Here is a 144,179-nt window from a genome sequence, read left to right on the forward strand (position 1 = left end):
TATAGTCGCCAATATAACTACATGTATGTTCACTATCCACCATTGTAAGTGCAGTTGCACTATCCGACCACCAGGGGGAGTCGCTCTGGGAGTATGCGAGAGTTTGTACTGGGCTCCTCCCATGGCTCCGCCCAGGACTTCTCCCCCTGGGACCGATGTATAAAGATCAGTGCCTGAGAGCCAGCCTGCAGTCATCTGGAGTTCAACGACGAATAGGCTGGCTCTGTTGTAAGTGTATTAAAGCCTCTGTTCAGATCCAACTACACGTGTTCGCTGAATTGATGGTTCCATCATATACAACAGGGTATCAAATAGTGGGAAGGAGAAAAGTCAAGAAAGGTGAAAGAACGTTGGAGTAGTGATAATGGAGTAGTTGGAGGCGTGGGCTTCAGTAGGGTGTTCTTTCCAAGGGCTGGTGCAGACTCGATGATCTGGAAGAAGGAACTGAAGGCACTGTTGCGAAGTTTGCAGATGATACAAAGATCTGTTGAGGGACAGGTAATATTGAGGAAGCAAAGGGGCTGCAGAAGGATTTGGACAAGCTAGGAGAGTGGGCAATGAAGTGGCAGCTGAAATACAATGTGGAAAAGTGTGAGGTTATGCATTTTGGAAGGAGGAATTTAGGCATAGACTATTTTCTAAATGGGGAGATGCTTAGGAAATCAGAAGCACAAAGGGACTTGCGAGTCTTTGTTCACAATTCTCTTAAGGTTAACGTGCAGGTTCAGTCGGCAGTTAAGAAGACAAATGCAATGTTAGCATTCATGTCAAGAGGGCTAGAATACAAGACCAGGGAAGTATTTCTGAGGCTGTATGAGGCTTTGGTCACACCCCATTTGGAGTATTGTGAGCAGTTTTGGGAAACAGAGCCAAATTGAGTGTTAAGCACACTCACCCAGAATGACCAACACCTAGATTGAGTGGACGTGGAGAGGATGTTTCCACTTATAGGAAGAACTAGAACCAGAGGACACCATCTCAGACTAAAGGGACGATCCTTTAAAACAGAGATGAGGAGGAATTTCTTCAGTCAGAGGGTGGTGAATCTGTGGAACGGTTTGCCGCAGAAGGCTGTGGAGGCCAAATCACTGAACATCTTTAAGACCGAGATAGAGAGGTTCTTGATTAATAAGGGTGATGCGACCATCAATTCATTCAGAGACACGAGTTGAAGTAAACTGTGACTTTAATCGGCTTACAACTGAGCCTGCCTGTGACTATACTGAACTGAGGGCGGACTCATAGGACCGCAACACTTATACTTCCTGCTGGGGGCGGAGCCAGGGGCGGAGCCCTGTACATGCTCCTCATCTACCCCTGTGTGCAGAGCCATGCAACGGCTCACAGATGGAGCCCACAGGGACACAGTAATGTACAGTGTGAGTTTATAGTGGTTACACATTCACCACATTCACCCCCTGTGAAAAAAATCAAGTCCGGCGGGGGTGACGTGTCTATAAGTTCAGTCGGTCCGGCGCTCGAATCGTGCGTTGAGACCGACGGAGCACTGGTGTTGCAGCCGTTTCGGATGGCTGTGGAAGGATGTTCGGTGCGAATCCGAGGGTGGACTCCAGGGGTGGTTCTTCCAGAGCTGGTTGGTAGATAGAGAAATACAGCACAGAACAGGCCCTTCAGCCCACGATGTTGCGCCGGTGATGAGGGTAAACCTCCTACCAGCGAGGTAGTGCCTCCAGTGCCGTAGGGCTTCCACAATGGCTTGGGGTTCCTTTTCGACTGAGGAGTGTCGAAGTACCGAAGCGGAGAGGGTTCGGGAAAAAAATGCTACTGGCCTACCTGCCTGGTTCAGGGTGGCGGCGAGAGCAACCTCTGAGGCGTCGCTCTCCACCTGGAATAGGACGGATTCATCTACCGCCCGCATGGCGGCTTTGCCGATGTCCGCCTTAATGCAGTTGAAGGCCTGGCGAGCCTCGGCTGACAGTGGGAAGAGTGTAGCCTTAAATAGTGGGCGGACTTTGTCTGCATACTGGGGGACCCACTGGGCGTAGTATGAGAAAAATCCGAGGCACCTCTTGAGGGCCCTGAAACAGTGAGGGAGAGGGAGTTGTAAGAGTATATGGTCAGAGTCGGGTCCTAGGACCCCGTTTTCCACGATGTAGCCGAGGATGGCTAGTCTGGTTGTGCGGAAAACACATTTCTCCTTATTAAATGTGAGGTTGCGTTTTTCGACAGTTTGGAGCGGCCCCTTGATGACTGTCCGCGGAGGTCATGAAATGAAATGAAAATGAAAATCGCTTATTGTCACGAGTAGGCTTCAATGAAGTTACTGTGAAAAGCCCCTAGTCGCCACATTCCGCTGCCTGTCCGGGGAGGCTGGTACGGGAATCGAACCGTGCTGCTGGCCTGCTTGGTCTGCTTTAAAAGCCAGCGATTTAGCCCAGTGAGCTAAACCAGGCCCTAGGTCATAGTTGTCGAGTGGCGTATCGGCTGATGGCCAAGATGGCCGCCCCCGTGGATCGCACGTGACGGGCGGCGAGGAAGATCGCGGTCGAGTATCGCGTATCAGTATAAGAGTCTGTTACATCAAGTTGAGTTGAAATACGATGGCTCACCCGTGCGTGGAGAAGACTGAGTTTCTGTTCTTCTGTAACAGAGGAAGTAGTCGACGCAGCCAGGTAGGCCTTGAAGCACCTAAGCAAATGCAAAAAAATGTAATTTGTTTCTGCGGCCTGTGGATCGAGTTCCAGTCGGTCAGGTTTGAGGGCTGATTCCATAGTAGTTTTTAAGTCAATTAAATTGATGCGACCATCAATTCATTCAGAGACACGAGTTGAAGTAAACTGTGGCTTCAATCGGCTTACAACTGAGCCTGCCTGCGACTATACTGAACTGAGGGCGGACTCGTAGGACCGCAGCACTTATACTTCCTGCTGGGGGCGGAGCAGAGTGTGGAGCCCTGTACATGCTCCTCATCTCCCCCTGTGGGCAGAGCCGCGCAACGGCTCACAGATGGAGCCCACAGGGACACAGTAATACACAGTGTGAATTTATAGTGGTTACACATTCACCACAAAGGGGATCAGGGGTTATGGGGCGAAGCCAGGAGAATGGGGATGAGAAAATATCAGCCATGATTGAATGGCGGAGCAGACTCGATGGGCCGAGTGGCCTAATTCTGCTCCTATGTTTTACGGTCTTATGGTCTAATGGCCTCCTTCTGCACTGTCGGGATTCTATGATTCTATGACAGTCTCTGGAATAGTACTCCAGAGACCCAGACTAATGTTCTGAGGTAACGGCTTCAAATCCCACCACGGCAGCTGGTGGAATTTGAAGTCAATTAATAAAAGATGGAACTTGAAAACTAATCTCAGTAATGAAACTAAAATTGATTATCTAAAATCCGATTAATGGTTCACTAATGTCCTTTAGGCCATCCTTACCTGGTCTGCCAACATGGGACTCTAGATCCACAGTAATGTGATTGACTCTTAACCGCCCTCAGTTCAAGGGCAATCAGGGACGGGCACTAAATGCTGGCCTTGCCAGTGATGTTCACATCCCAGGAAAGCATAATTTAATAGAAAATCCCCTAATAACCTGGCCCTTCCTTTCCCTGTCTTCGTTCAGCCCCACAACCCTCCATCTCTTGATTTTTGTGCACCCTGTTTTTATCATTGATAATCATGCATTTAGGTTCTAAACTTTTAAAACTTTTCTCCGAAACTCCCTTGTTCTATACCTCCGTTTCCTTCTTTAAGATCCTCCTTGAAACTCACCTTTCTAAACAAGATTTCAATCACTCCTTTTTATTATCTTCTTGATTCATCCCGATATTTTTCGGTGTGCTTCTGTGAAGTGGCTTGGGATATTTTTTAACATTAAAGGCACCACATGAATGCAAATTGTTGTTGCCGATGCTGTGCGCGATGAATATGTTATCGCAAACCTGCTATTAAAAAAAATCATGAGATGTGTACATGGAAAGTATGAAAAGCTCTTGTAACTTCATATTTTATCTTCAAGCTGCACATGATGTAACAAAACAGCACAATACCATTTACCTCCCTCAGTGTTCTGTTATTCACCCGAATGCTTGTGTAAGCTTCTTTATAAGTCTGACTACAGCCTTATTTATCCCACCTTGGGCAAAATTGCTCATGTTTAACTTATCATCCTCTAACAGAGGCTTAGTGGTCAATAACAGCAGCAATAATTTTTGAATTTGGCAGGTTTATTTTGGAGACGATACTTTACTATGGGAAGGAAGCCGTGATTAGCAGAAATAATGTAACACAATTTTTGCTGTTCTTATGCAACTGATTAATCGTAAGTATTAAAAATAAACTTCATTGCATTATTTGGAATGTTTTGTTACAGGCATTCTACTACACATAAACATGATTTATATAGCGACCGTGATTTAGTGCCCCACCACACGTGCAATAATTACCATAATTGTCAACATCAGTGGCAGAGATAGCTTTGGCCACCTGTGGTGGCAGGAAACGTGATAGAGATTGAACTCAAGGTTTGCTTGATATGGCAGGAAGGCACCGAGCATAACTGGGAAATGCCGACATACCTTGAGAAAGGCCAAGCTGGTTGTGCATCGACTTGCAGGCTGAAACTGGAGACTAAAGACAGGTGGCCGAGGTTCTTGGAAGCAAAATGGGGGCAGTTCTCCAAAGCTGTGTAGGCCGACCTCAGGTTGATTATCAACCCCACCACTGGTTTTCTACCAGTCAACATTCAAAAAATCTTGACACTGACTGTTATAATTGGTACAAATCATACATCATATTCATTTAAATGTATGAAATGTTGCTTTTTTATAATGTAGATCATAATTGGTCCCATTGTTAAATAAATATAATTGTCACCCTGATTGTTTAGTCAGTAGTTAGCCTCACAGCGCTAACCCGGGTTCAATTCTAGCCTCAGGTGGCTGTCTGTGTGGAGTTTGTACGTTCTCCTCGTGTCTGCGTGGGTTTCTTTCGGGTGCTCTGGTTTCCTCCCATGGTCCAAAGATGTGAGGGTTAGGTGGATTGGCCATGCTAATTTGTCCCTTAGTGACCAAAAGGCTAGGTAGGGTTACTGAGTTCTGGGGATAGGGTAGGGGAGTGGGCCTAGGTAGGGTGTTCTTTCAGAAGGTTGGTGCAGACCCGATTTGCCAAATTGCCTCCTTCTGCACTGTAGTGATCCTACCGTAGTGATTCTATGATTGAGTGAACATTGGCAGGTCTGGTTTTGTTGACTAAATCACTGACTTACCCTGATTCACTTCATCTGTGCCCTTTTTCAAAATAGTTCACTGGAATGATGGTGCTATTGGAAAAGTCAGCAGCTGTTGCCTTTGAGAAGGTGAGGCTGAGCCACCTTCTTGAACCCGTGCCCCTGTGTGGTATAGGTACATCTGCATTGCTGTTAGGATGGGAGTTTCAAGACTTTGGTCCAGCATTGATGAAGGAATAGTGGTATACTTTCAAGTCAGGATGTTGTATGACTTGAAGGGGAACTTGGAAGTGATGGTGTTCCTATGCATCTGCTGCCTCTGTTCTTTTCGGTGATAGGAGACCAAAACCGTGCACAATACTTTCACCAAGAATCTATATAATTGCAGCAAGACATTTTTACTCTTGTACTCAAATACCCTTGCAATGAAGGCCAACGTACCATTTGCCTTGCTAATCGCTTGCCGCATCTGCGTGCTGGCTTTTAGTTACTCAGGAGCAATGAGGTCCAGGTCTCTTTGGACATCCTCTTAAAGGAGAATCTTAAAGGAAGGAAGAGAGGCAGGGAGGATAAAGGAGAACATTTCAGAGCTCAGAACTGAGGCAGCTGAAGGTACAACCAGAAATGGTGCAGCAATTAAAATTAGGATGCTCAAGAGGTCAGAATTAGAGGAGCAGAGAGATCTTGTGGGGTTGTGGACCTGGATGGATTGAAAGAAATAGGGAGTTCATTGTCACTTTTAACTATGTTGTGGAGATGCTGGTGTTGGATTGTGGTCGGCACAGTAAGAAGTCTTATAACACCAGGTTGAAGTCCAACAGGTTTGTTTGGAATCACGAGCTTTCGGAGCCAGGACCTGTCTGGACCTGTAAAGACTTAATTACCTGCAAAGACTTGCATTCAAAGTATCATCTTGCATCATTGGCTTTGTCTACATCTGCTGTGTTTGTGTAACCTACCTCTTCATTCACCTGATGAAGGAGCTACTCTCCGAAAGCTCGTGATTCCAAATAAACCTGTTGGACTTTAACCTGGTGAAGTAAGACTTCTTACTTTTTTTTTTTTTAAATTTTTTTTTTTTAAATTTAGATTACCCAATTATTTTTTCCAATTAAGGGGCAATTTAGCGTGGCCAATCCACCTACTCTGCACATTTTTGGGTTGTGGGGGCGGAACCCACGCAGACACGGGGAGAACGTGCAAACTCCACACGGACAGTGACCCAGAGCCGGGATCAAACCTGGGACCTCAGCGCCGTGAGGCGGTTGTGCTAACCACTAGGCCACCGTGCTGCCCCAGACTTCTTACTTTTAAACTAGTTGCATTCTTGGGATCTAATTTCTTTCTCTTTTGGCTGTCTTACTATTATAATGCTGGAGGAATATCTCGCCTTTATTTTTGCTCACTTCTGAGTCCCTCTTTGTTCCTCCGCTGGCATTTTTTATTTCCATTTCTCGGCAGTTCCTGTGTTCTTCTCAGATTTTTGCCTCATCCTTATCCAGACATGCACTGTACAGTTCTTATTACTTATTTAACCTCATATTGTCAGAATCTGTTTGGTGTCAGGCTTCTGTGCTCCAGACTTATTTGTTTGGGTAAGCATTTATTTAACTTGAGTATTTTTTGCTCTCAAATGAAGAGTTCTTGCACATTGTCCCTCAATTAGCTTGTTTAAAAAATTCTCTCATTTTCTGGAAGTTCAGTACTTTTAAAGCTGTGCATCTGGGCATAGGTTTGTGCTATTGGTTTGTCCCGGGTGTTGTCACATTTAATCATGTTCTACTCACAGTTGCCAAGTGAGGCACTAATTCTATTCCCAGAATCTGGGTCACTTACCATTATCAAATTGAAATGTGAGTTGCCTCTCATAGCATACCTGATACATTGGGTCAGAAAGAAGCCATGCAGTACATTTACTAGCTCCGTTTCTAGACCACTTGGGGATTCTCAATATATATTAGCTGGTTCAAAATTCCTATTACTATGATTTTTTCTGTGGTTTCCACATGGATCCCTCATCCCTTCGTAGAGAAGTTTAACCTTTTTTTTACTTTTGATGTTGTAGTCCATCAAAACCCTAGTTATCTTTTCTCCCTATGAATTAAGTATTTTGAGCCAGAGTAGCTTGTAGGAAAGCTTATTCTGTACCATTGTGTCACCTTCCATTATCTCCCTGGTATCATTGATATTAGAGCAATTTTTATTGCAATATGGACAACAGCTTGAATCTATATAGCACAATACAGTAGAAACTCAGTAAAATGTCAATACACTTTGCATAGGCATAAAGAAAAACAACACCTTTCCTTTCATATCTGCATATTACGGTCTCAGTTTGTTCAATGGTCGCACTCTTACCTGAGCCATGAAAGTTTTTGTTCCAACCCGCTTCTTGGAATTAGAATGCATCATCTAGTTTGATCTTTTAGTGCAGTCTCGAGGGAGTGCTGCTCTAGATGCTGCATTTGAATGAGATTTTAAAGCAGGCCATCCATGCCTGTCTATGCGGATAGACACCAAGGAGTAGCTACGCTGGTAGTGGGAAATGCCCTCTCCATCATATTACTCCCACATGCCCAGTCTTGCCCCCTGCGTACACTGCCCTCAAAGTGGCAGTGGTGGGAAACAGCCTGTTGTCCACTTCCTTCCGGAATGTGCCTTTGCAGAAAAGGTCTGGAAAGAAACGCAGTGGTTTTTCTCAAGGTTCATCCCGAACATCTCTGCCATGCAGGACTCTATGCCCTACGGGCTGTTTCCAGGGATGCACTCCAAGATAAACATCAACTGTGGCATGGAAGACCATGGACCCAGTAAAAGATGCTCTTTGGTATGCCAGAAACCTGCTGGCCTGCTGGTCAAAGAATTGGCCTTGAACGAGTGATGTAGACTGGAACACTCCAAGGTCCAGAAATGCATGCTTAGGGATGCACTGAAGCTTGGGACAGCCACCATAGAAGTGCAATGGAGAAAGATCACTGCACCTATGGCCTCTCAGCCACAGTGCACCGAGAGGTTAGAACTGTGCAGAACACATTGACCATATGTCTGACAAGAAATTTTCATTGTTAATATCAAGAGAATTTGCATTGAGGCACCTCAGAGTGGAACATGCTGGAAGGAGACAAGTTGAATTCTATTGCACTTTCTGTAATCTTTAATTTGAAATGTTTTGTTCTCAGGCTGTATGCGTGACATGCAATGTATATTGTAAACATGAAGAATATTAGAATTGCATTGAGGCACCCCAGAGTAGAACATGCGGTAAGGCTACATGTTGAATTTTCTTGCCCTTCCTGTAATTTTCAGGTTGAAATGTTTTGTAATATGTTTTCATAAGTTTTATGAATAAAGTATATTTTTGGGAAGAAAATGTAGATGCAAAACATACCTCGACACTATTTGAAGAGTTGGATTGAACAAAATTCATCTCTTAAACAATACCACTAAACAGGTTAACTGGTGGTTTGTCAAATTTGTTTCTTGGGCCTTACTTTGTTCAAATTAGTTGATATTTCTGCCGACAAAGCAAGTCAATTAGTTTGCTGTGAAGCAGCTTGGGACACCTTGAGGAGGGGAAAGGAGCTTTATAAATACAATTATTTATTTCTAAAGCCTGTATATTGTACTCCTGCCTATTATGTTAGCCCCTTCAGTTTCTGAGATTCCATAAGTCCATTTATCATATTACAGATGCTTCTTACATTTGTTATTTGGTCCTTTATTTTTTTTTGTTCGCCCGTTCATAGATCTTTGTTTCTGCTTTCCTGTGTTCTACAGATTATAAAGAGCCATTGGTCCATTAAGTGAGTAGGTAAAACTGTTGCAGGCACATTTCATGGGGTTTGATTGTGAGGTCCTGAGAGACAAAATAGATCTGAGTACTTTTAAATGGTGAAAAGCTAGGAACAGTAGACATCAAAGGCAATTCAACAATATACAGGAGTCCAGGAACACAGATCACAAAAAGGTGGTAAGCAGCTACAAAGCTGAATCAAAAGTGGAGTGTTGGACTTTCTAAGAGGAGGACGTTTTATCACAGCTGTACAAAGCCCTGGTTAGATCACATTTGTGGACAGTACCGGACATGTCACCTTATAAAGGAAATATCTTCCTTGGATGGAATGCAGTGCATATTCACCAGAATGTCGCCCAGATTCTAAAGGTTAGATTATTTACATTGAGTCATTGATATCACGGCAGATTACATATACCGAGCCTGAAAGCCTCGGAATACAGACGAATAATGAACGATTTCATAGAATCTTACAGCACAGAAGGAGGCCCATTCTGTCTCTTCCAGCTCTTTGAAAGGACTGTCCAATCTAGTCCCACATAACCCCACAAATTACTCCTCTTCATGGACATGTCCAATTGCCCTCTGAAAGACCCTATTGGATCTGATTCCACCAGCCCATCAGTTCAAACATTCTAGATCTTAACAACCCTTTGTGTAAAGTAATTTATCTTCCTTCCTCCACTTGTTCTTTTGCCATTTTAAATGTATTTGTCGCCAGATTATTAATCCACTTGCCAAAGGAAACAGCTTTTCCTGACTTGCTCAATCAAAGCCCTCAGAAACTTGAAGACCTCTATTTGGCCCCTCCTTTACCATATAATAAATCATAGAATCCTGACAGTATAGAAGGAAATGATTTGGTCCACTGAGCCTACACCGACCCTCTAAAAGAGCCCACGACCTCGGCACACTCCCCTGCCCTATCCCTGTAATCTCTAACGCTTTGACACTAAGGGGCAATTTAGCTTGGCTAATCCACCTAACCGGCACATCCTTGGACTGTGGGAGTAAACCAGATCACCCACACAGACACAGGGAGAATGTGCAAATCCCACACGGACAATGACCCAAGGTTGTAATTGAACCCGTGTCCCTGGTGCTGTGAGGCAGCAGTGCTAGCCACTGTGCCGTAGTGCCGCCCAATCTCCACTGCTATGAGGAAAACAATGCAGATTCTCCCATTTCGCTCAAGTATTGAAAGTCCCTCATCCCTGTTATCTCTCTGGGAAATCTCTGCTATTGTTTCTCCAAGGCATGGACATCCTTCCTAAAGTGATGTGATACCCAGAATATTATAGATGAGACCTAACCAGTGATTTATAAAAGTTGAGCATGATTTCCTTGTTTTAGTATTCAATGCCCCTAATAAGTAACCAATTTTTACATTTTGTTTCTAATAAAATTTAGAGTACCCAATTATTTTTTTCCAATTAAGGAACAATTTACCGTGGCCAATCCACCTACCCTGCACATCTTTTTGGTTGTGGGGATGAGACTCATGTAGACACGGGGAGAATGTGCAAACTCCACATGGACAGTGACCCGGGGCTGGGATTGAACCCGGGTCCTCGGTGCCGTGAGGCAGCAGTGCTAACCACTACCCCACCATGCCGCCAGTCCTCATTTATTTTCCTAATCATCTTCTCAAACTGCTCTGCCGCCTTCAAAGGTTTGCAAGAATAAATCCTCTACTTTTGAACCCTCTTAAAATAATATCATAAGAAGATAAGAACTAGGAGTAGGAGTACGCAATTCAGCCCTTGAGCCTGCTCCGTCATTCAATATGATAATGACTGATCTTATCTCGGCCTCATGTCCACCTTCCTGCCTCCTCATAACCTTTCATCCCAATACTAATAAAAAAACTTACCTATCTCCTCCTTAAATGTGTTCAGTGATTTAGATTGTAGTGTGTCTCCAAGTTGATTCTCCCAAAGTTAAACAGTTCCCTGCATTAAATATAATCTGTTTAAATGCAGTAGAACTTTAAATTTTTTTTGCCTTTAAAAATGCATGCATGGTAAGGGTCTGTCTTGTGTGTGGCGTGTGTGGGAAATTTCATACTGTGCAGCCTAGGGGATCTAGAACATGAGGGCGCAGCCTCAGGTTAAGGGTTGATCATTTGGCAGATGAGAAATATCTTCACTCAACAAGTTGTGAATCTTTGTAATTGCCTATCCTAGAAGGTTGTGGATGGTCCATCAATTATTATTTTTTTTTAAATTTAGAGTACCCAATTCATTTTTTCCAGTTAAGGGGCAATTTAGCGTGGCCAATCCACCTACCCTGCACATCTTTGGGTTGTGGGGGTGAAACCTACGCAGACACGGGGCGAATGTGCAAACTCCACACGGACGGTGACCCAGAGCCGGGATCAAACCTGGGACCTTGGCGCCGTGAGGCCGCAGTGCTAACCCACTGTGCCACCGTGCTGCCCTCTGGATGGTCCATCAATGGGTACATTCAATACTGAGATCGATAGATTTTTGGTCTCTAAGGGAAGTAAGGGAGCAAATGGGAAAGTGGAGTAGAGGTGGAAGATCAGTCATAGTCATATTGAATGGTAGAGCAGTCTTGAGGGGCTGAATGGTCTACTCCTGCTCTATTTCTTATGTTCTTATATTTCCTCTTCTGAGGTATTTTCTCTCTGTCTTATGTGCCTTAGACAATTATGTAACCAGGTAACATAATTGGTCTTTTTTTCATTAAGGGTCAATTTAGCGTGGCCAATCCACCTACCCTTCACATTATTTGGATTGTGGGGTGAGACCCACGCAGACAAGGGAAGAATGTGCAAACTCCACACAGACTATGACCCAAACATAATTGTTCTTTTAATATAATTTTGGAATAACTCTTTTATTTTTCCATGAAAACGTCCAAATTTACAACACCTAAACCATTAAAGTCAAATGGCGGCCGCCCTGGTCGAGGGCGGGGGGTCTTATAGGCGGCCGGGAATTAAATCTGCATGGTTTCAGGCTCCAGTGCATGGCCAATTGGGGGGGGGGGGTCTCTTTCCTCTCTTTCTCTTTCCATGGTCCCACCATGGAGCTCAGCGCGGTCGCTGGAGGCTGCCACCGTACGCATGCGTGGACTCCAAACTGGAAGTGCGGGGGCCCATATCTGCAGAAAAGCTGCGAGATTCACTCCGGGTCCCTGCTAGACCCCTGCTGGGCATTGAATTTGTCCAACTTTTTGTCAGAAATTTCTGGAGTAAAACTCCACCGTTTTTAGGCTGGCGTGGGGACATAGTCTCGTTTTGGGAGAATTTAACCCATGGTACTTCAATATATTGAGGGTTTCCGCCTCTACTGCCTCTCAGGCAATGGGTTTCAGACCCCCACCTCCTTCTGAGTGAAAAGATTTCTCAATTTTTCTGCAGTTCTTCTGCCAATTATTTTGCATCTACCCTCCCTGGTAATTTACTGCTCTGTGAAGGAAAATAACTCAAATGGCTCGGAAAACCCAAGGCAAAGTAGGAAAATGTGGGGAGAAAGATTATCTAGTGAGTTAAAAGATCTCAAAACCATCTAAAAAAAAGAAGCTGTCTTGTCAGTGGTTGTGTGCACCTCAATCCATCTGAGAGTTAAACAGCTGAGATACAGTCAGTTCCAGGAACTTTCATCCAGTACCCCATGATTATCTCCATTGATGTTGATCCAGCTCCTTCACACTGTTGTTCAGTAACCTCAGTGGCCTGTGTTACAGCTTGTATCTGTAGTGATGTTAATTCAGCTATTTTTGGTCCAGATAGATCAGGTAGAGAGTAGATGGCATTTTGAGGAAAGGTCACAGATCTGAAAAGTTAACTTTGTTTCTCTCTCCATAAATGTTGCCAGACCTCACTATTTCCAGCATTCTGTTCTTTTCACTTCAGATTTCCAGTATTTGCAGTAATTTGCTTTTATAGATAGGGCAATACGGTTCCCATTGTTGGGCTAGAATCAGAAGACACCAATTTAAGGTGATTGCAAAAGAACCAATGACAACATCCAGGAAAAGCTTATTTAAGCAGCCAGTGGTTAGGATCTGGAATGCACTGCTGAGTGTGGTGGAGGCAGATTCAACCGTGGTTTCAAATGGAAATTGGATAAGTATCTGAAGGGAAAAAGTTTGCAGGGTGACAGGGAAGTGGGACTAACTGAATTACTTTTTACAAAATAAATTTAGACTACCCAATTCATTTTTTACAATTAAGGGGCAATTTAGCATGGCCAATGCACATCTTTGGGTTGTGGGGGAAAACCCATGCAAACACTGGGTGAATGTGCAAACTCCACACGGACAGTGACCTAATGCCAGGATCGCACCTGAGACCTCGGTGCCGTGAGGCAGCAGTGCCAACCACTGCACCAGTGTTGTCCCTGAATTAGTTTTTGCAGAGAGCTGCCACAGATAAGATGGGGCTCCTTCTGTGCTGTAACCGTACATGTGTTGGTGTCTTTCTCAGATATAAAATGCACTATCTGAACCGCCCCAACAACAGGGCACATTCCCTCTGGGCTCTTATTTTCATTTTGTTCTTTTCTTCTGTACATTCCCACTTTGCTCAACTTCATGCATCTTTAGTGGATTTAAATCAAAGTGAATGGTCCGTTCCCTCTGTTAACTTCGAAACAAAGACAGAGGCAGAATGAATGACGAGATGCAAAAAGTGGTGGGGGGTGGGGACGAAATCCAAGAGGAAAATATCAGGTGAAGCGCTGCAACAGCCAGCCATCACTCCAAAGAACAGGGCCAAGAATCCCTCCCCCTTGAGTGACAGGTGACATCACCCCGCGGCTGGGATGGTAACGTGGCACTGCGCCTGTGCGCAGGTCACTCGCCCATCAACCAAACAGGAATGCGTGCGACGGGTCCGCCCCTCCCCGGCTCCGCCATTGGGCTGATGACGTCAGGACGCCGCGCTGCCCCTCCGGTTCCTTGTCCGCCCATTGGTCAGTCGGGCTGTCAATCGGAATTCGCTGCGCCCCTCCCCCCTCTTCTCCTCTCCACGGGAACAGGAAGTCTTTTCCGGTCATCAAGCTTCGGTTGTCGGTTGACTATAGTAAACCGTGGAGAGGCCAGCAAAAAAAAAAAAATATTGTGCCGTGTTGCTCAGTGAGCGACGGTGGATCGTTAACATATATATCTCGATCGCCAGTCGAACCGTTTGCGAGTTAGTCCGATAACGGTTATAGATTTTTAAATATTCCATTCCGGCGGCGCTCGTGAGGAGGGGAGAGAGAGAAAAAGATTTTAAAAAAAACATCCACCTTTTAAATAATTTCTCTTCCGCGCCATGACTTCGGGAGGCGATTTCGGGAATCCGCTGAGGAAATTCAAGTTGGTTTTCCTGGGCGAGCAAAGCGGTGAGTTAGCGCCGGCTTTCCGGTTGCCTTCGTTATTGTCCGTCTGCCTCCATTCAGGTGACAAGAAGCCTGCACCTCCAGAATGTCCCCCCAGCCAGCCCTGGACACACCTTCCACCTCCTGAGGCCCTGGGGTGGGGAGCAATGGAGATGGGGGAGACACTGCACAAGAAAATAAAAGCAAGTGCCTATTTTAACCAAATACGCTGTCGACCCCCGACCCCCCCCCCCCCCCCCCCCCCCCCCCCCCCCCCCTAGGTTTGATTGCAAAACAACACCCCCAAAACCTGCATTTTTAAAGAAATCCATTCTTTATTTTTGCGTCTATGCACTTTTCACTTGCGCAATTGTGTATTTATTCAATGCACTTGCCAAATTTTATCCGCCTAAGTTATATTTTTTATTTATGTCACCACTTCTCTCTTTCCCCCCTTGGATATTTTCCAGTCCATTCATTTTTTTGCGTTCTTGCACCTCCTGTCCCTTTCACTTGCACGATGCCCAATTTTATCCGCTTAATTTAAAAAAAAATCCATGTCACTACTTCCAATCCTATGGATGTCAATGTGGCGGCTGCTACGCAAATCTTTAATCAACTTGCCTTCTTGTCAGTGTGGGAGCCCACACGGATGCATCCGCATTTCAATGCTGTGTGTTGCTGAGTGCACCAATTTTACTATTGACTAATCCTGTTTACACCGTCAGGGCGTTTTTCATTTCAATGGTTAATTGACTCAATCGTAATTGTCCGAAATCACGAGCTGGGCTTTGGTAACATCTTTGCCACTGATTCTGCTCTGGAGGGTGAAATGCACTGGAGGCAATTTTTTGTGTGGATCTTCCAGAGCTAAACCGGAATGATAGTTAATTTGAGATCTGGCCTAGTAACTAGTGTGGTATTATCTTGAGATCCAAACAACCGCACCTTGATTTTTTTTATTGTGTCTGAGTGAGTGAACCCATAATTCCCCTGTAAATTATATTAAACCGATTGATTCCCACAAACCTTGAATTCTGTAATTTAATTGAAATTTGCCTCAGTCGGATTCGGCACAGATAACCTGCATTTTATCAGCACACGAAGCGGCCAAAGCTTGCACTGTGAGGGCAAATCATTATTGCGAGTCTCGATTATGCAGCAAAAGGACCCCCATATTAAGTAGACAGATTAACGAGGAAGTAAATATTCCCTTTGATATGAAGCCTCAAAATATCTGATTCCGAAATATGATTTGCTGCTCGTAAAATAATATATTAAAATAGGATTTGATTTCGATTAAGATGATAATGGGATGGAATTGGCTTATTGATTTGAGAGTAGAGATCGCCACGTTTTAATTTTGATGAAACGGTGTCCTAGGTTTTAAGTGTTAGCGATGCAGACATTTGTTGCCGCCAGACGAAGTTGAGTAAGAACAATTTTGGACAATTAAGGCATAACCTTTTTCCTGAATCACCTCTCCGGCAATTATTCAGTACAATAGTCTTCATGAACGCCTCGGTATAAAATCGTTGTATATTACCCTCGGAAGTGTTTTTTTGTTGCCGTGATGCGTAGGAATCCCAGTGTAAAATGTTTACTATTAAGGTGGTGAAAATTTGTGTTATAGCAGCATTAAAGGCTTCTGGAAGAACAATACTGAAAGCCTAACGTTCACTCCTTACTTTGATTTAAAAAGAACCCAGAGGACTGGGATCTGGGCGTGGTGAGCCAGTCTCCATCATTTATAGCACAGAATATACTAGCGCAGGTCGATATTTTATTGTTTCTAGACACTAAAACTAACCACAACATTTTGTGTCCTCGATTTTGAATATTATTACTGAAGAGTTTCATATCAATGAGAAGATGATTTTCGCCGTTCTTTTGAAATGGGTTCCTATTGAGCACCTTAGTGCTTTGTAAAATTGTGCAGCTGGTCTGGCCAATTTGTGGAAATAACCCTGTTAATTACAATAACTAACATTAATATTTTAATTGTGCTGTACAAAATATCCAGAGTTCCAGGCAATTGGTTAATTTGCCATTTTGGACAAATAGCATTTGAATTAAGAGCTTACTACTATAATATTTCCCCAAATTTTACACTCCACATAGATTGTAAAATCATTTGTGAAGGCAAAGGTGGGGAACCAGACAGGTAGTCAGGGCCTATCTACCTCAACCATTTGTCAGATTATGTTGAGCTGGTGTATTCATCTGATGGGAGCTTCTCTTGATTTGTGGTGATTACATTTACTGCTTTTATTCTATTTGGGTTACCATACATACACCATGAAATATCAAAAATGTTATTGCCATAAAGCACCAGGTTGACACAGCATAATAATTTCTTGCATGCATTCTTAAATTGTAATATCCAATAGCTCTACACATTTTGGTGAGCCAATAAAAAATTAATGCATTTTTATACTGAAGCCATTTTGTGCATGATAAGTCTATTGTTTTTTTTCATGAGAAAGTAACCATCCAACCAAAGACCATTTCAAAAGTTCAGAATTAGAGAGAAAACTGCATGATGCCCCACACAAGTTCAGTAAATGTCACTTCTCTATCTGATGTGTTATGAGAAACTGCAGAATTCACTTGAATGAGGGTTCTATGCAGCACATAACTTGGTTCTAGCTGCAGGAAAAGACAACTCCCTACTGTGCTATAGTGCAGACTCAATGTTTCCAAGCTTCTGATGCTATGGGTCATGTGTCTGTACCATGGAGTCCTAAGAGATGCATGTAAAATTTAAATGAATTTTCACATATCTGAGGCAATTGATTTAGGATTTATTTGTCTGTTGCTTCGCAGCATGTAAAAACAGTCCTTTCAAAACTCTCAGTCCAGAAGATATAAATAGCACCAATCAACCAATAAATAAAGTATACACCAGTAGGATTAAATTGCCTGGACTCTGGGACCTCATTGGCAGAGCTTGGCTATTGTGTGGTCCTCCAAACAGCAAGCATGGTGAAGCACCTAACCCAAACCAATTGTTTCACCTGAACTTGCTCAACAAACTTTCCTGTACGCAAAGCCACATCACAAGTAAAAAGCAGCAGGTTGACACAGCATAATCATTTCTTGCATGCAATCTCAAATTGTAATATCTAATAGCTCTACATGTTTCGGTGAGCCAATAAAAAATTAATGCATTTTTATACTGAAGCCATTTTGTGCATGATAAGTCTATTGTTTTTTTCATGAGAAAGTAACCATCCAACCAAAGACCATTTCCAAAGTTCAGAATTAGCGAGAAAACTACATGATGCCCCACACAAGTTCAGTAAATGTCACTTCTCTATCTGATGTGTCACTGACTTACAGATGAACAAAAGAGCAACCCCAATTAAAAGAACCATAAATGAGCAGGACCCCTTTGCTTTGTCAATTCCATACATCAAGAACCATCTGTTTCTGTCCCTAAAGCACCAGCAGGCATCGGCATCAATGGGCCAAGGTGGAGATGGTTAGCAGTTTCAAATTTCTAGGGGTACACATCTCTAAAAATCTGTCCTGGTCCACCCACGTCGACGCTATCACCAAGAAAGCACAACAGCGCCAATACCTCCTCGGGAAACTAAGGAAATTCGACATGCCCACATTAACTCTTATCAACTTTTACAGATGCACCATAGAAAGCATCCTATCTGGCTGCATCATAGCCTGGTATGGCAACTGCTCATCCCAAGACCGCAAGAAAGATAGTTGAGAATATAGCCCAGTCCTTCAAGAACCTGCCTCCCATCCATTTACTCCATCTACACCTCCCGTTGCCTGGGAAAGCAGGCAGCATAATCAAAGACCCCTCGCACCTGACTTACTCACTCTTCCAACTTCTTCCATCGGGCAGGAGATACAAAAGTCTGAGAACACGCAAGAACAGACTCAAAAACAACTTCTTCCCCGCTGTTACCAAACTCCTAAACGACCCTCTTATGGACTGACCTCATTAACACTACACCGCTGTATGCTTCACCCGATGCCGGTGTTTATATAGTTACCTTGTGTTGCCCTATTATGTATTTTCTTTTTCCTTTTCTTTCATGTATTTAACGATCTGTTGAGCTGTTCGTAGGAAAATACTTTTTACTGAACCTTGGTACACGTGACAATAAACAAAATCCAATTCTATTTGTTTTCTGGTAAAGGCTGCAATTCTAGGCATAATCTTTTAATGTACTCTTCCTGAAAGACTACATTATCAAAGTGTGTAGTGAGTTTGCATTTTTGTACATATGACAAGCTTGAAGAAAAAAGCATACAACAAAAAAAGTGATCCTTGTTTGGTCAAGTACATGATCAAGCTAAATTAGTGATTTCTCCAATAACTTAAATTAATGTCGGTTTCTTAACTTTTGTGAAAAGGCATAGAACATACAATACAGAAGCAGGCCATTCGGCCCATCGAGTCTACCGACCCACTTAAGCCCTCACTTCCACCCTATCCCCGTAACCCAATAACCCTTCCTAACCTTTTTGGTCACTAAGAGCAATTTATCATGGCCAATCCACCTAACCGTTGGACTGAGGGGGGAAACCGGACCACCCAGAGGAATCCCACGCAGACAAGGGGAGAATGTGTAGACTCTGCACAGCAAGGAATCAAACCTGGGACCCTGGCGCTGTGAAGCCACAGTGCTAGCCATTTGTACTACCGTGCTGCAGAAAGATATTTCTTGGTGAAGCTTTCTTTCCTATTTGGTGGGTGATCTTTCAGAGAGTCGGTGCAGACTCGATGGACTGAATTACCACCTTCTGCACTGTATGGGTTCTACGGAAACCTGCTGAATGGAAAACATTTTCTGTTGGGCAATATCTTCATGGTCCTTGCTTGGTCACGTACATGCCCAAGATAAATTACAGTGATCTCTCCAATAACTTAAATTAATGTTGTTTCTTAAGCTTTGCAGCAATGTGTACACTTGCAGAAAGAGATTTCTTGATGAAGCTTTCTTTCCTATTAACCTGGATAAATAAAAACATTTTCTTGTGAGCAATATCTTCAATCAGTATTGATCAATACTGGAATTTGAAGTATAATTTCAAAGTTGAATCTGAACCTGATTGGAGCTATTGTCACTATTTTTTTAACTTGTAGGATAAACACAGCTTACCTACCCCTAATTTGGGCAGCACGGTAGCATAGTGGTTAGCCCAATTGCTTCACAGCTCCAGGGTCCCAGGTTCGGTTCCCGGCTTTGGTCACTGTGCAGAGTCTGCACGTTCTCCCTGTGTGTGCGTGGGTTTCCTCCAGGTGCTCCGGTTTCCTCCCACAGTCCAAAGATGCGCAGGTTAGATGGATTGGCCATGCTAAATTGCCCTTAGTGTTGGGTGGGGTTATGGGGATAGGGTGGGTGTGTGGGCTTGGGTAGGGTGCTCTTTCCAAGAGCCGGTGCAGACTCGACGGGCCGAATGGCCTCCTTCTGCACTGTAAATTCTATGATTCTAATTCTATAAAGTCAAGTACCTTTCTTTGTGCACAAATTTAAAATGATTTCTATTTTTGGACACAAGGCCATCTTGAAATGTTAGCAGAACTGTGATCTGCTCAGTTATGCAAAGCTGTAATTTCAAATATGTGATTTTACTGCAGCAATCGAGTGTTCAGTCCTGCTAAAATCAACCCAGTAGCACCATTGGTTAGTTCTGAACCCCTTTAAATTTTAATTGATTGTATTGAAAATTGGCAAGATTTGGGCGTGTCTGAAGCTTTCAGTTGTCTTTGTAGAAACAGGTACTGAATTGAAGGTTGCAAAGAATGAACCACAGACCTGGCTGTCAGAAACTAGCTTGGCACTTTATTCGTCAGGACCTTGATACTGGTCACTTTAACAGTCTCTTGGGCGATCTGTGGATAAACAGTTTCACAATGGAGTGACAGTTCTGAAAAAAGGTCTTGCATCCAAAATACAAGTCTGTCTTTGCAGATGCTGACCTACTTAGTGTATTTCCAGTATTCTCTATTTTTGTTTCAGATTTTATTGGATGATCTTTCTGACATGTTAAAAAGCTATTTTCAGACTTGCTTTCACAATAAATCATAGGTGTGCATATTTCAGCTGCTTGGGATATTGTTTAGTACTTGGGTCATTTTAATATCATACTAAAATTGTATTTATCATCAATTTAATAATGTTTTTTTTATTCGTTCATGGGACGTGGCAGTTGCAGGCTGCCCACCCCTAATTGCCCTTGAGGGGCAGTTAAGAGTCAACCACATTGCTGTGGGTCTGGAGTCACACATAGGCCAGACCAGGTAAGGGTGGCAGATTTCCTTTCCTAAAGGACATTCATGAACCAGATAGGTTTTATGCCAATAGACAATGGTTTCATGGTCATCACTGGACTTTAATTCCAGATTTTTATTGAATTCAAATTTCATCATCTTGAACCTGGGACCCTTGAACCTGGGATCCCAAAGTACTAGGTCTCTGGATTACTAGTCCAGCGACAATAGCACAATGCCACGACCACCACTTTGCTAAAGTGTGTCTGTATCTCCCAAGGGCTTGGTCTTTACTACTATTGTCTTTTTTGTCTTTTGTCATTCATTAACTGTCAATTTACTAGGACATTAGTATCCATCACTAGTTGTTTCTCTTTGCTTATTTAGGGATAGAGGAATCTCAGATCCTTTGGGTGCTGATCTTAATCTTATTTTGAGATTAATCAAACTTGGAAATTCCTCCAAAAACAGGTTAAACATATGAGATGATTTAGTGCCGCTTAGTGATAAAACAGCTAGAAACTGTAAACTGTCAACACTACATACATTTAAAAAAAAAAGTTCTGAAAGAAATAGGTGCAGTTAACATGGATTTGTATTCCTTGACTAATTTCAGTTGAATCCTTCAAGGAAATAAACAAATGTATTGACATGGAGTTTTATAGATTTGGTATCTCTGGACTCGAATGTCACTTAGGAGACTTGTTAATACCATTTAGGCAAAGAGATAAGATGGATAAATGACGAAGAATAAGGGTAAATCAATGTTTCTTGAATTGGTACAATATTGTCTTGGGGTCCAAAATTTGCTTGCTTTACGAAAATAGGGACATGGTCAACATGGAGAATACAATGAATGGGTTGATTCAGTGATAGTGGGGTTGATATTTTAATAATGTAGTTCAGCATGGTTGAATGTACAGTAAATTTTTTGGGAAAATTCAGGATAAAAGTGTACCCTAGATAGTAATTGTCATTAAAGTAGAGGAGCAGATTTGTGTGGAAGGAAGTGAAAATAGCATAGGTTTTTTGGAATGTCAAATATAAAAGTAATGGGATAATGAGTGCATAAAGCTTTGGTTTGGTCACAGTTGGGAGTGTTCTGTATAGTTCTGGGAACCCATTTATAGACAGGATAACTGGGCCATTATAATCAGGATAACTGGGCCATAGAAAAGATACAGCTCAGCTTCACTAAGATGAGAAATAGTTATGATTTGAACCTTGAGGAAACTGGCTTCTATTCAGTGGATCAGAGAATGCTAAGAGAGATCGAAGTTTGAAAGTGCCTTGGGGTAAATGGGAGTATATTTCCATTAGTATCTGATTTGATATTGAAGGACTTGAGCATAAGATGGCTATTAGCAGCAGTAAGGGACATTAGTATAAAGATTTTCATAGCAGCCTTTTGGAATTGTGAAATAAAATACCACAAGTGGCTGTTAATGCAGAGTTGATTGTAATATTTGAGGGAAGTAGATAAGTACGAAGTAAAATACAAAATGGTATGAGGAAAGTGTGTGGACTTTGCATATTCTCCCCGTGCCAGTGTGGGTTTCCTCCAGGTGCTCCGGTTTCAATCCACAGTTCAAAGATATACAGATTAGGTGGATTGGCCATGCTAAAATTGCCTCTTAGTGTCCAAAGATGTGCAAGTTGGTTGGGGCGGGGGGGGGGGGGGGGGGGGGGGGGGGGGGTGGGGTTGTGTGTGTGAGGTGAGGAGGAGCTTGAGTAATGTCTCTTTCGGAGGGTTGGTGTAGACTTGATGGACTAAATGGCCCCTTCTACACTGTTGGAATTCTATGGAAAGAGCAGTGGAGTGGGATGAAATAAAATGTCTCCAATGTAGAGAGAGCAGACAGAATGGCTACATTCTGTATGCAAATTTCTACTTGTATTAGTGGACTCTCCCATAACCTGGTGTTTGAACACTGACATTTGAATGCATGATGTTTAGGACAGACATTATCAACAATTTGAAATTCCTGTGATTATTAACAGATGTGGAGTCAATTGTGCAGTTGGAACAAGAAAATATTATCTTTAATTAAATTAGAGTTTTCAGAGAGGGAGACAGGTAGAGATATGACGATTGCTTGGATACTGCCTCAAGAAGTGTTTATTTCCCCAGTGTCTTAATTTTAATTCTGAGGCTTTTTACATTTACTGCTTGCATGGACCTTCCCTGCACTCCCTGCCAAACACTGAAGGGCTGCAGTCAGAAATATAGTGTTACAGGTACCAAGATGCTTGTGCTCAAACTGGTGTTTTGGTGGGTGATCTGTAATGCAGATGAGGTGAATTCTAGATTAACAGCTGTATTCAATTGTGAACGGATTATAAATTGGAGAGAGAATTTTAGAAAGGAATCCTGCTGCTACATTAATCCTAAATATACAAAAGAGCTGAATGCCAAAAGAGCTGAATGCCAGGAATGAAGTATCCAAGTCAGCATTTGACTGCACGTGGCATTGAAGAGCCCAGGGAAAATTGAATTTGGTGTGAATCAGAAGGAAAACTGCACTGGCTGGAGCCAAAGAAATAGGATTGTGATTGTTGGGAGCCAATTATCTCAGCTCCAGGATATTGCTGTATGAGCAGTGTCTCATGCACTGTCATCTTCAGTTGCTTCATCAATGACGTTGCATTCAACCCAAGGTCAGATATGATTCCAGTGTTCAATACAATTCATGCCTGCGGGCATGCTGCAAAAACCTGGACACCAGTCAGGCTTGAGCTGATAACTGGCAAGTAATATTTATGCCACATATGTCGGTCAATAACCATTTCCAAATGGTTATTGAGAAATAGTAATAGAAAAAAATCTAATAATGGCTTCCATGATATTTAACAGCTGAATCTCCCACCATCGACATCCTGGGGGGTTAATGTTGAGCAGAAACTTAACTGGACCGACCACACAAATATTGTGAATGCAAGAGCCGGTTACAGACTGGGAATTCTGCAGAAGGTGACACAACACTTAACTCCCCAAGACCTGTTCACTATCTACAAAGCGCAAGTCAGGAATGTGATGGTTGAGTGCATTTCATGCAATACAAGAAACTTGTTTGTTTGGCATCTCTTCCACCACCTTAAACATTAACTCCTTCCACCACTGGGACATGGAGGTAACAGTCTGAACCACCAGAAAGATGCACTGCAGCAATTTGCTTAAGCTCCTTTGACAGCACCTTTCAAACTCAACCTCTACCCCCCTGAAGAACAAGGGCAGTAGATGCACAAGACCACCTGCAAGTTTCAAGTCTCTCTCCATCCTGACTTAAGACCATAAGACATAGGCCGAGTGGCCTAATTCTGCTCCTATCGAGTCTGCTCCACCATTCAATCATGGCTGATTATTTTCTCATCCCCCATTCTCCTGCCTTCTCCCCATAACCCCTGATCCCCTTAGAACTTTGAACTTAGAACTATATTGGTGCTCCTTCACTGGGTCAAAACTGGAACTAACTCCCTCCTTGACCAACAACTTGGAACTAACACCCTCCCAAACAGCAATATGAGTGCTTGTTGACCAGCATGTTGACCACAGTGATTCCAGCAACAGGTGACCACCATCTTCTTGAGGTAAATCGGGGGTGGGCAATAAATGATGCCCTTGCCAGCAAATGCCCCCATCCTTTGAACAGGTGAAACTTGTAGGAGAGGCCAATATTTTAAATTGCTAAATTGAAGATTATCTGTTTCCAGGGGCGGCACTGATTTGGCACAGTGGTTAGCAATGCTGCCTCACGGCACTGAGGACCCAGGTTCGATCCCGGCCCCGGGTCACTGTCCGTGTGGGACATTCTCCCCATGTCTGCTTGGGTTTCACCACCACAACCCAAAATTATTTTTAAGTTATCTGTTTCCTGAAAATATGCAAGGTACCTTGGATTTATAGACTGGAGTCCAGACTGCTCTTTACATGCACAAAATAAATGCTATTGTGTCCTCAGTACATCAAGTAATTCAGCAAATTAATCACTTATGATGTCCAGTCATTTAAAGTAGGCAAATGTTTATGGATTTGATGTTTTTGGCGGTGTTGATTGAAGGCTGAATGTTGGAGCTGACACCAGGAGAGTTTCGAGGTCTTTTATATTCACCTAAACAGGGAGAGAGAGTCCAATGTCTCATTATAAAGATGGCAATTCTGACAATGTAATAGAACTGCATTAGCTTAGGTTATATGTCCCAATTATTCTGACTGGGTAACAGTACTAACATAGCAAACACACTGATATGATAGTGTCTGAGCAGGTTTGTTTCTTTCCCAGACTCACTTTAAGTGACGGGGGAATTGAGAGAGACAGCGAGACCGAAAACTGGAAGATAAACTGGAGTTAAAATGGAAGTGTTTTGTTTCTTGCACAATAATTGCTCTAGAACTGGGTTTATTTAAGCTTTATTAAAAATATTTTTCAATGTACTCACTAGATCTCAGAAAATAGTTCTTTTTTCATCAGTTGAGTTTTAAAATTTCTTGCAAAGAACTTGAAATATATCTTCATTCTATTTTAAGAGCTCTGGAGAGAAGTTGAGCAATTTTGTCTTTACGCTGCAGAAGTTTTTTGCTCATACCTTTTTCTTAGATCTAACAGATCAATTTAAAACAAAATGGTATTTAAATGTAAACTTGCTAGCATGTTCAAAACAATGTGATCAAACTTTAGCTGACTTAAATACACTAATCTGAAATGTGTAGTTGCAATCATAGTTTAGTGATAAAGATTTGAGATTGAGATAGTGTGGTGCAAGTGGTAAATTATTTCTTGAAGCTTCTATAAAATTACTATATAATTGCCAAGGCTATGCAAGGTAAAGCATATTGATGTAGTACTTATTGCATTGAGCGTTGTGATAGCTTTTAGCTCACTTGGCCGTTTTTAAAGTACACAAATGTGGCCTCGCCATTTTCTTGGGGCAACTAGTGATACCAACCATGACCATATCCTAACAACAAAAACAAATGCTGTTTTTTAAAAATGACTAACTCACTGTTTGTTTCCCCCAACCCTTTGCGTGCAGACTTGTGTAGCACCCTACTCTATAATTGAAACATCTCTAAGCTTTCCAGACAAATTACTACTGGAGCGTGGTGACTGTAGTGACAGTGATTTCATGTCTTCAACATCCTGCCCAGGAGCAGTAAGGCTATGGTTAGTTAATACTTAATGGTAGAAGGAATAGAGCTAGCCAGAGTGCTGAGAGAACTCTGTACTACCTTCTTTGATTAGTGCTGCAGAATCTTTAATGTCCACTGGAGCAAGCAGGTGAGATTTTCATTTGATGTCTCCTTCAAAGGAGGGCATTTTGGCACATTTCACTTCTTGTTTGACAAAGGTTAAAATTTTAAAGACCGCCAATTTTTGTGTCTCATTTATCTGGGGATATATGTGAGCATCAACAAAAAAAGTGTCATTCAGCACTGTTCACATCCAACTAATCTTGACGGTTAAATATTAATTAAATGAACCTAAATGGGAAGGTCCAGATAAGCACCAGGAATGGGTTGATTGTACGAAGCCTACATGTTGGAATTTCATTCACAACCTTTTAAGACTGCTTGGTGCTCCAACTGTTTTATTCTTCACTGGTTTGCTTTGGTAAGCTTTTTATATTTGCATTTCAGCCTGAGCTTCTTTTCAACTAAGCATTAACAATAAAAATGTTGCAGAATGTCAGGTATTAAAGCTCATGAATTTAGTTTTTAAGCTGTAATTCAATGAATAGTTCAGATGTTTGAATGAAGGTAATAAACCTCTTTTGGTATTATCTAAATGCCTCAACAGAAACATGTGTAGTTTATTCACTCCCAGTGCACCTAACATCTGCAAGTACTTTTGTTGTGTTCCATTTCCCTCTGACCAACATCAGGAGCCATTGCATTGAAGAGAAACTCACGTTTGCCACTGAACAGGAGTAACCTTAATTGTGCTTGCTGCTGAAATGTTCAAGATGTTTAATAAGGTTGTGCAAAGGAAGACCTTGAATTTATGTAGCACCTTTCAGGGACTGCCAAAAGTGTTTCTCAGCCAATGCAGTGTATATAATGAATGATCTCTGCAATCTGACATGCTTGAAGCATAATATCAGATTTTGTTCAATTTATGGGATCGTCTTTCCTTTTTTAACGGCCAGTTTCAAATAAGTTCCAGGAAACACACATATATAGTTTCAAGTCCATGGGCTATTTTTAAAGATAAGTAAAACTAAATTGTAGGTCTTGCTTATATGGTTATGAACTATGTTACTCTTAGTTACTGATGGTGATCGAACAGGCTTTTATTTGGGGTGCTGCCACTTTTTTTTTAATATGGTGCAAGTCCTGTTGAGGTTTTTCCTGAGTGAAGTAGGAAGTTTTTCCAGTGGGAAATTACTTAAAATTGCATAATTTAAGCAGTCTTAACAGTTAGTCCACTTGTTCAAAATGTTTCTGTTATTGCATTGTTAGTTTTTCAAGAAAGTGTTTACACAAATCTTATCACCTTGAGATTGATCAGGAAAGAAACCCGAGCAAGATGAAGCAGACATCTTGCTGTTTAGTTTTGTTGTGATATTTCAAAGAAGCATTTAAAATTGGACATGACTTGTTTAATAGTTTCTGCTGACTCTTTGAAAGAGTTATCCATTCATTCTTACCCACCTGAGCTTTTCTCATATTTCTAGTGTACCAGCAGAATGCTGCTTCAAAGTACAGGGATCCGGGTTCCTGACTTTCTCTTTTAAAAATCAAGACGGTTGTGTCCTTCAAATTGTCATTTTTTTTTGTCTTTCAAGTCCAGTGGGTACAGTGAAGCACATGAGGTGCCGAGCAGTCTACGCTATTCATTGATAAATCTGGCATGTCCATTTCAAACTCTACTGGGATCTGCTGTCTTCTGGTAAAACAGTCAACTGTTCAAAGGTGATTTTGGAGGCCATCGGAATCCCCAGGCTCCTTTTTTAACCATCTGTCTATTAAACTATTCTCTCCTTCCTGGAATGACATGCGAGCAACTCAGGAATATTAGTGTCCAAGATACAGTTCATTCAGCTGCCTCTGTTGCTGTTTCTTTCCTTTTCCCACCAAGCCAAATCTTTCTCCTTTTCAATCCTTATCCTGAGCCTGTGTCTCTTGGGTTTCTTTGCCCCATGCCTGCTTCTTTCCTCTCCAGGCTCAAATTTACCACATAACTTATCTCCTGCTCTAATTATACACATCACCACCTATTTTTATCTTCCTGTTATTATTTCATATCTGCACCAAGTCCTCTTTTATCCCCTGTCCCCAAAACTTTGTTAAAATTCACAATCCCATATTTAAATATGGTTGACCATAGCATCCTCCTCCAGTACATTGCCTAGTTGGAACTACTTTCACCTGGTTCCATTCTTAACCATCTAATTACATACAGAGAATTACTTGCAAAGGCTTCTCTTCCTGCACCATTACCTCTGGTCCCATCAATCCTTGGCTCAACTCAATTTCTTAACTACATGCTCCTCCTTGGCATCATCTGCAAGTGTCAGTTTTCACATGTACACTAATGACATCCAGCTCTACCTCACTACCACCTCTCTCAACTCATCTGTTTGGAAAATACCAAAGCTATTGTTTTCGGTCCTAGTTCTAAACTCTGTTCCCAGGTACTGGCTCCATCCTTCTCTGGCAACAGTCTGAGATTGAAGCATGTCCGTTCCCCCGTCACCCCTGTGCTCCCTGCCCTACCTGGCTCCTGGTGAAATAGGTCTTGATTTTGAAATACCCATGCTTTTTTTCAAATCCCTCCATTGCCTTATCCCTCTCTATCTCTATAATCTGCTCCAACCCCACTACCCTACAGGGTAGTGCGGTTGATGTAGCCTGCATGGACTTTTTAGGAAGTCTTTTGAGGAGCACCCAAATGGGAGACTGATGAAGATAAGAGCCCATGGGATCCAGGGCAATTTGGTAAACTGGATCCAAAACTGGCTGAGTGGTAGGAGGCAGAGGATGATAGTTGAAGGTTATTTTTGTGACTAGAAGCCTGTGTCCAGTGGTGTTCTGCAGAGATTGGTGCTGGGTCCCTTGTTTGTAGTATGCATCAATGATCTGGTTGCCAATGTAGGAGATATGAAAAGTAAGTTCGCAGATGACACAAAATTTGGTGGTGTGGTAAACAGTGAGGATCAAGGCCTTCGATTACAGGATGATGTAGACGGGCTGGTTAGATGGGCAGAAGTGTCAAATGGAATGTAACAATTAAAAGTGTGAGGTAATGCATTTTGGGAGGACTGACAAGGCAAGGGAATATACAATGAATGGGCGGACCCTAGGAAGTGCAGAGGATCAAAGGGACCTTGGTGTGCAGATTCACAGATCCCTGAAGACAGCGGGACTGGAAAATAAGGTGGTTAAGGCCTATGGCATTCTTGCCTTTATTAACCGTGGCATTGAATATCAGAGCAGGGAGATTATGCTGGATTGGTATAATACATTGGTTATGCCTGTTACGGACCCCAACAGTAGCTAGGTACTGGGCCAGAACCAAAACATTTTTTTGTGTATTGAAGTCTGTGAAAAGACCGATTCACTTCACTCCAGGAGTGTGCATGAGAAATATGGCGTAGTTATTTTTGCAAACAAAACTTCATTACAACAAAAGAAAACCAATAGTTAAACTTTTAACCTTCGAACCTAACAAGGACAGCTTACATGCATCTCTTAACCCTAACACATGATTTCCCATTTAAACAGCATGTAAAATGAACGTACAACCCTCAACTCCACTTAGGCAGGCAAAAAACATTACAGAACATCTTCCGTCTGGAAGTGAGGCTCCGATAGACCCTCTCTCAAAGCCTGTACCTGTGGCAGTCTTTTCATGGACTCTCCCAATTATTCTCCAAATCCTTCTACACCTATTTGTTTGAACAGGATTATTTTATCTCTTGAGCTCCGCCCAGTCCCTCAAATGTGGTTCTGTCCAGAAGTGTCCAGACTTCAACTCATCATGTGGACTTTTTATTACCCATTCCCGTTTACGCAAAGGAACAGGGCCATGCTATGAATATGCAACTAACCTCCGATTTACGGACAAAAGTGGCCATCAGACTCCATAATGTGCAAATGGCTGGTCAGACAAGAGTGCCCTGGAGGACAATAGGTCTTGAGTGAATCACCCCGGCAGAATAGGATATCCTGTTTATTCCCATTAAGTTTAAGTCTAAATGGGACAATGTAACTCCGGCCAAGTGTGGGCATGTGCCTTTGAGTCAGTGCTAGCAGTTTTACCCTCGGGCTTTAAACCGCTAAATTGCTCGCTACATCTTCAGTCCAATTTCCTAATATCTCCTAGTCATCACAGAGGAGATTTACTAGGACGTTGCCTGGGCTGGATCATTTCCACTATCAAGAGAAACTAGATAGATTAGGGGTGTTTTCCTTTGAGCAGGCTGAGGGGAGACCTGATTGAGGTGTATAACATTGAGTGACATAGGGTGCATAGGAAGGTGCTTTTCCATTTAGTGGAAGGGCCAATAATCTTTATTATTGTCATAGGTAGGCTTACATTAACATTGCAATTAAGTTATTGTGAAAATCGCCACAGTCCAGCACTGAGGGAGAATTCAGAATGTCCAAATCACCTAACAGTATGTCTTTTGGGACTTGTGGGAGGAAATGGGAGCACCCCGGGGGAAACCCACGCAGACACGAGGAGAACGAGCAGACTCCGCACAGACATTGACCCAAGCTGGAATCGAACCTGGAACCCTGGCGCTGTGAAGCAACAGTGCTAATCGCTGCTACCGTGCAGAGTTGAGATGATGGGCATGAGGTTTAGAGGAGATGTGAGGAGAAACTTTTTTTCACCCAGAGGCTGGTTGGAATCTGGAACTTTGCCTGGATGGCATATTTCCTCACAACCTTTATGAAGTATTTAGTTGAGCACTTGAAATGTCAATGCATACAAATGTACGGGCCAAGTGCTGGAAAATGAGATTAGAATAGTCGAAGTGCTTGATGGTTCGTGCAGACTCGATGGGCTGAAGGGCCTCTTTCCGTGCTGTAAAACTCTGTGACAGCTCAAGATATCTATGCTCATCCACTTCTGGCCTCCTTGAGTATCCCTCATTTTTAAATGCTGCGATATTCAGTTGTATAGACCCAAGGTTTGGGGTGCCCTCCCTATATAGTTCTCTGAGCCTCTACCTTGTTTTCCTCATTTATCTTGTTTTTTAAAACCTACCCCATTGACCAAATATTTAATCATCTGACCTGATATCTCCTTGTGTGGCTCGGTATCATAAGTTTATTTTATAATGCTCCTTTGAAGCACCTTGGGGCATTGCTTACATTAAAGGTGCTAGATAAATATAACCTGTTAGCTTCAATATCTGCATTGTACATTATGGATTCTCGAGTATCCTCACAGAATATTTATTTTGTTACCAACAGTGCATGAATTCTTACCATTGGTGTTTTATCAGTTAAGTAAATGAATGTTAGATTGTTCAATTGGAAAGAATGTTCAGACATAACCCTATTCCATCAAGAAAAGAAAATCCTATTCAGGAACAACATCTGTTTGAGGCAACAGTTTTCATAAGGAATGATCTAATGAGGGTAACTTACTTACCCCTGAAGATAAACGCTGATAGCTGCAGGGCTTTGTATCTTGCAAAATGCTGATTTCTCAAAATAAGTAAAATACCTGACTCTGCTCAGTAGCTGAGGTTATATTGATGGAGTTTGTACAGGACTAGTGTAGTTGTCGTTGTTTTGGTTTCAGTTACAGTTGATATTGACTGACGGGTTCACTCAGCCCTTGCTACAGAACCCACTCTTGAAAGTCTTTTCTATCGTAAGTACAAGTGGAAATGGGCAAATCAAATTCACTTGTCGGCAATTACCTGAAGATGTATAATGTCATGTTTTCTGCTGTTTAAATCTGTTTGATTTAATGCACAGCAGTATCACTTAGCTATTAGTGTATCACTTTTGATACTTAGTACCTTAAAATACCTTGTCTTTTATCTTGTTGCGTTACTTAGTGATAAAGAAAATACTTATGTGATGAACTGATGTGGCTGTATTAATGAGGGATGGTGATTGTTGTACAACTTCGTCCAAAGTGTCTAATTCTTTGAAGACTAGGCAAAATTGGGATGAATGTGCATCTTTGGTTTCCCAGTGAATTTTATTGAATCTGTTTTTCTTAGATTGTATTTTATTTTTGAGGTCTAAAGTGAATTTTGTAGTAGAACGTTATCTTATGTTTCTGGTTAATGAGAAGATTGAGCTTCTGCCTCAGTGTGCCAGTGTAAAGTGACTTTCATTTAATTTGGCAAGTTGCCTGAACAGAACTGACTTTGCTCAGCATGGTCTCTGAAGTTCATGCTGATGCAGTTTTCAATGCATCAACTTGATTTGCATACTTTGCTTCTCAGAAACCAATGTTTTGATTCTGTCATACTTTATAATCTTAATTGCATCTAGAGTCAAACATACATCTGTAAAGCACCTTCCACAACTTTGGGACATCCCAATGGGCTTTGTATCCAATTAAGCACTTTTGAAATATACTCACTTCTGTTGGAAATGTGGTAGCCTATTTAAACATGGCATGGTCTCACAAACAAGAATTAAATATGACAAATCACCCATGTTTTAAGTAATGCGATGTCAACTTGTGATGTAGTGGTAGTGTCTGGGCTAGAGACTCTGGGTTCAAGTCCCACTTCAGGACTTGATGGTCATGGAAGGTGTGGTCGTAACGTGGCCCATCAGGTTGATTATCTGCCTGTCAATTCTTCTGATACATCTGATGACAAGAGGTAAGAGGAGAGTTTACTGCTCAGTCAGAGTTTAGAAGGCAACAGCAAACCACTGCAGCACTTTGCCTAACATAATCATAAACCAATCCAATGGAACTGCATGGTTGCCAATGCCCTAGGGCATGGTTCCTGAGGGAGGAATGCTGATTGAGAGAGAGAAATGTTGGCAGTGGCAATGGTAAATCTTGCCTGTTTTCGAATATGGCTGTGAGATCTCTATGTTCACCCAAGAGGGCAGATGAGAAATCAATTTAACATCTTTCCAAAGGACAGCACCTCAGATACTGAAGAGTTTAAAAAATATTTTAAAGTACCAGTCAGTCTAGATTATTTGTTCAAATCTTAAGTGAAATTTTAACCAGCCAACTTTTGACTATGGTGAGAGCTCTACTGCTAAATCAAGGATGATTAAATGACCAGAAGCAATGATAGATTGCCTGTTCTATGAATAGGATTTAACTCCGCGTAGCTTCAACAATTGTAGTCCTTCAGTTCTCTTTCAATATTTCTCCGATCTGGCAACTTATTTCTGCTTCAAGGACAATGAGGCTTTGTATGTGAGAAGCTGAAAACAGCTAATGTTAGAAGAACATGGGAACAGAAGTGAGCTGTTCAGCCCATTGAGCCTGCTGCACCAACTAGATTGAGATCCTGTACCTTAGTGCCATTTTCCCATGCTACCCCCATATCCCTTGACGTTGTTAGTATTCTGAAATCTAGCGACATCTCTCTTGGGGCATTTTGAATAACCAAGATTCCGCAGCCCTCTGGTTGAGAATTCCAAAGATTTACCACCTCCTGAGTGAAGGAAGTCTTTGTTATTTCAGTCCTAAATGGCTTGCCTCTTATTCTGAGACTGTCCCCTCATTCTAGCCCACCCCAGCAAGGGGAAACGCCCTGCGTCAACCCTGCCGAGCCCTGCAAGAATTTTATAAGTTTAATTGCGATCATCCCTCATTCTTAAATTATAGAGAATAAAAGCTCAGTCTCTCCTCTTGGGCAGTTCTGCCATCCACAGAATTAGTCTGGTGAACCTCTGCTTGTTAGGATCCGGACAAGAACCCAACTAGTTGCAATTTGTAAAACTAAGGAAAGGTTACATCACCACAGGAGTGTTAAGACAGACCAACAGGTTTCTTTCATGTTAAAACAAATATTAATTTAAACACCGAATTAACAACAGAGAAATAGCTTTACCGTTAACATGAATAGTTCTTAAGTGAAAGATGAAACGTCAACTTCCTAAACCTGCCATTATATTCCAATTAAGCAAACCAATACAGTTCAAGTGAATAAAGTTAACCAGGTTTTTTACTTTTCTGTTCAGATTAAAATCCTAGAAAGAACTAACTTTTTCAGACAGATTTGGCTCCTTCCTTAATTGCATCATCTCTACCTGAAGCATAAGGCATTCTTCTGTCGTCTCCCACAAAATGTCCCATGACCAGTTTAGCCAGGTCCAAACACAATAACCCTCATCAAACGTAAACCATATTCCATTAGCTAGCTGGATGTAAACAAGTAAATGGTTCACACACAAAATCAATGATTAATCACAGTTTTAGCGGACGTGAATTGGGAAGGGGGCGTCTGTCCTGGGATAGAGGGCAGGTGTCTGTCCTGGGATAGGGGCAGGTATCTGTCCCGGGAAAGGGGGGAGGTGGAGGTGTCTGTTCCGGGAAATGGGGGAGGTGGAGGTGTCTGTCCCGGGGAATGGGGGAGGTGGAGGTGTCTGTCCCGGGGAACAATGGTTGCACAGTGGTTAGCACCTCACTGCACCAGGGTCCCAGGTTCGATTCTCTGCTTAGGTCGCTGTCTGCGGAGTCCGCACATTCTCCCTCTGTCTGCGTTGGTTTCGTCCGGTTGCCTCCCGAAAGACGTGCTGTTAGGTGAATTGGGCGTTTTGAATTGTCCCTCTGTGTACCCGAGCAGGCGCTGGAACAGGGCAATTAGGGGATTTTCACAATATCTTCATTGCAGTGTTAATGTAAACCTACTTGTGACAATAAATAATATTATTGTTAAAACCAGGTTTTAATAACATTACTGCAAAAAATGTAGATTAAATATTACAATTTCTTACATTCCTCACATGCTGCACTCCCTCTGTGGCAAGTATATCCTTGTTTAGGTAAAGGAATCAAAACTCCACACAAACACCAGCTGCGGTCTTAGCAAAATTGAAGCAAGACATCTTTACTCCTGTACTCCAATCCTCTTGCGATAAAGGCCAACATAGCATTTGCCTTCCTAATTGCTTTCTGTGCCTGTGTGCTAGCTTATGGACAAAAACACCCAGGTCCCTTTGGACATAATCACTTCCTGATCTCTACATTTATGAAGTATTCTTCATGTCCGGTCCTCCGATCAAAATGAATATCCTAATTTTTCCACTCTACTGTGCTATTACCCATTTGCTCCTTTGTCCAAATCTTCTTGAAGCCTCTTTGTATCCTCCCCAAACTCTCATTCCAACCCAGCTTTGTTGTCATCGGCAAACTTGGAAATATCATTTGTTTGCCACATCCAAATCATTGTTAAAGATTCTGAACAGCTGGGCCTAATTACTGACCCTTGCAGCATCCCACTTGTCAAAGTCTGCCAACCTGACAATGGCCCATTTTCTGTCCATGAATCAATCCCCAATCTATTCCAGAATATTACCCACTATCCCATGTGCTCTAATTTTATTTACTAACCTGTGTGGGACCATATTAAAAACAATTCTGAAAATCAAAATGCACCAAATCCATTGGCTCCCCATTATCTATTCTGCCAAAAAAACTCCCCAAAGGTTTGTCAAACATGATTTCCCTTTCGTAAGTTGATTTTGACTCTGCCCAATTATCATTATTATTAAATGTCCATTTATCACATCCGTTATAATAGATATTAGAATTTACCCAACTACCGACATCAGGCTAACAGGTTTGTAATTCCCCGTTTTATTTTCCCTCTTAAACAGTGGGGTTACGTTTACAGTCTTTCAATATGCAGACACTTCCAGAATCTATAGAATTTTGAAAGATAACTACCAATTCACCCAATATCTCTACAGCTAATGGCCAGGTCTCTGGCACTGAGTCTGGCTCTGGGGCTCAGATGGGAAGGGGGGAGAATAGAAAATAGTGATAGGAGACTCTGTGTCGCGAGCGAGACTCCCAGAAGGTATGTTGCCTCCTGGGTGCCAGGGCCAGGGATGTCTCGGATTGTGTCTTCAGGATCCTTAAGGGGGAGGGTGAGCAGCCAGAAGTGGTGGTGCACATTGGTACCAACGACGTAGGTAGGAAAAGGGGTGTGGATGTAATAAACTAGTTTAGGGAGTTAGACTGGAAGTTAAAAGCCAGGACAGACAGAGTTGTCATCTCTGGTTTGTTGCCGGTGCCAGGTGATAGCGAGGCTAGGAATAGGGAGAGAGTGCAGTTGAACACGTGGCTGCAGGAATGGTGTAGGAGGGACGGCTTCAGGTATTTGGATAATTGGAACGCATTCTGGGAAGGTGGGACCTATACAAGCAGGACGGGTTGCATCCGAACCAGAGTGGCACCAATATCCTGGGAGGGAGGTTTCTAGTACTCTTCGGGAGGTTTTAAACTAATTTGGCAAGGGAATGGGAACCGGACTTGTAGTCCAGCAACTACCGATGTTCAGAACGTCAAAGCTTGTAATGAGGCAGTGGGGAAGGTAACACTGACAAAGGACAGTACTTGCAGGCACGGAGATGGGTTGAAGTGTGTATACTTTAAAGCAAGACGCATCAGCAATAAGGTGAACTTAAGGCATGGATCGATACTTGGTGGCCATCACGGAAATTTGGATAGAAGAGGGGCTGAAATGGTTGTGGAGGTTCCTGGTTATAGATGTTTCAATAAGATTAGGGAGGGTGGTAAAAGAGGTGGGGGGGCGGGGGGTTGCATTGTTAATTAGAGATATAACGGCTTCAGAAAGGCAGTTCGAGGAGGATCTGCCTACTGAGGTAGTATGGGTTGAAGTCAGAAATAATAAAGGAGCAGTCACCTTGTTGGGAGTTTTCTATAGCCCCCCCCCCCCCCCCCCCATAGCAGCAGAGATGTGGAGGAACAGATTGGGAAACAGATTTTGGAAAGGTGCAGAAGTCACAGGGTAGTAGACATGGGTGACTTCAACTTGCCAAATATTGAGTGGAAACTCTTTAGATCAAATAGTTTGGATGGGGTGGTGTTGGTGCAGTGTGTCCAGGAAGCTTTTCTAACACTGTATATAGATTGCCCGACCAGTGGGGAGGCCATATTGGATTTGGTACTTGGCAATGAACCAGGGCAAGTGATAGATTTGTTAGTGGGGGAGCATTTTGGAGATAGTGACCACAATTCTGAGACTTTCATTTCAGTAATGGAGAGGGATAGGTGCGTGCAACAGGTCAAAGTTTAGAATTGGGGAAGGGTAAATATGATGCTGTCAGACAAGAACTGAAGTGCATAAGTTGGGAACATAGGCTGTCAGGGAAGGACACAATTGAAATGTGGAACTTGTTCAAGGAACAGATACTACGTGTCCTTGTGCATGTCCCTGCCAGGCAGGGAAGAGATGGTCGAGTGAGGGAACCATGGTTGACAAGAGAGGTTGAATGTCTTGTTAAGAGGAAGTAGGATACTTATGTAAGGCTGAGGAAACCAGGTTCAGACAGGACGCTGGAGGGATACAAGATAGCCAGGAGGGCACTGAAGAAAGGGATTAGGAGAACTAAGAGAGGGCATGAAAAATCTTTGGTGGGTAGAATCAAGGAAAACCCCAAGGCCTTTTACACATGGGAGAAATATAAGAACGACCAGAGCGAGGGTGGGTCTGATCAAGGACAGTAGCGGGAGATTGTGTATTGAGTTTGAAGAGATAGGAAGGGTCTTTAACGAGTACGTTTATTCAGTATTTACATATGAGAGGGGCCATATTGTTGGAGAGGGCAGTGTGAAACAGACTGGTAAACTCGAGGAGATACTTGTTCGGAAGGAAGACGTGTTGGGCATTTTGAAAACTTTGAGGATAGACAAGTCCCCTGGGCCTGACGGGATATATCCAAGGATTCTATGGGAAGCAAGAGACGAAATTGCAGAGCTGTTGGCAATGATCTTTTCGTCCTCACTGTCAACAATGGTGGTACCAGGGGATTGGAGTGTGGCGAATGTTGTGCCCCTGTTCAAAAAAGGGAATAGGGATAACCCTGGAATTACAGGCCAGTTAGTCTTACTTCGGTGGTAGGCAAAGTAATGGAAAGGATACTGAGGGATAGGATTTCTGAGCATCTGGAAAGACACTGCTTGATTAGGGATAGTCAGCACGGATTTGTGAGGGGTAGGTCTCGCCTCACAAGTCTTATGGAATTCTTTGAGGAGGTGACCAAACACGTGGATGAAGGTAAAGCAGTGGATGTGGTGTACATGGATTTTAGTAAGGCATTGATAAGGTTCCCCATGGTAGGCTTCTGCAGAAAGTAAGGAGGCATGGGATAGTGGGAAACTTGGCCAGTTGGATAACGAACTGGCTAACCGATAGAAGTCAGAGTGGTGGTGAATGGCAAATACTCAGCCTGGAGCCCAATTACCAGTGGAGTACCGCAGGGATCAGTTCTGGGTCCTCTGCTGTTTGTGATTTTCATTAATGACATGGATGAGGGAGTTGAAGGGTGGGTCAGTAAATTTGCAGACTATACGAAGATTGGTGGAGTTGTGGATAGCGAGGAGGGATGTTGTCTGCTGCAAAGAGACCTAGATAAGATGCAGAGCTGGGCTGAGAAGTGGCAGGTGGAGTTTAACCCTGAAAAGTGTGAGGTTGTCTATTTTTGAAGGACAAATATGAATGCGGAATACAGGGTTAACGGTAGGGTTCTTGGCAATGTGGAGGAGCAGAGTGATCTTGGGGTCTATGTTCATAGATCTTTGAAAGTTGCCACTCGAGTGGATAGAGCTGTGAAGAAGGCCTATGGTGTGCTAGCGTTAATTAGCAGAGGGATTGTATTTAAGAGCCGTGAGGTGATGATGCAGCTGTACAAAACCTTGGTAAGGCCACATTTGGAGAACTGTGCAGTTCTGGTCACCTCATTTTAGGAGGGATGTGGAAGCTTTGGAAAATGTGCAAAGGAGATTTACCAGGATGTTGCCTGGAATGGAGAGTAGGTCTTATGAGGAAAGGTTGAGGCTGCTAGGCCTTTTCTCATTAGAACGGAGAAGGATGAAGGGCGACTTGATAGAGGTTTACAAGATGATCAGGGGAATAGATAGAGTAGTCTGAGACTTTTTCCCTGGGTGGAACAAACCATTACAGGGGACATAAATATAAGGTGAATGGTGGAAGATATAGGGGGGATGTCAAAGGTAGGCTCTTTACCCAGAGAGCAGTGGGGCATGGAATGCACTGTGGAAGTAGTTGAGTCGGAAACATTAGGGGCCTTCAAGCACCTATTGGATAGGTACATGGATTACGGTAGAATGATGGGGTGTAGATTAATTTGTTCTTAATCTAGGACAAAAGTTCGGCACAACATCGTGGGCCGAAGGGTCTGTTCTGTGCTGTGTTTTGCTATGTTTATGTCTAACGCAGCACTCTGGTTTGTAGATCATCAGGTCCTGAGGATTTATCAATTTTCAGTCCCATTAATTTAAACAATACTTTGTCCGATGCTACTTTATCCTCATTCTCACTAGTCCCTTGGTTCTCTATTATTTCTGGGCGATTTCTTGTACCATCAGCCATGAAGACAGGCACAAAGTAATTATTTAGCTTCTCTGCCATTTCCCTATTCACCATTATAGATTCTCCCGTCTCTGCTTGCAGTGGGCCCACATTTGTCCTTGCTGATCTTTTCCTTCTTATGTTACATACAGAAGCTTTTCCAGTCCATTTTGTCTCTTGCCAGAAAACATCAATATTCTATTCTGCTGCTATCCGTTCATTTGTCATGCTTTGCTGATTTCCAAAATGATCCCAATCCTCCGGCTTACTACTTTTTGGCAATTTATAAGCCTCTTCCTTTGGTCTAATAGAATTTTTAACTTCCTTTGGGGGATTTTGTGTCTTGAAGGAATGTATATTTGTTGTAAAGCACGCTCTTTAAATACTAGCTATTGCCTGTCCACCATCATCCTCCACAACCAACTTGCCCCTCCATGCTCTCATAGTTTCCTTTATTTGTAGTTAAGACCCTAGTTTCGGATGGAACATTTTATCTATTATGGTCAGCCTTTCTGAAGGGTACTTTTACAACAAGGTTATTAATTAGCCTTCTCCAGGGCTAGATCGAAATAGCCTGTTGGTTCCTCAATCTACTGCTTAAGAAAATCATCAGGTACACATTCCAGGAATTTGTCCTCCACCGAATTAATACTCTGTCTATATGTAAATTGAACTCTCCCATGGTATATTACCCGTGTTACATGCACCTCTAATTTCCTGATCTGTACTGTGCGTTACATTACCATTACTGTTTGGTGGCCTCTAAACAACCCCCAATATTTGCTGCTTCTGAGCTCCACCCAAATCAATGTTGTATCTTGTTCTTCTGACCTAAGATCTTCTCTCACTAATGTACTGATTTCATCCCTTTATTATCAGTGCTACCTCACCGTCTCACTGAATAATTTAGTTCCCAGTCTTGGTCACTACTTGAGTCTCCATAATGGTAATTAAATCAGACCTGTTAACATCTCTATTCAGGTTATCAATCCTTGTTGTGAATGCTGTGTGCATAGTGCGCTTTTAATTCTGTCTTTTTAATGTTATTCCATATTTTGATGTTGGCCATGTTTCTGCATCTTTGCTTTTGTTCCCTACTCTTGTACTTTTCATTGCCAGTTTGGTTTTCTCCTATCTGAATTCCCCCTCTCGTTCCCATTTCTCTGACTTCCCCCTCTGGTTCCCAATTCTCTGACTAAGTTAGTTTAAAACCCCCAACTACCTCATTTGTAATACTGTGAGGATGTTAGTACCAGATCTGCTAAGGTGTAGCCCGCCTTCCCTTACAGCTCCCACCTGGTCCAGAAATCTAAAGCCCTCCCTCCCACGCCGTTTCTCCAACCATGTGTTCATTTGCTCAATTCTCCCATTTCCATAGTCACTAACACTTGGGAATGATTGTGGGATTACTGCCTTAGAACTCCTGCTTTTCAGTCTTGTTCCTAGAATCTGCTTTCAGGACTGTCCTCCTTTTTAATTTTTCCATTAAGGGGCAATTTAGTATGACCAATCCACCTACCCTGCACATCTTGGAGTTGTGGGGGTGAGACCTACGCAGATACTGGGAGACACTGGGACTCTATACTACAGTGACCTTGGGCTGGGATCAAACCTGGGTCCTCAGCACAGTGAGGCAGCAGTGCTAATCACTGTGCTGCCCCTCGACCTCTTTTCTATCTTTATTATTGGTATCCGTGTGCTCCTGGACCTCTGGTTATTCACCCTCCAAATAGAATGTCCTGCATCCGCATGGTGACATAAAATATGTTATGGACATCACTTAAGACTGTTCTTGGAATATGTCCTCGCACGATTGCAATTTGTATCTGAAGGGGTGAGGAAAAATTTACCTATTTATAGGGAATCTAATTCTGTTGACAGTCTAGTAAAATTAATTTGAGACATTGTGGCATTCATGCTGCCTGTCAAGGCTGCCATTTTACATGTTGGCAGGCTGAGCAGATTATAAATATATTCCTTCCCCATCTGCATGCTTTCCCATTTTGCAGTTAGCATGTGGTTCAATGACAGTTGCAAGGTACATTAAAACCGTTTGTCTCTGTAGCTGACTTTGAAAGGGGTGGAAAAGTGGATCAATTCCCTTACTTGAAATGCATATACAAAGGTGCTCAAATTTACATTTAGAAAAAGCAGGTAGATGCCTTAGAACGTCATTGTATAAAAACTGCAGTGTATTTTTAAAAAACTTAAGAAATTTCAGATTTAAAAACCATGGAATGATCTGGATGTGTTCGGAGTATGAAGTAACTCGTTTAAAACAAATTGTTGATTGCTGGTTATCTAACATCGCCAATAATTTGGTTGGATTTCTTCTGTGGTCATCAGTTTTACAGTGGCTGATGTATCAGTGTTTAATGGTTCTGATATCTCCATTCTTTCCAAATCATAGAACAAGACCAACCACCCATGCTAACTCCACAAATTTCATTTACAGCACATGTATAATTAACAAAAATAAACTCTTAAGACCCATGTTTTAAGCTGTTGTTTACCAGGAAAAAAAAATAGCCCATTGATTTTTTTTGATCTTATTGAATCAGTTGCCTACTGCAGTTGAAAGCAGCAGGTGACCATATTATAAAAAAATGTTGCTTACACCTTTACAGGCTTCTGATGGTATAGAGTCGAAGAGCTTCATGGAAGCAAGGAATGATTAGAATTTATGCCTGAATTTAGTGCAGAAGTTCACATTTCTATTTCCTGATTTTTATTTTATTTCTGTCTCTGGTCTTTTTGCTTCAAATTCCAAATCAAGTGCTTGCTTTAGTTTCTGTTCCAGTACTATAGTGACTTGTGAATCAGATGCACTGATCTTTAAAATTTGGAATACAAGTTAAGGGGAGATTCAATAAGGATTCTCAAAATTTGAGAGGTTTTTGAGTAGAGAGAATCTATTTCCATTCTGGTAAACTGGCATAAATTTTAAAGATTTTTTTATTTTGTAATATTGCAGCAGTAAATTATGCAGATACAGTAGCACACATTGCAATCATAATGAGGAAGGCAGGGTGGCAGCAGAGATGCACTTTCGGATCAGTGGAAGATGTGTCAAAACTGACTGCTTTGTCTTGGATGTTGCCAAGCTCCTTGAACCTTCAGCACTACAGCCATCATGTTATTGGGCCTTTTGCTGTGTTGTTTGTGCTCAGTTGTTTTTAAAAAATTATTATTAAGGGACAGTTTAGCATGACCAATCCACCTACCCTGTATATCTTTGGGTTATGCGGAAATGTGACCCACACAGACATGGGGAGAATGTGCAAACTCCACACGGACAGTGACCCGCAAACCGGGATCAAACCCGGTCCTCGGTGCCGTGAGGTAGCAGTATTGACCACTTCGTGCCACCCGTGCTTAGCTGTCTCTTAATGTCATGTGGGGTGAATTGAACTAGTTTAAGACTGACATCTGTAATGGTGAGGACTTCAGGAGGAGGTCATAAAGATTCATGATATTCTTTGTATCATATACACATGCCGGGGTTGTTGAAAATGATCATGTAGCAATTTTCCTTTTAGTACTTAATTGTCTACCAAAACTTATGATTGCTCCAGAACTTTAACCTCATCTGGTGGTTATATGATTGTCTAGCTCTGTTTATGCTGCTTATGCTGTTTAGCATTCATACAGTCTTCTGTAGGTACACCAGATTGGCACTCCATTTTAATTCACGAGGAAAGTACAGCAGAATGGAACTGAAACACTAAGATGCAATGTCATGAATGGCTGTTTGATTACCTTAAACATTCACTCTGTGTATCACAGGTGCATTATGCTGCAGGGGTGTGCCATCCACTAGATGCACTGTAGTAGATTGCCAAGGTTTCTTTAAAAGCATCTCCCAAACCACCTGGAAGATACATGAGAATACACCACTTGCAAGCTCCCCTCTTAAGTTGCGCACAATCCAGTCTCAAGTGCATCACTGTTCTTTCATTAAAAGCAAATTACTGCGGATGCTGGAATCTGAAATGAAAGAGAAAATGCTGGAAAATCTCAACAAGTTTGGCAGCATCTGTAGGGAGAGAAAAGAGCTAACGTTTCGAGTCTATGACGATTTGCCAAAGCTTTGACAAAGAATCATCGGACTCGAAATGTTAGCTCTTTTCTCTCCCTACAGATGTTGCCAGACCTGCTAAGATTTTCCAGCATTTTCTCTTTCGCTCCACTGTTATTTCATTGTTGGGTCAAAATCCTGGAATTCCCTCCCTAATGGTGATGTGACTGTGCTTTCACCACATGAACTGCAGTGGTTCAAGAAGGTGGCTCACCTACACCTTGAGAGAAATTAGGGATGGTCCATAAATATTGGTCTCGTCAGTGGCATACACATCCCATGACTTGGCTAAAGGAAAGGCATTAACTTTACAACATGCCACCAGCTTTTCGAGCTAGGTCTTGGAACTAGTAACAGTAGGTGGTTACATTTGTTTTTGATTCGGATTTTTGTATAGTGTTTATCCTTTCTCTTTAAGTTAAAGCCATGTTTTGGATGCTGTTGACTTATTGAACAAGTCTGAAATGTCAGCTGGTGGATCAATTGCACAAATGTTATGAATATCTACAATAGCTTAATCTTATAAAAACTCTTGATCCTCAGTTCAAATTTACATCCAAGAAAATGATTTGTCCTGATTCATCTTTAGGTTGTTCCTCTCTCAATCTCAGGCCTCTTGTGTAGACAAAGTACTTGCTACTAATAATGCAAAATCTTGGACCAACTGTAGTGAAGATTTGCTGGGTATTTTATAGAACAGTACAGCACAGAACTGAATAAGAATTGAATTTCAGCATTTGCAATCTGGTTGCCAGTTGTTCTTGGTCAAATTGGTCAACTTGTGACAAGCTGGCCTGTCCTGAGGTTTAACTTTCCAATGTTCTAATTAGGTTTCCATGTTCATTGAAGAAAATTAAATTTCGCAGTTTCTTGCTGTGGACTACTGACTCCTGACCGGTGGACTTTTAACATTTTTTTGTGAAACTTGTTGAAACATGTTTGGATTGAGGATATGGGGTGGCATGGTAGCACAGTGGTTAGCACTGTTGCTTCACAGCACTAGGGACCCGGGTTCTATTCCTGGCTTGGGTCACTGTCTGTGTAAAGTGCACGTTCTCCTCGTGTCTGTGTGGGTTTCCTCCGGGTGCTCCGGTTTCCTCCCACAAGTTCCGAACGACGTGCTTGATGGGTGAATTGGACATTCTGAATTCTCCCTCAGTGTACCCAAACAGGTGCTGGAGTGTGGCACCTGGGGACTTTTCACAATAACGTCATTGCAGTGTTAATGTACGCCTACTTGTGACACTAATAAAGATTATTATTAGTAGTATCTGCCTGTTAGCATTACAAGTCTGTGCTCTGCGCACATCCAGATTAATTGCTGTAAATGCATTTCTTTTTGCAGCTGTATCTTTATGCACCTTTTGCATGTAAGTTTTCAAAAATAGGAGAATACTAAACACATTGAATCAACTTTTTGTTGGTGTTGGCAGTTGCGGGGGGGGGGGGGGGGGGGGGGAGAATGTGAATAAGAGGAATGAAAGTAAACTGATTTGGGGAAAAAGTTCTACTTCACTCCTGCCAATAGTCAACGTAGCACTTGTTGAAAGGAATAAGCAATGTCATTGTTTAGCTGCTTAAATTTCAGAACAATTGCCTCCATGATTGTTTCAAAAGATTAGATTTGGCAATGGATGAATGCCTTCTAAAGCTTTAGTTCAGTTCACAGCAGCTTGATTCTAAAACTTGTGTAGGATATTCAAATTCCGTTTCATGGTCTATTGGCTCATGGTGTGATGCAGTTCATTTAGTGGGCTGAAACTGTTCTTTGTGTCTGAACTGAAGTTAAATGCGCTATAACCTATCACCACTTTTTTTTTACTTTGGAAGATGGAATACTTGGCTTCTGATCCATGCCTACCATTAGATTGTTGGTATTCGACTTAATTGGTCTTAGCATATGGGTGTTCATCTAAACTGTGCTCTACCTGATGATATGAATGAAAACTGACTTGCTCTCAATGGTTTTTGATTGCACTTAACCAAATGGATGATGGAACCCAAAATGTTATATTCTGACTGTTGTTGCAATCATTAAAGTGCTGAATGTTTCATTGTTTTAAAAAGTTTCAGTCTTCACTCTGTGATGGTACTCTTAACGTAGTTTATTATTCAGTCTTGGGATGTGCTGGATCAACATTTATAGCCTGACGCTAATTGCCTTGGAGAAGGCGGTGGTGAAGGCTGCTGCCTTGAATAAAAAGGGCAACGAAGAGTCAACCATGTTTCAGGATATAAGGAATTGCCCATTTAAGACTGCAATTTGGAGGATAATCTTTTGGAATTTTCTACTAGAGTGCAGTGGAGGCTGGATCATTGAACATTTTTGAGGTTGAGTCAGATTTTTGATCTGCAAAGGATCTAAGAGCTTTGGAGGAGGAAGGCAGGAAGGTGGAGTTAAAGTCTCAATCTGATCTTATTGAATGGTGGAGCGGGCTAGATCGGCTGAATGGTTTACTATTAGGTCGTGGGCAAGGTTGACAGACTTCCTTCCTTTACTAACTACCTGTTAGTGAACCAGGTAGATTTTTACAACAATCCGGTAGCTTAGTCTTTCTATATTTGAATGCAGTTTTCTTTTCATCAACATTGCTTTATTTCATTCTTAGTTCCTGCTGTATCAAATAGGAGTTTGGAAAAAGTATCTGTCTATAATTGGAATCTAATGTGATAAATGGATTCTTGCACATTACATCGTGATTGCAGTTGATTGATTTTTATGTTCCAGAATACTACTTTGCCATTTTTGTCTTGCATACCGTTCTGTTTTTTCTCTCTCCTGCAACAGACTGCTTTCAATATACATTAAATATTTATGAAGTCCTTCTTTCAGCCTGCTGAGCTTTTTTATTTGCTTGGTTGATATATGCAACAGACAGAATAATAACACATGTGAGCAGGCTTTCTACTCTGATTTGTGCGTTGAGTAATGTTGAATAGGTATGCATCTCTCTACTGTTGTGCTACTGAGTGCTTTCATAATGTTTGTGTGCCATGTGTTGCCATTTGTTTCTGTCCCACTTTCTGTTTAAGAATGGCATCTTATGAAAAGATGCTGTGACAACTGGTTAATGCTTGATTTCTAGAAGGCCAGGGAATGATTAGTAACTAGAAAGATGCAGTTGATACAAATTAGAATGCATCTTGTTCATAGATGGAATCCAATTAAAATTTTTGATATTGTGGAATGGATTGCAAATAGAAGTGCCCGATCGAGGCAAGGAATTTTAAGGTGGGAGAATTGATTTCTAATCATTGAATTTGTCATCTAAGTGCATTGTATCTTGCTTCGTTTTGTCTTTGTTCTCTTCCAGTCTGCCCCCCAAAAAATTAACTGTTCAGCACACCACATTTTGATTCACTCCTAAATATACCACTGTTAAAATTAATCAAAAATCTAATTTACATGTTTACTTAAGGCTGCTTTGTTTTCCTTTTCCCATTGAGTAGGGATTGTGAGAGGAATTTGAGGGAGCTAGTGATTTCTCCTTATTTACGAAGTCTAATAAACTTGTACAATTGTTTAGTAACACAGAAACCTAATTAAAAGTTCAGCTCCTCTGTTGCTGAGGTAATTGCAATGATGCAGGTTGAAATGACACCAATAGTCCAGTTTAGGTTGCAAATGTAATTCTGACTTTTAGCCACACTGGAGCATGTACCCCACTTATTTTCAAATATCACAGTTTCATATAACAAACCAATACCTTAATTGGCACAAAAATGGTTTCTTAAGGTGCCAGAAAACACAAACAGCTGCTGCTTGCAGTAATTTGGTAAGGGCACCGATTTTGTGTCTGATTTGAGAAGTTGGTCCCTCTGGATCTACCTGACATTGAAAGAGATCTGGACAAGCCTGCACTAATTACTCATGTGTTGTCAGATTTGCTGTGCAATGTAGGATAAGAATATTGTATGTCTGTATCATGCCTGTACTAGTGTGCGGGCATAAAGTAAATTGATTAACAATTTTATTTTGCCATCAAGTATAAGGTTTTAAAAAAACATGATCAGAGGTCAACTTTAAATTCTCCGCATGAGTATTGCCATGGCATTGCCCACATCTTAGTCCACACTGCTACATTGATTCTCCTCACCGCCCCCCCCCCCCCCCCATTCCACAAACAATGGGCTTTCCTGCCACAGAACATCACAACTTCATTTCTGCTCTTTGTTGATCCCAAGCTCTGTTTTCAGAAAATTGACTTCCTTATCTTTATTGTCAAATCTGTTTATGGCTTAGTCCCACCCAATCTGTGTAAGCTCCTTATGCCCTTTTTTTTATAAATGTTTTTTATTGAGTTTTCATGTTTTATATATGACAAGTTACAAATTATTAGAGAGAAAAAAAGAAAACACAAAAATTTAACATGTATATTTACAGGTAAGCATCTTTATAACAACAATTGTGGCCGCCCCCTTTAGCCAGCATACATATTTTACATTCCCCAATATGGCCGAGGCACATGTTTATAGGCATTTATTTATAGTTTGGTTTTGGGCCTCAGCTTGCCATCAAACCCCCATAACGAACCCGTAACCCCCCGAAGAAGGCTGTCCAGTACTCCACAAGTCTGGGGCAAGACCAGAACATGTGGGCGTGGTTGGCCGGGCCTCTTTGGCACCGTTCACATCTGTCCTCCACCTCCGGGAAGAACCTACTCATACGGTTTCTCGTTAAGTGGGCTCTATGTACCACTTTTAGTTGCGTCAGGCTGAGCCTTGTGCACGTGGAGGTGGAGTTGACCCTATGCAGTGCTTCGCTCCAGAGTCCCCACCCTATCTCCATCCCCAGGTCGTCCTCCCATTTCCTCCTTGTTGCGTCCAGTACGGTGTCGTCCCTTTCTACCAACCGGTCATACATGTCGCTACAGTTCCCTTTCTCTAGGATACTTGCGTCCAGTAGGTCTTCCAGTAGTGTCTGTCGTGGCAGTTGTGGGTATGTCCTTGTCTCCTTTCGTAGGAAGTTTTTGAGCTGCAGGTACCGTAGCTCGTTCCCCCCAGCTAGCTGAAATTTCTCTGTCAGTTCGTCCAGTGTTGCGATCCTGTCGTCCGTGTATAGGTCCCTGACTGTCAGTGTCCCCCCCGTCCTGCCTCCACCTTTTGAAGGTGGCGTCAGTCAGTGCTGGTGTGAACCTATGGTTGTTGCAGATGGGAGCCTTGTCCGACATTTTGGTCAGGCCAAATTGCTGCCGCAGTTGGTTCCAGGATTGGAGGGTGGCTATCACCACTGGGCTGCTGGAGTGTTTTTTGGGTGGGGATGGGAGTGCTGCCGTGGCGAGGGCCTGGAGGAAGGTCCCCATGCAGGAGGCCTCCTCCGCACGCACCCACTCAGCTTCTGGCTCCTGGATCCATCCCCTTACTCGCTCGGCTGTTGCCGCCCAGTGGTAGAATTGTAGATTCGGGAGGGCTAGCCCCCCCCCCCCCCCCCATGATTTTGTTTTTTGTAGGACCTTCTTTGGGATCCTAGCATTTTTAAACCCCCCCCCCATACGAACGCCATGATAAGTTTGTCCAGCGCTTTGAAAAAGGCCTTTGGGATGTAGATCGGAATGGATCTAAACAGGAAGAGGAACCTGGGCAGTACGTTCATTTTGATCGCCTGGACTCTCCCCGCGAGGGAGAGCGAGAGTGTGTTCCATCTTTGCAGGTCCTTTTTAACTTCCTCCGTCAGGCTGGTGTGGTTCCATTTGTGGATCCCTTTCCAGTCATGGGCTATTTCGATCCCCAGGTAGCGGAATTTGTGTCAGCTTATGCCCTTTTATACAAATCGGAGGCGGGATTCTCCCAGCCCTGGACCGGGCCGGAGAATCCCTGCGGCCGGGCCACGCCGACCAGTGCCGGCTACGAGATTCTCTGCAGAGCGGAGAATCGGCACCATTGGTGCCGGCGTTGTTGGCACAGCGCCAGTCGCGGGCCACTCTACGCGGCCGGCCTGCCGATTCTCGGGCCGGGATGCGCCGAGCGGCCGTCGTGGAAACGCTGAGCCACGGCACCGCGTCCACATGTGCTCTCAGCCACGGGAACTCAGCATGGAAGCGTCGGGTAGCGGCCCGTGGGGGAGAGGGGGTCTCCGACCTCTGGGGGGCCTCTGTTGCGGCCTGGCCCGCGATCGGGGCCCACCATTCGGTGGGCCAGCCTCTCAGGCTGGGGGACTCATTTCTTACGCGCTGGCCTCTGTAGTCCTGTGCCATGTTGCGTCGGGGCGGCGCGTTGAAGGAAGCCACTGCGCATGTGCACGTTGGCGCCACTGCTCATGCGCGGATCCCATGGCACCCAGTTCGCGCCGGGATCAGCAGCTGGAGCGCCGTGAACCGCTCCAGTGCTGTGCTGGCCCCCATAGGGGCCAGAATTGGTCCTGGGAGCGCCCGTTTATGCCGTCGTAAAATGCGACTGTGTTAACGACAGCGTGGATGCGGGATGAGAGAATCCCGCCCCAGATATCGGGTTCTCCATCTCCACTGAAACATGGTTAGGTGTTTTAGTCTTTTTGGGATTTGAGGGATATGGGGAGTGGGTGAGAAAGTGGAATTAAGGGAGGCGATCAACTATGATTGTATTGAATAGCCCTGTGGACTGCATGGTCTACTTCCATTTCTTATGTTTCATCTTGTTATTTCCTTACTGCTTTTAAAATTGCTTAATTTTCTTAGTATATAAAATGTTTTCGAATGCTTACAATTATGATTTCATAGAATCCCTACAGTGCAAAAGGAGGCTATTTGGCCCATCAAGTCTGCACGGACTATCTGAAAGAGTACCCTATCTAGGCCTACTGCCCTGTAACCCACACCTAACCGTTGAGCACTAGGGATTTTACCATGGCCAATCGACTTAGCCTGCACATCTTTGGACTCTCTTTCTCGCTCTCTCTTTCTCGCTCTCTCTTTCTCGCTCTCTCTTTCTCGCTCTCTCTTTCTCGCTCTCTCTTTCTCGCTCTCTCATTTCTCGCTCGCTCTCTCTCTCTCTCTCACTCTTTCTCCTCCTCTCTCCCCCCCCCCCCCCCCCCCCAATCTCCAGGTCATCAAGCAATTCTGACAATCTATGCAGCTGCTTTTCCAAAATTTGTAAGCAGGCCTCTACTGTACTTATTTTCTCCTGCTGTGTGAAGCCTTTTATCCGTATTCTGCAAGTCTGAGCTCTGATATTTTGTGCCAACGGAGAGAGTTTCTCATCAATTATATTAATATTAGCAATCATCAGTGTAATGTCTTTGAGGGAGCTGGATCAAGAGGCTGTTCACTCACTAAGTCACTATGCTGAGAAGTCACCTCCACCCCAATCACTTCTGACTACTCTTTTTTTGGAAGATGATTTTCTTAATACGTCACTGCATTTTGGCACCGATGCTTAACCAGAAATCTTCCGGGGACATAATCTGGAGTTCTTACTCCCGGATTCCGGATTAGTTTTTAAAAAATGTTATTCAAACACGATTTTCATTGTAAGACAACAACAATACAGCAGCCACCCAATTACCCCATGCCTCTTCCTCTTCATAAAGAAGGTATTGATACAATATTGAGGGAAGATATTAGCACAGATGATACGTAATCTGTATGGGTTGAACACCAAGGGGCAAAAAACATTTGTCTGGGTGGCACAGTATTACAGTGGTTACAACTGGCAAAAAGGGCCAAAAGCCAAGTACCCTGGCAGGAGCCATAGCATGTACAACTTCTCACCACAAAGCTGCCTGCGGACGTCCCACTCCCGGATTAGTTAAGCATGAGTTGTGTGAGCGCGATTGTAGGCTGAGTAGTGTCAGAGCTCCCAGGAACACAGCCTTTCCTGTGCTTGCATCACCATGATCCCCTCCCCTAACACATGCTGAATGAGCAACAGTCAGATGTTAGAGCAGTATTTGTTCACTGGATTTGGATTTTGTTTATTGTTAGGTGTACCGAGATACAGTGAAAAGTATTTTTCTGCGAGCAGCTCAACAGATCATTAAGTACATGAAAAGAAAAGGAAATAAAAGAAAATACTTAATAGGGCAACACAAGATACACAATGTAACCACATAACACCGGCATCGGGTAAAGCATATAGGGGCGTAATGTTAATGAGATCAGTGCTTAAGAGGGTCGTTTAGGAGTCTAACAGCGGGGAAGAAGCTGTTTTTGAGTCTTTGTGCATGTTCTCAGACTTCTGTATCTCTTGCCCGATGGAAGAAGTTGGAAGAGTCAGTAAGCCGGGTGGGAGGGGTCTTTGATTATGCTGCCCGCTTTCCCCAAGCAGCGGGAGTTGTACTGCCAACTTGTTCCATGGTCTGAGGCTGAGGCTTTACTCCCAGGTCCAGACAACCCATGTTTTTGAAATAAATGTGGGAGAAGTGGCTTCAACTCTGATTGCTAAACCTTTAACTTTAATCTGTGAGTAATAAAACAACTAAGCCAACGCGTTAAAAACTTTGTATGGAATCCAAGTTCAGAAAGTAGGAGTAAATAAAACAATTTGAGGCATAGTAACCATTACATTCCATTTAACAGTTTGTATCAATTCAATATCTGAAAGAGATAGAATAATCACATTTCCAGTTGGGAATTACTAATCGGACGATAAGACCGTTTCTTTATGTTTTGATTGAAGTGAATGGACAGAAGATGAGCAGTTTTGTTTGAGAAAATAAGAAATAAAGACTGAGTATGGTTTCTGGAGTTTAAATTGGGGAGTCAATAATTTGACAAAATTAAGTAACTTTGTCTTAGGTTTTCAGTACACTCATAGCAAGAGGACTCCAACCTCCATGCTTTCTAAATATTTTTGCTGCTGCATTGAACATTCACTTTGAAAATCCATTGATAAGAATGTATAAATATTAAGGAATTACCTCTTATTTCTGTTTTGTGTTTTTCTATGTTCTATAATCCAAGGAATTCGGGGCAATTCATAAATTTGATGCTTTTGTGTTCTTTTGCAGTGGGGAAGACTTCATTGATAACTAGGTTCATGTATGACAGCTTTGACAACACTTACCAGGTAAATGCTTTCATTCCATATGCGTAATACAAAATCTGAACGTTTAATGTTCAAGACAATTTATTTTACAATAATTTTGCTTGCTTCAGAAGAAAACCTATTTCTGGCATAATCTGCTCTCATAAGATTAAGAGTGATTAAATATGAAGTGAATAATCTCCCTGTTTGATGCCTTTGCAGTTTTAAAAAGTCGTTCATTTTATTCTCATTAGGTGGTCCCTTGACACCCAAGCTCTATTTTGGGTCCATGCTTGATAACTTTGCAGTTTAAAAAAAAATTGGCTGGAGAGGAGGAAAGTTGTGCTTTTCAGGAAAGTCAAATTGCTCGATTCCATTTAATAGTCTTGAACTGAACACATTAGATGATTTGCATTCAAAATTGCCGAAATACGTATAAAATGTACAAATGCATATTCTGCTGTCTTGCACAGCCACTGCCCTTCCTCCAGCCCAAACAAATGTAAGAAACCATTTAAATTGTTAACCAAGATGACCAGATAGAGAGGGCATTTATCAATTGAAGGTAAGTACATAAAAGTGGAGGGCATTGATTGGATGGTTACCCGAGCACATATAAAGCAACACTTATTAACATGAGTTGAGTGGAGTCAGATTATGGATACCTGTAATGGTTCACATTAGCAGCATAGTGGTTAGCACAGTTGCTTCACAGCTCCAGGGCCGATTCCCGGCTGGGCCACTGTCCGTGCGGAGTCTGCACGTTCGCCCAGTGTCTGCGTGGGTTTCCTCCCGATGCTCCAGTTTCCTCCCACAGTCCAAAGATGTGCGGGTTAGGTGGATTGTACATGCTAAATTGCCCTTAGTGTCCAAAAAATGTTAAGTGGGGGATACTGGGTTACGGGGATAGGGTAGATACGTGGGCTTCAGTAGGGCGCTCTTTGTAAGGGCCGATGCAGACTCGATGGACCGAATGGCCTCCTGCACTGTAAATTCTATGATTCATTTAATGAATCTATCCCAAGTAAAGGCTGGCTTTGGATTTTTCCTTCAACCGGCTATCAGGAGTATAATGTAAATAACTGCCCCTATTTGTTGAACCAATTTCCATAAAATAGCTGCTAAATTTGAAACTATTTTTAAAAACTAGCTCCTAATGAAACATTTGTAGGTCACAACACAAGTACAGTGACCTAGAAAGAGGAAATAAGACCTCAATATTGACAGTCTGTCCAAATTTTTAAGTGCTGGTTACTGCCTTGCATTCCTCTCCTGCATTATTCTCATCTCGCATTTTCTCTGCTACTGGCAGCTTACCATCTTTGCCATCCCAAGGCTCTACCAAATGAATTTGGATGAAAAGTCATCCACCTGAAGTCTTAACTCTTTCTTTCTCCATAAATTCTGCCTGACATGCTGAGTTTCCTCTTGTATTCAGAACACGGGAACAGGAGTGTAGGCCATTCAGCCCTTCAAACCTGCTCTGCCATTCAATATGATCATGGTTGATCACTTTAATGTTTCGACCCACACTTTCCCCATAACCCTTTACATTATTTTAAAAATCTATCAATCTCTGCTTTAAACATTCCAAATTACTGAGATTCCTCAGCCCTCTTGGGTAAAGAATTGCAAAGTTTCACAGCCCCCTGTGTAAAGAAATTTCTCCTCACCTCGGTCCTAAGTGTCTTCCCCCTTATTTTGAAATTGTGCCCCATGGTTCTAGACTCCCCAGCCAAGGGAAACATCTCAGCTGCATCTATCCTGTCTATTCCTTCATGGATTTTGAAGGTTTCAATGAGATCACCTCTCATTCTTCGAAACTCTGGAGAATAGAGGCTCAGTTTGCCCAATTTCCCTCCATAAGACAGTCCCGCCATCCCTGGAGTAAGCCTGATGAGCCTTTGCTGCACTCCCTCGATGGCAATAATATCTTCTCAGGGGTAAGGGGACTAAGACTGCACATTGTACACTGTACTCCAGATGCAGTCTAACCAAGCTCTTCTCCAATTGAAACAAGCCATAACTACTTCTGTACTCAAAATGTTCTTTTGATTTAAAGGCTAACATTCCATTAGCTTACCTAATACCTTGCTGCACCTGCATGTTAGCCTTCAGTGACTGGTGGCTCCCAGATGACCAGCAGCCTTCTGAGCATTTAAAGGACACACTCAGCACTCGTGTGAGCAGCCAGAAGACTAAGTAGCACCAAAGCGGTGCATTTAAAAGACAGACTTCAGCAATGAAGCCAGGCCACCAGGTTCCAGAGGGGGAAGCCTGAAGTCCATGAACTTAGCCATATACAGATTCCTCTGTACATTTACACTTCTAATTTCTTACCATTTAGGAAATACTCTGAACAACTGTGTTTCTACCAAAATGTTGGCTCTAGGGTCTTCATTACTTGTAGATAGTAATTTCTTCCAGAAGCATGTGTCCAAAATCTGTAACAATATTTTGGGGTATTTTATCAACAATCTTAAGCAGCCCTGAAGTTGGCACAATATAACTCAAACGAGCAATTGCCACTTATGTCATCATGGTCAATATGCCAGAAGCTCCAGGTTCAATGGCTATGGAAGGTGTGCAAATAACATGGCCAAAAGGATTGGTTATCAGCCTGTAAGTCCTTCCAGCATGCCTAATGCCAGCCAGTAAGTGCGGGAGAGTTTCCTGGTCAGCCATACTGAGAAGGCAACAGCAAACCACTGCAGTACTTTGCCAAACGCAATCATTGATAAATCCAACAGAAGCCCATGATCACCAATGCTCTCTTAGGGCATGCTACCTGAATAAGGACACGTAATAGGGGCAATGTAGTTTTTGGAATATCTTAACAGGTGGGACATCCATCAAACTCATTTTTGCCACTGAGTAGCTTCCGTTGTGACATTCATTGCTGCCTGTTTTCCTCTTTCCCATTGTCTGTTCCTTGACCTCTGAGATTACTTCAGCGGCTGTCTCTGTCCACTCGGGCTCTTACTGTCCACACCATGAAGTGCAAGACTCCACCACGTGAATGTCACTGATACTACCACATATACATCAAAGCTATTACCAATCAACTTGCTCATATTTGTTATAACTAGTTCCATTGCATTTTTTTTTCTCAGTCCATTGATTCCTTACTTTGTCATAATTCCTTTTCTTAAAATATCCCTTGGTACATCAACTATAATTTGGACTATATCAATTTGAACTGTGAAACACCTAGCTGTACAATTAGATCTGCCAAATTTGGTTTGTCCATTTTGAATTGTGTAACGCTGAGGATGAATATTTGCAGGTATGTTTTTGACAGCTTGATTTTAAGCATATTGACGTGTAATCTTTGGCAATACATGATCTTTCCTGACAGATATTTACTTGCATGCTGATTTTCTGCAGTTTACAAATTCAATTTATAATTCTGTTTGGACTCTGGATAAGTTATTTAAGGACCTTTTTTTAAAAATAAAAGTCTCTCATTTTTAGTTAAAATATGTTATGACTTTAAAAAAACCACAAAACAACCATAGTAAAAACCAAAGAACACCCCCCCCCCCCCCCCCCCCCCCCCCCCCCTCCCCCCAACAACAACAACGCTTGGGGGCCTCGCATCCTTCCACTGAAGCAAAGTCCTACGCCGGGATACTAGGGACGCAAAGGCCAGAACACCGGCCTCTTTCTCCTCCTGCACTCCCGGCTCCGCTGCTACCCCAAATATCGCGAGTCCCCAGCCTGGCTCAACCCTGGATCCTACCACCCTCGACACCGTGCTTGCTACCCCCTTCCAAAAGTCCCCCTACGCTGGGCATGCCCAGAACATATGGGCATGGTTCGCTGGGCTCCCCGAGCACCTAGTGCACCTGTCTTCGCCCCCGACGATCCTGCTCGTCCTGGTCATATGAGCCCTATGTTGGGCAGCACGGTGGCCTAGTGGTTAGCACAACCGCCTCACGGCGCTGAGGTCCCAGGTTCGATCCCGGCTCTGGGTCACTGTCCGTGTGGAGTTTGCATATTCTCCCCGTGTCTGCGTGGGTTTCGCCCCCACAACCCAAAAATGTGCAGAGTAGGTGGATTGGCCATGCTAAATTGCCCCTTAATTGGAAAAAATAATTGGGTGCTCTAAATTTATTTTTTTTTAAAAATCCCCAAACCTTTCCAACATCTCCCACAGATACCCCCACTCAACCCTATCAAAGGCCTTCTCCGCGTCTAATGCCACCACTATCTTTTCCTCCCCTTCCACAGCCGGCATCATAATGACATTCAGAAGCCTTTGTATGTTGGTATTCAACTGCCTTCCCTTTACAAACCTCGTCTGGTCCTCGTGAATGACCCTCGGCACACACACCTCTATCCTTGTAGCTAAGATCTTCGCCAACAGCTTGGCGTCTACATTTAGCAGCGAGATCGGCCTATATGACCCACACTGCAGGGGGTCCTTGTCCCGCTTAAGGATCAAGGAAATCAGCGCCCGTGACATAGTTGGGGGCAAAGCACCCCCCCTCCCTTGCCTCGTTAAAGGTCCGAACCAGCAGGGGGCCCAACAGGTCCGCATACATTTTATAAAATTCGCTGGAAACCCATCCGGCCCCGGCGCCTTCCCCAACTGCATGCTGTCAATCCCAGTGACCAGCTCCTCCAGCTCAATCGGCGCCCCCAGTCCCTCCACCTGCCCTGCCCCCCCCCCCCCCCCCCCCCCCCGGATTCAGACCGGTACAATTCCCCATAAAAGTCCCTTAAGACCCCATTCACATCTACCCCCCTCCGAACCACCTTCCTATCTCTATCCTTCACTCCCCCAATCTCCCTGGCCGCGTCTTGCTTTCGGAGCTGGTGTGCCAGCATCCTACTCGCCTTCTCCCCGTATTCATAGTATTCATACACCGCTCCCTGTGCTTTCCTCCACTGAGCTTCCCCCTTTATGGTGGTCAGTAGATCGAACCTGGCCTGAAGGCTACACCGCTCCCCCAGCAATCCCTCCTCCGGAGCCTCCGCATATCTCCTGTCCACCCTCACCATCCCCCCCCCCCCCCACCAATCTCTCCCCCTCTCTCTGCTCTTCCCTCTCCCTATGGGTTCGGATGGAAATCAACTCCCCTCTAATCACCGCCTTCAATGCTTCCCAGACCGTCCCCACTCGGACCTCCCCGTTATCGTTGGCCTCAAGGTACCTCTTGATGCACCCCCGAACCCTCCCGCCCACCTCCTCGTCTGCCAGCAGCCCCACCTCCAAGCGCCAGAGCGGGCGCTGGTCCCTCTCCTCCCCCAGCCCAAGGTCCACCCAGTGCAGGACAAAGGGTCAATGATTTGACCCAGCTTTGACTCAAAGGGTCATCTGGACTCGAAACGTGAGCTCTTTACTCTTCCTATAAATGGTGCCAGACCTGCTGAGATTTTCCAGCATTTTCTCTTTAGTTACCACTGGATTTGATGAGATTGGCAGTGGCGCTGAAACCTGTGCCCTCAAGGTGGTCCCCTTACATGAGGCTTCCTGTGCTCTGATCCACATTGACCGTTGGTCCTCCATTCACTTCTGGACCATGACGCTGTTTGCAGCCCAATAATAATTCTTTACATTCGGGAGCACTAGTCCACCCCCTTGTCTCTCTCACTGAGCCCGAGGCTTTGCCGGTCTACATTGACCCCACAGTCTGTCCTCTCCCATGGGCCTATTGGAGCCCTCAACCCCTGCGCACTTGCCCGACCTATCCTCGGAAATTCCAACCTATCTAAAAATTTTCATCTCCCCATGTCCCCCGGAGGAGGCTCCGACCGATATAATCACTGATTTAAAAAGTCTCCAAAATCCATTGATCTCCTGGGCAGCACGGTGGCTGGCTAGCACTGCTGCCTCACAGTGCCGAAGTCTCAGGTTCGATCCCGGCTCTGGGTCACTGTCAATGTGGAGTTTGCACGTTCTGCCAGTGTTTGCGTGGGTTTCGCCCCACAACCCAAAGATGTGCAGACGAGGTGGATTAGCCATGCTAAATTGCCCCTTAATTGGAAAAAATGAATTGGGTACTTAAAATTTTAAAATATTTTTTAAATCCATTGATCTCCTCTGGATCTGTTGCCTCTTTGCTCCCTTCATCTCTCAGCCTACCTATATCTGTTGCCAATGCCTGTTTCCTCAGTTGGTGAGCAAGCATCCTGCTGGCCTTCTCCCCATCGTCATTTACCACCTGCCTATATATACCCCTCATAATTTTGTAAGCTTCTATCAGGTCGCCCCTCAGCCTTCATCTTTGGGAGAACAATCCCAGTTTATTCAATCTCTCCTCATGGCTAATACCTGTCATACCAGGCAACATCCTGGTAAACCTTTTCTGTATTCTCTCCAAAGCCTCCACGTCATTCTGGTAGGGTATTTACCAGAATTGGACACGATATTCCAAATGTGGCCTAACTAATGTTCTATATAACTTTAACATAATTTGAGAACTTTTATACTCTATACCCCGTCGCCATGAAGGCAAGCATGTCATATGCTTTCTTTACCACCATTTCCACTGTGCTGCCACTTTTAAGGATCAGTGGAGTTGCATGCCCAAATCTGTGTCTATGCTCCTGATGCTTCCACCATTTACTTTATAGCTCCCACCTGAATTGGATTTACCAAAATGTATCACCTCGCATTTGTCTGGGTTAAATTCCATCTGCCATTTCTCCGCCCAATTTTGCAGCCTATCTATAATCCTGCTGTACTTTCTGACAATCGTCATCACTATCCCCAATTTCTGCAAACTTCGTATCATCTGCAAACTTGCTAATCAGACCAGCTACGTTTTCTTCAAAGTCATTTATTTATTTACTTTTGAAAAAATAAATTAGAGTACCCAATTAATTTTTCCAATTGAGGGGCAATTTAGCATGGCCAGTCCACCTATCCTGCATATCTTTGGGTTGCGGGGGCGAAACCCACGCAAGCACGGGCGAGAATGTGCAAACTCCACAAGGTCAGTGACCCAGGGCCAGGATCGAGCCTGGGACCTCGCTGCCATGAGGCACCTGTGCTAACCACTGCACCACCGTACTGCCCTTTTCCAAGTAATTTATTTTGTATGTTACCAACAGCAGAGGTCCCAGTACTGATCCTGCGGAACATCACTAGTTAGAGACCTCCATTCGGAAAAACACCCGTCCGCTGCTGCTACTCTGTCTTCTATGGCCAAGCCAGTTCTGAATCCAATGTTCAGGGCCACATAATTCTGAATAAACCCCTCAATCCCCTTTGTCTGAAAGAAGATTTATATCCAGTCTCCACTGTGGCCTTTGTGGGGACGCCCCCTCTGCCTGTAGATCCAACCAGTGTGGTGCATGATCAGGCACCACAATCACCGATTATTCCACTCCAGCCACTCATGTCATCAGTGTCTTGCCCATAATGAAAAACTCTATCCGGGAATAACCCTTATGGACATGAGAAAAGGAGGAGAACTCCCTTGACCAGGGTGCCTCAAAGCATCGCAAATCCACATCTCTGACATTCTCCTGGTGCAGCGCACACACGTTCTAACTCCAGGTCTAGAAAGATTCCAAGAATAAATCTGAGTTTCCAAATCCGGGATGAATATCAAAACCTGTCTTATGAAGTCTCCCATCATCCCAGTTCAGGATGTAGATGTTGCCCACCACCATTTGGAACCCTCCCAGTGATGAGCACAAATCTACCACCTTTGAAAGCCACCTTCTTGCTGATCAATGCAGCCACCCCTCTGTTGTCTTGCCACGTCCTGAATGAAAGACTTGACTCACCCAGCCCTCCTTGGTCTCGTCTGGTCCGCCCCTTTCAAGTGAGTTTCCTGTTAAAATATTAAGTCTGTCTTTAAGTTATTCAAATATGCGAACATGCGCAGCCTCTTTACAGGTGTATTTAGTCCCTGGATGTTCCAAGTCACCAATCGAGTACAACAACAACCCCCCCCCCCCCCAAAAATCAGCCATAGTTCTGTATTAGCCACTTACCCCCGGTCTTTGTTTTACATCTCCGTGAGGTGTTCCTTGCCATTGACTCTAAACCAAATGGCACACTAACATCAATCAGCCCTCCCACCCTACCCCTCTCTCTCCACCTCCATTTCGTCCCCCTCATCTCTTCCGTTTACTAGCTTTCCCGCCAGAATGGTGGCCCCCCACACACGGCCTACACCTTCCCTGGTCCTGCCACACCACCACCTGCACCCAACACATCATAAACTCTATCCTGCCCTCTACATCTACCCCAGATTCCAGAACAAACGACTCACAACATTAACAAAAAAACAGGATGGAGAATAATAGAAAAAGAGAAATACTAATAAACAACTGCTGAATTATCAAAACACAATTCAAACCCAGTACAACATATTTACAAACTCACGATCCCTGGTCCCATAGAAACTTGCTTCTTCTGGGGAGTCCAAATAATGCTCCTGATTCCAGAAAGTGATCCGTAGATGAACTGGATAAAGTACCCTGAATTTCACGCCTTCCTTGCATAGGATCGCTGTGATCTTATTGAATCCGGCCAGTCGCTTAGCCAGCTCCATGCCCCAACCTGAGACTCTGATCACGCTCCTTCCCATGTACTCTTCTCCATCTGTTTGGCCATCTCTGGATTTTCTTTGTCCATGAATCGGTGCAGACGCACCACCAACACCCTCTGCTGCTCATCTGCCTTCAGCTTCCTTCTTGGCGCTCTATGCGATCGGTCAACCTCGAGGGGATGATCAAAGGCTCTCTTCCCCCATCAATTTCTTCAACATCCATGCAACGATTCGCCTGTGAACCTCTATCCCCTCCGGCAGCCCCACTATGCGAAGGTTTTGGAGCTGCTCGTGGTTTTCAAGTTTGTCATCCTTGTTGGAGGCGGCTGCTTATGGTCGTCAGTCACCAAGGTAAGTTCCGCTTCTAACGAGGCCAGCCAGTTCTCATGGTCGGCCATGGACTCCTCCAATGTCTGTAGTGATGCAACCTGCTTCAAGTTTCTGTTCTATTCCTTCCACAGCCGCCCGAATTGGGCCTGTGACTCTGGCTAGGTTTTCAAAAGTTTCCAGCCTCTGCTTTTTAAATTGAAGCATTAAGAAATCCACTATCTGATTGGTGGACCATAGCGCTGGTCTTTTACAGCCACTTTTTTTTTTACTGCTATTCTTGGGAGGGTGAGCGCTGGACATAACTAAAAACAGAGCCACGTTGGCCTTTTGAAGTTGGCAAAGCATTCCAGCTGCGTTCAGCTGTCCGATCAGAATTACCAGGCCGAAATATACTTCTCCGTGTGAGAGCCACCAAGTTAGCGGCCGCCTATAACATGGTCACTAATGGAGATCTTGCGTATCTGGATTTTAATGCTTGGTTAGGCAGTTCAATCATAGTGAACCTCTTTCCCAGGACCGATTCTATTGTCAACCATATTCACCCATATGTTTTGTTGCTGAGGCCAGTAAGGTGATTGCGACTGCAGCTGTGATCAGCTAATTAAACATAAAACCTGACATTGAAATTAACACCTTGTCTGTATTGTTTGACGTTAGACCATTTCCCTTTAAAAGTGGGGAAAAATACATTATATCCTGAATTGCAATTTTTTCCCATCTGGCTTTCTTTCAACTTGAACAAGATCAATATCCTTTATTTTCTTCTTGTCACATTTTGATATATTTATAACTCCAAGTGAACATTATAATCCATCTAGCTTATGTCACATTACTTTGCAGCAAAAACATTATTGTAAGGTGAATAATCTTTTTTGAATCAAAGTTTGCCATACTGCAGTGGAATCTGATTTCTGCTTTTCTTCAGCCATTGATGGCAGATACATTGAGCCCTGAACTGTTGTTGTCAGTTTTCTTATTTAACAGTATTGCTCATTCAACAAATTGCTACAATATGGTAACAAACACCGACCTGCATTTATATAACATGTTGAATCTCCAGCCTCCAATGTCCTTAATTACACAGGGTTTGTTATATTGTTTCAGTTTTCACATAGCAAGAACCGCCAATGTGATGCAGAGCTTATTCAATTTCTTGGTGATAATTGAGGGTTAGGATACGAGTAGAACTTTATATTCTTTGGATCGTGCACTTGTGTCATTACATCCATCTGATGGATGCTAAGGACCATTGTGAACGCTTCCTGAGAGTTCATACTCCACAGCAGGTACTGAATGTTTATGTTGAGCGTAGATGTTAATATGATAGAGTAGATGCTACTCTACTTTCACAGCTTAATATTTGGTAATTATTATTAGTTCTGTCTAGTTTTCAGATTTAATCAGCTAATGCAATTTATTAATGTTTGTCATGTTAAATCCATCAAAGTTTTAATTTTAATTAACTGCTGTAATTGACTTATCTCAGTAGACCTTCAAAAACCTGTCAATGAAATTTAATTGCAAATTTGAAAAAGGTGAGCTGGATTAAAATGCTGGAAGCAGGTGTGCTTTTTAAATGTCTGATGCTTTTTTCTGAAAATGCTCAAAACCTTTAGACTATCAAGATTTCAGCATAGACTGCTCGGCTTCCCAAAAGCCTTCCGTTTGGTCACTGGCTGTGTAGCATTTTGTCAGAAAGGGGAGAACTAGTTTAGTTCAAAATGACTGTTCCAAGAACAGTTCCAAGAAAATGGTGTCAGACTGAAATGATAAAGCTGAGAGTGGGCTCCACACTTGACCACCAAATCCAATTATAGTTTTGCATGTGCTTCTTTAGAACGGATTACTCGGAGGACTCGACAGACCAATAAATGCAGTTTTTCCCAGTTGAAAAACAACCATCTGAAAAACAATTTTTGCAGTTTCATACATGCCTCAATAAATGTAGGTTTGATAAATTGAGCAAATTATATTATCTTTTTGTTTTTGTACTATAGTCATTAATTTACTCTGTGCCAAACCCTATCCATTTATAGTTTCAGCATTGAAAGCAGAAGAAAAACTTTTTAACACACAGATGAGTATTAGGGAAGAGTTGAGCAATCACCTTGTGAAACTTCAGCTGAAGTTAAGTTAGCATCCTAGTCAGGAACATGTTTAATTTTCGCCTGTTTCTTCAGAAGTCTGAACAAAACTATGAATGTTTTGTTTCTGTTAAACCATAGGTTTCACCTGAGGCTATCCCTTCTCGTTCTTTGATACAGTTGACCACACTTTTGACTGCCATCCTGCTAAGAAGGCCTTTGCTCACCAGGTTCTATTCTTACCTACCTAGTCATGGCCAAAGATTAACCTGCAATGGCTTATTTTCCCTTTTGCTCATGGTTACCTTGGTTGTCCTTCAAGGAATTATCCTTGCTTCACAATTTTGCATCTGCGTGCTGCCCCTCAGTGATATCATCCAAAAACATATCAGCTGTGTAGCTATACTGGCAACACTCCTCCATTCCCATTGTCTATAAATTATCAGACTGCTTGTCTGACACTCAGTATTGGATGAGCAGTAATTCACCAATTAAATATTGAAATACTGAAACTATTGTCTTCATTGAGCCCTTACAGTGTAGAAGGAGGCCATTTGGCTCATCCAAGCCCACACATCTTCAGAAGGAGCACTTTACTCACACCCCCACTCTATCCCCATAACCCCACCTAACCTAAGTTGCAACCTAGCATGACCAATCCAACCTGCACATCTTTGGGCTGTGGGAGGAAACTGGATCACTTGGAGGACACCCACGGAGGCACAGGAAGAACGTGCAAATTCCACAATCACCCAAGGCCAGAATTGAACCCGGATCCCTGGCGCTGTGAAGCAGCAGCACTAAACATTCTGCCACTGTGCCACAGTCTTCAATCCCTGCCACAAACTTCCCTCCCTGGCAGAGCTAAAATGGTCACAACCTTTAGTGTCATATTGCACCATCACCTAAGGCTTCCAATTTCCATCTTGGCAAACAACAGCATGATGGTGCAATGGTAGCACTGCAGTCTCACGGCACCGAGGTCCCAGGTTCGATCCCGGCTCTGGGTCACTGTCTGTGTGGAGTTTGCACGTTCTCCTCGTGTTTGCGCGGGTTTCGCCCCCACAACCCAAAGATGTGCAAGGTAGGTGGATTGGCCACGTGAAATTGCCCCTTAATTGGGGGAAAAAAGAAATAGTCACTCTAAATTTATTTTAAAAAAGCTCAATACCATCTAGGACAAAGGAACCTGCTTGATTGATCCCTCTTCCCCAAACATTCAAACCCTCTACCACCAATGAACAGTGACAGCTGTGTATACCATCTGCAAGATGCACTGCAGTAACTCTGCAAGATTCCTTAAGCAGCACCTTCCAAGCCCACAACCTCTACCATATAGGACAAGAGCAGCAGATACCTGGGAACCCCACCACCTGGAGGTTCCCCCCCCCCGCCCAAGTCACTCACCTCCCTGACTTGGAAATATATCGCCATCCATTCACTGTTGCTGGGTCAAAATTCTGGAACTCTTTCCCTAACAGCACAGTGGATCTACCTATACTGTGGCACTGCAGCGGTTCAAGAGGCAACTCGCCGCCTCTTTCTGTTGGGCAATAAATGCTGGACTAACCAGCAACGTCCACATCCTGTAAATGAATTCTTTAGAAAAGAGGGCATTTAGAGCCCACCACATTGCTGTGGACCGTGAGTCACATAGACCAGACTAGGTAAGGAAGGCAGATTTCCTTGGATTGGATTTGTCTATTGTCACGTGTACTGAGGTACAGTGAAAAGTATTCTGCGTGCAGCTCTTGCAGATCATTCTGTACATGAAAAGAAAACACAATGGGGCAAACATAAAAAACACAATGTAAATACATAGAGACAGGCATTGGGTGAAGCATACAGGTGTGTAGTACTACTCTGTAGAGAAGATGTGTGAAGAGATTAGATCAGTCCATTAGGGTCCCTAGATACATCAGTAAGAAGTCTTACAACACCAGGTTAAAGTCCAACAGGTTTGTTTCGAATCACTAGCTTTCGGAGCACAGCTCCAACATTAGGTGGGTGAAGAGGTGGGTTCTACAACCACCTATTTAAGGGGGGGGCGGTGCATGCGCGTGTGTGTGGCATCTGCTGGCCATTGACACTAACAGGCTGGTGCGGAAAGGTTAAAGGAATCCGGAAATGCTACATTCAGATACAAGATCATATTGGGTGTCTCGAAGAATATTAAATTGGCACAAATATTATAATTGCGATTGTCTAATTGATGGCTTATGTATTTCGCTGGAACTACATCTGTTTTTTTATTTCTCTCCTATCACCACCCCTATCCCACAGGCAACCATTGGAATAGACTTTTTGTCAAAAACGATGTATTTGGAAGATCGAACAGTAAGTAACTTAAACATTATTTTGGTTGAAATTTAAGGACTAATTTTGAAAATTGGTTAATATTTCTGGAAAGTGAAGACACTGATCAAAATAGATCGTATACTAATTAAGCAAGGGGATAATAATGCTGGAGAAATAAGTATTTGTATAAAATGTCTTGACGTTGCGTCAGGGTGGTTTTCCTATTTTTAGCAAATCCTGTTTTAAAGCTAGCAATTAATTTCGGCTGTATTGAAACAAACTTGTTTTGGTGCTTTCTTTTCTTTCCAGTAGCAATTGCATGTGGAACATTTTGTCCCCTGTGTAGGGTGTAGTAACTGGCAACTGCTTAAAAACTGCCTGCACTGAAATTTCTGCCAACGGAAAAATGGTACTCTGGGGAGAGGCTGGTGCACTTTGTACTCAGCTTTGTCCAGCATTCAAGTGTGGGCATGTTGTTAGTTTCATTTCAATGACAGGCAGCGTACAGACCCACTTGGTGCATTCAGAGTGGATCCTTGAGCTAGAAATTCTGCCATGCCAGGCATCCCAAGAGTCTGTTTTTATACTTCAGTAAATGAGCATGTCTCATTGTAATGCCTCCTTGAGTTGTTACAACTTTTATAAACTATTTGAGAATGTGTTGGCAAGACAGAAGAGTGCATATTCCTGACTCTCTGCGGCCTCCAAAAATAAATTAAAGTAAGTGTTCTTTTGTGCAGTTTGGTTTTGCTATTAAGGTATTTGGGTGATGAATTCAGAAGTCTTCATCTTTGACATCTTTGTTAATTTTGGCCAGGTCATACCCCCATAGAATGTTTTCTACTGAAATGCTCAGGTCATTCTCTCTCTCTCTCTCTCTCTCTCTCTCTCTCTCTCTCTCCCCCCCCACCCCCCCCACACAACCACCACATAGAATGTTTTCTACATAAAAGTTTTCGGTGTCAAAAGCAAGATATATTATTTCTAAGTATTCTATAAATTTTTTGGATTATAGTTATGTAAAATATTAAGATGTTTAACAGTTCCTAATCTTGCATTGTTGATTGCATTTTGCTCCTACTTGTATCAGATGCTTTGTTTAGTGATTGTTGTCTTTGGCTTCCAGTTGAATCTGAGACCAGCAAATGCTGTGGTGTTTTCTCTCCACTATCTGTGCCACCTGACATTCCAAAATCTTAATATGAAGAGAATGCTGTTTGGTTGGCAAGTAGACTCCTGTGGACGTGTTCCATGAAAAGTGTACCAGTTATTGGTGACTGACAGTTAACTGTCAAACATTGTTTGAAAATATAAATCAGGCAGCGTGTCTCTGATGATTCATGGCATTGCCCTGAGGAATGAACCAGTATCTACCAATCAGAGTCCACTTGCCATCAAATCAGACTCTTAAATGTTGTAATCTTTGCCAGCAGGATAATTTCTAACAACGTCCAGGCTCTCTTGGAAATGTAAAGTGGACTTGCATTATTTTAAGAAGTCAAGAACCCAGTCAGAAAAGAGTGCACAACCTAGCAAGATTCCGTGCAATCATCTTGTGGCTTGTGAGAAGGTGTCTCTGTCTTAGACTTACAGTTTCAGTTCAAGTCTCCTTAAATCTCATGGATTTCTTTATTATCAAGGTCAAGATCATTAGTTCAGTTACTTCCTAGGCTTGTCCTTGTTATAGTGTTGATCCTATGTCTATCTAACTTCTCTGCTATCTTGCCCATGCCATCTTTCCCATGTCCTCACCAAGCTTATCTTATCTTTGATACACCCTTGATGCAATTTCCAACAAATTGCTGACCATGCCTGCTGACATTTGATTATTTCCTCTCCAGGCACTGTACCCCTTCCTTTCAAAAATGATGTCATCACCCCCTTCTTATCAAAAAACACACCTCTGTCTCTCTTGGCGAACTACAGAGCCATTTTTAAAAAATAAATTTAGATTACCCAATTATTTTTTCCAATTAAGGGGCAATTTAGTGTGGTCAATCCACCTACTCTGCACATTTTTGGGTTGTGGGGGTGAAACCCACGCAGACACGGGAGAATGTGCAAACTCCACACGGACAGTGACCTAGAGCCGGGATTGAACCTGGGACCTCAGCGCCGTGAAGCAGCTGTGCTAACCACTAGGCCACCGTGCTGCCCCAGAGCCATTTTTAATTTCTGTTCCAAAATTCATGCATGTATTTTTTTTGTAGCTTCTGTTCCTGCCACATAGCATCATCACATTCCTAATCAAATCTATTAATACCATTCTCTTTGACTGTGGCCATCCTGCATTATCTAGACTTTTGTACAGCTGTTGACATTTTCGGCCAAATTAACCTCTGCCCGTTTCCATTGTTCAGCTCGGTCAGACATCTCATGGTTTTTATCTATCTGATTGTAGTCAGTGCATCTCCAGTAATGACTTCTGATGCCGTTGAACCTTGCGTTGCCCCTTTCTTTGCCAACGTGCTGCCCTTGGCGACATTATCCACAATTATTATGGTATCGTGGGCTTCCACATGAAGGCTGAATAGATCCTCCCTACATCACCACCACCTCTGTTAATTCTCCACTGTCCCTATTCTATTGTTTTCCAACATCCTTTCTTAAATGAACTGCAGTTTCTCCAAAAAGCATTTGGAAGATCAAAGTCATCGCTTTTGGCCACTCCCCCACACTCCAAGCCCTTTTCCTGTCCATCCCTGGCTATATCAAACATTTTGTGACCTCTGTGGGCTAAACGATCCCACACTGAACTATCACTCCCTTTCGCAATCATATATTATTCACCTGTCTTTACCATGGTAGTGTTTCCACTTCTGTCCCTACCTCAGCCCATGTGCATCTGTGGTTTTTGTCACATCCAAACTTGGATCATTCCAGTATTTGGTGCTGGCCTGCATCCTGCAGCTTAAAATGATCAAGCTCTTGTTGGAATCCTTTCACCTTATCCCATCCCATCTGCAACCATCTTCAGCCCTGCAATCACTGCTGAACTCTAATTCTCCTCCCGGCTCCACCGTTGCTGGCTTTGTCTTCAGCTGCCTTGCTTCCTGCTTCTGAAATTCTTTCAACTCTCTCTCTCTCTCTCTCTCTATACCATCCTCTTCTTTTAGACCTACTGGAAACCCACCTTTTTGACTCCTTTTGAAAAAATTAATATCACCCCCTTTGTCTTAATATATAATTTTTGATTATACTGTTACAAAGCTTTGGATGTCCTAACGATAAAAGCCCCATTTAAATGCAAATTATATAGTTGGAAGTGTGGAAGATCTGCTCATCTATTGCTTCTACAGCTGCTTCCATGTTGGCAGAAACAAATCACCAACATCTAAATCAATTTGGCTTCAATTGATGTGTAAAAAGCCTGACCGTTGCCGTCAGCATAGTTTTTCCCTTGCGATTGACTCTAATAAACACTGATCTATAATATGAGGACTTGTCTTTGACTAACAAGCCACCTACCAACTAAACTCCCTAGTGTAAGAGCTGGCCATGGCCTGTGACATGACTCTAACCATCTTTTATGAAATGCTTTTCGATGCTCGAATAAAAAATCTTTGGTATATGGAACCCTTTGTGTACAGTAATTTAGGTACCCCTTTTAGTTCTAGAACATTTTAGTTTAGCTCCAGTAACTAACGCTACTGACCTTGTGCTACCCACTTGACTTGTAAGTTTGCTTTTCTCAGACTGCACAGTTATTTCCTCTGAGAGACATGGAGTAAATTCTCTTCAGAAAGAGGAGAATGCAGCATTCCTCTTTTGATTCAGATGCTTTAATGGCTAATTCTTGCACGTCCATGTAGTTGGGACTGGGATTTACCGGAGACCCTCTAATACCTTCCTAAGTTACTATTGTGTGAGTCTTAATAGTCATTTGTGGCTATTCAACTACAGGAACTATCATAGCTGAGATGGATTCTTTTCCCACTACTGTAGGTACTTCCATGAGTGACACAACTGAAGCAGAGGCAGCCATTTTGACCAATTTCCTTACTAAGCTAGGAGAACTAAGTTCAATAGTAGCATTACTGCACTACCCTAGCTAAAATAATCTAATCTGTGCTCAGCAAGGTCTTGAAACTGATCCTGAGCCTCTGATGCTTGTGCCTTAATATGCAGTCCAGGTGAACGTTTGAGCTTTGGCAGCTGACTCACTGTATCTTACTTGCCAGTGACCTTCTGTTCCTAGACCAGAGCTGCCATTTTTGTCATTGCATTCATTGCTTGTTCAGGAAATGGTGGTGCTGAACTTTGCTTTTTCAATTTGATAATTAATTCAGTTTTGCTGAATTAGTTTCTGGAGCCAACCATATTTGCAAGTCAAGTAATTCTCATTTCTTGGGTCATTCCACTGAAAAACAATGCATCTTACACCATTCCATAATAGGACTGGGACCAACGTGACGAGTAAAAGCTCATTCTCCTTGCGGTGAGTTTCTTTGTCCTGGCCAGTTCCCGGGAAAACCTGCACGCTTTTTATGATTGCTTGACTGCTTTGGGTCAATATTTGTACGTGGTAATTTGAGGAAGAACTTGGGGAAATCTACTCCAGCTGCAGTCTTTATTATTCTTGGACTGAATTTCTAGATGGCGATTGAATGACTTTCAACTCGCTCCTTTTTATTCAGTCTGACTGTTTGAATGGTAGCAATCAAAACCAAAATGGCCTCCAAAGAATGAAAACTTCTCTCCAGGCTAGGGATTGGACAAAATGTAGCATCATAACAATTTTTAAATATCACTAGGTGAGTTTTGTTCAGTCACTTTCCAAGAGCCAGTACAGACTCGATGGGTCGAATGGCCTTCTCCTTCTGCACTGTAAAATAATTATCATGATTTCCCATTAGAGGACGTTTATTTATGAGAATTTTGAAAGCAAGAGGAAAGAAATAACTAGCAGATAATATCTATTAACCTATTTTGATGCTGTTATCTCCAAATGTACAGCATTGTCACCTGGGGTTTTAGACATTGGAAATTTAGCTCTTTAGGTTTTGAAGCTTTTACATCAGGTAGAAAACTGGAAATGTTTAAATTTGGTGATTATTTTGAGAATTCTGCATGGGGCAGTGAACCAAAATGTAGGGTTTTTTTGTTTGAATTGGGATGAGGGAAAAAGAGGTGGGTAGTTAGATTGAGTAGAAATGAGTTCAAATTTTACTTTTTAAAAAACGTGTGGAAATTTTTCAACATCCAAAATGCTAGATGACAATGCTGTACCTTAGGTAATAACGGTATCAAAATAGGAGAATGAATATTGAGTTATACTGATCACGCTTGTATATCAAGGAAATGTTCACAGTTGCCAAAATGTGTTTTGCAGTTACAGTTGAGTGCTTAAAACTTGGCACAATTAGAAACTGCACAGACCCTTTTTGATCTGCAGCACTTTTTCTGAAGATGTTGCTGTATTTACATAAAGTAAAAGCATTCACACTTATTACCATATTGTTGCATCTAGAAAAATCTGCTTTCCTATGGTCACATGGATATTAATGTTGATTAATCGGTCTGCGGTCTGAAGTTCTATTTGGTCAGTATTTCTATACATTCGCAACAAAAATTGCATCACAAAATTATGCCACATTCTATTCTGGTAGCATAAACTCTCAGAATTTTGAAATGCCTGATTATTAACATATGCACTGTCACAGTATATCATGGTGCTGGTTAGCAATGACTCCTGTTTGAACAGTCTAGAAAGCTGTGCTGGAACTACCCCAAACCCAGATTATTCTGGATTGGGGGGGGATTTGAACACTCATGGAAAGACAGATTTGTTTTTTCATCTTTAACATTTAAAAAAAAAAAACTGCTTTTGTATAACTATCAGTGGCGTGGTTGAATCATCAGCTCCCAAAATTAGTTTCTCACAGCCAGCGCTACTTGTTAAATCCAACATCAGGAACACCCAGTTGTGTTTGATCCATATTTCTGCTCACCGTGATCGTGTCCAATCCATTGACACAAATATAAAAGGCATCTTAAATTGGTATGGATTTTATTATTTGCAGATGACAAAACTATGGAATGGAGGTGATTCTAAACATTTTCCATCCATCGCTATGTGACACCATACCACCTTGTGTGACATGAGGTTAACACTGATTTTATAATGGTTTTAACAGTTTACAGCCATTGCGTTTTTAGTCTCTGTATTAGCTTTTTTTTTTCACTTTTCCGTTGCTTTGTGTGTTTTAGTGCTTGCCATTGGCTTTGTTCTCTTTGACTTTTTTTCCCATCCTACAGATACGGCTTCAGCTCTGGGATACTGCAGGCCAAGAGCGTTTCCGTAGCCTTATTCCCAGTTACATCCGTGATTCAGCTGCAGCTGTAGTAGTTTACGATATCACAAGTAGGTATATAAAGTTTTGATGTTCAAAAGGGAACAGCCCTTGATGTTCTTATTCCTCCCTTTTCTTGCTGTTGTTTGCCTGATGACTAGGTGCGGTTGCAGTTATGGGACACAGCAGGTCAGGAGCGGTTCAGGAGCTTGATTCCTAGCTACATTCGTGACTCTACTGTTGCAGTTGTTGTCTATGATATTACAAGTGAGTGGGGCCTTTTGCTATTCTAACATTGGCTTCTAATTGGCATGTGCATCCCCTGTTGTCACTTGCACTTTTGCATAACCTCCTCAATAGGCCTGTGAAGAAAATCTGGTTGTGTTTCTGGTGACCATAGTTATTTGTTTGGCCTTGGGTTAAACCAAATGGTGCTTGAATGTTGGGGGAGTGTTTATACAATTTTCCAGTTGGTTTGTAGTCTCAACTTTTCCAAGTAAATACATTGCTATAACTTGGGACATGTTGCCTTAATAAAACACTTCAATTCTGCAAGCTATGTCTGATTATTTTGGAAGTGAAAGTTCTCTGGTCAAGTTCTGGCATAATATACGTTTTAAAGCATTTATTTTCAATAGACATCACTAGCAAGTCCAGCATTTTTAGCCCCTGCTTTGAACTGTTCTAGTCCATGTGCTGCTGGGAGTTCTGGGAATTTCACCCAGCAGTGATGAAGGAGTGACAAGTTAGGATACAAATATATAAATTAGAAGCCGGAGGAGGCTATTCAGCCCCTCAAACCTGCTCCACCATTTGATAAGATAATGACTGATTGTGACCTACCCTCTTATCAATCAAGAATTTATCTAACTCGGCCTCCACTGCTCTTGGGAGAAGAGAATTCCACAGACCAACCCTGAATCTCATCTCTCATTTAAATGGGAGATCCCTTCGTTTTAAACTCTGTCCCCTAGCACTAGTCTCTTCTACAAGGGGAAATATTCTCTCATGGCCTCAGGATCTTGTGTTTCAATAAGATCACCGTTTATTCTTCTGAACTCTATGGATATAGGCTCAATCTGTCCACCTTTCCTCACAAGATAACCCCCTCGTCCCCAGAATCAGTTGAGATAACCTGTGTACAGCTTCTAATGCTATTAAACCCTTTCTCAAGTAAAATGGCCAAAACTCCATGCAGTGCTCACCAATGCCCTGTACAATTTCAGCAAAACTTCCTATTTTTATATATTCCATTACCCTTGTAATAAGCAACATCACTTCAGTTGCTCCCTGATCACTTGTACCTGCATAATAATGTTTTGTGATTCATGTTCCAAGATCCCCCTGTATTGTCAAATTTTACAGCCTTTCAGCATGCGGCACAGTGGTTAGCACTGGGATTACGGCGCTGAGGACCCGGGTTCGAATCCCAGCCCTGGGTCAATCCATGTGGAGTTTGCACATTCTCCCCATGTCTGCGTGGGTTTCACCCCCACAACCCAAAGATGTGCAGGTTAGGTGGATTGGCCATGCTAATTTGCCCCTTAATTGAAAACAAAATAATTGGGTACTCTAAATTTATTTTAAAAAAAAGGTTTTATAGCCTTTATCCATTTAAATAATCTACAGCTTATCTGTTCTTGCTGCCAAAGAGAACAAGTTCACATTATACTCCATCTGCCAGTTCTTTGCCCACTCACTTAACCTACCTAAGTTTCTTTGCATCTCCTTCACAATTTACTTATCTATGTAACATCTGCAAATTTAACAACTATACATTCGGTCCCTTCATCCAAGTCATTGATATAGATTGTAAATAGTTGAAACATCAACGCTAATCCTTGTGGCACTCCATTGGCTACAGCTTGCCAACCCAAAAATGACTGATTTATTCATGCTCTCTGATTTTTGGCTAGCGAATCCTTTATGCTAATATGTTACCCCTATAGCATATGATTTTCTGTAGTAACTTTTGGTGTGGCACCTTATCAAATGCGATCTGGAAATCTTAAGGACACCACATCTACAGGTTCCGCTTTATCCATGTTGCTTGTTACGTCCTCAAAGAACTGTAATAAATTAGTCAAACATGATTTCCCTTTCACAAAACCATGTAAATAAATAAAAATAAATAAATAAAAATAAAACTAATAAAAATAATGATAAATGTTGACCCCGCCTAAGGTTCCCTGCCAAAGCCTCAATAAACGGGCAGCACGGTAGCATTGGGTCCCAGGTTCGATTCCTACTTGGATCACTGTCTGTCTGACTGTCTGTCTGCAAATCCTCACCGTGTGTGCGTGGGTTTCCTCCGGGTGCTCCGGTTTCCTCCCAAAGATGTGCAGGTTAGGTGGATTGCCCTTAGTGTACAAAATTGCCCTTAAGTGTTGGGTGGGGTGACTGAGTTATGGGATAGGGTGGAGGTGTTGACCTTGGGTAGGGTGCTCTTTCCAAGAGCTGGTGCAGACTCGATGGGCCGAATGGCCTCCTTCTGCACTGTAAATTCTATGAAAATAGATTATATTGTTTTCCCTTTAACAGATGTTAGGTTAACAGGTCAGTAGTTACCTGATTTTTGTCTCCTTCCTTTCTGATCTAGAGGAGTTACATTTGCTATTTTCCAATCTGATGGAAGTTTCCAGATTCAAGGGCATTTTGGAAAATTAAAACCAATGCATCTACTATATATGCAGCCACTTGTAGGAGTCTAGGTTGAAGTCCATCAGGTCCTGGTGACTTGTCAATCTTTAGTTCTAATAATTTCAACGGAACCCCACCCCCCCCCCCCCCCCCCCCCCCCCCCCCCCCCCCCCCGATTAATGTAATTCTTTTAAATTCCTTCCTCTCTTTCCTTTCCTGATTTACAAGTATTTCTGGGATGTTATTTGCATCTTCTACAGTGAAGAATCAGCACTTTTAAAAAATAAATTTAGTGTACCCAATTTATTTTTTCCAATTAAGGGGCAATTAATCTACCTACCCTGCACATCTTTCGGTTGTGGGGGCGAAACCCATGCAAACACGGGGCGAATGTACTGACCCAGAACTGGGATCGAACCTGGGATCTCGGCACCATGAGGCAGCAATGCTAACCACTGTGCCACCGTACTGCCTTTGAAGATCGAGACTTGTTGCTATTTCCATATTTCCCATTAATTCTGCAGACGGACGTTCTAGAGGTCTCATGCTTACTTTATTTACTCTTTTCCTTTTTAAATACTTGTCGAAACTCTGCTATCAAATGTTTTCTTCTTCCAGTTTCTCCGAACGTATTAATTTTTTAATCATCCCTTGCTGTTTTTTAAACGCTGTGCAATCTTTTGAACTACCTCAAATTTTCACAGAATTATATATTTATTTTTCAACTTTAACTTCCTTAGTTGGTCACGGCCGATGCATTTATTTCCTCTTTCTCACTGGAATGCATCTTTGCGGAACATTATGAAGTATCTCCTTCAATGTTTCTTCCTATACCCACCCCACATCCTTCAGTTTTGTTACTGTTAGGCATAGCAACTACTTTCACACTTGCCACCTCCCCCACTGCTATTTCTTATCTCTACTAAATTGCATTATATATTTTGATGTTGATCTAAGATCATCTCACCCGACTGTACGAATGTCATCCCACCACCTATTCCTAGCTTCCTGTCCTTCCGGAACATCAAGTACCCATGAATATTCAGGTCCCAGCATTGGTCATCATGTAGCCATGTCTCTGTGATGGACATCAGATCATAATTTATTTTTATTTGAGCTGACAATTAATCTGTTTTGTTACAGGCATTCAGATAACAAACTATTAGTTCTGTATTTTCATATTTTTGTGAACTTATTGCTGTTCTGCTGTTAAGTTTGTATGCTCTGTTACTTCCTGCTACGTTTTGATTATTATTACTGTTATTGTTACTTCGGGTAATAATGCAGAGATTATGCCTTCATTGCTCTGCTTTTTAATTTGGCCCCTAGTTGCTCATACTACTTATGCAGAATCTCTTTCCTAGTCCTCTCTGTTTTTGGTATCATCGTGGGCCACAGCAACTGAATCCTCCTTCTCCTACTGCAAGTTCCCCTCCGCCCCAGAGCAGATGTCCTGAACCTACACACAAGGCAGACAGCACAGTGTAAATCTGCACTCCACTACAGAGAGAGAGCCGTGTTCACTGTGCCCTCCCACCAACTATCCTTTTCCTAATACCACTACATTCCTACACTCTCCCCGCCCCCTCAAAAAATGACTTCCCGTACCACAGAGCCACGGACAGTTTGCTCATCCATGCAAGCTGAAGGAACCTCAAACTCCTGGAACAGTTGGAAGGGCTGAGGTTGCCCAACTTCTACCTTCTCAATCCCCTTGCCTGTCTCATTCAATCACACCTTCCTGCCACTGACCACACCAAATCAGACAGCACTGTCCTAAGCGGTGCGGCTGCCTCCTGGAATAGACTATCCAAGCAACTTTCCCGCTCCATGATGCATCTTGTGTTCGTAGCTCAGACAATAACTCAATGAGCCAAAGCTTCTTGAGCCGTGGACACTTGGTGCAGATCTGTTTCTCATGGATCATACTGGTGTCATTGAGCCCCCACATATTGCAGCCACAGCCCTGCTATCTTTACTGTGTATCATTTATTTCTTTACATTTTAATTAATGCATCTAATCCTGTTTGAGTTTCTATTAATATTTGAATCAATGGTCCACTTGCCACTTTGGAAATATCCTTGTCTAGATTGGATAAATGACACATACTCACCAGCCAATCACCTACCTGCTACCCTGTAAGGTCACGTCTCTATTATTGTTCCCGAACTGGGATATGAACCCCCCCCCCACCTGGAGAGGCTCATACCTCACTCCCTCCTGCCGTGAGATCTCACAGCCTGTTAAAGCACCTCGCGCCGCAAGATTTCGCTGCCTGCTCCAGCACCACGTGCCCCGAGGGCTCGCTGCCTGCTCCAGCACCTCGTGCCCCGAGGGCTCGCTGCCTGCTCCAGCACCACGTGCCCCGAGGGCTCGCTGCCCGCTCCAGCACCACGTGCCCCGAGGGCTCGCTGCCCGCTCCAGCACCACGTGCCCCGAGGGCTCGCTGCCCGCTCCAGCACCTCGTGCCCCGAGGGCTCGCCGCCTGCTGCAGCACCTCGTGCCCCGAGGGCCCCGCCGCCTGCTGCAGCACCTCGTGCCCCGCCACCTGCTCCAGCACCTCGTGCCCCACGGGCCCCGCCGCCTGCTGCAGCGCCCCGCGGGCCCCGCTGCCTGCTGCAGCACCTCGTGCCCCGCCGCCTGCTGCAGCGCCCCGCGGGCCCCGCCGCCTGCTGCAGCGCCCCGCGGGCCCCGCCGCCTGCTGCAGCGCCCCGCGGGCCCCGCCGCCTGCTGCAGCGCCCCGCGGGCCCCGCCGCCTGCTGCAGCGCCCCGCGGGCCCCGCCGCCTGCTGCAGCGCCCCGCGGGCCCCGCCGCCTGCTGCAGCGCCCCGCGGGCCCCGCCGCCTGCTGCAGCGCCCCGCGGGCCCCGCCGCCTGCTGCAGCGCCCCGCGGGCCCCGCCGCCTGCTGCAGCGCCCCGCGGGCCCCGCCGCCTGCTGCAGCGCCCCGCGGACCCCGCCGCCTGCTGCAGCGCCCCGCGGGCCCCGCCGCCTGCTGCAGCGCCCCGCGGGCCCCGCCGCCTGCTGCAGGGCCCCGCCGCCTGCTGCAGCGCCCCGCGGGCCCCGCCGCCTGCTGCAGCGCCCCGCCCCCTGCTGCAGCGCCCCGCGGGCCCCAGCACCACGTGCCCCGAGGGCTTGCTGCCCGCTCCAGCACCACGTGCCCCGAGGGCTCGCTGCCCGCTCCAGCACCACGTGCCCCGAGGGCTCGCTGCCCGCTCCAGCACCTCGTGCCCCGAGGGCTCGCCGCCTGCTGCAGCACCTCGTGCCCCGAGGGCCCCGCCGCCTGCTGCAGCACCTCGTGCCCCGCCACCTGCTCCAGCACCTCGTGCCCCACGGGCCCCGCCGCCTGCTGCAGCGCCCCGCGGGCCCCGCTGCCTGCTGCAGCACCTCGTGCCCCGCCGCCTGCTGCAGCGCCCCGCGGGCCCCGCCGCCTGCTGCAGCGCCCCGCGGGCCCCGCCGCCTGCTGCAGCGCCCCGCGGGCCCCGCCGCCTGCTGCAGCGCCCCGCGGGCCCCGCCGCCTGCTGCAGCGCCCCGCGGGCCCCGCCGCCTGCTGCAGCGCCCCGCGGGCCCCGCCGCCTGCTGCAGCGCCCCGCGGGCCCCGCCGCCTGCTGCAGCGCCCCGCGGGCCCCGCCGCCTGCTGCAGCGCCCCGCGGGCCCCGCCGCCTGCTGCAGCGCCCCGCGGGCCCCGCCGCCTGCTGCAGCGCCCCGCGGGCCCCGCCGCCTGCTGCAGCGCCCCGCGGGCCCCGCCGCCTGCTGCAGCGCCCCGCGGGCCCCGCCGCCTGCTGCAGCGCCCCGCGGGCCCCGCCGCCTGCTGCAGCGCCCCGCGGGCCCCGCCGCCTGCTGCAGGGCCCCGCCGCCTGCTGCAGCGCCCCGCGGGCCCCGCCGCCTGCTGCAGCGCCCCGCCGCCTGCTGCAGCGCCCCGCGGGCCCCGCCGCCTGCTGCAGCGCCCCGCGGGCCCCGCCGCCTGCTGGGTGGCGTTCACATACATCTGTTATCCTTCATGTTTGATAGTGCAGGTCATGGTTTTGGAAGTTCATTTGCCAGAAGTCTTGACAAATTATGCAAGTGCATCCTGTAGATGTTGTACATTGCAGTTATGGTGTGCAGGTTGTGAAGGGAATGGATCTTTAAGGCAGAGGATGTGCTACCAATCACATGGACTGTTGCATCCTTTTTATTGCACGATTCTTGGGTACACCCATCTGGACATAAATGTTCCCTCACACTCTTGTTTTGTGCATTGGCGATGGTTGAGATGTTTCAAGGAGTCGAGAATATACCACCTCTGAGCAGCTGTAGTAGCCATGGTATTTGTGACTGATGCAGTCCAAGTACTTGTGGAATTTGATGCCAGGAGGAAGTAATTTGATTCTTTTGGTGGGGTGGTAATTGACAGTACAGAGTGAAACTTAGTTGCTGTGTATGAACCAAGTTTGAATGCTGTCTTAGCCTTTCACGTGTGAAGACAGATTGCTTCATTTTTTGGAAGGATTGCAATAGGCCAAACAGCATGCAGCCATCAGTAAACAGTCTAATCTCTGACCTCATGAAGGGTAGTTATTGATCACGATATTGAGAAATTCCTACAACAATGTCCCAGATTTGAGATGATTGGCCTCCCAACAGTCTCGATCATTTCCTTTGTTAGGTATAACTCCAACCACTGAAGTATTTTTTTCCTGTCTAATTCCCATTGACTTTGGTTTTACTTTGCTTCTTGGTGCCACACTTTGTCGAATGCTGTCTTAATGTCAAGGGCAGCCACTTATCTCAAAAATTCAACATGTTTGGACCAAGAAATGACTTTTTTATCATATTGGCTGTCCTTTGTTCAATGCGGGATAGCTGTACCACGCTCTGATTACTTGTCCACACTAGAGTTACCTACTTCCATAAAGAAAGAATCGGTTGATGCAACCTCTTGTTTAACTGCTTTTTGTTTTTTTTTTCAATAATTTTTATTCAAATTTTCACAAAAAAGAAAACAATAACAGAAAATTCTAAGAACAAAAAAAAAACAGACCACCCCCGCCGTAAATACAAAAGAGAAACAATAAATTAACGCCTGTCATTGGCAAAAAACAGATATTCAACCCAAAACAAAAACAAAGAGACCCCCCCCCTGCTGCTGCTGACCTTTTGTTTTTATCGCTCTGCCAGGAGATCTAGGAATGGTTGCCATCTCCTGAAAAACCCCTGCACTGACCCCCTTAGGGCAAATTTCACCCTCTCCAATTTAATAAACCCCGCCATATCGTTGACCCAGGCCTCCACGCTTGGGGGCCTCGCATCCTTCCACTGAAGAAGAATCCTCCGCCGGGCTACTAGGGACGCAAATGCCAGAACACGGCCTCTTTCGCCTCCTGCACTCCCGGCTCCACTGCAACCCCAAATATTGCGAGTCCCCAGCCTGGATTGACCCTGGATCCTACCACCCTCGATACCATCCTTGCTACACCCTTCCAAAATTCCCCCAGTGCTGGGCATGCCCAGAACATGTGGACATGGTTTGCTGGCCTCCCTGAGCACCTTGTCGGAGGGAGCGGCAGCAGCGCCGTTGCAAGCGCTTCCAGGCTCGTACCCACACAGGATGCCATCTCCAGCCTCTTCCATGCCGCCCCCTCCCCGTTCATTACCCACTTACGCACCATCACGGCGTTGGCAGCCCAATAATACCCACAGAGGTTGGGCAACACCAGCCCCCCCCCCCCCCCGCCCGCCCGCTCCAAGAACACCCGTCTCACCCTTGGAGTCCCATGTGCCCACAAACGCCGTAATGCTCCTGCTAACCTGCCTGAAAAAGGCCTTCGGGATAAGGATGGGGAGGCACTGGAACAGGACCAGAAACCTCGGGAGCACCGTCATCTTGACTGACTGCACCCTACCCGCCAAAGACAGCTGCAGCATGTCCCACCTCTTAAACTCCTCCTCCATTTGCTCCACCAGCCGTGTGAGGTTCAGCTTATGCAAGACCCCCCAGCTCCTGGCCACCTGAACCACCAAGTACCTGAAGCTCCTCTCCGCCCTTTTCAGTGGGAGCCTCCCAATCCCCCCCCCTCCTGGTCCCCCGGGTGTACCACAAACAGCTCGCTTTTCCCAAAGTTAAGCTTATACCCTGAGAAATCCCCAAAGTCCCGGAGAATCCCCATCACCACCGGCATTCCCCACACCGTGTCCGCCACATACAACAATAGGTCATCCGCATAGAGCGACACTCTGTGCTCCTCCCCACCCCGGACTCCCTCCAATCCCCCGACTCCCTCGGCGCCATAGCCAGGGGTTCAATTGCCAGCGCAAAAAGTAGGGGGGACAGGGGACGCCCCTGCCTCGTCACTCGGTATAGTCGAAAATCTCCGACCTCTTATTCGTGGCCACACTCGCCATCGGGGCCTCATACAACAGCCTCACCCAACTGACAAACCCCTCCCCAAACCCGAACCTTTCCAGCACCTCCCACAAGTACCCCCACTCGACCCTATCAAAAGCCTTCTCCGCATCTAGCGCCACCACTATCTCTGCCTCCCCTTCCACCGCCGGCTTCATAATAACGTTCAAGAGCCTCCGTATATTAGTGTTCAGCTGCCTCCCCTTCACAAACCCCGTTTGATACTCGTGGATAACCTGCGGCAGACAATCTTCTATCCGTGTGGCTAAGATCTGTGCCAACAACTTGGCGTCCACAATCGGGAGTGAGATCGGCCTGTATGACCCACACTGCAGGGCATCCTTGTCTCGCTTAAGGATCAAGGAGATCAGCGCCCAAGACATCGTCAGGGGCAAAGCCCCCCCCCCCCCTTCATAGAACATAGAACATAGAACGATACAGCGCAGTACAGGCCCTTCGGCCCTCGATGTTGCACCGACATGGAAAAAATAAACTAAAGGCCATCTAACCTACACTATGCCCTTATCATCCATATGCTTATCCAATAAATTTTTAAATGCCCTCAATGTTGGCGAGTTCACTACTGTTGCAGGTAGGGCATTCCACGGCCTCACCACTCTTTGCGTAAAAAACCCACCTCTGACCTCTGTCCTATATCTATTACCCCTCAATTTAAGGCTATGTCCCCTCGTGCTAGCCACCTCCATCCGCGGGAGAAGGCTCTCGCTGTCCACCCTATCTAACCCTCTGATCATTTTGTATGCCTCTATTAAGTCACCTCTTAACCTTCTTCTCTCTAACGAAAACAACCTCAAGTCCATCAGCCTTTCCTCATAAGATTTTCCCTCCATACCAGGCAACATCCTGGTAAATCTCCTCTGCACCCGTTCCAAAGCTTCCACGTCCTTCCTATAATGAGGCGACCAGAACTGTACGCAATACTCCAAATGCGGCCGTACCAGAGTTTGGTACAGCTGCATCATGACCTCATGGCTCCGGAACTCAATCCCTCTACCAATAAAGGCCAACACACCATAGGCCTTCTTCACAACCCTATCAACCTGGGTGGCAACTTTCAGGGATCTATGTACATGGACACCGAGATCCCTCTGCTCATCCACACTACCAAGAATTTTACCATTAGCCAAATATTCCGCATTCCTGTTATTCTTTCCAAAGTGAATCACCTCACACTTCTCCACATTAAACTCCATTTGCCAACTTCCTCGCCTCGTTTAAGGTCCTAACCAACAGGGGGCCCAACAGGTCTGCACAAGCCTTGTAAAATCCAACAGGGAACCCATCTGGCCCTGGCGCCTTCCCCGACTGTTCCCTATCCCTTTAACCAGCTCCTCAAGCTCAACTGGCGCCCCCAGACGCTCCACCTGTCCCTCCTCCACCCTCGGGAATCTCAGCCGGTCCAAAAGGCACCCCATCCCCCCCTTCTCCGCCGGAGGTTCGGACCGATATATTCTCTCATAGTCCCTGCAGACCCCATTAATGTCTACCCCCCCTCCGCACCACATTTCCTCCCCAGTCCTTAACTCCACCAATCTCCCTAGCCACATCCCGCTTAGGAGCCGGTGTGCCAGCATCCTACTCGCCTTCTCCCCATACTTGTACACCGCACCCTGAGCCTTTCTCCATTGTGCCTCTGCCTTTCTGGTAGTCAACAAGTCGAACTCGGCACGAAGGCTGCACCGCTCCCTCAGCAATCCCTCCTCCGGGGCCTCTGCGTACCTTTTGTCCACCCTCACCATCTCCCCCACCAATCTCTCCCTTTCTCTCTGCTCCCCTCTCTTCCTGTGGGCCCGAATGGAGATCAACTCCCCCCGAACCACTGCCTTCAGCGCCTCCCAGACCGTCCCCACTCGGACCTCCCCATTATCGTTGGCCTCCAGGTACCTCTCGATGCATCCTTCGAACCCGCCCCCTCACATCCTCGTCCGCCAGCAGCCCCACCTCCAAGCGCCACAACGGGCGCTGGTCCCTTTCCTCCCCCAGCTCGAGGTCCACCCAATGTGGGGCATGGTCAGAAATGGCTATCGCCGAGTACTCAGCGTCCACTACCCCCGCAATCAGCGCCCTACTCAAAACAAAGACATTGATCCGGGAGTAGGCCTTATACACATGGGAGAAGTATGAAAATTCCCTGGCCCTCAGCCTCGCGAACCTCCAAGGATCCACCCCTCCCATCTGGTCCATAAACCCCCTCAGCACCTTAGCCGCCGCAGGCCTCCAACCTGTCCTAGAACTGGATCGATCCAGCCTGTTTAACTGTTAAACAGGTTAAGCTCTTGTAAGAGGAACAGATAAACATTACTCAACTAACTAAAGGTAAATCTCGAGGTTTAATGGATTACACTGGAACTCAATGGATTAGGCCATTCTGAGATCCATTCTGTGCCTTTACTTACCTTGTTTGATACACTTGCCTCATTAAAAACTGTTGACCTCCATTTTGAAAATTCAATTTGATCTAGCATCCACAGAGTTCCAGATCTCCAGTTTTGGTCATTTGATATTGGCTGGCTGACCCATCTATATACTTACAAAGGATTGAAATGCTTGTGTGTTTTATTCATTCATACCAGTGTTTGCGGTGATGAGCTAGCAAGTTTATTGCATTAAAATTTCAAGGTATGAGCATATGGGCTTGCATTCCTTATTTTTTTGGTAGAATTTGAATTTTATTCTTGAACAATTTGAGGCCTTTGAACCCACAACTTTGGTGCAATTTTGATTACATTGTAAAATGATTAATTTGAAGGAAATTTTAATATTTATAGTTAAATATGCTCCAATTTATGTTAGCTTGAAGAGAATTTATTTTTTTTATATTGTCTGTGTTCTTGATAGCATAGAAATTCTGAGGAAAACACTCTTGCTAAACTAATCTGGTGTTGTTGCAAATGTAGAGAATTCCATAAGAAGCAGCATGGGTTGCAAATGTGTTGTTATGCAAATTATCTGACCTCTGGTGGCAAATACAACCAGTGAGAATACACATTTTAACGAGTTTAGCTTGATTTCTCTATTCTGCGGCAGCACTCCGGCCAGTTCAAGTTGTGACTGCTGTTTCCTGTAAAACACTTTGGAATGGGTGAGGTTACTCCCTGTTAGTGTCAACGGAGTGGTCTGACAAGGACAGTTAACTCCAGCTTGAGAATAAAAAACAAATCTGAATTCTTCGGCCTTGAGAATTAAAATTCCTCATTTTTATTTGGAGATTGACCTTGTTAAAGATGTTTTAGTGTTTTATTCCAGAAAGCCATTTGGTGAAGAATGGATGCTGGGAGTCCATCTTTACTCAATCTCGTATTTGTTTTGAGTGAAACATTACAAAATTATATCTCCTAATTTAATTCCAAATATAGTTTCAGCAAGTACCTCTTTAAATATGCTCAACTTAAACCTAGAGTCATAGAGTTTTACGATATAGAAAGAGGCCCTTCGGCTCATTGTGCCCGTGCTGGCCATCAAACACCTATTTTGAACTAATTTTCTGGCATTTGGTCCGTAGCCTTGTACACTATAGTGTTTCAAGTACTCATCTAAATATGTTTTAAATGCTGAGGGTTCCCACCTATAACACTCTTTCAGACAGTTCCAGATTCCCACCATCCTCTGGGTGGAAGGTTTTTCCTCAGATCCCCTCTAAACCTCTAGATTTAGGACATGGGCAACAAATACATGGGAACACCACCACCTGCAAGTTCCCCTCCACGCCACACATTTGAAACTGTATTGGCATTCCTTCAATGTTGCGTGGTCAAAACCCTGCAACTCCCTTCATAATACGTACACCACTTAGACTGCAGCAGTTCAAGAAGGTGGCTCACCATAATCTTCTTACAGGCAATTAGGATTGGGCAATAAAGGCTGACCTAGCCAGTGATGCTTATTCCCATGCAAGAATATATTTTTAAAAATGATCTCTGCCTGCATATAATTAAACACATTGATGCACGATTAGCACTCATTCTTTTTCTGTTTATTCCCGGTATGGAAGATGCTGACTTTTATTAGCATGCTATCACATGGTCACTTAGAAGCCACCCAGTGTCTCTTAAAAGTGACTTATTTTGTGAATGCACCTTGGTGGTGTTAAATTGTCTGGGAACATTACAGCAGAGCTTGTTCCTCATCTCTTCTAACATCCATTCATATGCATTTTTCCTGAAGGATATCTGTACAGAAATTGGAAGCTGAAGCCCTACCCCCTTTCCCATACTAGCAAAACCAATTACAATCCAATCGGAGTACCTGCTACAATCAGTTAACTTAGTATAGATTTGAAAATGAAACTGGCACCCCCACTATGTTACAAAATGCATCCTCATAACTTTGTGCAGGACAAAATTCACAGTCTCACTTGAATGTGTGTGGGTGTAGAATTGGTAGTGGTGAAAATAGCCACGATTGCAGTCACGGCTGTCTGCAGAAGTTTTGCAATTGTCAGTTCGGGAAAGAAAATCTGAGATTTTCATGTATTGTCATCAATTACTTCCGAGCCTGGTGTAGCACAGTCAAAAGTACAATTCAGTTCCTACTCCAACTTGGCTTAAAACCAGCCCTGGAAGCACCACTTTTTGAACAATATGAATATTACCATGAATAATAATGCAACCAATTTTGTGCTGAATTGTAGGCAACTGTGCCCAATAAATTAGTGAGTTACGGTACACATTAATTTTTTGTAGAATTTTGGATTTTATAAGACTTGGAGCCCTATCAATCTACGTTTAACACTTGAACTCTGGAGTCAGAGATAGATTTGCTCAATCCTCTGTGAAAATGGGATGGAATATTTACACTGTCAACATGAAACACAACCATTTTCATTTAAGGCCTGGACCCATGCAAAGTTTTGTATCCTACAGATGTCTTACCTTTGTACTAAGCATGTGCATGTAAATGTTGCCTTCAAAACTGAACTTGATTGGAGTAAATGTATTGTACTGAGACAGGAAATGGTCTTGTGGTATATTATGAATTCATTGGCATTATTGCCACACTTTTAGAGGAGCACGCCAGGTAAGGTTCAGCAGTGACAATCACTGGGTTGAGTTCCATGAAAAAATGCACGCTAACTTCTCTCCTTTTGAATCTAAACATTCCCTTTCTTGAATCTTCTGGAGTTGCGCACTCTCTTGATGACCAAAATAGTCCAGGGTAACTCGTCGTTGCCGCCTTTCCCTTTGAGAAGTTTTCAAAATCGCAAGGTTTTGGTAGAATCTCAGCGCATTTCATTTGAAGTGAGGACCTCTGATGTAGAGGATCGTATGCCTGATACTTTGTGGTGTACTAAACTGGGGTATACTTTGCTTGTTTAAACTTCTCATGTTTGTGGTTAGGTTGGTCTTAAAGGGCAACATTCTTTTTTTAAAAATTTAGTGTACTCAATTCATTTTTACCATTAAGAGGCAATTAGCATGGCCAATCCACCTACCCTGCACATCTTTGGGTTGTGGGGATGAAACCCAGGCAAGCAGGGGCGAATGTGCAAACTCCACACAGTGACCCAGAGCTGGGATCGAACCTGGGACCTTGGCACCGTGAGGCTGCACTGTGCCACCATGCTGCCCAGAAAGGGCAACATTCTTAAAGCTACATGTCAAAAGTAGAAGTTTGCTCACTTAGCTTCCACTTCCAGTATTCTTACTTCACTTGAAGCAAAAAATTGACCATGGGTCTGGAAAAAGATATAAGAAATTTCTTATTTCGTATTTCAACACTCGCATTTGCACTTGCCATGAAGTTTCTTGGCCACTCCAGAGGTTAACTGCATTAAATTGAAATTGGAAATTTTTCACTGGAGATTCTTGAGCTTAAAGCATATTGAGCTCCTGGTGGCGTTTGTTTTAAAAATGTTAGTACTGGGGCAAATGTGTCAGTGTAGTTATCTTCATGAATATTTCAACAAAGCTTATTAGTTCCAAGCTATATTTTAGCCCTATTCCTCATTTGTTTTGGCCTGGCTCCGTATCAGTCTCCAGATTCAATAGTGTGCTGTCATCTGTACCTTTAAGAAATTAATGTCCTTGTTTTCCCATTTAATTTTGTGTGCCGGTAACCTCCATAAACATGTAGCCTTGTTTCCTGAATGGCTGTGTTGACCAAAATATCCGCTCTTAATTCTTCCAGATGCCTCATCATGGAAAGGCTCTTGAGTCTTCCAGGATTTGTGCAGCATTCTAGTTCTGATTAAAACATTGCTTGACTGAGCTCTTCAATGATCTGATACCACTTGACACTGAATCTTTGGCTAGGTTTCACCCAACAATTCACATCAGGTGAGGTGGTAAATGTGGAAAATTGCTCCTTCTGCCTTCACCTCTTACACCCAGTTGTGATTTATTGACAGCCCCACCAACGTTGGAACTACTGGTTTCTACTTCATACCATTAAGGGTCAAATGCTTTCTCAATTATAATGTAATTGCAGATGCTGTAGAATTGCTTGCACAATTGTGTTGTGTCAGACCTCAAAGTTACTTGATGTGCTGTTATAGAAGTTGATGGCTCACCTCTCCTGTTTTCAATTTACATGATGTCAATGTTTGTTTTGTTAATTTGGAAATGATGCTAACGTTTTGAGAACAGTAGGGACAGAGTTGCTGTACAATTAGGCAGGCAAATAGCAAATTAAGTTTAATACTGTCAAAGTATTATATATTGGGTGTATACATATGTGATGCAAGACTGTTAGAATGGGAAGAATGGGGTTGACATAGATAGACTTAGACAGGGGTTTGGAAACAAATAATTAACTTCAAAACAGAAATTGAAAAAACTATTTTTTTTTAAGTTGTGGTTAATGCAGTCAAATACATGCCAGTAGAGATGAGGCTAAGTTTATAGTGTGTTCATCAGAATAGAGAAACTCCACATTAACACAGCAGAAACAAGGTAGCAAAGTCATCAAATGTATGGGTATATTGAATATTACTAAGTATATCAGAAGTTACTACGGCCATAAATTAGTGAAACATAATTTTAAAAACCATGTTGCACTTTCTTCAAAGGGTGCCAAGTGTTTGAAATCATATATAGGGGCTGGCAGATGGAGATGGACTGGAAGGTTAGGAAACCTTGGGATACACTTTAATGGAACAAAAAATCTTTTCTCATCCCTTGACATGCTTATGGCTTGAACTTGGACTGAGTTCATCAAATTGCCTTCACCATGGCAAATGGACAATATATTATTTTTTATTTTTTGATGCCAAACTACTGGCAAAGATATATTTTTTTAATATAAATTTTGAGTACCCAATTCATTTTTTCCAATTAAGGGGCAATTTAGCGTGGCCAATTCACCTAGCCTGCACATCTTTGGGTTGTGGGGGCGAAACCCACGCAAACACAGAGATAATGTGCAAACTCCATACAGACAGTGACCCAGAGCTGTGATCGAACCTGGGACCTCAGCGCCGAGAGACAGCAGGGCTAACCCACTGTGCCACCGTGCTGTCCTGGACAATATATTATTGATTGATACACTTTATCTGGCACAAGCAGTTCAGCGGCACAGTCCTTTTCGCTTAAAATTAGTTTGAGTTTTCTTTAATTGAAATCTCACAGTTATGTTTTTAACTTAATTCTTGTTAAGTTAATAGATGTATGGCACTAAGCTGTTATGTTAATGAAAGCTAGGAGTGCTCAATATGGATAGCTTGTGTTCTTTTTAGAAACAGAGCTTTAGTTTACCTATTATTAAACAGAGGTGAGAATATTTCACTCAGAATGCTAATCCTAAAATTTTACAAGACAGATTGAAGGTAATTGGCTGGTTCCCTTTATAAGCCATTCGCCTAGCACCTTTTCTATGCCTTTTCTCATTTTCTTTATGACTTTAGATGGTTATTCCCTTCCCTTTTATAATCTGCAATAGATTTGCCTCTGTCATTCTTTTTCACACAAGGCATTCTATATGCTGAAAGTGATCAGCAAGAGAAACTTTTTTTTGGTAACATCCCTCCTGTACTTTTGGTGATTTAAAATTTATGCCCATTAACTAGTGGAAATATCTCTCCAGTTTAAAATGCCGTATGATTTTAAACATCTGTCAGATTATTTCTTGTCCTTCAAAAAAACATTTATCATCTGACAGTTCTGGATAAGGTCTTAAAGGGATGATATTCCTTTAAGACCTTTTTTTGTTCCCTGTGGTACAATGAACAGCATCCTGTTTTGTATGTGGAAATTGAATTGCAGTCAGAGGAGGAGGATGAAGGTGAGTTTATTCCCTTGAAATTTTGGTCTTTACTGGAGAAAGAGCCCAAAATATATTGTGGAGCAGAAAAATAGAAGCATATTTCCAATCATTTATGACTTTAAAAATGTAGCAAGATTGGAGGTTATCCTGATATTTGTCGACAGATTGAATTCTGTACCTTGAGGGTGTCAGTTTAATAAGATCATTTGGGAAATGTCACTTCCTCTCGGTATGACCTAAAATGGAACTTTCTTTTACACCTGCCAGCGCCAGCTATATACTATGCCTAGTAATGGCTTCAACTGGGTAGCACTGCTTCTGAAACATTTTTAATTGAAAGCATCAACAGTCCTATTTAGACAGTCCTCTGGGCCTGGCCATTTTTTGTGCAAGATGATATTTATTTCATTTATTTGTGGTTTACTTTTGATAGTGATTAGCTGTGCCTCATACAAGGTGAAACATTTCATGTTGTTCTGAGTGTTTTTGAAGGAAGTGGGTATTCTACAGTCTGCAACAATTTATGGGTAAAGCAGTTTAATACATCAGGCTTTCATTTAATTCTTCAAGCAAGTTGCTTATTGGCTTTTGTTGATTTCACAGAAAATAAATTGCTGAGATTTACCTAGGTCACTTTGCTATTTCCTGCATTTCACCATTATCGTGTTAAAGAACCGGAGGAATCAGATCAAATCATCATTTTGAATTTCTTTAAGCTCTCTGCTCTGTCTTGTCTCATTGGACTGATTCTTTTCAAAACAAACAAAAAAATAAATAAAAAATGTTTAATGCTGGGGCCAGTTTGTATCTAATACTCGCTCTCTTTCTAAAACAAAAGATGTAAACTCCTTCCAACAAACCACAAAATGGATCGATGATGTCCGAACAGAGAGAGGAAGTGATGTTATCATAATGTTAGTGGGAAATAAGACAGATCTTGCAGATAAAAGGTAAGACCTTTACTGTCAGTAATCCCAATTGTGAAACCGCCAACGCTAGAAAGCAATCTGTTATCTTCACATAGCAAACCCCGTTTCAAAGGTTTTCATCAACTTTCTGTACTTATTTGTCGGAATATTGCTACTGGTAATTATCCACAATGTTTCAACCCAGACAGCCTTGATCTCCAGGCTTGAGTGGTGATGTATTGTCTTGTGTAACTGGAAGATTTCTCTAATTTATTTGCAGACCCATAGTCAGGCAATCAATTCATAATGAATATGAATCGGTCACCTTGCAGGTGTTAATTTCAAAATGCCAGACCATTTGATTATCTTATTAATTTCTGCATCTTATTTCCATATCCTTGAACCCCTTTCTGGCATTCACTTATCTAATTAAATATTGAAAGTTGATTATAGGTCTATAAATTCCTCATAGTCACTTCCACTCCATCTGCTCCAGAGTGTAGTAGAAGCCCTGCATGCAAATGCAATTTCTCTCTAAGCTCCAGCAGAGCAGCTGTGACAACATGGAGCAGCTCTCAGGAACTTTCAGGCTAGAGTTGAAATGAAATGAAATGAAAATCGCTTATTGTCACGAGTAGGCTTCAATGAAGTTACTGTGAAAAGCCCCTAGTCGCCACATTCCGGCACCTGTCCGGGGAGGCTGATACGGGAATTGAACCGTGCTGCTGGCCTGCTTGGTCTGCTTTAAAAGCCAGCGATTTAGCCCAGTGAGCTAAATCAGCCCCAGCTGAAGTTTCTGCTTCAACCGTTAAACCTGAAAGTGTTCCTTCAGTTTCTACTACAAACAAATTTCTTCTACGTTGCTGTTCAGAATTGTCCCCCAACCATTGGAAACAGTCTCCTTGTATATTGAATACAGATAATTCTGGAAAAACTCAGCAGGTCTGGCAGCATCTGTGGAGAAAAAAACTGAGTCCAATATGGTGACTCTTTGGAACTGGAGCAGAGTAGAAATGTAGTGAGTTTTATGCTTGAGAAAGGGGGGAGATGCATGTGGAGCAAAATAGGTCAGGGATGGTTAGAGGGTAGGAGTGACTAAATTAGCAAAATAATTATCTTTATTAGTGTCACAAGTAGGCTGACAACAACACTGCAATGAAGTTGTTGTAAAAATCCCCTAGTCACTGTGCTGCCTGTTCGGGTACACAGGGAGAATTCAGAATGTCCAATTCACCTAACAAGCACATCTTTTGGAACTTGTGGGAGGAGACAAGCACCCGGAGAAAACCCACATAGACACAGGGAGAATGTGCAGACTCTGCACAAACAGCGACCCAAGCTGGGAATCGAACTCGGGTCCCTGGCACTATGAAGCAACCGTGCTAGCTACTGTGCTGCCGTTGGAACCCAAGGCAAAGGGAATAGTAAAGATAGTTTAAAGACTAAAGCTTTGGCCCAGAGTAGGTGTTAGTAGCAGAATAATGGTCAGTACAGTTAGAAAGCAAATAGCATCGTAGCAGCTGAGGCAGAACTGTGAGCATGAGAACAAGGTGGTGGATTGAAATGCCAAGTCATCCTCTACCTAGTTGTGCAATTCTTCATAATTTTAAACATTTGTCATGTTTTCTTCATAACCTACATTTTGTTAACCATTATTTAAGTCTGCCTTTCTCATACGAGGCCACACACTACTGAATCCATATCTTATCCTCTTTAAAGTTTCAACGTTCTTCCTATAATGCACTCAGAATCTGATGACCATCATTACCTCTTGGCTTTAATATGCTACACTTGTTGAGAAAATACACAATTCCAAACTTTAGGGTAGAATATTTTCAAGCATATTTGGCTTGTGAACATTAATCCTTATTCATAGTAACAATAAAGGACAACTTGTACTGGCTGGTTAGTTCATATAGAGGCCACGTTTTGACTGTCCTTGAAGATGTTGATTTTGCAATCAAGGTAACTGTCAAGTTGGAGCTTTTTGATGTGAGTGATTGTGCTGGGGTATATAAAAATTGCTGATCACAAAGCCTGATTTCTGTGACTGCTGGGGTAGAGGGAGGAATTAGTACATAAGCAGAGTTAGCAACCGGTCATTTTGAAATTATAAAGCGAAGTATATAATCACTAAGTCAAAGTAAGAATGGAATTCTACAAACTACCCCTTAAGCTCATGTGTAATCCAACAATATCTTGTAGAGTAATTTTAACTTGTTTCATTTCTTTTGCACAACTAAAATTTTGATGGATTATACTGAAAGTTGATTTAGCAATTCATGATATGATTTGCTCATCTGTTTAATAATGTAAATAACTTGGCCCCTAACATGGAAGCATGATTTTAGAGATTGTAAATATTTTCCTGATGCTGTAGGAATGTGCCTCTGTCTGTGTCGCTGATGTTCACTTGTGTGGTAGCTGCACAAAGCATTCTACAACTGTATTCTAATTTAGCACTTGGTGTATTGCTTCTTTGACTTCTCCCAGACCCACCCTATACAGCATATCACTGTTTCCAATCCCATTTCCAATTAGTCCATTGCACCAAGACTGTTTTAGTCGGAGAAATAAAATATGGTGCGTCATTCGTCAGAGCTTAATGCCTTTCCTCATTCTCCTCCTGCTTTCAGCACTTAACCAATTCATTCTATCGTCGTCTTAATGTATCACTGCTCATGTGAGTCCACTTGTCTGTCCTGGTACAATCGCTAGAAAGAAAAAAATAATGTTGCTGCTAGCTGCACTTGCAACTACTACCGTTAAATCTTTGGATTTTATAATTGGCTACCGACAACTTTTTAAATAGAGTGGAAGAGATTATGACTGGCAGTGTTTAGCACTAAAATGTATTGGAGCAATTCTGAAACTTAACATTTTTCCTTCAAAGTACAATATGATTTTAAAATTCACAATGACTGTCTGCAGCTTTAAATACATTACTTTGATAATGGTGAGTTGCCCTTGCTTTGGCTACCAAGCAATAGGGAAATTGTGAGGATCCAATATTTTCAAGATGCCTTTTTGGGGAAATATACTTTTTTGAAATGATTCTGTACAATTTAAATGCAGCTTAATTCAAACAGAATTTCACTGTTGCTGGAAGTTGATCGTTGAGGTCCAAATGACTACTTTTTGCGTTCACATCTTGTGACAATGCCTGTGAATGTTAGTCATTTACAGAAATGCGAGACTTTAAAAGCTTTTGCCATTAGTTGCCTCTGTTGGAAAAGTAAAATACTGTTTTGCAGTTCTGTATTTATACAGGAAGGAAATGAAGAGAATTAAGAACGGGAAAGCTACATCAATGGATACATGGATATTCACTAATCTCTAACGTTTTATAGCAATATTGCCATTTATAAAATTATTCCATAAATGTAACACTTCATTTCTGCGCTGCAGTCTAAAATTAATGAGCGATGTTATAATCTTGTTTGAAATATTTTTGGACAATTGCCTATTCATCCTCTTGTAACCTAATTTGAGAACAAGGATCCATAACTCTTCTAACGTTGTACTGTCTTTTGTCAATTCTAGAAATTTTAAGCGCCCTTCAGATGCCACAATCACTTTCTTCTGGGGATTTCTTGCTTTGGCCAGAACTTGCCACTCTATTCTATTTATGGACATTTTTAATAATATGCTAGCAGTGAGATTCTATAATTTGGGCTGTTACCAGGCATCCATTACTTTTTGATGCAATTTTCCATGTGTTTGATAATCTAATTTGAAGACTTCTTCTTGAGTTTTGGGCATCACATGTACGTAAAGCCTGTAGTGAAATCCCTGTTCCATAAAGTTCACCTCTAGTATTTAATTTGTTCCAACCCTAACTCCTAGTTAATTTAACATTTATTGTAAATTGTTTTATCTGCTTAGCTCCCGATGGTGCCGAAGAAACACTCGACCCGGTGGTAGTAACCACGTTTAAAATTTGGAGACAGCTCCATTTTAATTTGAAGGCTGCTTCAAAGCTAGCTCCTATCTGTGCAAACTAGTTATTTGAGTCTGCTTGGCTAGGAAGCAGGGTTTAGGGAGTGGAAGGAGAAGGGGTTGGAGAAGGTGGAAGATTTGTTATTAGACGGTCAGTTCACTACCCTGGGGGAGCTGAAGGAAAAATATGGGTTTGCAGATGCCTGATGGGTTCAGGTATATCCAGATGGGTAGCCGGGGTCAAAAAGTACTTTCCAGCTTTCCTGGCAGCCTTTTACCTTGCTCGGGCAGATTTTATCTGGCACAGGGTCGGAGGTGGCCAATACGTCTGACATATACCAGTGGATAGTGGGGAAGGATACTGGCTCAATTGAGGGAGCGAACGCAAAGTGGGCAGAAGAGCTTGGGCCAATTTCGGAGCAGGCGGTTTAGAGTGAGGCTCTGAGGAAGGTGAATGTGACCTCGTACTGTGGGAGGCTGAAAAAAGCGAAACGAAAATCACTTATTGTCACAAGTAGGCTTCAAATGAAGTTACTGTGAAAAGCCCCTAGTCGCCACATTCCGGCGCCTGTTCGGGGAGGCTGGGACAGGAATTGAACCATGCTGCTGGCCTGCCTTGGTCTGTTTTCAAAGCCAGTGATTTAGCCGTCATTCAGTTAAAAGTAGTGTTTTGAGCACACTTCCCGAAGGTTAGAATGAGACGGTTTTACAATGGGGTGGAGGATAGGTGCAATCTTTGTTCAGTGGGACCGGCAAACCGCGTGCAGATGTTCTGGTCGTGCTCAAAGCTGCTGGTGGGTTTTGGAGGTCCTTTTTTTGATGCCATGTCGACAGTCCTGAACATTGGGTTGGAGCCTTGTCTGCTGGTAGCGATTTTTGGGTTTTGGTTGTGCCAGAGCTCCGGACAGGGGCAGACATTCTGGCCTTTGCCGTTGAACCACTTGCTAGAGTTTGACTACACCATCAAGCACCTTGGTGTGGCTGGGTGACCTGATTTAATTCTTGCACCTTGAGAAGGCCAAGTGCACTGAGGGGGTCGGTGGAAGGGTTTTACCATAGATGGCCGTTTGTAATGTACATTAAAGTTTTGGCCACCATTAGCTGTTGCGGGGGGGGGGGGGGGTCAGTTTATATTGTTGTGTGTGGGAAGAGTTATTACTGTTGTGTTATTGGATTTATTGAAATTTTAAGAATTTTTATGCAAAAATATTTCCCTCCCCAAAAATTGTTTCATTTGCTTTCAGGCAAGTTGCAATCGAGGAAGGAGAAAGAAAAGCCAAAGAATTGAATGTAATGTTTATTGAAACTAGTGCTAAAGCTGGCTACAATGTAAAACAGGTGAGTGAGCAGTAAGAGTACACTGCAGGGTTTGCTTGTTTCTGTGGCTGCAGAAAACCAAAGCTACTTTTCTATTGGTGTATGTTGGTGATAGTGTTTCAGTCAGGGGTTCCTGAAGTGCGGGTTTCATACAGTTTTTCATTCATCTTTCGGGATTCTCACGGTAACAAATTTTTGCCTTCTGCAAAAGATTGGCACTTTGGGACTCGACATTGCAAAACATCATACAATCATTAGATCATATTACTTATTGCATTTACACTATTTTGAGGCCCCCACTCACTTTTATACAACAAACTAAGATCAATGCTGTTTGATTTGTTCCTCAGCTTGGTCTCTGAATAGTATCTCCTGGTAGTTAATATTTCATGCGTAAGCAATTAATATCCAGTTGGAGATTTTTCTTTGCTGCACTGTAGAATTTTATGAATTTATTTTGGTGAATTGCCCCTAGCACCAAGCAAAAACTGCATGTTGGAAATGTGTACAAAACTAGGATACGATGTCAAGCAGGTAGAGCTTGCTATATTCATTTGTGGTGGTGTTTGGTCATCCTGCCTTCTACCAAATGATTACATGGTTCCAATGTTAATAAATAAAAACATTGTACCTATTTAGGATTTATTCCAAAAATAGCAGTTCAACTGTTCAGACCAATACACTTACTGGAAACCTGCTAGAATGTCAGGGTCTTGCATAATTTATGAAATTGTTGTTCAATCGATTTGTTTGAATCTCAAATTACCCATTAACATTTTGGTCCTAAGCACTGCTGACCGGCTTCAGGTTGGTTGCTTTTGTAGCCCTTTCAGAATTTCACTTCTGGATATTTGACTAAATGTTTGATAGTCATCAGAAATCACAATTGTTACAGCACGGAACACCACCACTCGTTCATTGTGGTTGCAGTATATTCTCAACAAATGACAATTTCTGTGCATTATGGTGGAACCAAATTTCAGGACAACGTGTATAATTGTACTTGATACTTCTCTAATTAAGCCTTAGCTTTATGGTTCTGAACCAAATAAACAAGCCTGCAATTGATGGAATTTCTGCTTTTTGATTCTTTCTTGCTTTACTGGACTAATGTGTTAAACCCTGGACTAATGTATTAAACCCTTGCTCCTTAGAGTTATTTATGGAATTTATCTTTTTCTTCAAGTTGCATTTTTTTTTTTCTTGCAGTATTTGCCGTTTCATTGAAACTTTGTTCGATATTTATTGCTTCTTGCCAGAAACGGTGTATTAAAAAGATCATTTCTACTCGAGTTGGCTTGGTACTCAGCTACTTTCACTGAAACCTGCTGTCAAAGATACCAGTTCACTTGCTGCAGAATTTTAAAAGATTAATCTCGAGTAAACAAAGCAGATTCAGGTTTATCGTGTAATAGTCCTGCTTTGGGTTTTTTGTTGTTGCTAGATATGGTGGCACCCACTGTTTTCACTGTCTTTTATACTGGGGTTTTTAAGGTGTAGGAAGCCAAAGCTAAATTCGGGTTGGTGTGATTACTACTGTATGTTAATTGGGAATGTTTTCACTTAGTTTGATAATCCTTGCCTGATGCTTAACAGAACTGAAATGAGGGTCTTTCAAAGTGATATAGCGCAGCAAAGCCCCCCCACCCCACACGCGCACACAGCTGCAATGGCACCGCAACTTCTGGATAGCCCACTTACTCTAATCTGGAAGTTGTAGTATGATGCAGATGTTCGTGGGAACGTATCAGCAAAACATGAACCCGTTGCCCTGTACTCATACATAATTTACATTGATTTATTCAAGGTTTCTCCAGCGGATGTAGAGCACAGCCTTTTAAATCAGAATTCTTAAAACAACCCCATCCGCCACCGAACACCCACCCACCCCTTGGAGCCATGGGGTTATCAGTGGAATTGTTGCAATTTAAAAAGTTGACAAAAAGAAACTTGAATCCATTCCAAACGCTTGCCTATCATTGAGCTGAGGGCAGATCTCAATTGGTGCATCTTCAGTAAGTGACCTGATGCTGCAAGGACATGGCTTCACCAGGATTGCACTGGCAAATGGGACTTTCCACTCATCTTGCCGCTGGATTTCTGCAGCTGGGATAGCCAGTTCCTCTTGCAGTCCGTTTTAAAAGTAAAAGTCTGCATTTTTTAAATGCAGGAATCGGCATATGCCTCTGCTTTGTTGCTGACAGCAAGATCCAGACCCATGTTACTTGTGTTTTTATTAATTGCAATGCAGTGAGCTTATTTTGGCTTTCCCCTTCCCACAAAGGAAGGGAGAGAGGTTACTATTTGCTGTGTGAAGTTCAAATTTTGAAGAATGAAGACTTTATGGTTCAAATCATTTGGCAAGTTGAGGGTTCCACAATTTATTTTTGCCCATTATGCAAACAGACTTGTGGTTTATAACTTGTAAGGATATGGGTGCTGGTGCAAAAGGACAATCTGCCAGAGGCTATAGTTTATCCTGTAAAAAAAATTGTAGACGTTTACCTGTTGAGCCCAAATTGAATACATTAAAGTCAATTAATATGACCATACTTGTATTTAAATTGATTAAATTAAGTTTAAAATGATCCTTTTTAAATTTGAAGCATTTGTGGAAATATTGCTTTGCTGCATTTTCATTGTTTTGACTTAAGTGCATTACTTGTGTGCTAGCAAAGGTAAATCTGCCATATTCAGGCGGTTTGGATAAATGACACATTGAGTAATATTTGAAAGAGAATCAAATCCTTGAACTGTACTGTAAACTGATCACTGAAAGAGAAAGATGGACTAATATTTGGATGTGATCCATTATTTTCTCTTTGAATTTCTGTTTGGATAAATGGTTTTAAGATTGTTCATTTACTAGTGCTTTTCTTTTGAGTACATATTATTACCTACATTTAAATCTATCATGATTGAGAAAGATTTCTGAAAAGGTTTACAATTGTTAATTTTTTTTTCAAATACCAGTGCAGTGATAGTTGATAGTTTCCATAGGATGTAGATTTGAAGTGGTGCTACATATTTCAAACTATAAACATGCTGTACTATAATAAATGTAATTCTAATGCAGCTGCTTGAAGACACTACAACCCAATTACATGTAACATTTATATGTATGGCTGAATCTTTTTTGCAAGAATTATGTAATCTTTCATTCTGAATGAAAAGTTCTGAATGCTATTGCATTTGAAGGAGTTGGCCTTGAGATACTTTCACATTGCAATTTGAAATGCAATGGGCATTTGGATCAACTAAGGTTGTGGGTCTGTCCTGCATTTGAATGGATTATTTTTTTAGTCTGCAGCGACTACATTTGCCTTTCAATATCTGACTCTTTGGAAGTTTCTCTGAGCCAATTATTTACAAATCCTGAGTTTGCAAGGTGGAATATGCTTCATTGTGGGTCAAAATTTTCATTACACAACACTACATATTCTCACTATTTCCCAGAGAATCAGTACTTCCATCACATCAGAGAATGATGTTCTGGATACTGGGATGGGAGTTGATGGCACTGGTTATTTCCATGGTCCCTGTGGTTCAGGTGACCATTGTAGATGTACCATCTCCTCTCATTACATCCGTTTCACTTGCAGAAAGAATAAAGCCCATGCGAAACCCTAGATCATTGTGTTCATCTGCCTGAAAAATGCCTTGGGGATAAAAATTGGAGGACATTGAAACACAAATAGCAATCTCTGGAGGAATTATCTTCACAGTCTGTACCCTCCCCACCAGTGACGGTGGGAGCATGTCCCACCTGCGGAAGTCCCCTTTAATTTGCTCAACTGCCCTGCCCAAATTTAACTTATGGAGCTGACCCCAGTCCCTTGCCACCTGAATCCCCAGGTACCTGGGCTTTCTACCACTTTAAACACAACTCACTCAGTCCTCTCTCCTGCCCGCGTGCCTGGATCGCGAACAACTCACTCTTACCCATGTTTAATTTGTAGCCCAAGAACCGAACAAAATCTCCATAATCCCAGCCATCATCACACCCCCCCCCCTCCTCCTCTCAAATAATGGGTCTGTTATGTTAACGAGCAAGTCGTCCGCGTAGAGTGCAACCCTATGCTCCACACACCCCTATCACTATCCCCCGCCTGATGTTTGATGACCTAAGTGCCATTGCCAAGGGCTCTATGGCCAGGCAAACAGTAGTTGGGAGAGTGGACATCCCTGTCTTGTCCCCCTACACAAACTAAAATATTCTGATCGGACCCGGTTGGTCAGTATGTTCGCCACCAGTGCCTGATATAACATCCGGGCCTAGTCAACGAATTACTGCCCGAACCCAAACCTTCCCAGGATATCCCACAGGTACTTCCACTCTACCTGATCAAAAGACTTTTCTGCATCCATGGCTACCACCACCTCGACCTCGCGCCCCTCCGCTGGCATTATTATCACATTTAAGAGCCATCTAATGTTGGATGTCAGGTGACATCACTTCACAAACCCGTCTGGTCCTCCCCCATCACCTCTGTAACACAATCCTCTATGTGCGTGGCCAAGATATTTGCCAGCAATTACGTATCCACATTTAAAAGGGAAATCGGCCTATACAATCCACAGTTCTCTGGATCCTTTTCCCGCTTCAGGATAAGAGAAATCGATGCCGGTGATAATGTTAGGGGGAGCACTCCCAGCTCCTTGGACTCATTAAAAGCCTTTACCAGGAACGGGCCCCCCAAGCCTTCCACCAACTCATCTATCCGTGGGAACTCCAGCCTCCACAAGAATCGCTTCATATCCGCTGGAGAAGCCTCCTCCCTAGCTGGGGGTTCCGATTTGTATAGTCTACTATAGAATTTCAGAAAACATCATTCACCCCCAGCGGATCCACAATCCCCTTACCCCCTGTATCCTTTACTTTCCCAATTTCTCTCGCCGCCTCCTTCCCCAGCAGATGCGCCAACGTCCTGGTGGCTTTTTCCCCATATTCATACACCGCCCCTTCACCCTCCTCAACTGCCCCTCCGCCTTACCTGTGGACCGGAGCCCAAATTCCATTTGCAGTCTGACGCTCATTCAGAAGCCCCTCATCCGGACACTCCACATACCTCCTGTCCACCTGTGAAAGTTTGCCTACCAGCTTGTCCAACTCCGCCTGTTCAGCCTTCTCCTTATGGGCCCAAATCGAAATGAGTTCCTCCCGGATAACCGCCTTTAGTGTCTCCCACACCACCCCTGCCGAGATCTCGCCCATATCATTGATCCTTATGTATCCCTGAATGGCCTCCCTCACCCGCTCACACACCTCGTCCTCCGTTAGCAGCCCTACATCTAACCTCCATTGCGACCCCTGGGCCTTTCCTTTGCTCACTTGCAGGTCTACCCAGTGTGGGGTGTGATCTGACACCACAATTGCTGAATATTCAGTATCCACCACCTCAACCAGCAGCATTTTGTCCAGCACCAAGAATTCTATTCGGGAGTAAACCGTATGCTCATGGGAGTAGAATGAAAACTCCTTATTCCTTGGCCTCCCGAATCTCCAAGGGTCCATCCCTCCCATGCGCTCCATAAACCCCGCTGACACCTTTCCGGACCTGGGACTCAACCGGTTCAGTCTCGGATCCAGGACCATGTTAAAGTCTCCCCCCCCCCATAATCGGTTGATGTGAATCCAGGTGTTTGTAGTGTACATTAATGACCTAGTCATGAATGTAGGACATATGATCAGTAAGTTTGCAGATGACACAAAAATTGGTGGTATAGTAAATAGTGAGGAAAGCTTTAGATTACAGGATGATGTAGATAAACTGATTATATGGTCAGAACAGTGGCAAATAGAATTTAACCCTGAAAAGTGTGAGATATTGCATTTTGGGAGGACTAACAAGGCAAAGGAATATAAAATGAATGGTAGGATTCTCGGAAGTACGCAGGACCTTGAGGGCATGTCCATAGATCCCTGAAGACAACAGGACAGGTAAAGAAGGTGATTAAACAGGCACTTGGCATTCTTGCCTTTATTATCTGATGCATGGAATACAAGAGTTGGGGGTTATGGTGGAGCTATTTAAAACGCTCATTTGACCACTACTTTGGGCAGTTCTGGTTGCCACACTATAGGAAGGAAGTGATTGCACTGGAGAGAATGCGGAGAAGGTTCACCAGGATATCGCTACAAGGAGGCTGGTTGGCTGGGCCTGTTCTCCTTGGAACAGTAAAGGCTGAGGGGAGGGACCTGATTGAGGTGCGCAGAATTGACTGATATAGATGAGGTAGGTAAGAAGGAGGTTTTTCCCCTTGGAGAGTTCAATAGCCAGGAGGCATAGATTTAAGATAAGGGCAGGAGATTTAGAGGGATTTGAGAAGAAGCGCTTGCACTCAGAGGGTGGTGGGAATCTGGAACTCGCTGCTTGAAAGGGTGATAACTCCAGGAACCCTCAACATTTAAGCTGCATTTAGATGAACACTTGAAATGCCATAGCATACAAGGCTAAAGACCAAATGCTGGAAAATGGGATTCGAACAGATAGGCTCTCGATGGCCACCACTGACATGATGGGCCGAAGGGCTTCCTTTTGTGCTGTAAAACTCTGACTCTGTGCCATTAGAGTTCCCACCTTCAGTTTTGTACTATGTTTTGCAGTGACTGTGCTAAATGCTGAATTCTGGAAACATTTGGTAACAATGTTTCTTCTGGCTAAGAGTTCAATACCACAGTCATTCTCTATGCTTCTGTATTGGTTTCACCCACTGATGTACACATTGCTAGAGTCTGCTAATTGTAGATGATTGCCTTGATTTAAGTAGGGAGTATGCAGTTGATGAATACTTCTGCGTACAGCCGTTTGAAGTCAGCAAGACTTCAGCAGTAGTCTTTTTGTTCTGTGTAAAATGTATATTTCCATTCTTTTTTCCATTCTTTATTTGTTTCCCCTTGATCAGGAAAATTCAAGGTTTCTTTCCTTTGAGTTAATTTGGTGATTTTTGCAGGCCCTAAATAATCTCATTGGAGTTGGGTTAAAAGTACAAGATTTTTGCCAATTGAGTGGAGAATACGGATGGTTTCTGCAACTGTTAGAGGCCTGGAATTGTTTATCTTGTGGTTCTGTTCAGTTTTTGGAAGAAAAGATTGTTATCACTTGGGTGAACTTGGGTTCCTTCAGAAAGTGGTAGACTAATTATAATAATCTTCATTATTGTCACAAGTAGGCTTACATTAACACTGCAGTGATGTTACTGTGCACATCCCCTGGTCGCCACACTACGACGCCTGTTCGGGTACACTAAGGTAGAATTCAGAATATCCAAATTACCTAACAGCACGTCTTTCGGGACTTGTGGGAGGAAATCGGAGCACCTGGAGGAAACACGCAGACACTGGGAGAATGTGTAGACTTCGCACAGACAGTGACACAGCGGGCAATCTGAGCACTTAAAACTAGGACAGACTTCAAATTTTAATCAGAATTGTAGTTCTACGGGGGTGGGTTGTGCCCCCCGACCAGGCTGATCACCTGGAACGTCAAGGGACTGAATGGGCCGGTTAAGAGGGCGCGGGTGTTCGCGCACTTGCGGGCTCTGAGGGCGGACGTAATTATGTTGCAGGAGACACATCTGAAAGTGTCTGACCAGACCAGGCTAAGGAAGGGCTGGATTAGCCAGGTCTTCCACTCGGACTTGGACTCGAAGTCCAGGGAAGTGGCAATCATGATCAACAAACGGGTGAAATTTCAGGCGGAGGGCATAGCCGCAGACAGGGGGGGGGCAGATACCTGATGGTACGGGAGGTTGGAGGGGAGAAGAGTGGTGCTGGTGAATATATATGCCCCGAACTGGGATGACATGGACTTCATTAAAAGAGTGCTGGGGAAGATCCCGGACCTGGACTCTCGCAGACTAATAATGGGGGGGGGGACTTTAACATGGTCCTTGACCCGGCTTTGGATCGGTCGTGTCCCAGAACGGGTAGACTCCCAGCAATGGCAAGGGAGCTGAAATGGTTTATGGAGAAAATGGGAGCAGTGGACCCCTGGAGAGATAGACAGCCGACAGGAAGGGGCTACTCGTTTTACTTTCACGTCCATAAAGTATATTCTAGGATAGATTTCTTCGTACTAAGCAGGGATTGTATAGGGGAGGTAAAGAACACTGAATATTCGGCAATTACTATCTCAGACCATGCGCCGCACTGGGTAGACCTGCAGATCGGGGGAGCGAGCTACCAACGCCCGCAGTGGAGGCTAAATGTGGGACTGCTGTCGGAGGAGGGGATCTGTGAGAGGCTTCGGAGGTGTATGCAAAATTACTTGCAGGTGAATGACACGGGGGGCGGTCTCAGCGGCGACCCTGTGGGAGGCGCTAAAGGCAGTAGTGCGGGGGGAGCTGATTTCAATTGGGGCCCACAGAGCCAAGGCAGACAGGGCAGAGATGGATAGATTGGTCAGGGAAATGGGTCGGATAGATGAAGAGCACGCGGAGTCCCTGGGGGAAGGTTTTACTCCGGGAGAGGCAGAGACTACAGGCGGAACTGGGGGCCACGGGTAGGGCCGTGGAACAGCTTAGGAAGGCGAGGGGAGTGGTGTACGAGCATGGGGAAAAGGCTAGCAGACTGTTAGCGCAGCAACTCAGGAGGAGGGAGGCGGCCAGGGAAATAGGTAGAGTGAGGGATGGGGAAGGGCGCAAAGTGGAGGACCCGGCAGGATTGAATAAGGTATTCCGGGACTTCTATCGCAAACTGTATACTTCGGAGCCGCCGGAAGAACCGGAGGAGATGAAAAGGTTTCTGGACGGGTTAACCTTCCCAACAGTAGGTGGGGGGGCGAGTGGGTGAGCTGGGGGTCCCGATTAGAGTGGAGGAGGTATTGGGGGGCCTAAAGGCCATGCAGTCGGGGAAAGCCCTGGGGCCGGATGGATACCCAGTAGAGTTCTATAGGAAGTTTTCTGAGCTGGTGGGCCCGGTCTTGGCAAGGGTTTTCAATGAGGCAAGGGACAGAGGGACCCTGCCGCCGACAATGTCGCAAGCCACTATATCACTGATATTGAAGCGGGGTAAAGACCCGGAGGCGTGCGGGTCCTACAGGCCAATCTCCCTGATTAATGTTGACGCCAAGCTCCTGGCAAAGGTACTGGCAGTTAGAATGGAGGACTGCGTACCGGAGGTGATTGGGGAGGACCAAACTGGGTTCGTGAAAGGTAGGCAGCTGGCGGCCAACCTGAGAAGATTACTTAATGTGATAATGATGCCCCCGGCGGGCAGGGAGGTGGAGGTAGTGGTGGCGATGGACGCCGAGAAGGCCTTTGACCGGGTGGAGTGGGACTATCTATGGGAGGTGCTTGGACGGTTTGGGTTCGGGGAGGGATTGGTGGATTGGATCAAATTATTATATCAGGCCCCGAGGGCCAGCGTCAGGACTAACAGAGAAGTGTCGGAGTACTTTAGGTTGTACCGAGGGACCAGACAGGGCTGCCCGCTCTTCCCGCTGCTGTTTGCGCTGGCCATTGAGCCGCTGGCGATTGCGCCGAGAGCCGCAGAGGGATGGAAGGGGATGGTGAGGGGCAGGGTAGAACATAGGGTCTCTCTTTACGCAGATGACCTGCTCCTGTACGTGTCGGACCCAGTGGCCGGGATGGGAAGTATACTGGGAATGTTGAGGAAGTTCGGCCAGTTTTCAGGATACAAATTAAATATGGCCAAGAGTGAAATGTTTGTGGTACAGGCAAGGGGCCAGGAGAACAGACTGAGAGGGCTACCGTTTAGGCTGGTTGAGGAAAATTTTCGGTATTTGGGAATCCAGGTGGCACGAGACTGGGGCAGGCTGCACAAGTTAAATTTGGCCAGGGTAGTGGAGTTTTGGAGATGGGATGCACTCCCGCTGTCGCTGGCAGGGAGGGTGCAGACTGTAAAGATGACAATCCTCCCTAGATTTCTGTTTGATTTTCAGTGCATCCCGATCTTTGTTCCACAGTCCTTCTTCAAAAGAGTTAACAGGATGATCATGAGCTTTGTCTGGGTGGGAAAATCCCCGTGGGTGAAGAAGGCGATGTTGGAGAGGAACCGCAGCGAGGGAGGGCTGGCTTTGCCGAGTCTGATTAATTATTACTGTGCGGCCAACATCGCTATGATAAGGAAATGGATGGTGGGTACGGGAAATGGATGGTGGATACATCTGGGAGTGGGTGGAGGCGGCTTTGTGCAGGGCTTTGTGCAGGGGCTCCAGCTTGGCAGCCCTGGTCACGGCTCCTCTACCGCTGCCGCTGGCCAAGTACACCACCAGCCCGGTAGTGGTGGGGACCCTGCGGATATGGGGCCAGTGGAGGAGGCATGTAGGGGAGACGGGGGCGTCGGTTTGGGCGCCAATCTGCGACAACCACGGTTTGCCCCCGGGAGTATGGATGGGGGGTTTCGAGTATGGCGGTGGGCGGGGTGGGAAGGGTGGGCGATATGTTCCTGGAAGGGAGCTTTGCGAGTTTGAGGAGCTTGGAGGAGACATTTGGGCTGGTAAGGGGAAATTATTTTAGGTACCTACAGTTGCGGAACCTTGTTCGTAGACCGGTCCCATCTTTCCCACGCCTCCCGCCAATGGGGATCCTAGACAGAATAGTCTCCGGGGGGAAGAAGGGGAGGGTAGAGTCTCGGGTATTTATAAGGTGCTCATGAGGGAGGAAGGGTCCCAGACGGAGGAACTGAAACTTAAATGGGAGGAGGAGCTAGGCGGGGAAATGGAGGACGGGCTGTGGGCAGAGGCCCTGAGTAGGGTAAATTCGACCGCGACATGTGCCAGGCTCGGGCTGATTCAATTTAAGGTCGTTCACCGGGCCCATATGACGGTGGCTCGGATGAGCAAATTCTTTGGGATAAAGGACAAATGCGCTAGGTGCGCGGGAGGACCAGCGAACCATGTTCACATGTTTTGGGCATGCCCTAAGCTGAGGGGGTACTGGGAGGGATTTGCGGACGTCATGTCCCGGGTGCTAAAAGCAAGGGTGGCGATGGGTCCAGGGGTGTCAATTTTTGGGGTTTCGGAAGACCCGGGAGTCCAGGGGGAGAAAGAGGCCGATATTTTGGCCTTTGCTTCCCTGATAGCCCGGCGACGAATACTATTGGCGTGGAGGGACTCAAAGCCCCCGAAGACGGAGTTGTGGCTTGCGGACATGCCGAGTTTCCTGGGTATGGAAAAAATTAAGTTCGCCTTGAGGGGATCTGTACAGGGGTTCGCCCGGAGGTGGCAACCATTTATTGACTTCCTTGCGGGAGAGTGAGTGTCAGCAGGGGGAGGGGGTAGAGTAGAGTAGGAGGGATAAAATGGCGGATGGTACCGGTGGGAGAGGAGCGGGCTTGTGCAATATGTTACGATTGAAGTATTGAAAGTACATGGATGTTTGCACATTTCTGCCTTTTTTGCTTTCTTTCTGTTGATGTCTGTAACTGTTTACAAAGCTAAAAACTACCTCAATAAAATTGTTTATTTAAAAAAAAGAATTGTAGTTCTACAAGGCAGCCAACTTTTACAAATACTTTGGAATATCGGTAATGCTATTCTATGAAGATAAACTTGAATTTTACTGGTCAGAATCATCAGGTCAGGAGGCCTGCTTGCCTCACTGAACCATGCAAATGTCTCAACCAATCTGAGCTGGCTTGCTGACCAATCAACACCCGTTTCTCATGCAATATAAATTGTTGTCCACTCTGAAATTTGCTATCTTGATGAGTGAAAAGCTGACAGTATGTCTCTTCAGCAGTATTCAAATATTTTTCTCTTTGCTGTTAGTTCTTCGGTCATTCACCTTAAATCGGGTTCTTCTGGTTCTTAACCCTACTGCCAGTGGAAATAATTTCTCCATACCTGCACTGTCCAGACCCCTTGTGAATTTGAATACCTCCATCAAATCATCTTTCAACCATCTGTAAAGAGAGCAGCTCCAGCTTTTCCAATCTGTGTTAATGAAGTTCTTCTTGGGAACCATTCTTATAAATCTTTTATTGTGCCCTCTCTAATGTCTTCGTCCTTCCTGAAGTGCACTGCTCAGTATTGCCAGTTGAAACCAAACCAATTTTTATCAAGGCTCACCATAACTTCCTTGTACTCTCTGCCTCTGTTTATAAAGCCCAATATCCCATATGTCTTTAGCCACTTTTTCAACATGCAATGCCACTGTCAACAATTTTGTGTGCATGGAACCGTGGGTCTCTCTGCTCCTCCTCCTCCTCTTCAGAATTGTATTGTTTATATTGCCTGTGCTCATTCTTCCTACTAAAATGAAGCACTTCTCTGTATTAAATTCCATCTGCTACATGACTGCACATTCCACCATCATACTTATGCCCTTTTGAAGCCTTTCATGGTACTCCTCAGTTCACAGTATTCCTGAGCTTTGAGTCATTCCCACATTTTGAAGGTGTGCCTTGCACACCCAAGTCTAGGTCATTAATAAAGATCAGGAAATTCTGTGAACCTAATACTGAATCCTGGGGAACCTCACCTTCCAATGCAAAAACATTCATCTGCCTACTTTGTACCCTTAAGAAAAAGTTGATGTGTAAGTAATTATGTGTAGTAGCTTTAGTGCAAAGAAAGTGTTCTTCATGTGAATCATCCTCTTGCCTTCTGGTGAAACTTTAATTTTGCCACATTGAGAATCTGGCGAATATCCTGCATAGTTTTACTCACAAATTATAAAATATTTCCATATTTGTGGGGCAGGCTTAAATTTGTGTCGAGGACCACAATCATTGGACCACAATTTCTGGTACAAAATTTGTTTGCCTATTAATTCTTTAAATCGATTAACAAAAGGTAAGATTTACAAATAAAACTTGTAACTTTATTTGGGTCTTTTTATTACTATGGTGCTTGTAAAGGCAAGTACCAGTAGCTTCTAGGAAACTTATGCCAACCATATGTGGCAGATTATTCCCAGTGGGGTCCATTATTCTGTTCATTTTTGAAAAATATTGGATCATATTTGCGGTGATATGGGAGTTGCAGAAATGTAATCTAGTTGCTCAGTTGATCTTTTGTGGCTTGCTGATCTCTGCATTTGGTTGTGAATCTTCATATTTACTGCAAGATGCGCAAAGGAACAAATTCAAGGTCCTGAATCACCTACTTCTGTTCCTGTGTACCTGATGCTAATTCTATCTAAGCTTCCGCCCTTGCTTTTCATTTCTTTTTCTGCAGTTTTCTATAAGTTAAATGGGTAATAAAGTAAAAAGCCAATTTTTTAAATAATGTGTCTCTTTCCTCAGCTTTTCCGGCGTGTAGCTGCTGCCTTGCCTGGAATGGAAAGCACACAGGATAAGAGCAGAGAAGACAGTATCCTTTTCTTGGATTGTATGAATACGTTTTTCCTTGGTTTTCTTTTTTAAAATAAATTTTAAAGTACCCAATTCATTTTTTCCAATTAAGGGATAATTCAGCATAACCAATCCACCAACCTGCACATCTTTTGAGTTGTGGGGGTGAAACCCACGCAGCCACTGGGAGAAAGTGCAAACTCCACACGTGACCCGGGGCCGGGATCGAACCCGAGTCCTCAGCGCCCTGGGCAGCAGTGCGAACCACTCTGCCACCCTGCCGCCCTTCCTTGGTTTTTCTACTGCATTTTACCTATTCAGTTTAGCAGAATTGTATTTCCTGTTGAAAAAGCAAGGTAATTCTGACCGAGAACTTTGCTTTGTTCTACATTATGAGTAGCCTTAGAAGCTCCTTGCATTCTCCAGATAATGCTCGTATTTCCACACAAGGAAAATGGAATTCATATCATGTTTGCAAGTCATATACTTTGAAGAAAATTCAGTAGTAATCTTTAGCTGGACATTAGCAATGAGAAGAGGTTTCTATAAAATCAACTAATTATGCTGCAGGGAATTCGAAATAGGCAGAATAATGATTATAAGGCAGCAGCGTATTAACTTCACACATTAAAATTTATAAATTACATATCTGAGAATTTTTAAACATTTGCAGGTGATAGCATAGAGTGCTGCATAGCAGAAATAAAAAAGGTGAATGGTAAGCCTTAAACAGGTCATGAGGGCAGTGAATGATGACATAGAGCCCTGCCAAAAATTTGCTTAACACAGGTGTAAAATTAATTGCTTGGAAATAATAAAGGACAGAAAGAAAAGTGCAAGATGGGTAACCTGCACTCAATAAATAAAGGAATAAACTATTTGCTGCCCCTAGTACTTCATTTTCCAGTTTTTATTCACAAATTGTAAATTAGTCGTTTGGTAGTACAGAACCTGAGTATCGCTGAAAATAGAGACCTGTCAAGCTTTTCATCTTGCACTCCTAGGAAACTCTGCAAGAATACTAGTAATAAGGGGGAAAATAATTTATACTGCGTGAGAAGAGAATGCTGATGTTAGAGGAGTTGCATTGGAGAATGCACCATTTGATGGTGGCTGGCAGATAACTGCAGAGCATTGTTGAAATTTAAATCTGGCAGCTTGACTCTAATTTATCAAGACGTTGACCTGGGGAATGAATCAGCAAGTGGCTGTCATTTATTTTATTTTTAGCTGGAACAAGCAAAGAACAGGACTTTGTATATTAATGTGTAGCTTCCAGTACATGCAAATACACCACATTGACCACATTGTAACCCTGGTTGACAAGTCAGTGAAATTCTTAATTCACTGAGGATTGTTAAGCAAATGTTGCCAAATCTCAGAATCATACCTAATGTTGGACACTGTTTTGAGTTTTGCCTATACAGGCTAGTTGAGTATGCTCTGTACTTTGCCCATTGCGAACAGCAACTGGGACATATTGTTTGATACGATCCACCAGTCTTTTGGGACAGATTATCCTATGAATATTTCCGATTATGTGGATGATACATTTGCTGTATTTAAATCTGACGCTGCATGTAATAAATTTCCTTGCATGTCTCAATGGGCTTCATCTTGTTCTTAAATTATTTGAAATGGACCAGTCAACAGAATTTCCTCTCTTTGACATACTAGTTGAGAAATTTGCCTGGGGGTTCTCTATCATGTTCTGCCGCAACATGTGCCTTGGGATTCCTACAGTTTCACGCGCTATAAGAGTGGCCTTATCTAGTATATGGCAACCTAGTATATGGGACCCGCAAGCTTGGTGCTGACATTGGGGGCATCAAAGACATCCTATGGAATGGCTATCCTCATCAGATCAATTTGTACTGTATGTCACGCAAACTCATGAACGGGTTTAAGGCCATCACCGTTGGCCCTGAAAAGTGCCCAGTTTACCTCCGATTGCCATGGAAGGGAAAGGTATCTCAAAAAACAATTGAGCAACAGATGAAGCTAGCAGTTTCACGATGCTACTATGCAGTAGCAACTCAACAATTTGGGTGACATTCGCCAATAATAGGATGCTGCCAAAAGGGCATTCTGCCTATTGCACAAATGAGTAATGTGGTATATGAATTTCAGTGCCACTACGATATTAGCGATGTAGAGTTTATATTCCCAAGACTGGCAGATCGTATCAAACAGCATATCCCAGCCGCTGTTCACAGTGGACAAGATACAGTCCACACTCAACCACCTAGTGTTTGCAAAACACGGTTCCAACATCCAACTTTGGATATGATTCCGTTGGACAACATGTGCTAAATAATCTTCCATACGCTAAGAACTGTGCTGACGGGGTGGCACTGATGCCTCGCGGCACTGAGGACCCGGGTTCGGGTCACTGTTCGTGTGAAGTTTGCACATTCTCCCCGTGTCTGTGTGGGTTTCAGCCCCACAACACAAAGATATGCAGGGTAGGTGAATTGGTCATGCTAAATTGCTCCTTAATTGGGGAAAAAATTAATTTAAATTGAGGAACTGCGTTGACACTAATTTAAGATTGTCAGTTGGAATCACAGTGTGACGCATTTGTGTGGAGTGGAATCTTAAGAATTTACAATGCAGAAGGAGGCCACCTGCCCTTGGAAAGAGCACCCCACTTAAGCCCACACCTCCACCCTATCCCCATAACCCAGTAACCCCACCTATCTTTTTTTTGGGACACTTTTGAGGGCAATTTAGCATGGCCAATCCATCTAACCTGTACATCTTTGGACTGTGGGAGGAAACCCACACAGACAACAGGGAGAAGGTACAGAAATGACCCAAGCCGGGAATCAAACCTGCTAACCATGATGCCCATATGAAAGCTACATATATTAATACACAAGGCCCTGTTCTTTGCAGACAGAAACAATATGTTCACCTGTTCTAGCTGAACAAAGTGAGAGCCACTTGCTGTTATGTCCCAGGGTAAGGCTTTGCAGTTATCTGCCAGTCACATTACTGGGGCATTCTCCATGTTAGCACCTCTAACAATCAGAGTCCACTTGCCAACCAGTCAACACCGACTTCTCGTACAGTATAACTTGTTTTCCCCTTTATGCTGGTATTCTTGTGAAATATCCTGAGGCGAACAAGATGAAAAGCTTCTGCATGTCTTTTTTTCAGGAATACTCAAATTTTAAATTGGAGATCAATTGCAGTATTTATGATGGTGAAAAATGTGTATCCATACTCTGGTCTCATAGCAGCATGGCAGTATAAAAATATTGGGTTGTGATCATGAGAGCAATGGTCCTCCAGTGATAACTTACGAGTGCCAGATAATTAACAGACTCCAGTGGAGTGAATAGAGGGAAGTGGTGTAATATAAGATGTCAGTCGAACAGGGGGCTTTGATGTAGGAAGCAGGCTTGTGTCAGGTTTGGCATCTGTTAGTTTCTTAAATTCTCTTTTTTTTTTAAATGTTTGATTGTGAGCTTTGAATTTTCTTTGAAAACCATGTCACTTCAAAATTGGGTATTTTAAAAAATATATATCACATGCTTTGCAAACATAATTTGTTTACAAGTGTTCAAACAAGATTTAATTTGGGTTTCTCATTTTACAATCGTTACGGCAAAGAGGATAAGCTTTAAATTTAGAAATAGATAATGTGTGACAAGTTTCCTTAACTGTTAACTTCCAGTGATCGATATAAAATTGGAAAAAACCCAAGAGCAGCCAGTCAGTGAGGGAGGGTGCTCTTGCTAATATCGGCTCTATAGGCCACCGCTTATTTGTCATTACCATCCACCACAGTGTGAATATTGGCTAGTAATCTTACCCTGTTGGTAAAGTATTGCAATTCATCATTGCTGGCTGTCTTGTAATTGATCTATTAGCTTCACTAGCACAAACGTGGAGAAAATGTCAGTGTCTTCATTGGAAATAAATACAAAAAATGTAATTGCCAAAACTCAACTTGCATCAGTTTACTTTTAATCAGAAGACACATTTTGTTCTTTGCGTTGTATAATATTGCACTTTTAATGATGGAATTCTGTAACTGTTTAGTGTAAAGGACAGTTTATGCAGATAACATCTGAATGCTAAGTGGCTTTATGACAGTGACTACATTATCTGAACAATGAGACACCAGTGAATTAGACCTTTTTTAATTGTTTTAAAGTGATAGGTTTCTCATTGTGATCTGTTGATAAATCTAAATTTCTCAAGGGTGCAAAGAGAACTAAAAAATTAATTTACACCAAACATCACTAGCAACTTTCCAAAAAACCTGTTAGTTTTAACAGCAGTTCCAGGATGCGATATAATACCCAAATCATCATGTGCATGATTCATCTATAATGCAATTTTTAAAAAAAAGTTCCTTTTAGCACTTTCTGATTACAAACATCTTTTATAAAGTTCTGTCAAATTGTTTGGTTGTGTACTAGGATGGTGATGGCCACTCAGATGTGCATTTTCAAATAATTATGCACTTTTCAGCTCAAGGAATTTGCATATGAATGGGCAGGCAATGATCAAAAACAAATCTTTGTGCTGTAGGCGGGGGAAAGTTCTTTTTGCTCACTTGTGCACATTTAGAAGAAATGTCATCTTAGCATAGAGATCTCTTCAATTGTGCATTTGAAGGAAGGAAAACTTTCACATGCAGGACTTGTAAAATTATGCATCTTTTATGTCTTTTTGTTCTAGGGCTTCCATTTTGGTTAGGAGTTTGTAATTCTGTGTAGTTGACTAACCTACCCGGAATAATATGATTTAGCATTTTTGTTTAACTTATCTCCTCACTTAATTTATTTCTGTACTCCAGTTTTTAAGTCTTTTAGATAAGCGTGACCAATTTGGTTCGCTTTTTTTGTCATGTTAGGTTTTATTCCATAGAACACAATAGCTTTATTTTACTTGATGATCTTTAGTATCTTAAGTTTGTTTAGACTAACTGGTTGTGGGGTGAAGAAACTGTTTCCAGTTAATGCTGTATACCACTTATTCTGTATTTCCTATTGGAGAAAGTAAAAACTTGTGGAACTGTGTCATGCCCTCCAGTTAGGATTTTTGCATCCTTTAAGTGCCTACACCCCATGCGTTGTTAAAGTAAGGCTGCAGGTATGGTTGATTTCACGGTTGCTAAGAATCATAATTCTGCCTTACTTTTTGGTGTGGCATACACAGCCAGAGAGATGTCCTGGTCCTCACGAGACTTGATCCTGTCTCTCAAACTTCAAGATTGCCTGGAAATAGCTACTTCCCTGCCCTGCATGCCAGAGCTGTAATGTACTGCCGTTTTTTGCTTATCCATTGTTGTGTTACTAATTTTTCATAATTTTGCTACTGAAAATATTGTAAGATGGTGTATGTGGCTTGGGTTCTTTTGTGTTTTTGCCATCTGTATTTTTTTATGTAAAGACATTTTTCTTGGGAGTACAAGAAAATAACACTAAATGGATTCTCCATGCAATCTTTTTCACCAAAATATCAAAACATTATTCAAGCTCAACTGGGGAAGTTCTTTGACCAAACACAAGCATGCTGATTTTTATCAGAACTTCTTTATACACTGACAAAACTAACAAGCTTGTGAACACTGTTTCGAGAGCAGCATTTTTCTCAAGTATGATTTGAAAATTATTTCACAAGCTGAGCTCTCAAGGCTTCTGTGGTGCAGTAGTGTGCAGTTTCAGTAGTACTGGTTTTTGAACAGAATATGGCTTACTTGGCTTGACTGTTGTACCCATGCAACTGTATATTCATTACTACTTTTGCGTATGTCTTGTTACTATGATAACCCTTGAAGTTACAAAAAAAAATATGGAAGATTTTGTCCTGGAATATCACTAGTACCTCAGCTCTGTTTGATAATGTAAAATAAAAACCCAAAGCCTGAACAAAATAAACACCTGCCTATTCGAAGTATCTAACGTGTGTGTATTTTTCTTTGCCTCCAGTTTCTTATGGTCTAAACTGTGGACTTGTAAATGGTCTAATTATATTGTGCAATTATCATTTCGATATTTTGCTCATTGTACATCACCATGAGGGTGGTAGAAATTGAAGGGAAGGGAATGAGTGACCAGACATGAGCATACATTTAAAATGAATCCGAGAACGGAGGCTAAATATTTGCAGTGTGCTGGGATTAGTGCTGCATGTTCACAAAGCTCATTTGGAAAGATTCCACGTCTAAACTTTGACACTTTTCACAAAAGTGAGCACTAAGGTGCTCAGTTTACCAACAAAAATGTCCTTTCAGCGTCAGACCAATGTGGAAATCATTTGACTCAGATTGTCACATTTTATAGTGGTTTGTGATTTATGATTTAGTTTAGCCCCATAAAAGCAGGTGTAGATGATTTGTGTCTGCTGTACCATTTTGTTGATTGAGACCTCTATCTTGTAATCTCCATTTCTGTCCTAATAACTGGACAACCCTCACTTATTTATTTTCCTTTTAAGCACCAATTGGTTCTACATTATACTTTTGGGCTATGCATTCCACATTCAACACTTTATGTAATTGTGTAATTTTGCATTCTATTTCCAAACTTGTGTCTACTTTTATGTTCACACGTTCTAGATTTCCCTATTTGTTCTCTTATCAATTCTCTTCGTGTGGCAAGCCATAATATGGGACTCGATGAGTTACTTGTCACTAAATTGTTGGTTATACCCAAGCAGTGGCTTATTTGCTTATGCACTGTGTTGTGAGAAAATATCCAGGTACAGACATGTCGGTTTTTTTCAGATTGCAGTTTGACGTTGGAATGGAATTGACACGAGGTTGATTAACATACTTGCGGTTGCTGTTAAAGGCTTCATGAAATGCAGAGCAACTTTGCATCCTGATTTCAGCATTTGCAAATAGATTTATCAACCAATGTCCACATGAGCTCACTTTTTATTGAGCTTCAGGTGAAGCCAAAGGAAAATATTGGTAACAAGTTAACAAATGTTATTTGTAACATGGTTAAACAGTTAAAAAAAAATTGAATGTTATCGATTTGTAACTATCAAAATTAAACATAGCTATTCAAAATTTTAATCATTCTGTCTGAATGATCTGTGGAATACAGGTTTGCAGAACTTCTGTAGTCATAAATAGGAGCAGGCCATTCGACCAATCAAAGTGCTCTGTGATCCAGTAAGACCATGGCTGATTATTATGGCTGTAATTCCGCTTTTCCTGCCTCTTCACTGTATCCTTTATCAATCAAAGTCTGTTTAACATATTGAATACATTTGATGGCCTAACCTTCACTGCTACCTGGAAGAGAATTTCAAAGGCTAACAACCCTCGGAGAAAAAACAAATCCTGCTGTTCGCTGCCTTAAATGGGTGACCCTTATTTTTAAACTCAAGTTAAACTTAGTTTTTGGGTTCCCCCACCAGAGGGAACCTCCTCCAGCATTTAGCCTGTCAAGCACCTCAGAATCTTGCGTTTCAATAAGGTAACCCCCCATTCTTCTAAACTCTTAATGAGTATAGGCCCACCCTGCTCAATATTTCCTTGTAAGACACCCCCTTCCTCTTGCGAATCAACCTTGTGAACAGTCTCTGAATTGCAAGTATATCCCTCCTTAAGCAAAGAGAACAAAACTACACAGTATTCTAGGTATGGTCTTGCCAATGCCCTGTACAGCTGTAGCACGATTTCCCTATTTTTGTACTCTATCACCCTTGCAACAGAGACCAATGTTCCATTTGCCTTCCTAATTACTTGCTGTACCTTCTTGTTAGCGTCATCTTTAATGTACAAGGACACCCAGATCCTTCTGTACTCCAGCTTTCTCCAATCTCTGCATTTTAAGAATTTGGTTTTCTGTCTTCCTGCCAAAGCGATCAAGCTCACATTTTCCCACATTAAACATAATCTACCAACTGTTTTGCCCAAATCACACAAACTATCTAATTGCCTTTGCAGACCCTTTGTATCTTCCTCACAACTTGTTTTCGTACCTATCTTTGTATCATTACTAGGTTTGGCTAAAATACAGCCTACCCCTTCATTCAAATCATTAATATAATCGCAAGTAGTTGAGGCCCCAGCACTGATCCCTGTGGGACTCCACTAACTACAGTTTGCCAACCTGACAGTGACCCATTTATCCTGACTCTTTCCCATTAGTTACACAATCCACTACCAACGCTGCTATGTCACCCCCAATGCCATATTCTCTTGTGCAGTAATCTTTTATGTGACACCTTATCAAATGTCTTTTGGAAATCCAAATACATTACATCTTCTCATTCCCCATTATCCAGCCTGCTTGTTACATCCTCGAAGAACTCGTAATAAAATTGAAAACACTATTGTTTCACAATGCCTTGCTGTCTTTACCCGATTACATTGAGATTTTCTAAAGGTCCACCGATAATCATGGATTCTAGCATTTTCCCAAAGACATGTTAGACTATCCGGCCTAGAGTATCCTGCTTTCTGTCTCCCTTTCTTGAATAGTGGTGTTACATTTGTGGTTTCTAATCTGTTGGGACCTTTCAGAATCTAGGAAATTTTGAAAGATTACAAACACTGCACCTACTATTCTCTGAAGCCACTACCTTTAAGACCCTAGGATGCAGGTCAATAGATCCAGAAGTCTCTGTCTAAATAGTTATGCTATTATTTTTGCTCACGTGGTCATTGTTCCTTTTTGCCTCTTGATTTTTTTTCTATTCTTGGGATGACTTCTGTCTTACACTGTAAAGACAGAAAATACTTGTTCAAAGTCTATCATTTCCTTGTTTCCTATTACTGTATTAATTCCCCAGTTTCACCATCTTGAGGGGTTAATGTTTACTTTAGCTATTCTTCCTGTTTATATACTTGGAGAGGCTTTTACTATAGCTTTTTAGAAATGTTTTTTCTTGGTTTCTCGTACTCCAATTTCACCTATTCTTTTAGGCATCCTTAGCTAGTTTCCAAAGGTTTCCTAATCTGGGCTATTGCTGATCTTTGTAGAATTGTGCATTTTTTTCTTTCAATTTGATGCAACCCTTAACTTTATTAGTCATGGATAGTGCATTCTTCTAAATGTCTTTCTTAATGGACTATATCTGAGAGTTATGCAGCATCGCCTTAAATGCCTGCCACTATTTCTTTACTTTCTTACATTTACCTTATTTTCTCATTCCACTTTAGCCATGCCCTTAGTTTCAGACCCAAATTTCTCAGTCTCAAACCATCAAATATGATCACTTTTACCTAGAGGATTCTTTACTAGTATGAATGCAACTGACAACAGTGATGGTTTTCTAATACAACAGTCGTACTTGTTAATCTCATATCCCTGGGCGCCGATCTGGCAACGACAGGTTTGTTCTGACGGGGCTGGATGCAAGGTTTCAGGGATGTGGGTGGTTGGGGATAGAGTATTTTGGGGACTTGTTTGTGGGGGGGCTATGTTTGCAGAATTGGAGGAGCTTGAGGAGGTGTACTTGTTGCCAAAGGGGAATGGGTTCAGATACCTGTAGGTGAGGGACGACTTGAAGGAGGAGTTGGGTTGTTTCTGTGACAGTTATCTCCAGCGCGACAGGACAAGCTTCTGTCCAAGGATGAGATAGGTGAGAGCAAGGTGTCAGATACATATGGGAGGGAGGGCGCTCCAGTGGAGGAGGTCCGGTGTAAATAGGAGGCGTTGTGAGGAGTGATGCAAGCTGGAATTTGGAGTGAGGCATTAGAGGATAAACTCATCTGCGTTGTGTGCACTACTTGGACCGTTTAAGGTGGTGCATTGGGTTCATATGACGGGGTCTAGGATGTATTGTTTTTTTTAGGGGTGGAGATAGGTGTGTAGGAGGTGTGATGAACCATGTCTATATGTTTTGGGCATGTCCAAATTTGGAGGGGTTCTGGAAAGAGTTGACAAATATAATGTCGAAGATCTAGGGAGTGGAGGTGGCACTGAGCTGGTGGGTGGCGATATTTCGGGTGTCTGAGGATCTGGGGGTGAGGGTGGGGAGCCTTTGCACCTCTGATAACCTGGAGGTGGATCTTGCTGTGCTGGTGGGACCTGGATCTGCTGAAGGTTAGGGCATGGGTGAGTGACTGACTTGGCGAGTTCCTCCATCTGGACAAAATTCAAGTTCACCGTAAGAGGGGGCGGAGGAGGGGTTCTCCACAAGGTGGAGGCTGTTCATTGACTTTGTTAAGGGACAGTAACACATCAGTGGGGGAGTGGCTGGGTGTAAAAGGAGAGGGTGATATGAGGGAATAGTGGCAATTGTACATGCTCGTTTCTGTTCTGTATATATTTGAAAATATCTCAAATATTTTTACAAAACAATCAACTTTAAAATTTCCTACTCTGACACCATTCTGTTTTCAGTACAAAATTGTCTGATATATTTATGTGCATTTAGGGCTAATCATCTCAAAACTTATTTAAAAGCAGAAGAGTGCATTTGAGGCAAATCCTTGAACAGAAATAATTTTTTTAAAAAAATGTCAGCACTAAGTAGTAGGTTGGCCTTTCTGGGACGGTGGGGGGAGGAGTCAAGAAAACAGACAACGGTTTCAGTGAACAGTCATGAATGTAGTTTGGGGTGCAATACCCACATCCTTGGATTAAAAATTGATGAATCAGTGATGTCCTTGTGTCTTACAGAACCGCAATAATGAAAATGAGAAATCAGCACCGTGAGACTAATTATTACATTAATCATGCATACATATCCATGACTTGAGGTTTCAGTTCCACAAATTACTTACAGAAATTGAAATATAGTTCACAGACTTTGAAAAGTTAATAATATGGATATAGTGGTATGAGAAAATTGCAACTATGATTGCGGCATCTCCGTGCTGCGCATCATGGGAAATGTATTTGCCAGGTTTCCCTTGTCAAACTGCAGATCTTGATTGAGCGTGTCAATCCTGAATCCAAGTGTGGTTTCAGAGCTGGGAAATCTGCAATCGACATTACCATCCAACTGCCTCGAATGACAAGGCCACAGATGCACGGAAATACCACCACCTGCATTTCTCCTTCAAGGAACACACCAGCCTCGTTTTGAAAATATGATTTCTTCACTGTTGCAGGGTCAAAATCCTGAAATTCTCTTCCTAACAGCACTGTGGGTGTTCCTAAAACACATGGACTGCAGCAGTTTGTGGTGGTGGTTCACCACCACCTTGGGTGCAATTGCAGATAAGTAATAAATGTTGGCCGATGCCCACATTCATGAATGAATTTTTTTTAAATTAAAAATTGAGATTTTGATTGTTTGTGAGGCTGGTTGATCAGAACTTGGTACAGGACTGAGTGTTGATAAACTGAAAATCATGGGGAATATTAGACTGGTGAGGAGAGTGTTGCAATAATTATGTTAATGTAACAACTATGGATGAATATTCCAGCATTATGTTGGGCCACTGGCAATGTTGAGAGGTGAAATATGCCAGTTTTTTTCTGATTACGGGGACATAGAACAGTACAGCACAGAACAGGCCCTTCGGCCCTCGATGTTGTGCCGAGCAATGATCACCCTACTCAAACCCACGTATCCACCCTATACCCGTAACCCAACAACCCCCCCTTAACCTTACTTTTTTAGGACACTACGGGCAATTTAGCATGGCCAATCCACCTAACCCGCACATCTTTGGACTGTGGGAGGAAACCGGAGCACCCGGAGGAAACCCACACACACTGGGAGGACGTGCAGACTCCGCACAGACAGTGACCCAGCCAGGAACTGAACCTGGGACCCTGGAGCTGTGAAGCATTTATGCTAACCACCATGCTACCGTGCTACATGGAGTTGGAATCTTGGCTGCTAGGGCACCGTACTTGCAAACAGACTGGTTGAACTGAAGACCGTTGCGGAAGGATTTTGTAAACTTTGGGTGAATGTAATAGATTGGAATCAAAAGGCTTAATCGAGGCAGCTGCAGAATTCTTGTATGAACTGAGGTGATATGGTGACGTTTGCTGGCACAGCACCGTTAATGATTTGTTGCTCCAGTGCTAAACTCCGTGAGCACATTGTTGCTGTGGGAGTAGACAAGTCGGGGTTGAGGTGATTTGAAGGGTCTGAAGAACTGGGATCAAAAGCCTCCCCAAGTTATCAGAGGTGGAAGGAATGTGTTGGGTAAATTAACATTTAATGGGGCTAAGTGCCAGGGTGCACACATATTATTTCAGCAGAGTGCTATCTGTTCAGCCAAAAGTAATAAAAGTTATGTAAAGCCTGGAAAACAAAGGTGGGCTTTTTCCCCAGGGCGGAATTGAAAATTACAAGGGGGCACAAGTTCAAGGTGAAGGGGGAAAGGTTCAGTGGAGATGTGCGGGGAAGGTTTTTTTTACACAGGCTGGTGGTGGCCTGGAATGCACTGCCAAGTGAGGTGGGTTGAGGCAGATACGTAAGCAACCTTTAAGACTTATCTGGATAGGCCCATGGAACTGACAGGGTATAGAAGGATACAGGCGGTTGGTCTAGATAGGACATGTGATCAATGCCTGGATCAGTGTCTCTGGAAGCTCCTCCTTCTCCAGCGCCTCACTAAACGTCCCCAATAAATGTGGTACCAACTCCGTTGTGGGCTCCTTATAGACCTCTGCGGGTAACCGTCCAGCGTTGGGGCCTTCCCGACTTCATCCTTTTTACGCAATCCATCACCTCTCTCAATCCTAAGAGCTCCTCCAGGGCCTGCTTCCTCTCCTCATCCAGCTGTGGGAATTCCAGCCCATCCAAAAACAGCCCCATGTCCCCTTCCTCACCACCCGGATTGGACCTATACTACTTCTCATATTTCTCTCTGAACGCCTCCTTTATCTTCCCCGGCTCTGACACTAACACCCCCCCCCTTCCCCTGTCTGTGCTCTCAGGGTTTCTCTAGACGTGGCCTCCCTCTGTAGTTGATGGGCTAGCATACAGCTTGCCTTCTCTCCATATTCATGCTGCACCCCCCTTGCCCTCCTTAGCTGCCCCACAACCTTCCCCATCATCAGCCTGTCGAACTTCCCCTGCAACTCCTTTTACTTCGCCAATCCCTTCATAGACATCGACGTAGAATTTACAGTGCAGAAGGAGGCCATTCGGCCCATCGAGTCTGCACTGGCTCTTGGAAAGAACATCCCACCCAAGGTCAACACCTCAACACCTCCACTCTATCCCCATAACCCAGCAACCCCACCCAACACTAAGGGCAATTTTGGACACTAAGGGCAATTAACATGGCCAATCCAGCTAACCTGCACATGTTTGGACTGTGGGAGGAAACCGGAGTACCCGGAGGAAACCCACGCAGACATGGGGAGGATGTGCAGACTCTGCACAGACAGTGACTCAAGCCGGAATCGAACCTGGGACCCTGGAGCTGTGAAGCGATTGTGCTGTCCACAATGCTACCGTGCTGCCCTTTCATGGTAGGTGCCCTCGAATATTTGCTGTCCACTTCGACTATCTCATCCAATAACTGTCCATAATCCTCCCTCTTCTCCGATCTCTGTGTGCCTTGAATGACAGAATCTCCCCCTGAACCACTGCCTTCAATGCTTTCCAAAATGTGGCCGTCGATGCCTTCCCATTCTGATTCAGCTCCATTATCGTCTTTGATCACCAACCATGCCTTATCACAGAATCCCGTGTCCGCTAAAAGCCCCGAGTCTAACCTCCATCCCAGCCTCTGCTCCGACCTCGAGCTAAGTCTAACCTCCAGCCAATGCGGTGCGTGGTCAGAGATCACAATTTCAAGGGGTAGGATATGAATGGCAAAGGAGCTGGGTGGGTTTCTGGAAAAGATGGGTATGGTGGACCCTTGGAGTTTCAAGAACCCAGGGGAAAGGGAGTATTCCTTTTTTGCGCTTGTGCACTGGATGTTTTCCAGAATCAACTTTTTTATGGTGAGCCGGGAGGTTTTTGTTGGGGTGGAGAGGGCAGAGTACATGGGGATAGTAATCTCAGACCATGTGCCCTGTTGGCTGGAGATTTGGCTTCGATCGGGACGGGAGCAGAGGCTGAGGTAGAGGTTTGATTCGGGGTTGTTGGCAGATAGAGTTTTGTGGCAAAGTGCAGGCTGTGATTAAAGATTCTGTAGAATTAGGCAGCACGGTGGTTACCTAATGTGGCATGGGGATGGAAACCAATGTAAGAAGTCGGAGGGGAGTAAAGAGAGGATAGAAACAAAAGTCAGTAAGGGGAAAGAGGAAGGCAGAGAAACGGATTGAACTGCATTTATTTCAATGCAAGAGGCCTAACGGGCATGGTAGATGAACTCGGGACATGGATAGGGACATGGGACTGGGATAGTATAGCTATAACTGAATCATGGTTAAAGGAGGGACAGGACTGGCAGCTCAATGTTCCGGGGTACAGATGCTGTAGGAAGAAAGATCAGGAGATAGGCGAGGAGGGGGAGTTATGTTTCTGATTAGGGACATCACAGCAGAACAGAGAGAGGATATATCCAAGGGGTCACCCACTGAGTCTATATGGGTAGAACTGAAAATACGAAGGGTGAGATCTCTTTGATAGGACTGTACTATAGGATCCTAAATAGTCAGTGGGATATTGAGGAGCAAATATGTAAAGAGATTACAGATAGCTGCCGGAAAAATAGGGTGGTAATAGTTGAGGTCTTTAACTTTCCCAACATTGGGACAGCAAATCGGCATTTCCAATCAACTTTTGAAAGTTCCCACCTAATACTCTCAAAATTGGCCCAATTTAAAATTTTAGGGGTTTGGATGGAGTGAAACTTGTCGAGTGTATTCAGGAAGAATTCCTCATTCAATATGTGGATGGCCTGACTGGAGAGGGGGCAAAACCTGACCTCCCCTTGGTGAATAATGAAGGGCAAGTGACGCAAGTGTTAGTGAGGGATCACTTTGGGACCAGTGACCATAATTCCATTTTAGTTTTAAGATAGCTATGGAGAACCAAAAGTTAAAATTTTAAATCAGGTGGGAACTTTAAAAAGTTGATTGGAGGTGCCTATTTGCAGGCAAGGGGACAGCTGGTAAGTGGGAATCTTTCCAAAAAGTGTTAACTAGGGTTCAGGGTGAGCACATTCCTCTAAGAGTGAAGGGGAAGGCTGTGATAGAAATTGCCTTTCGAGTTACCTATAGATGATATTGGTAAAAGGTTTAATTGAGAACTCACTAAGAGTAATTAACTAAATCATATTAACCATGAGAGTGAGGAAAGCCAAATAGTTGGGAACATTTTGCAAATTGCTTGAGACTTGCTGGAGATTGAAGGAATAGTGATGTCAGCTGGCTGAAAGGCCCCATTGTGTGAAAGAACCGTCAGTTCCATGTCTATGGCAGCAGCCAGTCTAGAGAGATACTGTCTTAGCATAAACTGTGTTTCTCCAATAATGTCTAGATGCATTTGTGGATAAGTTGGAAAATCACCAGGCGATGGTATGGGAAAGTTTGTACCAATATATTTAAATACATATCTCTCTTAAATTGACAGACAGACAGTTTGGCCGAATTGAGTGAATTATAAATTAGTTAAAGCCAATCCCAGTTGTAAAGAAGAGGAGACCTTAAGATAATAATCTCCTTGAGAATCACTTGTCGGGATGGAAAAATTCATTCCGGAATCAATCTATCTCTTTCTGAAACCTATTTTCTTTGCTTGCTTTTCGTTTAAATCACTCAGTCATTTTATACTGTATTATGATTTGAAGAAATTACCACGATTTGTAACTGAATGAAAACTCAACTACTGTATTCGCTAAACACAATCAATCTGGCCTAATCTTGTATTGATAAATAAAGTTTACCAGTGGCACAAGCTGACAAAGTTCAACTGAACTTTGCCAAGAAGCACAGACTTGACCTCTGTTATTTGGGAACTATGATGTGGAGATGCCGCGTTGGACTGGGGTGAGCACCATAAGAAGTCTTACGACACCAGGTTAAAGTCCAACAGGTTTGTTTCAAGCACTAGCTTTCGGAGCACTGCTCCTTCCTCAGGTGAATGAAGAGGTATGTGAGGTATTTGGGAACTAAGAAGGGATAACGGATATCCAGGGTTCTGAATAGACACAGAGATCCATCAGGCTGGTAGAAGGAGGGAACCCTGGATGACTCGGGACACTGAGGCCATGGTCAAAAGGAAGAAGGAGGCATAAGGCAGGCATAGGCAGCTGGGATCAAATGGATCCCTTGACGAGTATAGGGCTTGTCGGAGTAGAGTTAGAGAACTCAGGAGGGCAAAAAGGGGACATGAGATTGTCTTGGCAGATAAGGCAATGGAAAATCCAAAGAGCTTTTACAGACACATAAAGGCTAAAAGGATGACGAGGGAGAGAGTAGGGTTCCTTGAGGATAAACAAGGTCATCTATGTGCACGGGATGGGAGAGGTTCTAAATGAATATTTCTCATCAGTATTTACTGTTGAGAAAGGCATGAATATTATGGAAATTGGAGAAATAGAAAGTGATGTCTTGAGGAGTGTGCATATTACAGAGAAGGAGGGGCTGGAGGTATTAACGCGCGACAAGGTAGATAAATCCCCGGGACCTGATGAAATGTATCCCAGGACATTGTGGGAGGCTAGGGAGGAAATTGCCGGCCCCCTAGCTGAGATATTTGAATCATCAACAGCCACAGGAGAGGTGCCTGAAGATTGGAGGGTAGCCCTTGTTGTGCCCTTGTTTAAGAAGGGCTGTACGGATAAGCCTGGGAACTACAGACTGGTGAGCCTTACTTCTGTAGTGGGTAAATTGTTAGAAGGTGTTCTGAGGGACAGGATCTACAGGCATTTAGACAGGCAAGGTCTAATTAGGGAAAGTCAGCATAGCTTTGTAAGGAGAAAGTCCTGTCCAATTTGATTGAGTTTTATGAAGGAGTAACCAAGAAGGTAGATGAGGGCAGTGCAGTTGACGTCTACATGGACTTCAGAAAGGCCTTGACAAGATACCGCATGGTAGGTTGTTGCAAAAGGGTGAATCTCACGGAATCCAGGGTGAGTTGCCAATTGGATACAAAATTGGCTTGGCGACCGAAGCCAAAGGTTGGTTGTGGAGGGTGGTTTTTCAAACTGGAGGCCTGTGACCAGCGATGTGCCTCCGGGATCGGTGCTGGATCCACTGTTATTTGTTATATATATTAATGATTTGGATGAGAATGTAGGATGCATGGTTAGTAAGTTTGCAGATGACACCAAGATTGGTGGCATAGTGGATAGTGAAGAAAGTTATATAAAATTGCAACAAGATCTTGGCCAATTGGGCCAGTGGGCCGATCAATGGCAGATGGACGTTTAATTTGGATAAATGTGAGGTGATGCATTTTGGTAGATCAAATCAGGGCAGGACCAACTCAGTTAATGGTCGGGAGTTGGGCAGAGTTACAGAACAAAGAGATCTAGGGGTACAGGTTCATATCTCCTTGAAGGTGGAGTTGCAGGTGGACGGAGTGGTGAAGAAGGCATTCAGCATGCTAGGTTTTATCGGTCAGAATATTGAATACAGGAGTAAGACCACACATGGAATACTGTGTTCAGTTCTGGTTACCCTATTATAGGAAGGATATTGTTAAACTAGAAAGAGTGCAGAAGGGATTTACAAGGATGCTGCCATGACTTGATGGTCTGTGTTATATGGAGAGGCCGTTTAGGTTGGGACTTTTTTCCCCGGAGCGTAGGAAACTTAGGGGTGATCTTATGGCGGTTTATAAAATAATGAGGGACATAGATAAAGTAGATAGTCAACATCTTTTCCCAAAGGTAGAGGAGTTTAGAACTAGAGGGCATAGGTTTAAAGTGAGAGGGGAAAGATACAAAAGAGGCCAGAGGGGAAATTTCTTCACACAGAGGGTGGTGAGCATCTGGAATGGGCTGCCAGAGGCAGTGGTAGAGGCGGGTAAAAAATTTTCATTTAAAAAAAAACAGTTACATGGGCAAGGTGGGTATAGAGGGATATGGATCAAATGCGGGCAAGTGGGACTCGCTTAGTGATAGAAACTGGGCAGCATAGACAAGCTGGGCCAAAGGGCCTGTTCCATGCTGTAAACATCTATAACTCTATGCTGTCTCACGGAACCAAGGCTTGATCCCAGCTCTGGGTCACTGTCCATGTGGAGTTTGCATATTCTCCCTGTGTTTGCGTGGTTTCACCCCTACAACTTAAAGATGTTCAGGGTAGGTGGATTGGCCACGCTAAATTGTCCCGTAATTGGAAAAAATGAATTTGGTACTCTAAATTTACAAAAAAAAAGATTATGTAGAATTAAACCAAAACGGGGAGGTGTCAGCTGCCACATTTTGGGAAGGGCTAAAAGTGGTGGTTCGAGGGGAGATTATCTCGGGGAGACCTGGATTCGACTCCCTGCTGGGTCACTGTTTGTGTGGAGTCTGCACATTCTCCCCATGTCTGCGCGGGTTTCTTCCGGGTGCTCGGGTTTCCTCCCACAGTCCCGTAAGACATGCATGTTAGGTGAATTGGACATTCTGAATTCTCCCTCTGTGCACCCGAACAGGCGCTGGAATGTGGCGCCGAGGGGATTTTCACAGTAACTTCCTGAAATCTGTTCCGAGTTTTGTCTGACTTGTTTTCTTCCAGGGATACGAGCACACATCTTCCAGACAGGATCGTGAAAAGCACCAATCTGGTTTAACCGGTTTTGTTTTTTATTATCCTTTCTAAATGGCAATGACTGATTTCCCAGAATGGAAGGACCGAATGCAATAATACTGATACCCTCGTCAATGGCGGGCCTTCACTTTGTGGCACCCTGTGTTTACCTTCATTTCTGGACCCCGCCCTCAACCATCATTTCTGGCCCCCCCCCATCATTTCATTCCCCCCATGACGTCATGCATTCCCAACCCCGCCCACCCTCTTCCCCACATAACGCAAAGGCGCAAGCCACAAACATACACAAATTGATCACTGCTTTAGTGCTTTTTAACTTGTAAAAACACGTCTGTATGGATAATTGCTGAATTGAAATCCAGATTTGTCCCTTGACAAAATGATGATAAAGATGGCCAATATTGTGATGTGTGTGTCTTAAAGTGAGTAAACATGGAAGTGCTGATGAGCGACGAGATGGACAGATCAGCCAGTCCAATGCAGGTGCAACAACTCCCAACAAGGTTCATCTGCTGCCTTTCAGTATATTTCAGAGTGAGGAGGGTGTGTGTGGAGTCGGGGGGGAGAGGGGGTGTTAGCCAGAGTTGCAGACTTTCAAGGAGGGAGTGTGTGTGTGAGCTTCGTCCTCTTGCCTCGCCTCCAGTTTTCTGCGTTTTTGTCAGCCAGTGTTGCTTCAGAATGGGAAAGAAACTGATCTTGATTTTAATGAATTTTCTGAAGGTGCAGGCTGTTGCACAGTCAATCCCATGTTAATTCAAGCTCTGCAAAAATTGGATTAATCTTTTAACTATGAAGCTGTGACTCTGGATTTCAAACAACACTCGCTCGACTCTGCTGCCCATTTCCACCCCCCTCACACACACTCCCTCCTTGAAAGTCTGCAACTCTGGCCAACCCCCCCCCCCCCTCTCTCTCTCTCCCCCATGATCATAATGAATGGTAGAGCAGGCTCGAAGGGCTGAATGGCCTCCTCCTGCTCCCATTTTGTCTATGTTTCTATGTTTTCCAGCTCTAAGCAGACTCGACCCATCAGACTTTGAATTTGCTCTGCATTGCCTGTTGATGGCCTATCAGCAAATGCAGTGTTATCAGGCTTTGACTGGTGCCCACAGGCACTGGCCGACACAGGACCCTCCCATTGGTCGGGGCTCTGTGCCTGGGCACAGGGTATTTCATTTGAAAATCCACCGCTGCCCCTTGTGGATTCTTGGATAAATTTGCATATATTCTGACCAACTTGTTCTTTCGGATATCCCTGACTTATGGCTGCCAGGCAGAGAAAGCTTCTATGACTTTGCTGCAAAGGTGAGATGGATACCGTGGCCTGTCAATGGCTACACATTTAAGGAGTGAAATTAAGAAACATTTACTGCCACACAAAAGGTTGTGAGAATCTGAACTTTTCGGCCTCTAATACAGTGGTGGGAAGCCCCGGGGGCCACATGTGGCCCATCTGGATTCTGAGTGCGGCCTGCTGCTGTTGAAGATTGCCCACCTTCCGGGTTTCCGGGTTGCCATATTCCGCTGATTTCCACCTGTATAGTTTTTTCCCACCGGGATGACGGAAGTGATGGGAGGGGAGGTGCGCGCTGATTGCTCACAACATTGACTGTGAAAGCCGTGCCTTTCCTCTGCGCCCAAAGCCTAAATATTTTGTTTTTACATTTGAAGTTGATGACAGTTCTATTAATAAATAAATGAGGAAGTATTTTCTATAACGCGCTATGAAATATTCAGCGCGTATTAACTGCATTCAATCTTATTCACGGGAGATGCTTAGCCGGATTTCAATCTTGCGGCTCACTGCGATGATGGGTGGCCACGTACGCGGCCCACTCACTAGCCCAGGTTGCCCATGGCTGCTCCAAAAGGCTGTGGATGCTGAGTCTATTGAAATTTGTGTGACACAGCTCTCCATTCTCCTGCTCTGCTTTCTTCTGTGTGCTTGCTCAGTGGGTACAGCTGCCACCTGGCGTCAGTGTTAATTTGAACAAGTGGGTGGGGAAAATGTGAAGAAACCTGAGCAGAACTGAGAGAGAGAGAACGTTTGCTGTAGTGAGGATCTACAGGCTGCTTTTATACAGGCACACCATTTTGGCATTTCAATTTTCTGGGTTCTGCAGCTAACACTCGATGAAATATCCCATTTCTTTCTGATCCAGATGGAAGGAAATCGCTATGCTTGTCCCCCTGCTGGTGAATGGTCCGATTCCCTGCCAATATAACATTACAGACATTGAGAACATTGGGAGACAAATGATTTTTAACCATTTTAAAACTTGTCATTATTATTCATGATGCTATTATCAGCTTCTAAGGTGCCAGTTCATGCATTTCACAGAGTTTATTTCCATCTATGTTTGATCTTGTATCTCTGCATTATAGTTGCAGCTTTAAAGAGATGCCCCCAACATGCTATTAAAGTTTCATTAACTGCAATAAATCTCAAGCTGCTTCTTCACCAAGCACTGCTCGCAATAGCTCCTCAATGATTGGAGCTTAGATACCCACAGTGCTGATGGGCAAATTATGCAGGGTCAAACTCCCAAACAAAGTTTAGCTGCTGTGGGATTTTATATTCTGCTTAAAATGATAAACAGCAGCAATGATTTACTGATTTTAAAAAATCAAACCTTTCCCTAACCCCTCCTAGCCCAGACTACAGGTCTTTTGTTATTTTCTCTCCTATCTCACCTATTTCCCTCTTTTGTTTTTAATAACCTTTATTGTCACCAGTAGGCTTACATTAACACTGCAATGAAGTTACTGTGAAAAGCCCCGAGTCGCCGCATTTAGACGCTTGTTCGGGTACACGGAGGGTGTTATGGGCCAGGGTTTAGAGAACCCCAAATTGTATCATGGAGTTCACCTGACCCACAACTTTTAATAGATTGTGGTATGGGGAGCACACGGCCCACTCTACAGGTGTGGTACAGCAGAAATAGAAAAGTATTTTTTAAAAGCAAAACAATGTTTATTCTATGAACTCAAGTTAACCTTTTTAAAACATACAGTGAACATCTTAGCAACCATCAATTCAAATACAACCCCCAAAGAATACAACACTAAGTAATCCTTAATAACTTCCCAAACAACATCCAAAAGACTTAAAACATCTTTTACCAGAAGCACATTAGGTTTACATTCACTACTGAGAACATTTACAATTCTGAATTCACCAAATGATCAAGAGATGGTCTTTTAATGGCAGAGAGATCAACAGTACACTTGCTCTGTCTGGCTTCAGCTCCAACACTGAAAACAAAACTAAAACACACCATGCAGCAAACAGCCTAAAACAAAAGTAAAAAGCTGACAGACAGCCCAGCTCAACCCACTCTCTGACATCACTGCAGTAGTAAACACCCATTTCTTAAAGGTACTCTCACTACAGATATTTATATACACACCCATTTCTTAAAGGTACTCTCACATGACAGGGAGAATTCAGAATGTCCAAATTACCAAACAGTACGTCGTTCGGGACTTGTGGGAGGAAACCGGAGCACCCGGAGGAATCCCACGCACACACAGGGAGAACGTGCAAACTCTGCACTGATAGTGACCCCAGCTGGGAATCGAACCTGGGACCCTGGAGCTGTGAAGCAACTATGCTACCAGTGTGCTACCGTGCTCTGAGCTCTTTTGAACCCCAAGAACCATTTCTTCCTACTGTTTCTCCCGCCTACTCCCACTAAACTGCTGACCACCCAATTCCCTTCTTAAACTTCAATCTGACTGAAATTGTAAACTTTCCTCTCCTCTGATCCCATCATTTCAAATCTGCTGTCATCAATAACATATCCCTTGGACCCTTTGTTGTTTAAGATTGGACAGGGCTCTCCAAATTCCCTTCATTCCTTGAATGTGTTGCCTCTCAAATCCATTCCCATATTTTAGCAGCTTTGGGATTTTATATTCTGCTTAAAATAATAAGCTCCATGTCTGAATCCTCCAATTAGCTTTCTGCCACTTCCGCAGGACTGAAACAGCCCCAAATAACTTCACAAAAGACTTTGTGACTTGGACCCTGACGCATTATCCCTCCTCGTCCTTCTTGACTTCTCTGTAGCCTCAGATATGTTTTTTTTAAAAGTCGTTTTCCAGTCATTTAATTTGTTTTAGACAACACACAATCAGAGAACACAAAGAAGAATGAAAAATGGGAATCCCCAAAATGGGTATACAAATGGAAATATTGAGGGAGAGACAAACCTTTATATATTCGCGCAAGTGGACCCATGTACAGGAATGGGAGCCCTTGTTTAGGAGCCCCTGGGAATTGGTTGTCACAACTGCACTGTCTTATTTACACCCTACTGCCCTCAGTACTAGAATGTACTGGGATGGTGGTGGCACGTTTGGTGTCTTTCAACTAAAGATTCTTGCAGATAGGGGCCATGGTGGACATTGCAATCAGACCAAACTAGTGTCTCAGTTGGTGCCCCCCCCCCCCCCCCCCCCCCCCCCCCACCACACACACACACACACAAACACCATGATTAGTTTGTCTACATTTGTGAAGAAGACCATGGATGAAGATCGGGAGGGATCTGAACAGGAAGAGGAACCTGGGCAGTACGTTCATTTTCATCATTTGCACTGTCCCCGCCAGGGAGAGGCAGAGTGGGTCCCACCTCTGCAGGTCCCTCTTTAGCTCTTCCAATAGACTCAATAGATTCCACTTGTGGATCTGTGTCCAGTCGTGGGTGTTGCGTTATGCTTCTTCACGTAGCATAAGCTGCTTCCTTGATGTATACTCTGACAAAGGAAGGTTCAGACTTGGAGATGGGTTTAACACATTTATTGAACAGTTAACAATTCTCCTACTTGGATTCAACTCTCCTGTTAATCTACTATAGTCATTCAATCTAACTAACCAATCTGCTCTAATCCATGTGGTGGGTGTGATGCTTCCCTGACCTGCCCCTGTGTCTCTGAGTGTCGCCTCTGGAAAGAGAACGTGCATGTGTGCCCTGTCCTTTTGTATGGGTAACCCCCTTGTGGTAGTGTCACCTCTGGGTGTGTCTTGAATGCTCATTGGTCATGTTCTATCTTACTGACCTATTGGTTGTATGTCTGTGTGTCATGATGTATCTGGTGCTCCCTCTAGTGTTTATTTAGTTCTAGTGTATTTACATTAATCCCTTGTGTATTTACAGTGATGCATATCACCACAGTTGGCTATTTGATCCCCAGGTATCAGAATTTGGCCTGGGAAAGCTTGAATGGCAACTTTCCAAGCTCTGATCCCCCCCACCCCTTGTTCATGTTCCCTGTTCTGGAATCAGTGGAGCTTGCCAATAATCGCTCAGGGTGGTTCCCCTGCTCTGGGCCACTGCCGGAGTGACCTGTGGGTCCTATCCACCTCTGGGGGCTTGGGGAAGTTTTCTTCCCTGACCAGCATTCCTAATAAATGTGCCACATAGTCTGTGGTGTTCTGACTCTCTATGCACTCCAGCAGCCCAACAATCCTAAGTTTCTGGAGGTGAGGCCTGTTTTCCTGGTCTTCCACCTTCCTTCCCTGGGCTGCCATCAATCTCGCCACCTCTGCCTTGAGTGAGGTGATCCGCTCACTCTGTGGCCATCTTCTCTTCCCACACCGCAGTTCCTGCGTCTCCCATCGGCGTTCCATCCTCTCCAGCACTTCCTTTAATAGGGCCATGGCGTCTGCTGCAGACCACTTCACTGTTGCTGAGTTCCTCCTTAATGGTGTCCCTGAGTTCTCGTGTCAGGGGTTCCAACCATTGCCCTGCCGGCAGGACAGCTGTCGGTTGTGGAGGTGCCTCCGATTGACCTGCCATGTTCTGCTCTGCCTCGCTCCTCGAGTCTGTAGCCTTGGCCTTCCTCTCTTGGCTCTTACTGTTTGCGTTGTCCTTTCGGCCCCTTTGCTGTTTTGAGCGCATTTCTTCAGGTGCTTTATGTTTCAGGGTGGGGGTGGGATGGGGGAGGGGGTTGTTTGTTTAGTGAGATTCTTGCACTGTGGACCAGTGTAAGAATCACCCGAGTGATTCCAAACTCCACTCTCAGGAAAACACACATTAGAATCTTCTTTGTTTCTCTCAACTATTCCCAACAGGTATCCACTTCCAATTTTCACAAATCTCCTTTTGGTACTCCTTTAACTTCAACAAATAATACCCTGTTCTAATTGTAGTTTCTCTTTGTTCCTTTCTTAACTTTGATCTTCCTGGAAACTTCTCTTCATTCTCCAGTTTCTAGAACTTACTGGACTTGCATTCTTGCCCATTACTCCATTCTAAGCAATTGTTCTTAAGAGTTCTCCATTCCTAATATCCACCAAGGGCGATGCCTAATTTTAAAACACTGCCCCCTGGTTCTGGACTCAGCCACAAGAGGAAACATCCTTTCCATGTCCACCTTGTCAAGACCATTGAGGATCTTATATACTTCAATCAAGTCACCCCTCACTCAAATCTTCTAAACTCCAGTGGAAACAAGCTCAGTCTGCCCAACCATTCCTCGTAAGACAACCCACTCATTCCAGGTTCAATCCAGTAAACGTCTGAATCGCCTCCAATGTATTTAAATCCTTCCTAAGTAAGGAGGCCAAAACTGCACACAATGTTGGAGATGTGGGGTGAGGTTCTACGAAATTGAGGCCAAGTGTTCACGCCGTCGCGTTTCACGATGGCGCGAACAAGGCCCGGGTACGACCTATTCTGGACCCCATAGGGGGCCAGCACGTCGCTGGAGCGGTTCACGCTGCTCCAGCCTCCTTATGCGGTGCCAAATGCACAGTTGGGGCAGCTCATTCCTGCGCATGCGCGAGGAACTTCTTACGTGCGCGGCTCCTCATCAACATGGCGCCGGGGTTCTGGGGCCGGCCGCGGAAGGAACTAGGCCCGGGGTGGGAGAGGCCGGCCCGCCGATCGCTGGGCTCTGATCGCGGGCCAGACCCCATCGGAGGCCCCTCCCCCCCCGGTGAAGGAGCCCCCCCTCCTCCCCCCCCCCCCCCTCCACAGGCCGCTTCCCCCCCCCCCCCAGCGTTCCACACAGTTCTCGCCGGCAGCGACCGGGGTGAACGGCGTCGGCCGGTTGTCCCATCTGGGTCGGAGAATCGCCGCTCGCCGTTTGCGGCGTTTCTCCGAGCGGCCCGTGCGATACTCGCGGCGCTGGTTTCAGGGGCGGGGGGGGGGGGGGTGGAGTGGTGGGAGAATTGCGTGCGGGTGTCAGGGCGGCATGGCACAACTCGCGTGGCGCCCTGGTGATTCTCCCACCCGGCATGGGGTGGGGAGGGGGGGGGGGGGGGGGTAGAATACCACCTGTGGTCTTGCCAATGTATAACTGAAGCAGAACATTCTGGAATTTCTCCGGCTCTTACTGCTTGCCATTGGTGCTTTGGAAGGATTTACATGTTGACAACTGACTTCTGAGTCAGATGCAGAGACTCTTTCCACTGCTCCATAAGACCTTCTCGTTCAGCTACTAGATCCAATAGTCTCCACTCCCTGCAGTTCTGCTACATCCAGTCGTAAATGGTGGTGGACAATTAAACTCACTGGAGGAGGAGCCTCCACAAGTCCTCAATGATGGAGCAGTGCAGCACATCAGTGCAAAAGATGAAATTGAAGCATTCATAACAGCAGCACGGTGGCGCAGTGGTTAGCACTGCTGTCTCACGGCACCGAGGTAGCAGGTTTGATCATGACTCTGGGTCACTGTCCATGTGGAATTTGCACATTCTCCCCTTGTTTGCGTGGGTTTCGCCCCCACAACCCAAAGATGAGCAGACTAGGTGGATTGACCATGCTAAATTGCCCCTTAATTAGAAGAAATGAATTGGGTACTCAAAATTTATATATAAAAAAAAAATAACAGCACGGTAGCACAGCGGTTAGTGCTGTTGCTTCCCAGCGCCAAGGTCCCAGGTTCGATCCCCGCTTGGGTCAGTGTCTGTGCGGAGTCTGCACGTTCTCCCCATGTCTGCGTGGGTTTCCTCCCATAAGTCCCGAAAGACATGATGTTTGGTGAATTGGACATTCTGAATTCTTCCTCTGAGTACCCGATTAGGCACCGGAGTGTGAAGACCAGGGGATTTTCACAGGAACGTCATTGCAGTGTTAATGGAAGCCTACTTACGAGAATAATGAAGATTATTAATATCTTTAGCCAGAAGTGTTGAGTGGATGATCTATCTCCGCCTCGTACGGCGGTCCCCAACATCACAGATGCCAGTCTTCAGCCAATTTGATTCATTCCACAGGCTATCAAGAAACAGCTGAAGGCACCAGATACTGCAAAGGCTATGGGCCCTGACAATATTCTGGCAATAGTACTGCCTTGTGCTCCAGAACCTGCTGCGCACATCAGCTGTTCCAGTACTGCTACAACAATGGCATCTACCCGGCAATGTGGAAAGTTGCCCAGATATGTCCTATACACATGAAACAAGACCAATCCAACCCAGTCAATTACTGACCCATCAGTCTATTCTCGATCATCAGTAAAGCAATGAAAGGGGTCAACAACAACATTTACTCAGCTCAGTTTGGCTTCCGCGAGGGTCACTCCGCTCCTGACCTTGTTAAAACCTTGGTTCAAACATGGACAAAAAAAAAAGAGTTGAAGTCCAGTGGTGAAGAGAGAGAGTGACTGCCCTTAAATCAATGCTGCATTTGATCGAGTACGACATAAAGAATCCTTAGCAAAATTGGAGTCAATGGGAATCAGGGGGAAAAGTCTCCACAGGTTGGAGTTATACGGCACAAAGGAAGATGTTTGTGGTGGTTGAAGGACAATCATCGCGGCTCCAGGACGTCATTGCAGGGGTTCCTCAGGGTAGTGTCCTCGGCCTAACCATTTTCAGCTGCTTCATCACTGAGCTTTCTTCCATCAGAAGGTCAAAAAGTGAGGATGTTCGCTAATGACTGCACAATGTTCAGCACCATTTGCGACTTTAAAAATTTTTTTTAGATTACCCAATAATTTTTTCCAATTAAGGGGCAATTTAGCGTGGCCAATCCACCTAATGTGCACATTTTTTGGGTTGTGGGGGAGAAACCCACGTAGACATGGGGAGAATGTGCAAACTCCACACGGACAGTGACCCAGAGCCGGGATCGAACCTGGGACCTCAGCGCCGTGAGGCGGTTGTGCTAATCACTAGGCCACCGTGCTGCCCCCGCCATTTGCGACTTTTGAGATACTGAAGCAGTCCGTATCAAAATGCAGCAAGACCTGGACAATATCCAGTCTTACTCTGCTACATTAGTGCCAGGCAATGACCATATCCAGGAAGAGAGGATCTAACCACCGCCCCTTAACATTCAATGGCATTGCCATCGCTGAATCCTCCAAAGATCAACATCCTGGGGTTGCCATTGATCAGAAACTGAACTGGACTAATTATATTAATACTATGGATACCTGGGCAGGTCAAAGGCTAGGAATTCTACAGCGAGTAACCCGCCTCCTGATTCCCCAAAGCCTGTCCACCGTCTACAAGTCAGGAGTGTAATGGAATACTCTCCACTTGCCTGGATGAGTGCAGCTCCAACAACATTCTCGAAGCTTAACACCATCCAGGACAAAGCAGCCTGTTTTATTGCTACCCCCTCAACAAACATTCACTCCCTTCGCCACAAACAAGTAGTGGCGCAGTCTGTACCATCTACAAGAGGCACTACAGGGGCTCAGAATTGTTCCTTAGGCAGGACCTTTCAAACCAGTGTTTTTCAAACATTTTTTTCCTGGGGTGCACTGACCAACCAGCTGACCTTCAGGACCCACCATTTTCTTTGCTCTTTAATGTAATAGGTGAGCCTGCTTGGTGCCCATGATCTCGCTCCAATCAAGTTTGTAGGAGGAGAGGGCTATGCGAATATCAGGTGGAGAGTTTTGCCGGTTCCTTTGTGCTGTCTTCACCTTTGTGAGGGTGGAAAACCCAACCTCGCACATGTAGGTTGTTGTGAAGGGCAAAAGCAACAAAATGCTCATTTTACTCAGAATTGGGTACTCCTCGGCGACGCTACTCCAGAATGCTGACAGCCTCTTTGACTTGCGGTGTGTTTTTAATGTGCTGTCACAGGTGTGGCGTAGAAGTATAGTCTCTTCATTTGGAGTCAGCAATAAGTCAATAATGGACCCTGGGGTCTCAAACTCAAAAGGAATTTTCACCCACCTTACTCTCAAAATCTGAAACTTCACCTCTGGAAAGTAGCGACAAAAGCTGTTGATCAGCGTGGACAGATGAGACTGAATAAGGCTTGCCAGTGTATCAACAGTTCCCTTACCAACACTGTTCAATGTGTTCTAGCAGTGTGGGGAACATGTAGTAATTTTGGTTCTGTACTCACACTTGCCAAACTTTCAATGACTTTTGGAGAGCTTTGATTTCTTCAGCGGCAAAAGTAATCATCATCCTTCCCTTGCAATTTGAGGTTCAGTTCATTTAGAATTGAAAAGATATCTGCCAGGTAAGACATAGTTAGCATCAAAGTTTCACCAGCAAACAAATCAGCTAGTGGGGATGATTTCTCAAGGAAGAAGGCATAGATTTGGCACCTCAGTTCATGAAATCTGACTAGCACATGACCCCTTGACTGCCAACGTAATTCTGCGTGGAACACCCATATCGGAACACAGAGCCTCAAAAAGCCTGGGTATGCTATGTTGTATGAAATTCACAACTTTAATTCCTTTCAACACAACTTCAAGATCAGATGCAATTTCTTTCGATTTCAATGCCTGACGGTGAACAATGATTCCACACAATGTCCTGACCAGCTGCCTCCTTCATCGTTATTACAACTCCGCTATTTTTCCCAGTCATGTTAACTGCTCCATCGCTTGTGAATCCCCTGCAATGAACCCAGTCGAGCCGACACTTTTCAACCACAAAACTCTTCAATGCTTCATAAATCTCTGTGCCAGTCGTGTTTGTTGGTAATGTCAGGCAGTACAGCAAATCCTCAACAAATTCATTGTGCCAAACATAAACTAGCAAGGTTGCACAATCTGTCCTTACATCCAGTTGTATTGAGAACTCCTGTGCTGACCTGAAACAAGAAATAAACTGGGCTTCTAAATTCTCAGCAATTCGGCGAACCATTGTGTTATCACTAAGTGGATGCATTTCAGCTAACTGCTCATCTAGGGCCCTACAAACTATGGGCATGATCCAATGGCCACGCTGCACCAGAAAAGCAGCGCGCTGTGATGCAGCTTGGCAGATAAAAGCAGGGTGACCCCGCTCCCGGGATCTACCTGGCTTGCAAAACCTCGCGAGATCTAACACGATCTCACGAGACGTTGCGATGTAAATCCAGCCCACGGTGGGCAGGATCACTTTTTAACTAATCTGCATATTAGAGTGAGGCAGCTGGTCTCACTCTAATACCCAGTTTCCTGATGTAACCAAGGCATTGGTATCCATCCCCTTCACCTCAGAGATCTTGGGTGAGCACCGTTTAGCACTGGTCCCCACACACAAGGACCAGGTGGAATGGCACTCGAGGGGGTCTCCCAGGGGGTCGAAGGTACCCAGCTGCATTCCCTTTGGGCAGGGTGGTACCCTGGCACTGCTGTTGCCACCCAGGCACCTTGGCATGGCCAAGATGCCCCGGTGGTGCTGCCAGCTGGCAGGGCACTGCCAAGGTGCCAAGCAGGCATTTTGTGCATTGGCCATTGGGCCAGAGATGCCTGGGGACCCTCCCATAGTGCTTTGGGGCTGGGGGGTGAACGTGACAGGGGTCTCAGAGATTGGGATGCCATTTTCCCAATCTCACTATACTGAGTTCCGGCGGGAATCCCGATCTCTCACTAAACTGAGTTCCGGCGGGAATCCCGATCTCTCACTATACTGAGTTCTGGCGGGATTCCCGATCTCTCACTATGCTGAGTCCGGGCGGGAATCCCGATCTCTCGCTATACTAAGTCCCGGCGGGAATCCCAATCTCTCACTATACTGAGTCCCGGTGGGAATCCCGATCTCTCGCTATACTGAGTTCCAGCAGGAATCCTGATCTCTCACTATACTGAGTTCTGGCGGGAATCCCGATCTCTCACTATACTGAGTTCTGGCGGGAATCCCGATCTCTCGCTATACTGAGTTCTGGCGGGAATCCCGATCTCTCACTATACTGAGTCCCGGCGGGAATCCCGATCTCTCACTATCCTGTGTCCCGGCGGGAATCCCGATCTCTCACTATACTGAGTTCCGGCGGGAATCCCGATCTCTCACTATACTGAGTTCTGGCGGGAATCCCGATCTCTCGCTATACTGAGCTCCGGCGGGAATCCCGATCTCTCACTATACTGAGTTCCGGAGGGAATCCCAATCTCTCACTATACTGAGTCCCGGCGGGAATCCCGATCTCTCACTATACTGAGTTACGGTGGGAATCCCGATCTCTCGCTATACTGAGTTCCAGCGGGAATCCCAATCTCTCACTATACTGAGACCCGGCGGGAATCCCGATCTCTCACTATACTGAGTTCCGGCGGGAATCCCGATCTCTCACTATACTGAGTTCCGGCGGGAATCTCGATCTCTCACTATACTGAGTTCCAGCGGGAATCCCGATCTCTCACTATACTGAGTCCCGGCGGGAATCCCGATCTCTCACTATACTGAGTCCCGGCGGGAATCCCAATCTCTCACTATACTGAGTTACGGTGGGAATCCCGATCTCTCACTATACTGAGTCCCGGCAGGAATCCCGATCTCTCACTATACTGAGTTCCTGCAGGAATCCCGATCTCTCGCTATACTGAGTCCCGGCGGGAATCCCAATCTCTCACTATACTGAGTTACGGTGGGAATCCCGATCTCTCACTATACTGAGTCCCGGCAGGAATCCCGATCTCTCACTATACTGAGTTCCTGCAGGAATCCCGATCTCTCGCTATACTGAGTTCTGGCGGGAATCCCGATCTCTCACTATACTGAGTCCCGGCAGGAATCCCGATCTCTCACTATACTGAGACCCGGCGGGAATCCCGATATCTCATTATAATGAGTTCTGGCGGGAATCCCGATCTCTCACTATACTGAGACCCGGCAGGAATCCCGATCTCTCACTATACTGAGTTACGGTGGGAATCCCGATCTCTCACTATACTGACACCCGGCGGGAATCCCGATCTCTCACTATACTGAGTCCCGGCGGGAATCCCGATCTCTCACTATACTTTTTTTTTTTTTTTCTTTTAAATTTAGATTACCCAATTATTTTTTCCAATTAAGGGGCAATTTAGCGTGGCCAATCCACCTACTCTGCACATTTTTGGGTTGTGGGGGCGAAACCCACGCAGACACGGGGAGAATGTGCAAACTCCACACGGACAGTGACCCAGAGCCGGGATCGAACCTGAGACCTCAGCGCCGTGAGGCGGTTGTGCTAACCACTAGGCCACCGTGCTGCCCGGGGCCACCGTGCTGCCCGGGGCCACCATGCTGCCCGGATCTCTCACTATACTGAGTCCCGGCGGGAATCCCGATCTCTCACTATACTGAGCTCCGGCGGGAATCCCGATATCTCACTATACTGAGTCCCGGCGGGAATCCCGATCTCTCACTATACTGAGTTCTGGCGGGAATCCCGATCTCTCACAATACTGAGTTACGGCGGGAATCCTGATCTCTCACTATACTGAGTCCCGGCGGGAATCCCGATCTCTCACTATACTGAGTTCCAGCGGGAATCCCGATCTCTCACTATACTGAGCTCCGGCGGGAATCCCGATCTCTCACTATACTGAGTTCTGGCGGGAATCCCGATCTCTCACTATACTGAGTCCCGGCGGGAATCCCGATCTCTCGCTATACTGAGTTCCGGCGGGAATCCCGATCTCTCACTATACTGAGTTCCGGCGGGAATCCCGATCTCTCACTATACTGAGTCCCGGCGAGAATCCCGATCTCTCACTATACTGAGCTCCGGCGGGAATCCCGATATCTCACTATACTGAATTACAGCGGGAATCCCAATCTCTCACTATACTGAGCTCCGGCGGGAATCCCGATCTCTCACTATACTGAGTTACGGCGGGAATCCCGATCTCTCACTATACTGATCCCGGCGGGAATCCCGATCTCTCACTATACTGAGTTCCTGCTGGAATCCCGATCTCTCACTATACTGAGTCCCGGCGGGAATCCCGATCTCACTATGCTGAGTTCCGGTGGGAATCCCGATCTCTCACTATACTGAGTTCCAGCGGGAATCCCGATCTCTCACTATACTGAGTTCTGGCGGGAATCCCGATCTCTCACTATACTGAGTCCCGGCGGGAATCCCGATCTCTCACTATACTGAGTCCCGGCGGGAATCCCGATCTCTCACTATACTGAGTTCCAGCGGGAATCCCGATCTCTCACTATACTGAGTCCCGGCGGGAATCTCGATCTCTCACTATACTGAGTTCCAGCGGGAATCCCGATCTCTCGCTGTACTGAGCTCCGGCGGGAATCCCGATCTCTCACTATACTGAGTCCCGGCGGGAATCCCGATCTCTCACTATACTGAGTTCCGGCGGGAATCCCGATCTCTCACTATACTGAGTCCCGGCGGGAATCCCAATCTCTCACTATACTGAGTTCCGGCGGGAATCCCGATCTCTCACTATACTGAGACCCGGCAGGAATCCCGATCTCTCACTATACTGAGTCCCGGCAGGAATCCCGATCTCTCACTATACTGAGACCCGGCGGGAATCCCGATCTCTCACTATACTGAGTCCGGGCGGGAATCCCGATCTCTCACTATACTGAGTTCCGGAGGGAATCCCGATCTCTCACTATACTGAGCTCCGGCGGGAATCCCGATCTCTCACTATACTGAGTTCCGGAGGGAATCCCGATCTCTCACTATACTGAGCTCCGGCGGGAATCCCGATCTCTCGCTATACTGAGTTCCAGCGGGAATCCCGATCTCTCGCTATACCGAGTTCCGGCGGGAATCCCGATCTCTCGCTATACCGAGTTACGGTGGGAATCCCGATCCTCACTATGCTGAGTCCCGGCGGGAATCCCGATCTCTCACTATACTGAGTACCGGCGGGAATCCCAATCTCTCACTATACTGAGTCCCAGCGGGAATCCCGATCTCTCACTATACTGAGTCCCGGCGGGAATCCCGATCTCTCGCTATACTGAGTCCCGGCGGGAATCCCAATCTCTCACTATACTAAGTCCCGGCGGGAATCCCGATCTCTCACTATACTGAGTTCTGGCGGGAATCCCGATCTCTCACTATGCTGAGTTCTGGCGGGAATCCCGATCTCTCACTATGCTGAGTTCCGGCGGGAATCCCGATCTCTCACTATACTGAGTCCCGGCGGGAATCCTGATCTCTCACTATACTGAGTCCCGGCGGGAATCCCGATCTCTCACTATACTGAGACCCGGCGGGAATCCCGATCTTTCACTATACTGAGTTACGGTGGGAATCCTCATCTCTCACTATACTGAGTTCCAGCGGGAATCCCGATCTCTCACTATACTGAGTTCCAGCGGGAATCCCGATCTCTCGCTATACTGAGCTCCGGCGGGAATCCCGATCTCTCACTATACTGAGACCCGGCAGGAATCCCGATCTCTCACTATACTGAGTCCCGGCGGGAATCCCGATCTCTCACTATGCTGAGTTCCAGCGGGAATCCCGATCTCTCACTATACTGAGTCCCGGCGGGAATCCCGATCTCTCACTATACTGAGTCCCGGCGGGAATCCCGATCTCTCACTATACTGAGTTCTGGCGGGAATCCCGATCTCTCACTCTACTGAGCTCCGGCGGGAATCCCGATCTCTCACTATACTGAGCTCCGGCGGGAATCCCGATCTCTCACTATACTGAGTCCCGGCGGGAATCCCGATCTCTCGCTATACTGAGTCCCGGCGGGAATCCCGATCTCTTACTATACTGAGTTCTGGCGGGAATCCCGATCTCTCACTATACTGAGCTCCGGCGGGAATCCCGATCTCTCACTATACTGAGTTCCAGCGGGAATCCCGATCTCTCACTATACTGAGTTCTGGCGGGTTTCCCGATCTCTCACTATACTGAGTCCCGGCGGGAATCCCGATCTCTCGCTATACTGAGCTCCAGCGGGAATCCCGATCTCTCGCTATACTGAGCTCCGGCGGGAATCCCGATCTCTCACTATACTGAGTTCTGGCGGGAATCCCGATCTCTCACTATACTGAGTCCCGGCGGGAATCCCGATCCTCACTATACTGAGTCCCGGCGGGAATCCCGATCTCTCACTATCCTGTGTCCCGGCGGGAATCCCGATCCTCACTATACTGAGTCCCGGAGGGAATCCCCCCGATCTCTCACTATACTGAGTCCCGGCGGGAATCCCGATCCTCACTATACTGAGTCCCGGTGGGAATCCCGATTTCTCACTATACTGAGTTCTGGCGGGATTCCCGATCTCTCACTATACTGAGTCCCGGCGGGAATCCCGATCTCTCACTATACTGAGTTCTGGCGAGCGGAGCTCCTCGATGTATAAAATGAGGCTGTGCACAGCCTCGGCTGCGTGGTCCCTGCTGAGGCCCCTTACTTAACGTGCTTATCTGCAAATTCAATATAATCAGCGTAGTTGGTGGTAAGGTTGCTATGGCGAGTCTGTTCCACTAGGTGTCTCCAGATCTCTATACAAAATACACTCGTTCATCTAACCCTTGCCTCCATATTTGATGTGAGTTCTCTTGGGGTGAGACTGACTTAATTGATCTGTGTGTGTCAACATCTTTCAGAGTGAGAAATCAAACACAGCATTACATTTGGAACATATGCCAAAGATCATACTTATTGTACCTAACAGGATACACAGGCCCATTTCCACTGCCATTTAACCATTCACTTAACTCCGACATTTAAAGTGGTTTATTTTTATTACTTTATTTCTAATATTTCTAAAATTGATCCAGGTAATACAATCGAGAGGAAGGAAATGGACAGGACATAGTTCTTCCACACAGATAGACACATTTGAAAAGGAGGGACCATACAATTTTCATACGCACCCGGCTGGATTCTCCGATTTGCCGGCTATGTCCGGAGGAAGCGTCTGGTCTTATGATCAAACCTTCAGTGCCACCCCCCCCGCACCGATGCTCCACCCGTTGGGGGGCTAGTAGCCGCGCCACGTAAAGCCCCCGGCTTTACCGGCAGACACGGATGCAGAATGGCTGGGTCTGTGGCCACGCATGTGCACAGCGGCGGTCTGCGGCAGCCGAGCCATCCAACATGGTGCCAACCGCGTGTGGACCAAGCCTGCCAGATAGTGCCCTCCTGGAACCCCCCTCGCTACCCCCTGACCACTCCCCATCAGTCCCCCCAGCCCCGGCCAGAGCCCCCCTGCCAGCGGAACGGCTCCCCC

The 144,179-nt window shown here is 44.3% G+C and overlaps 1 protein-coding gene across 2 annotated transcripts; it reads left to right on the plus strand.

Moving 5' to 3' along the window:
• Positions 1–13,974: 13,974 nt before the first annotated feature.
• rab6a (RAB6A, member RAS oncogene family) lies at positions 13,975–114,189 on the plus strand. Of its 2 annotated transcripts, none has more exons than XM_038818931.1 (8): positions 13,975–14,343; positions 52,072–52,130; positions 65,299–65,352; positions 71,572–71,677; positions 89,687–89,798; positions 94,940–95,033; positions 108,226–108,292; positions 111,956–114,189. In XM_038818931.1, exons 1-8 carry the CDS (start codon positions 14,274–14,276, stop codon positions 112,018–112,020), a joined length of 627 nt encoding a protein of 208 aa, XP_038674859.1. In that variant the 5' UTR covers positions 13,975–14,273; the 3' UTR covers positions 112,021–114,189. The 2 variants fall into 2 exon arrangements, with proteins under 2 accessions (XP_038674859.1, XP_038674858.1); XM_038818930.1 differs by lacking the exon at positions 71,572–71,677 and adding an exon at positions 71,768–71,873.
• The last annotated feature ends 29,990 nt before the right edge of the window (positions 114,190–144,179 follow it).

This window comes from Scyliorhinus canicula, chromosome 14, assembly GCF_902713615.1.
Source record: "Scyliorhinus canicula chromosome 14, sScyCan1.1, whole genome shotgun sequence".
Lineage (NCBI taxonomy): Eukaryota > Metazoa > Chordata > Chondrichthyes > Carcharhiniformes > Scyliorhinidae > Scyliorhinus > Scyliorhinus canicula.

What these genes read in the sequence shown, in the direction of transcription:
- rab6a (XM_038818931.1), top strand. Translation starts at nt 14,274, where the DNA reads ATGACTTCGGGAGGCGATTTCGGGAATCCGCTGAGGAAATTCAAGTTG. An exon ending in ACAGATCTTGCAGATAAAAG is followed by an intron (nt 89,799 to 94,939) that starts GTAAGACCTTTA and finishes ATTTGCTTTCAG; the next exon opens with GCAAGTTGCAATCGAGGAAG. An exon ending in CTGGCTACAATGTAAAACAG is followed by an intron (nt 95,034 to 108,225) that starts GTGAGTGAGCAG and finishes CTCTTTCCTCAG; the next exon opens with CTTTTCCGGCGTGTAGCTGC.